General features: G+C 39.8%; 3 protein-coding genes across 4 annotated transcripts; 1 reads left to right on the forward strand and 2 right to left on the reverse strand.

Moving 5' to 3' along the window:
• The first annotated feature begins 22,857 nt into the window (after window positions 1-22,857).
• IL20RA (interleukin 20 receptor subunit alpha) lies at window positions 22,858-42,117 on the forward strand. Its single transcript, XM_031504532.2, has 7 exons — window positions 22,858-23,091; window positions 33,660-33,789; window positions 36,004-36,182; window positions 36,864-37,039; window positions 37,643-37,787; window positions 38,334-38,473; window positions 40,941-42,117. Exons 1-7 carry the CDS (start codon window positions 23,016-23,018, stop codon window positions 41,853-41,855), a joined length of 1,761 nt encoding a protein of 586 aa, XP_031360392.2. The 5' UTR covers window positions 22,858-23,015; the 3' UTR covers window positions 41,856-42,117.
• Window positions 42,118-70,399: 28,282 nt separating this feature from the next.
• SLC35D3 (solute carrier family 35 member D3) lies at window positions 70,400-75,528 on the reverse strand. Its single transcript, XM_021553112.2, has 2 exons — window positions 75,078-75,528; window positions 70,400-73,896 (listed from the first exon to the last, which is right to left on the reverse strand). The coding sequence occupies exons 1-2, from the start codon at window positions 75,511-75,513 to the stop codon at window positions 73,067-73,069; spliced, it is 1,266 nt and encodes a 421-aa protein (XP_021408787.1). The 5' UTR covers window positions 75,514-75,528; the 3' UTR covers window positions 70,400-73,066.
• A 2,946-nt stretch (window positions 75,529-78,474) lies between these two features.
• On the reverse strand, window positions 78,475-118,303 carry PEX7 (peroxisomal biogenesis factor 7). 2 transcript variants are annotated; one of them, XM_085576736.1, is made up of 10 exons: window positions 118,108-118,303; window positions 116,698-116,755; window positions 115,058-115,208; window positions 111,587-111,664; window positions 111,174-111,282; window positions 102,189-102,295; window positions 101,678-101,791; window positions 98,628-98,683; window positions 92,252-92,351; window positions 78,475-81,147 (listed from the first exon to the last, which is right to left on the reverse strand). In XM_085576736.1, exons 1-10 carry the CDS (start codon window positions 118,286-118,288, stop codon window positions 81,079-81,081), a joined length of 1,023 nt encoding a protein of 340 aa, XP_085432862.1. In that variant the 5' UTR covers window positions 118,289-118,303; the 3' UTR covers window positions 78,475-81,078. The 2 variants fall into 2 exon arrangements, with proteins under 2 accessions (XP_085432862.1, XP_021408751.1); XM_021553076.4 differs by having other exon boundaries at window positions 118,034-118,220.
• Window positions 118,304-121,896: the final 3,593 nt, after the last annotated feature.

Consider the following 121,896-nt stretch of genomic DNA (forward strand, 5'->3'; position numbering starts at 1 on the left):
GAGCTTCTTCAGGATGTTGGCAGTAGGCATTTGGGAAGAGGCTGTGTTTAAGGAAGTCAATGCTGGTCACTCTTGCCTTTAACAGAACAAAATAAGTCATTACATAATGAATATTTCCACTACCTGATTATAGTACATGATATATTTGAATAACTAGGTTTGCAGACATCCAACCATATCCAAACATCTGGTCCATAAAACCAAGTTTCTTTTATCACATTTCCCTTTTTGCTCCTTTCTCAATTCTTCCCGTTTCTTTGCTCACTCATACCCCACAGTTTCTTTATTTAGGTAAGATTTTTTTTAGAAGCAAGCCTTTAAATCTCTGTGCAATGCCTGGTGCTAAGACAAGTATGAGATCCTGCTGCCTCTCTTACACTGGCTAGGAAAACTGTCCAGGCAAACAATTAAGATATGGTCTATCTTATATTTCAGCAGTGGGTTATCCCCGAAACAATATCTATAGTAATTGAAGTTCTTTCTAAAATTCATTTATTTCCTTAGGGCAGCTTGTGTTGCCATCATTACACAAAGATAAAGCTTTATCAGATTCTGACAATCCCAGATATTGTACCTATGTCAGATGCAGAGAATAAAAGTGTTTTATAGAGAACATTAAAAAAAAATAAATAAAAAGAGAGAGAAAGAAAAAAGTAGAGGCAGAGACATAGGAGTACCTGAAGCATTCAGACCTAGCTAGAAATATAGCACCTGCCATCCTATGGGTCTATGAAGACATTTGCAATCTGAATTTTTTTCAATTTGATAAAATTATGAAAAATGTGCAGTATGTACGCCAGGCAAAGCAATAAAAGATCTGAAGAAGTCTTGCACAGTTGTGTCCTAAGTTGTGGGCTAACCAGATTTCACTTCCTCAGCAACAACACAGGCTTACAGAAAGCAGGGTAAGAGTTGCAGGAACCCACTTCCATTCTGACAGTACCATGATTTATTACTGCCAACCCCATGATGTTCTGCAAAAGCAAATTTTCCCTTTCCATATGAAATGCAAATTTTCTTTCAGGGCTGTTCTGACACGTAATTTTAATGGGGAAGGGCTTGGTAGAATGATTGCTGATGTATTTTTTTCTTCCCAAAGGCTGCACTCAACAGTTTCTAGATAGAGTTGGTAATGCTGTAACTTTAAAAAACAACTTATTATGCATCAGACTGCATGCTGAGTTCTCTTAACTATAACTGGGACTTTCCTGCTGACGAGTCAGTTTGGAAATATCTGGAGGAGTGAGTTCTGGCCCTCCTTTCTCTTTCTCCTCATGGGCACAAGCAAACCATCAGCTGTGGGTCCACACCTCTAGAACTGCCCAGGCTGGCACACAGCTGCACAGGGGGTTGTGCATGTGCACACCATTCAGTTCAGGATGCTTTCACATTGTTGCCTTGGCTCCTTCTTGCAAAAGGTTTTCAAGACCCAGCTGAGAACACTCGTCTTTTGTTTTTTTAGTCACTCACACAGCAGGTATTTTCTAACCAAGTGCCAAGTACCAAGTGCCAAGTGCCAGCTTCTGTTTCAGGAAAGAGAGAAATGCTGATTTCTAGGGCCATGGCATTGGGAGGGGAAGATCAAGTAACAAAAGTAGGACTTGAGACCAATTCTGTGGGCTCTCAGCTGCCACATTGCTGAGGGATGTCTGCAGTGATGGCCACAGCCTGTCACAATGGCCTCATCTGGCCGAGCTTCTCTGTCACAGCTGAGGGTCCTGCCAGTGAGAAATAGATATTATTCTTTTAGAATTTGCAGTTGTGGATTTTGTTGAGAAGTGGAAGACATCCCACAAGGGCCTACCCTTCTGTCTTTCATGACTTTGCTTGAACATATCTGATCTGTCAGAGAGAATGAGAGCTTATCTCCTACTATAAATGGATTTAACTTCTCATTCCACTGGCACTCAGATGAGCAATATTCAGCTACCAGAAACTCAAGAACAGGCCTCCAGAAAAGCTGATAAAGCAACAGCAATGAACCAGATGCTCCAGTCTGATAAATTAGGAGAAGATTATGCATAGCCAGCTGTGCCACATAAATGCCCAGTTTTATAGGATGCCATGGTCCTTGGTGTTTATCATATGGTGCAGCATCTGCCCAGTCCTGTTCATACCTCCCATGTATCTGCTTTAATCAGATGTGGACCTGGGGTTTACACACTTGCATGGCTTGATCTCAGCTAAGAACCACTTTGTGGCCCAGGGTGGGGCTCTGTTGTGAAATGACATTTGGCTTTTTCCACAGAACTGTTAGACATTAGCAAGTATTCCAGACTGCAGGGAATTAATCATAATTATTTATCTGGATTTCTCTGGTTTTCAATTTCTCTGGATTCCAATGTTTGCTACAAGGATCAAAGATACTAATCTGTAAAACCTATCTTGAAAAAAAAAAAAATAAAAAAAAGGAGAAATCTCAAACTCTTGAGTAGTAGTTTGTGGCAAAGGACACAGGACACAAAACAAGGGTACTTTCTGCAGAGAAGGGAAGGGAAGGGAAAGAAATGACACCGGTGTTCATGATCAGGAAAGTTACAGTTTCTTTGCAACTTGTTTTCAGAATCTTTTGTAAAAGGTTTCCAAAGGGAAAAAAAAAAAACCTTCTAAATACAATTCCCCAAATTCTGAAGTCACTGGTTGTTTTATTGTGTTATGTATTTATTCCACTGAAAACCCAATTAAAAGAGTCATTGCTACCAGAATTTTGGCTTGGGATGGGGAAAAATAGGAAGCTTGAGCCCCAATGCTTAGAAAGAAAGAAATACCTGAAAAAGTTCTATGATCTGAGGTAAATACTGAAGACAGATTTAACTTTTTAAACATTTTCTTCTTTTCTAAGGCATTGGGCCCCTGATGCTGAGTTGCCTAAATATCCTTAATAATGAAAAAATGCAGCCCAGGAGTATCACACTGAACACCAGATTCTTCAGAAATGTCTTTACTTATAAACAGAGGAACAGGATGACAATGAAGAGGCATTGTGCTAATTGTTATATCCACAAAAGAGCATCAGGAAAATTGTTATTAATTTAATTTATTTGTTTCATGCAATGCCTTTCTAATACTTTTTTTTCCCTTTTTGGGTGTCAGAAATCACAAATCTTACAAACTTCCAAAAAAGCTCTTGTTTTTTATTTTTTACAACAGAGGACTATTTTTTTAACATTGCTTGTTAGGTGACACTGGGTTTGTTGAATAGCTGACAAGCTCATGATTGTTATAGGGCTAAGGCCTTATTTCTAGGCTAACTTCTTAATAGAAATTCTTATATTTGAAAGAAAAAGCTCCTAAAAGGTATCAGCAAAAAGATAAACAATAGCATAGTCTGTGTTTAATCAAACTTAAACACTTCTAGAGGGTCTGTGAAATCATGTCCTGCGTGGAATGAGACTCAGAGACACAAACCTGGGAAGAAACTGCTGGAAAAGAAAGAAAAGGAAAGAAGACAAAGTGCACATAGACAAGGGCTGGGAAGCATCATTAGAGCAGAAATGCCATTTCAACAAGCATACAAAATAGGAGCAAAGTAGTTTGATGAACAACACAGACATTAAGCAGTTTCTGTCTTTCAAAAGGAGACCCATACTTCTATGGAGCAAATCTCTTTCATATGCGTCCATAGTCAAGGAGAAGATATACCTACAAGGACACAGATATGTTCTGATCAGAGAGACATTTCAGCTATTTCAGCAGCAACCTTAGAGGGAGAAGAGCCATTACAGAGAAGATTTCTAAAACCAAAGAGAGAAGTTCATGCATGGTTGACAGTGGGGGATCTGCATGAGGTACTCACATCCTGGGGGTGGCAGCTGAAGTCATTCACACAACATCTGTGCTTGGGTGACTGGAGTTCTACTCCAGTCACTAAAATACTACTGTAATGTACTAATGGGATATTTACCAGGTACAAGCTGGACCCCAAAGTCATGTGTATTTGATTTGTAGGGTTACATTAACAAATGTGAGGAAAAAATCTGGTTATGGGGATGAAATAATGCTGATATGTATGATAATGAGATAATGCTGATATGTACACTAGAGCTGCAGGGTATCTTGGCCACAGTCGCCTTTCTAGTGCCAAGGACCTTCTCTTTGCCTTTGAATGATCACTTTTAAATTTGAACTATCTTGCATAAAATGGAGTAGGACAAGTGAAACTCTGGAAAATGAACACAAAGAGACTTCAGAAATTGACTGAGATTTCAGTTTGGCACTTCTTGATATCACATTTATTCTGAATACTTCCTTGAAGCTGATTCTTTCACTCAATGAAATGTTTCTCCATTCATAAGTACCATGAAAATCTATGCTAAAAGTGCAGAAACTTACTACATAAATACTGAAATCCTTTCAGCTGCACTAGATGTATCATTATGCTATCCCTGAGCACACAAGGACATTATTTGTTGCCAATTTTCTCCTCGCTGGTGTTTGCCACAAAAAGACAGATTCGCTGAAATAATGGCAGACACAGTGATATAAAGTGCAATGCACTTTGAGTGCCTAAGGTCTTAAAACACAAGAGGCTGGGGTCAAGCACGAGCAATGGGAAGAGTTGAGAAGGACATGCCCAGAACTAGGAAATCCATCTGGGAGACATAGTGAGATCAGTTCTTCTGAATGTTCCAGTCATACACCTCCTTGCTCTACAAGCTGTGCTATGACCTCAAATAAGAACCAGAGGCAAAAACAAGCAGGAGCTGCTGCAGCTGTGTGATCCTTTCAGTGTGTGCAAACAGTGTTTTTCATGCATTGGAGGAAAGCCTGTTAGGACTGGGAAGAGGTAGTTTCCCTAATTTTTATACCTGCTGTATATTAAAGACAGCTGAAAGAACCAACTCAGGTTACCATCAGTTATCCAAAGGAACATTATGTTGTTCATGTTTTTACCATGACTGACCATTACAACAAAAAAAGATTCTGCTACTTCCAGATGAAGTAGGAAAAGTAACGTTCAGAGGGAGGCCATCAATCTGACCAAACAGAAGAGCCACACATTACAGGAAGAGCCATGCACATGCAACCAACACCTGGTCACCTGTGGCCAGAAACATGACCTCTCAAGGTCCAAGGATAGCCAGTTACATTATGGTGTAAGGTGGAGAAATAAGCCAAACAGGGGAGGGCAAACTGAATAGCATAGAAGCTTCAGCTGATTTTCTATAAGCCTCTGGCCTGCATGTGGAGATCATCAACCAAAACACTTCCAGAAAAATGCTTCTAATGAAAAACTAATCTTGCTGAGAGGAAAAAATACCACTTATTAAAATATCATTCATGGTTTTTTGGTTTTTGAGTGAGAAAAGAAAATAGGATTCTCTTCTCTGTGGGAAAAAGGCCCTTGTGTCCTTAATTTTCCAGGCTGTGAGATTTCCAACGACATGTCTAAATTTCCTGGAGTAGGACAGGAATGAAAATTGTCCTTGACAGCTCTGATCAATCTTTATCTAACACATCCAGTCAGAGCTCATACTGCAATCAGTGACCTTTGGGAATGCTTTTAGTGAGGTGCTATTTCTCTGAAGGCAGTATAGTTCAATGTATAATATTGAATGATCCTGCCTGGAATTCAGCATACCCACGTACTCCGAGGCAGGAGGCAAAAAGAGGGCATTGCTCTGCACACTCGTCAGCCTTACTTCAGGAGCTGAGGTTGTTCCAGTCACCCTCAGCTTCTTGTAAATGACAAGAGGCACTGACAGAGCAGCATTACAGTGACAAGAGGACAAAGAGTCTCCCCTGCCTTGGATCAGGCCTCTTCCCTGCTCCAGGGGCTCTGCTCCTGCTCACAATGTGCAAGTTTCACAAGTTACACTTCACTACACCTTGTTTCCTGGCTGCACTGGCTAGAAAAGAAAAAAGCAACACCCAAGGAACTTTTGCTGTGTAATCATGAGGGTACAAAGAGCTCACTGAGGTTTACGTGCAGCACACTGAGTATTAACTCCCACTCTGCGCTTCATTTCAGCTGGTGAACACTGCAGGACACGGTGTACTCCCACGGACAGTCAGGATGAAAAACATCTGTTTAATGTTTACAATCCTAACATCAGTGCTAGTAATTATAATGATTTTCAAGACTTGAGCAAGCTGGAGTGACACAAACAGCAGGCCAAAAGAGGACACTGGAAGATGTTACACCCACGTTATGCAGTAGCAACCTGCACGCAGGCACAACAGAACAGAGAAACTAGCCGCTCGTATTATTAAACATAATGTATTAATGTAATATTCCTTAAGTAGAAGCAAGTTTTGAGGCACTTACCTAGACCTTTGCAGATTATGTCCTTCCAGCCTTAAAGCAGCTTAAAACAGTTAGCTGGAGAACAGCATTAACAAATTCAACAAAAGGCAGCTGTTCCAGTGGGTTCAAGTCCTAGGGCATCCTTGGGATTTGGAGAAGACAGAATTTCCCCAAAGTATTTTCAGTTTCTTCATGGCAAAGTAGGAGAAAAGAGTGAGAGGTTTATTCTTCCCTTTTGGTCATTTTGCACTTACTGTTATGACTCAGGAGGCTGTGTATTTAATCACAAAGCAAATTACTCATGATTTTAGGGAAGGACTGAGCAGGTACTGGTGAGTGGTACTGGACACAATGGGTGTGGATGACTGTGAGTCTGTGGTGGTATCACAGTTATTTGGGTGAAGCAGAAGCAGGGACAAACTCCCTACTTGCTACAGGCTGTGCCAAAATCAGAGCCACCTTTCACAGTTCAAAGACTAACTTCACACAATGATACAAGTCATCTGTTCACTTGATTAGGGACAGCATTTTAGCCATGGTTGGCATGATGTGAACACCAGATGTGAATATTTCACTACCATAGAAAAATCAGAATTACTTTGCAAAGAAAATCCCAATTTAAAAACTTAAAGTAAAAAAAAAAAAAAAAAACCACAGTCAGAGGGTGTAATTTAATTTTTCATTGATAAGTGTACCTAGCTTGGCAGAAGGCAATCCTGGAAATGTGCATTTCAGAACTGAGCCTTCAAAACTCTCCTTTTTAAAAGAAAAGTATAAAAAGGAGGGATTTATTCCTGAAACAAGTCTGCATTACTTTTCTCAGAAGAGATAAATTTCTTTCCAGTCAGTGCACATAGCTGTTACTTCACAGACTGGAAAACAAATAAAAGCTGAAAATAAAACAGATAAACCCCAAATCCCAAGCCAATGCTTTCTAAACAAACCAAGGAACTATAAAAAGAAGTGTGGCTGAAGCATATATGGGATTATACTGACATGTTGTGGCAAAGCAGGAGTAATGCAATGCCATAATCACAGCTGTGACCATCAGCTGCTGCACTGTGCTCTTTCCTCTGCTAGAGGAGCAGAGGGATGTCTGGGCTCCTCAGCCCCAGACTGAGGATAGGGACAAGGAAACTGAGGAAATTTATGATCAAGACGTCATCACTAGATCCTTCCAATGTTTCCAATCACAGTATGTGGAACAGTGAAGTCATTTCCACATCTTAGCATGGAGAGATGCAGGGCAGATTACTTTCCTGTCTGAATCCAGAGCTGGAAACCCTCATCCCTCACAGTTGCAGATATGCATTTAGAGGCCTCCAACCTCCGAGCTTTCAGCCAGTTGGAAAGCTCTCTGTTTTCACAAATAAAAAAAAAAAAATCCCAGAATTATTCAGTTGAATAATCTTTCCCATATCACTGATACTTTGGGAAAAAAAGTTCAAGCACAAGCTGTGTCCTGAGACATGACATTTTGAGAGGAAAAAGGGTATGCAGAGCATACTTAACAGAACTGTGGCAGTGAATAAGTGTGCTGGTAGTTTTTCACAAACAGGACGGAGCTGCTGGGATACATTCCTTGCGCTTTATTGCAGCATCAGTCTCATTACATGGTTGAGACAATTGAAAGATGGCAACAGCTCACGTCTTGCCAGCAGCAGTCAAAGATTTCTTTGTTACAGAGCATTTAAAAAACTTTCTAGCCAATAGCTTATTGCTGAAGCTTACAGATAATTGTTCTAGCCAATCACTTAAAGTACATATACACCTGCTTCACAGAATGCTTGCTTGTGTGCTATTAACAAAACACATTATCAAGTTTAAGGCCTTCTACTATCTTGCAAAGCATATTTTTCTGCAGTCTTAAAGTCTATCTTAGCCAAGCCTAAAACTCAAAACTATTGTTTCATGTCCTTACTTGCTGTACTATGGTAACTTTTCTACTTTCAGACTTTGTAGCTGCAGGTAGCTCTAACATCTCTGCTCTTTCTGTTTCTGGGGCCTGCTTCCACAGCTTCCTGAAAGTCTTCTTACCTTTACTATTTCCCACAATTCCCCCTCTTGGTACAACTACAAAGAAGCTCTCTTAACTTTGTTGCTTATTAACTACTATTTCCTACAAATAAGCTCCTCAAGCATGGAATTATAAAGCCTTTCTATCTATGGAGTCCCAAGAATCAGTCTAAGTGCCAGAAGGCTACAATCTCATCCTAACCAGTGAATAATTGTGACAGGGAGATAAAGGGTGACATGAACGAAGGCTGACCACCCCTATTTCCACCATGCCATCAGATCACCAGCTGGAGGACTTCTGCAGAGTTACTTGGTGCACCTTCTTTCTGGGCCATGAGAAATGTCTGAAACACAGAGCATCTTCACAGGACCATGAAGACCACAGTCATTTAAACAGCAAGGCAGCTAGAAGAGCTCATCTTTCCTATGCAAGATAAAACATGTTCCTGTGGGGAACACATCATCCAAAAACTATTGACTTCAGTGGGAGTTAATCTTCTAAATACCCCTACTTTCAGAGTGCCTTAAATACTTCCATGTACTTATGCTTGTAGTATTCATGTGAAACAGGGAAGGGCACTAATCCAGTTTGTAAAAGTATTCAGAGGTGTTTGTAAAGATGTAAAATCCCCTCTGAACTAAGTGAATGCTAGGATTACACAGAAAACTTGTGGGCAATGCAAGTAACTGGATTTTGATTTCTATGATTTCAGAACCTCAAATACTAGACTGCTGTGATGCTGCCTATCACACAAAAATAATTGTCAAAGTAATACATGAATGCCAAATTTGAACATAATTCTTCCTTTGTAATAAAGATAATGGCAGAGTTTATATCACGTCAACAGGTTCCATGCTTAAAGGTCAGACTGCAAGTGCCAAGTTATTTTAAGGGAAAAATATCCATTCTGGCAAGCTCTGTTTCAAAAGATGCAGGAAGTTACAGAACAACTGGTTCAGCAACAGAAAGTCAGCCCTAGCGTCAGCCCTAATATGACTAAAGACCATTCTTTTTTTTTTTCCTACTTGAAAGAAAACACCAAAATTAACTTAGTTAGAACATGGTGCCAATAATGCCAATGTTGTGGTTTTGATCCCAGTATGTGGCACACACCTCAGTGCCAGCAGCCTGATTTTGGTGACACCCCCTCTTTACCTCCCAAGGAGCTGCACAGCTATCAGCAGTGCAGAGTCTCCTCTCAGACTGTCCTAAAGGCTGCACTGTAAGGGTGTGGGACTCAGATTCAGTCAAAGGAAGAAACAGAGTTTTCTAGCCAGGCAGAGGCCTGGGAAAGTGCTGGAAAAGAATGTAAATAATTCTTTATCTCTCTTGTTTTTCACATTGTTTCTAGTTAAGTTCTATCACTGTGCGTCAAGCACTCTGCACCAATGGTGGTGGGTTGTTTTCACTTCAGAACCAATGGATTTGATCCTTGTGGAGCTCTGTATAAAAGAGCGGTGTATTTTGAATAAATCAGAGTTTTACTCTCAACAGCCTTCTGAATCAGTCTTCTCATTCCTGTCCTGCCTTGACAACAACATAAGGGAGCAGCAGCTTCCCTCCAGCATCCATGGACTCCTGATCCTGCGAACAACAGGGATGAGATGAAAGCCCTGCCCTGTCACTTTTCCCCTTCAATAACTTGATGCTTGGACAGCTTCAGAATCCCTCCAGGCTCTCCAGCATGCCAGGAAGGCAAAGGCAAGTCACGAAAGCAGCAAGCAGGATGTGCCAGCAGTGCAAATTATAACAAGAGAGGCAAGACACAGAAAAAATCCAGTCTCAGATTATGGAGAGAGACTTCTCCCCAGCAACTCAGGCACTTCACTGAAGATTGTGCATTGCACTAAGCATGATGCCTAGAAACTACATCTTACAATAGTGAATGCTGCAATGCTGAACATTGCAGGGCATGAATCCTGTTTGTCTCCTATCCCATGGAACCCTGTCAGAAGTGCAGAATTTTGCAGCCATGTGCTGACCAGCAACTCTCTGCAGGAAACAGACAGAAGAAAACAGACCACATGACAGCATCTTGTGAGTTGCCAAAAGAATACATGTGCTTGAAAACAAGAAAAGTTGTTGGAAAACAACTTGTTTTCGAAACTTTATTTTGTTTCTGTCAGCATTTCAAATGCTGCCATTAGATATTTATCCATGATCTTTCCAGAGAAACCTGAAGAGGCAAAAAGCCTTGCTTTCCTCTTGAACTTCTGCATCTCCTCAAAGGTGAAGTCATGGAGAAACAATGTGACAGTCCTCTGGTTTCTTGACACTCACACCTTGACCATGCAAGGAAGTCTCTGTGGGTGAACAGTGAATTTTAGACCTGATGAAGTTTTCCCATACAGCTAGCTCTACAATCTGATCTTCTTTCACTTTTGTTTATAGGACAAGCTTAGCTCCCCACTTCTGATCTGCTAAAATCAGCAGAGCACAAAACAAATGTAGAAGTTGAAAATCTGATTTCCCAGGGATGAAGCCTGTTACACTTGTACATGAGTACACACGCCAGTGACAGAAGACAACTGGTAGAAATTCAGATGTTTGTGATGCTCGCTGATATTTTAAAAATTTGATTTACACTATTAATAAAACTAATAAAAACTTTTGCACAGCAGGAAAACCAGACCAGTAAGGACATGACTTGAGAAGAGTACAGAAATAGAAGGTTTATTCAGGTGAGATTAGTCAGGCAATGGGCAAGTGGCAGCATACCCGCCCGGGAATGACAGCAAAGCCCAGGGGACCATATAAAGGCAATAATAGTAAAATACTTGGTAGTCAGGGTTAAACATGAAGAGCCAATTTTTAAAAGAGAAACATATACCTAATATATGTTCAGAGGTTTTGTAGAGAGTTTCATGAACACACACACAACACTGGCAGCCAAGCTCAATCATTTCCGAAGCAGGCAGCCTCAGCAGTCAGACTCCACCAGCTTTGGTCCACCTGTAAATTTCCCACTTTCCCATGTGATTTGCCAGAAAGAGGCGTTACTATGACTGAAAGTAAGATTATGCCTTTTGTCCATTTCTTTAAAGTCAGATTGTTGCTCTTGTGCTACTTCCACTTGTCAGTAACATGCCATAAGAGAGGGGGGAGTACAAAATATCACAATTCGATTTCCATGGCATTGTTAATGTGAGGTGTAAGTCAGCTCAAATTGGCACACTTGCTACCTTTGCCATTATTTTAGACAATACCACAGCATCAATCAAGCTGAAAACTTCTCAGATATTTTCCTATGTTTTAGCATGGTACCAACAGTATAGTGTTATGGGACTGTAACTTCTCTCTCCAGGCAGATGGCAAGACAACACACAAAGCATCATAATTATCAGTGTGGGGTGTTGTTAAGACATGAATTATAGCTCCTGAAGCATAAAATCTTTTTTTTTTTTTTTAACAGATTTTATAAGTTTGAACTGCATTATGAATGTATGTTTTCAGTGTGGGCTCATCAAAATTACCAGAAATTAAGAATACGCTTAGCTGGTACTTTTGAGGTTGATCTGATTATGTGTCACCCCTCTAGCTTTGTCTACATCTAGCTGTTTTCTCTCATGGAAAGCCCTGTCAAGATGAGTCCTCTGACATATGTTTTCAAGTGTTGCAACACATGCTGTGAAGTAACTTCAAATCAAATGGAATTGAAACTGTACCTTTGAGCAGGCTCTTTCAGACCAAATATCCAACATGAGATTAGAAACTTTATTTATTTTCAACACTGAATACCAACTTTAATAGGACTCTATCATACATCTGGAACAGGATGTAGTTGCCTAAATCAGGGAAACAGGTACATTTTAGGTACTGAGGGTATCCTGCCTGGTCTTCATCTGCCACTGCAAAAGAGATTTCAGGTCTCCCGGTGACACATAGGTCTCCCTATACCTGTTCTTGCAAGTGTCCTGGATGCTCAAGGAAAGGGTACCAGAGTGTCTGATATTATCAACTATCAGAGTGCTGTTTATGGATATCTCTGTCCTTTTAGGAGGTGATGTATTTTTCTCCTGAAAATTCTTGGCTGAGGTGCAGCAAATCTCACACACTCTTTCACATAAACTAAAAACTGCCATCAAAATGAGTGCAGATCCTGCATCAGTGTTTAGATGTCCACTCCTTGGCTGACTTGAAACTAGGTAATTTGCATGCTCCTAGCAAGGTAGTAATGAAAATGCCCCAAAAAGCAAACCACCTGACTATCTGCAGCCCACACAGAGTTTCTCTTCCCTCAGACACACTGCTATAGGCATCTCAGGTACCTTGGATATAGGTCTTGATGACACCACAGGATAGTATAACCCTGTCACAGTGAGTGCCTAGCTCTGGCTGTGCAGTGTGGAGAAAGCCATGCATGTGTCATGTCCCTGTCTATGTTTCTGAGGTCTGTGTAACTCACAGTGCTGTCCCACTGTGGCTGCAGTGCCACCCGGCCTCACAGCAACCCATTCTCATGACTCTGGTAGCAGAAATCTTCCCCCTTGCCTGCACAAACCACCCTGCTATTGGATGGAGATTTTTGCTTCCTTGAAGCAGCCATGGTAGGCCAGTTTGGAAGCCAGGATACTAGACTTAAAAGGTTAATGACCTATCCATTATGCTAAATCCTATGCAGCAGCACTAATTCTTCCTATTCAGTCATCCTTTTCCCAAGAGCTTGGGAAAATGCAAGAGACATGGAAGGCTACTGATTTATTGCTGTCATGCAAAAGGTCAGACTAAGGAAGACCAGATGCCAGAGTCTGTTGCCCTATAAACTTAGTATATGACAAGCTGTCTGTTAGTTTGTCTTCAGAACATCCTTTGACAAACAGCCACTACAAAAATAATACTTAGAGACTTCCAGTAACTTGTACTTCACTTTTCTGGGTTTTTTCCCAAAGAAAACAAGAAAATAGGTCCTATCACCATCCAGCATCACATGTTCACTCTGAAATGGAAGCTAAGATACTCCGATTTACCATATCAGCTACTTACACATCACATCTCCATGAGGGGTGAACTGACTAAAGTTATCACAGAAGGTAACTCGACAGTGAGACTGTAGAAAATATTTCTGTTATCAAGTCAGAAACTCAGACTATACAAAAATCAGTAATAAATATTGCAATAAACTTGCATATCACTCATTTTTAAGCTCCAAACTAGAGTTTAGGATGGATGAGAACACAAATATCAGTGTACACACAGCAGTAGAAAAATGTACTTATATATGGCATATTTTTGAATATAAAAATATATATGTATGTAATGTAGCTGTGCATTTAAGATATATGAGCATACATATTCTCTGCAAGCTGAGAGACACAAAAGAGCCTAAGCCACCACTTCTGAGCTTCTCTCTGTAGGAGAGTTATCTTCTGACAGCAAGATAAATTAAGTGGCAGCTGTGTTCATTCTCTAGCGCTCATGCTTGTTTAGAAGTCTGATTAATGATGAGTGCTTTACTTTGCCTAATTTCTCTCACAAGCCTTTATATGCTGCTCAGAGCCCAATGTAAACTTTATGCGCAGATGCACCCACACAATAAAATGATTCCATATTGAAAATTACTTTAGATTCATTACAAAATAAGTCCCCCAAGGACCTCATTGGTAGGGATGGAGTATCTTGATCTGCCTTGACTTCAAGCTTGGATTCACAGGCCATCCACAAAAGTTGCAATATTGCAGTAGATATTAAAAGGAAATTATGACATCCAGTTGCTATTTTGGTACATTTTTAAATTCATGTGGACATTTTGGAAAAAGAGAGAAAGGTGCAAGGGCACTGATAAAGGAAACATACCTTTCATATTGGAAGTCCATCCTGGGAAAATTTATCTATCTAAACAAAGTAAGAATCTCTAACCTTTCCTCTAACACTCCTTCTGACTGAGAAAATTATTCCATCCCATAAAAAAGTATGAAGCATCATGACATGAGTCTTCTCAAGGAAAAATAAATGATGGGGTCCTGCTGTGCTCTTATAAAGATTTCTAACTACATTTCCACTATCATCTGAATAAATATTTCATGAGATGAAAGTAATTGATAAAATGGCATCATGTGGGATCATCAGAAAGAGTTTCAACACATCTTTGTGGACTGGTTTATTGCAACCTTTGCACTGAGAAAGAGCCAAGTGAGTGAACTCTGCATGAGTAGTAAACAGCTGGAGAAGCTTAGAAGTAGCCTGTGGTCATAGAGTGGGTAACAGGAAAAAACCACTTGGTCATAGAGACAAATGCACATAGTAAGGCAGATGTGAACTCAACACATTCACTGGCTTTCAGCAAATCCAGCAGAAATCAGGAATAACTCTCAAATTAACATCTAAACTTTTAAGAAAGGGAAGCTTATTAGCCAAAAATTAAAACATCTTCTATGTGGAAAGCAAACATGAAAAACAAATTAATGGGTAGTTCTTCACATCATAATAGCAAAGAAGAGAATCCAGTTTAGAATACGTATCCATTCTCTACATTTAAGTTATTCTTCCTTTTTCAGAGAGATGAATATTACCATCTATTTGGCAGGCCACTGCTGAGACCTGCAAAGGGCTTGTACATCCTCATCAATTTGTTAATTGGACATTAATTTTTAGACTAATCTTACTCAGACTTACAACTTCAGCTTTGACTGTATATTTTCTCTTTGTTTAGTACTTAATTTAAAATGTAAGCTGATGCATTTATTGCAATTTTTATAAGCAATACTGCTCTCTAAGTCAATAATACATATACTCTTTCAGTAGGTTTTTTAAAATTAGAGCTAGCAAAGTAAGAAAACACAAATAAAAATTGTCCTGAAACGCTTTGAGATTCTTGCAGCAAATATAAACTTAGTATTTATTTTCCTAAGGCACCAATGTGTTTTGTATTTTTCTGCAGAGATGAATTGTTGACATTTTAGGAAATAGATTTAATAGAATTTATAATGACTCAAGTACAGATGCTATCAAGCATTTATGTGGTCATATTGATTTATTTACCTTTGCACAGAAAACAAATAATGTCAATGCTTTGTTCCTTCAGAAATTAACAGTATGAGTTATAGATAATGCTTTCAAAATGATACCATTACGGCTTCTTTATAGGCTATTTGTTTCTTCATTCCATTTTCTCAAGCAATGAATTTCTTGTAAAAACTTGATTTCAAGGGTTAATAGTCTGATACTGGAGTTAAAAAGGAAAGATGAAAGTAATAGAAGCTTTATTCAGAAGTTATGGGATCTGTTTATTTTCTGAACAACTATAATAGAAGCAAAATTTCTTTTTAGGTTTTTGCTGCTACTGTACATGCAGACTTACCCTCCAGCCTCTGAAAAACAGGGTGTTGATTCCTATAGATAATTTCTAGCTGGTAGCCTCATTAAATTTTTGCTGTGCAAACTTCACCATACTCACACATTCAATGTATTCCTGCTTCTGTGAGCTTTAAAATCACTGTCCACTTCCATGGGTTTCAAGGGACTTGTGTGCATCAGCAACAATTATTCACAGACTCACGGAATAAGCTGAGTTGGAAGGGACCCAAAAGGGTCACTGAGTCCTACTGCCAGCTCTGCACAGCACCATTCCCAAGATGATGGGAATGCCATGTCATATCACCTGTGCATGCTCCTGCTCCACTTGGAAGCACTTTTTCTACTGTTAGGATAAAATCCTGCCTTTAGGGATCTCTCCTTCCTCAACAAAACACTGCTAGAGTGACACGGCTCCCTCTTGCATACCTGCTATGTCTGCCATTTTCACAGGAGAAGGCATTCATTATTTATATGGAAAAAGCCTTCTCCATCCATTTGAGTAACTGTTTCAGATGTCTCTTATGATTTATTAAGCATTTGCAATGTTTCTCCTTTTCTTTGTTACATTGCCATAACAGGGTGGTAGCACTTTGAAAAGGACAGTTTCCATTCTGTTCCCAAGGCGAGGTAACAAAGAACTGTAACAGTAAAACTGTCGAATGCTTGACTTCTTTAAAAACAGTTTCTTGAGTATGACCATATTTTGCACATCTAATTTCTAGGTGGCAGTACTGCCTGGGCTTAGCAGACCGTGTTAGGCCCAGTCTGAAGGGTGATCCCCGCAGCAAGCACACCGTCAGTACAATTCTGGACATGTCACACCTACCTGTGCTATGGCCATTGCATTCACCTGCCTGCAGGGAACTCTGCCCTGTCTCTGGCTGCCCCAGTCTTACTGCCCATGTGATAAAGAGTCCTGAAAATATGAGTTATCCAGATTCAGGCTTATCTGATTTCAAAGACATGACTGACCTTGGGAACTCAATAATTATGCCTGACTTTCTTGCTGTCTGCAGCACTAGTAACACAAAGATCTTCCAAACTGAATTGCAGTCCCCTGTCTTAGGAAGACAACTAAAATAGCTGTTTTTTTCAAAATATAAACATGTGAACTGATGACTGAAAATCAGATTTTTTGAAGCTCAGGCATGTTAGCCATGCAGATGTGGTACTAACATCAAGCATTAAAAAAACAGCAGGTGTTCAAAAATAATTTGTGAACATAGAGTAAGCCCACAAATTCAGATGTCTGATCTAAACCCAGATGAGATTACATCATTCCCCTACTTCTCAGGCCAGGAATGATGCATATAGCTGCAGAGGAGATAGCTGAGACACCTGTCTTCGGTTTCTAGGCCAGGTGCCATAGTATGAAGGACAGGTTGGACTTTTAGAACCTAGACAGGAATAGATTTCCGTCCTGTTTCAGGTGCTTGCTAGACTCATTTCTGTCATACAAAGCTGTATCTTAAGGTTATGAATGTTTCTGATAAGCAATTTAAGAAATCTGGTTTGCAGGAGAGGCACGTTTTTTAGCATATCATCACCATCATGATTTTCTGAAGGTTCATGAGAGACCTCTTGGGATTTACACAGTTACACTTAATTTTTCCTTAACTCAGAGGCAAACTTCTTCTTGCAGGCTATTGGGCTCAAACACTTCCCAGAGCACTTTCTGCTTCAGTGAGCGCCCTGGGTCAAGCTCAGCTGGGGACAGTTCTGATTATTATGGCTATTACTTCTCAGTCACAGTTAGCATTTTCCATCTCAGTGAACTCATTTTGGATTTGGTTTTACAAATCAGGAGTGGTCTTGGCTGTGCTCAGTGGTTTGGTCATATGTTCTGGGTTCCATTCAAATCAGGATTTGTGAATACACCACTCAAAATAGCTCTGCACCTGTGACTCAGGAGGGTGGAACAATAACTTCTACACCCATGTTTGCAGTGGTTTAACTTTGCTGGTTTTGGTAGTATCAGCAGACTGAGTCAGATCAAGACCACATGCCACATACTCCTACATGTAACATGATGGAAAATCATAACTACTCTTTGAATTAGAGATAAGGAAAAGCTCTGTTGAACGTATTAACAAGTATCATCAATGGAAGGCTTACCATGATTTCCTGGGCTGTAAGTCTTATAATAAGCAGTTTCATTTTAAAGGGATTGTGAAAAGAAGGAGATATGGAGTATTCAGAAGAATATGGAGTTTTTTTCTGTGAAGAGACACTTGTGATTTCACTGTCAAAAAGATCAAGAAAATGTGTACATGTAGCAAAAACCATGTGCTAGGAACCTCAGACTTAGAAAAAGGCTGCTTTTACTGCTCCACCTCGGGTTAGGGTTCCAAAAGCCACATAGCCTAGAACTCCAGGGACACTGGAGGGAGTCTCTTGAATAGACTCCCCATGGCACAGTGCAGTTGAGGTTCAGCAGGTGGGACCATCTTGTTTGACACCAATATTCTGTCTTCTTTGGAAGGGGACAGGAACACAGAAGGATGTATATGTCCATATTCAACTTTTTCACTGCAGGCAACCTATATGCAAAGTATCTCTACACATGTTGGCTCTTCATCTATGAGAAATTTCTCCTTGGTCATGTTTGCATTTATCAGAAGCACTTTGTAAGAGACAAAAGGCAAAGCATTTGCAAAAGATCCAACTGAACTATCTCCAGGGTTTAGAATATGTACTACTGTCATTAATTTGAGCTTGAACTATAGGTAGTGCAGCTGTGTAGATGTGTTCTTAATCACAGTTGTGTATAAGAATGGTTTTATATTGATGCTGATTGTTTTACCTCTGAGTTAAAACTACTTATTTGGTTTAGTCAATCCATCTACAAAGAACAAAGAAGCAATTTTTGAGGTGTTTCAGTTCACTGTGAGCAAAAGCAGGACTTTCTGGGCTGTTTATTTTTCCAAAATTCTGAAAATGAACTTTGTTTAAATGAGATCTAATAAACTCTCTATCGAAGGTCTTAAAGAAATATAAACATCTAATCATTTTCTTTCAGCCTAGGACTAAAAAACCTGCTGTTCTGCCATACCTTGAAAATTGTGAACTTTTATATAATCTTATATAGTAAATGATAGAAATATTTTAGGAAACAGGAGTAATGAAGAGTATGAAGAATCACTTTCACAAGAGGCACTTTATGGGGGAAGATGAATAACTGTTGTTACACTGAAACTACTGCAGCATGAGGAATAACCTATAAACTCTGTCTGGAGGAACATGAATCATCACTCAAAACTCTATTCCATAACACTCATAACAATATCATTTCACTCTCAGTTTTCTCTTTGAAAGAAAACTCTGATAGATTCATATATCAGAAAAGGGAAAAATACTATTTAACTTATTGTTGCCTACGTATACATTTATCTTCAAAATGAGAGTGAATTTCCTAATCAGAAAGGAAGTATCACAATTAAATGAGCTCTGCTTTATTTTCCTTTGGATACTTCCCTAGAAGTTTTTAAATAACAGCATGGAGGGCAGCAAAACTAGCAGTCAGGCAGTCTTCCCATCAATGTGAACAGAGTCAGAGGCACTTACTGGCAAAGCAAAAAGAATCAGGATTAGCACAAGAGACACCTTGCCATCAATCTTCTGATGAGCTGAACAGCAAGACCAGTGCCTCTTGACTGCACCAGCAAATCCTGAGTTTTAACCCGGCTGGCAGAATACAGATTCAACAACAGAGAACTGATGAATAGGCAAAGGATGTTGCAAATATGAGAGACATAAAACTGTACAGTATCAGAAAAAAAGCATCTCAATCTAACCCTAAACCAATTGGTTAAACCTAAAGATCCCTCTTATGACTTGCAAGGTGGTTGGTCAGGTTACACAAGAATCAGATTTGTTCCTGCAGTGAGCACAAAAAACACAAACCGCACTTTTCTCGGTTCTACATCTGGATTTCAAAACATAAGTCTGATAGCACCTTTTAGTGCTTTCAAGCACTTTTTCTTTAAGTTCCTCTAAAGAATAGTGCACTGCTACTGTTCTGTTGAAAGAATGCAAAGGCAAAAAATTTCTGAAATATTTTCTGAGCAACAACATAGGTTTATCTTTTCTATGTATAATTTAAAAATTGTCCAAGGCAGCCTACCTGCATCTTAAATTACAACAATTAAAAAATTTCCATAGAAAGATCAGTTGTGCAAGGCTGGATTGGATTGTGCCCACATGTCTGAAGTTTCCAGTTCCTTCTAGTTCTTTTGCTGCTCTTATTGAATACATTTGGCAATGTCTGATGTTATATGCATTGAAATGACTCTTTCATTTACACTCTTGAGTTAAACTATTAAAAGTAAAGCATAGGCCCTTGATTTTCTAAGACCATCTCTCTATTTGCTGTTAGGAGGAAAAGTCTCAGAAAAGTTCTTGTCTTCACTGATAGCAGGCCCAGATCCAGTGGGATGCATCTAGGATGTGATGCTTTTGACTGAAACTCTATTTTGTCCAAACAGGGCTTTTCATATTGCTTGAAGACAATAAATATAGTCTGTAGAAATATCTGTGCAGTCCATCTACTTCACTCTTCGCCTGCTAACACACCCAGCTCAGTCACCACCCAAGCACAGTCAACATATCACCATCAATTGGCAGAAACACAAGGCCAGACACTGCCAGCCCCACTCAGGCAAATTTCCAATGAAATTTCCAACAGCAGCTGAGACTGAGAAAGGAACCTGGGATTACAGGTAATGTTGGAGCCAAAAGCTGTTTGTGCACTGTTCCACAAAATAAACATATTTCTCAGAAATTTGAGCGGTACTGGGAATGAGAGGGAGATTGCTGAAAAGCACAACTATGACTTGATTTCAACTGCAGCTCTTGTGATCAGGCAAAGAGAAAGAAAATCAAAAAGGGCACTCACAGTCCCAGATTGATGCAATCAAGCTAGTTAACTCTCCCCACCCTATCAAACACAGATTTTCCTCACTCCTGCTGGGCTTCTGGGGCTAAAGATGTCAGGTAAAAAAAAAAAAAAACCAAGCCTGCCAGCAAGTTCCTTGGAGAAGTAAACTGCTCCTGAGCACCTGTCACATAGCATCTTATCAGAAACATTATCATCACTTTCTCACACTTATACGACAAAGGTAGAAGTTTATCCCAACACCATTTCAACACCCAGCTAAAAAGGAGAATAAATCAAAATGTCAAGGATTGGATTTTTTCCCATTATGATACATAATCCTAAATGTTCATCTGAGTTTTTCCATTGTATAGCTGAATTAACTTATTGAACTAATTTTTTATAATAAAGAATTAATTCTTCACCCTATTCAAACTTTTAGCCACCTAATACAGCAGTTAAATTCTACTCCTAACCACTCTCATGTACAATCAATCTGGAGTAAATCTGCAGAAGTTAAGAGCTATATGCAAATTTGCTGTAATGTAAATGAGAGAGATCCTGTGTTGCTAAAATGAGATTATATTATCATTAATTTCTTATGTATATCTTTTATTTTAGGCAAAAAAAAATAGAGATGGAGAGGAAAAAGATCAAACTACAATGGAGACAAAGTTCCATTGTCATGGGTGAAGATGCAGGCAGAGGTGATAGCAAATTGTATTGGCAGTGCCAAACTCTGGCAGAAGAAAGGTATTAATTTTTCTCTTCAAGAAAAAAAAGAAAATGGAAAATGAGACACTGAAATTGAGGGGCTACTTTCACTCTTTATAATACTCAGAAACTTCAGCCACATGTGACAAAGTTTCCAATCTAAAGCCAGGCTGCAGTCTTCCTAAGTGAAGCCAGCTAAGACATTTCCAAGAAGAGTAGAGGAATAAAAAAAACATGGGAAGACCTCCTCTCTCCACATCTGCTTAAAATGCCATTTATCCACAAGAGTGCAAGAAGTTTCAGCTGAATGTGGAAACACTTCCAGTTAGAGAAAGCAGTGTCATCTTTCATCAGCCTTTGTGAAAAATCTGGTCAAAATTTATTGACAGGAGCGACACTGTCCAGATGAGTACCTGAACTCACTATGCGTCCTCTCATCACTCACTGTATGTATAGTTAAGGCCATGAGAAAGCAGGATTACTTGCCTTGTGACCATGGCTTTGAAATGGTGTTTTGTCTGTGGAGTTAGAATAGAGGCTAGAAACCTCATTTTCTCACCATACTTTCAGAGTGGGCCTCTGTATCCAGATGAAGGCACCAAGTACCCTCTTCCTAACACAGGCAGCACAACAGGCAAAAAAGCAGGAATTGCAGGGAAGACACAGAGTGACAGTCAGCTAACTGGGAGAGAAACCAGTGTAGAACACACAGAAACAGCAGCTGGGGAGAGAGGTCCATCAGGAGCTTCACTGTAGTGTATATGCCTATCTGGATATGCATACTTACAATATACATTAACCTATATATGTACCATGTACAGTTTCACATCTTTTGCAAATTAGAATTAGATAAACAAGCAAGACAATAATTTCCAGACACAGCTTCTTTTACCAGTCTACCTGTGCTGACCATCACTTCAGTGGATTGATCTACAGCAGTTGTGTTGATACCTGGCTTTTGTTTGCAGAATATTCCTTTTATACAGAAAAGCCTGAGGGAAGTGGCTGGTGATGAAAGGACTAAGTGAGCAAAAACTGGCAAAATTTTGCCAAGATGGAGAAGGTAAACTTGAAGGGAACATAACAAGTGAGAGGACAGTGAATCAGGTCAGTTGGCAGGAAAGGAGCTGGCAGGGGTCCATCTAAGGGAAGAAGGGCTGATGTCTCAGCACCTTCAGCTACTACAGCCTCCCCAAGCACCCCATGAGTCTGTAGAACCCCATGAGCACAGTGTGCACACTTTCAGGTTCCCTCATCTCCTGCTCTCAGTGAGGGCTGCACTGAGCAGCTCCACATACACTCAGCGAGAGCTCTGTTAGCAGAAAAAAAACATGTTATTTCTCACGAGCCCAGGAATGCTGAGGTGGGAATGTGCCTCTGCAGCCCCCTACTCCAACCGGGGTCAGGTGGAATTGGATGCTCAGCTCCATCAGACGGATTTTGAATATGTCCAAGAACGGACACTCCATACCCTTTTTCCAGCTTCAAATTAAACGGGAAGTATTGGGGGAAATCGTATCTCTGAACACTCAGTGATGTACCACATTAGCCTTCAGCTTCCTCTAAGACAAAAAAAAAAAAAAAAAAAAAAAAAGGTGTGCAAGAGCGAAGAGCGTCCCGCTCACGTCTCACGGCGGTTTCGAGGGAGAGTTACTCATCAGTGAAAGCACTGAGGGATGCAGGAGAATCACCCCGCACCTTGGAGACTGTCGGGGCGGGACCGCGCGGTCGCGGCAGCGCCACCGGGCGCTCGCCGGCTCCCGCCGCTCTCCCCGGCCCCGCGGGAGCGGCACGGCCCCGCCGGCTCCTCCTCCCTCCTCCCACCTGCCCTGCCGTGCCGGGCCGCCGCCGGGCCGGGAGATGCGGCCCCGATGGGCGCCGGGCTGCTGGTGCTGTCGCTGCTGTCGCTGCTGTCGCTGCCGCCGCCGAGCCCCGCGGCGCGCACAGGTGGGTGCCGGCGCATCCCGCCCGGCGGGCGCTGCCAGCTCGGCTGCTCTCCGCCGTCCGCCCAGCCGTGCATCTGGGGCTCGTGGCTTGGCTGCAGGAGGGGAGCTGGGCGTTTCTGTAATGTTGCTTCATCTTTTCCTTTTCTCTGTAATTCAGCTGGAGTTTGGTTTTACGAAGCTCTGTATTGATTTTGCTGTCAGCTCTAAGTTCGTAGCGTGCTCTTGAGATAGTTCTTGTTATATACCATTCGAGTAATTCCACAAATACCTTTGGTGTTTGTAGGTTCATTTCTGTTTGAGGCACCACCCTCAGGAGTCCAACTGAGCAGCCAAGAGCTAGATTAAAACGAAAGTCAGGGTGGGGCTTTGCCAGAGATAGCTCGTGGGTTACTGTCTTGAGTGGCTCCAAGTCCCGTCTCCCATGTTGACTGTATCATATGGTGGCAGCCACACATCCAAGCACGGGAGACGGAGCAAAAAAGGTGGCAGCTGGAGTGGGCTGTGGGAGCAGGATGTTACCCAGTGAGAATGAGTTTATAAACTGTAGCCAGGAACGTGTGTGCAGGAGGAGTCCCCTGCTGCTGTTAAAACCATACGTTATTTCTCTTTTTTTAATGTATCTCCTGTTAAAAAATGGGAGCAAGGCACTGGAGGGATTAGCAGATCTTCTAAGAAACCTACTTTGCTTTTGTGCTTTTGTTCTTTGCTGCAAGTGTTGCCTCCAAAACGCAATGCATAAGGACAGAGTCTACTCCTATTTAACTCCACAGCAAAACTGTCTGATCATGTGAGAGCTGGAATGTAGTGAGGAGGTAACTCTTTTGGCAAACTACTCCGATATGCATCAGTGATTTTGAGTTGCTTTCAGAGGTACTAATGCCAGCTTCTCTTCAAGTAACTGACCACATAATTTTCATCTTATTTTAGTCCGATAGTCATCAATGCAAGTATTGTGGAAAATCTGTACAACTGGTATACAGTTACCCTTTAAAAAAAAGCTTTAAAATGTGTTTAATATACTGGTTTTGATTCCAAAGAAAGTTTAGAAAAATTTCTAGGGGATTATGCTGCTTTTGTGTAGTGGCTGTTCAAGGCAGAAGGGAATCTGTTTGCACATTCCTGAGGTTTTATGTGAACGTGATTTCAGGGTTTTGTTGACAGTCAGCAATACAGGCAGGGAAGGGAGAGCTGTGCCTTCCACTGAAGGCTTAGAACGTTCATTTTCATCTTTTTCAGTGTGAGACTATGAATGTCAGTAAATGTTAGCAGTATTTTGCTAAGAAATTATGTGAAGTGTAGAACTGTCATAGCATTGCTCATGTGCTTTCTCTGAAGTGAAGTGATAGGCAGAGGAGCCACTTTTGGGTACTTTGTTCCAACAAAAGAAACCAGGACCCAAGTAAAGCAGTTTTACATCAGGACTTTGCAGACTTGGATTCTAACATCTTACGGGATCTGTCCTGTGCCTGTCTCCTTGAGATCTCTCGCCAAGTAATTTTCTGACCTCCTTAACAGCAGCATTTAAACAGTAAATTATAGCTTGACTTTTGCAAAACACCTTTTGTTTTCACTGCAATGTGTTAGTGGGCATGATTTTATTCTGACTGGATTACATCCAGTCTCTAACTGTTCTGCAGTCTCTAAGTGTTTTCAGGCCCTGCTGTCTATAAACTGTACCTCATAGACTATCTGAGCAAGGATAAAAATTTCACTTGTTGTTGCACCTGGGGTTTTTAATGAATTGGTTTTACTCAACCATTTAAAAATCTGTACTGTAGAACAAATAAAAAAGTGCAGAAAATGTGAAATAAAATGGAAATATTTTTTTTTTAATCAGTGGGTTCAAGAAATGTTCAAGCGTGTTCAAACACATTCCTCTTTACCTCGTGGGAGTGTTTAGCAATATTTGAGGAACTGATGAAGATATGAAGGAACAGTCAGAATTTTCTAAGTGGTAGCATATTAGTCCAAGCTTCATCTTAAATCCTTCTGCTTGCTTTTCTGGGAGGTCTCCCTAACCACATTCTTCTGCAGTTAGAGAAACCTTGAAATCCTCGGCCTGTAGGGTGCAATCTCTCTCTTGTAGATCCATAGAGAAGAATGCACTTGCTACTACAGTGTATCCTTATTCTGAGGAAAGGGAAATGAGTCTTAACGTTGTACTGCAAAACTAGAAGAATTTTGATTTATTTAAGGCATATTTTACTATTTTCATTCAGGTAAGGTATGTGATTTTGAAGCAAATATCAATTAATTTCTCTTACTTTTTTTTTTATCTGTATTGTGACACAGTCTTGGAACTTGATTTTTCTGGATGAGGATGTCCTCAAAGATGTTCTTCATCAATATATCTAGTGCAAGTACAGCTGGTCCAATGTTAAAATGCAAAAAACTGAAATGTATATAATGTAGACAAGGTTTTCTCAGTATAAACATTTTAATCTAACAGACCTGCTTATACTTGGTTGCAGTCCTTGCTAGCATACATCCAGCCTTAGGTCCTACTGGAGCTGATATGTGGCTATATCAACTACATTTCATATGATGCAACCTTGAAAATTCTCCCTTTTTAATGTTTTCTTATAGCAGTGTAAGTTGCTTGTTCTGCATTGACACACCTGATTTAATTTTTTTAATTTTTTTTTCATATTCCACTTTGTCATATTTTTACTAATAAATAGAAATTTGAGAAGCAGCTTCAGGCCTCCCTTTAAGCAAATTTTAATGTGTTTTCTTTCACAGTTACAAGAACTGTACTAGAATGTACAAAACATCTCTTTTGATATTGTTCTGGGAAATACAGAATAAAAGGGTAGAGATGGGAAAAGTAGTGGGGAAAAATTGTAAAATAGAATGATTTTTTGAACTCTTGGTTTGAAAATTTTGTGCATATAGTATTTTGTATAACCTAGTACGTGTCTATATACTTTGCAGGATTGAAATACATGTCTGTTGGTCATAATCTGTGTGTTTACCAGAAAGAGCATAAAGCTTCAGTAATAAGAGTAGAAGTATATTGGGAAGGGGCTGGGTTGGGGGGGGAGGTTGAGCTAGGGTTTTTTGCACAATACTTCCTTGCTCTTTGCTACTATGAAGGAAAGAGGAGTAAATGTAACAGAAATAAATAAAAATGGATATTGGCATAAGGAGAACTGCAGTATATGGAGGAGTGTCATGTTGATATAGCTGAAAGGCTTATCTTTACCTTCTCACCTCCAGCTTCCAATCTCATCCCAGGCTATTCTAGACAGCACTGTGATCTAGCCCTAGCACTTGGCTTTGTGTGTGATTCTTCAACTTCACAAGTTCTTACTGTCTGATAATTAGAGGTGGAAATAGTTAAAGAAGATAGTTCATTCCATAAAGGCACTTCCAACACCTCTGGGATTTGTGAATAAAGCCCAAAACTTGGATGTGCATTGCAGTTCCCTGTGAAAACACTCAGGTTCACCGCTGTAGCTGATAACCATTCCTTTCTGTGGCTCTTGTTGTCAAGTGACCTTTAAAGTCTTAATACCAAGAGAAGCAAGTGGTTATGCTAACTCAAGTAATTTCTGTGTGTGTGTAAATCATGTTTATGTTTGTTTATATAGTTTTGGCTTGTAGAGATTTCTTCTGATAGAGCTCTCCCTGAGAGGTCTTACTGATTATCTGCAAGTCAGAGAGAGAGAAAGCCACAAGAGCTCCTGTATTTTAAGAAGCTTAACTTTGTAAGATACTGAGTTTTGGAACTCAGGACTATCTCTAGAAGGAATTTAAAATGACATACAGCTCTTTTATTTGTACTTGATGTGGCCCCAGGAGTTCTCTGCAACAGTTCCTTCCCAGAGGCATTGTCTGTGAGAGGTGAGGCACTGCAAGCTTTCTGGGAGTGTTGGTCCTTCCTCTCAGATCTTGGGTGTAGCAGGTGTTCAATTTTCATCTTCTTAGGATTGCCTTTCCCTCATAAAGAAAAGGCAAGTGCTCATCCTCCACCTTTGTTACATTTAGTCTCCTGTCCAAGGCAAAATGTGAATTCAGAATTGTGGATTTCACTAACTGAAATTGTTTTGAAGAAAGAAAAGCAAAATCCCCGCTCTAGAAAAGCCATCAGTAGGTCACAGAGCAAGGAGCAACATCTATTAGGCAATAAACATAATGCTGTTAGTTCTAATTGGACTATTGTTGCCTAATAGCAGTTAAGTCATTGCTGAATGATGAAAGCCAAACACAATTTAGGTTCAGTTTATATGTAAAAGATAGATATTTTATGTCAAGATAGATTGGGAGTGTACCAAAATGTCGTGTATGGCAATTTGGCTGATAACTGTCACAGAGCATCATTTTTACAATATTTCAAATAGAAAGCTTAACTCTTGGATACTTAAGAAAACAAATGTAAAATGTCAGAGTTATTCTAACTAAGCTTTCATTTTCTTGGCTGTTCAATATGATTGATCTAAGCAGTAATAAATGGGTAGTGCTGAACATGTTCAAGGCAGCAAAGAAAAACCTCAACATTGAACATTAACAGGCAATTTTCAATATTTCAAATAATTCCAAAATGTGTGTTTTGAAAAACAGCTATCAGATCATGGCATTGTGTCACCACTGGGCTTTTAAAATTAATGTAGTTCTTTTTGAAAAAAAAAAAAAAAAAGATTTCGTATGCCAAACTTAACAAAACCTCTTTCCATTTTAAATTAAAAAAGAAACCAGAAAGAACCACACTGGAACCAAATCAAACTATCAAGCACAAAACACCTCAGTCTGATTATATATCTGAAAGCCTTGAAAGGGCTGTGACTAATTTTAGGCAAGCCCACCTTGAATTTCACTCACCTTGTTTGCATGTTTCAGGCCACTCAGAATTAATAGAAAACATACCTACAATAACTCTCACCTGCTGGAGTGCATCAAGCAAAGGTGTTTGCAGCAGGGCATGGGGAAGATGGTGGGAGCTCTGCTCTTGTACTTGCAAACTTTCAACACAGTGGGAAGAAAATTCAGTTTATTTTATTTCATACATGTTAGTAAAAAAGGAATGGGTGTCAGCTGCCATGGTCCTCTCTAGCAGTCTCTTAACAAGCCTTCAATGGACTGGGAAGACTTTCTCATCCTTTCTCGGGCAGCTGTTTCTGGACTGAGTCTGAAATGTCCTTTGACCAGTGTTCTCTTTAGAAGTGTTTTTGGTAAGTTAGGACATGGTTTGGATTTATAATGGCAAGGCTTCACAGGGAGGAGGAGAGCCTGTCAGGGCAAGCCACAGCTTCAGTCCCACTTCTGTATCTGCTGTTTTTCTGGCTGTATCTCTACTCACACTCTGACAAAATTACCTCCTTAGGCTCACCTGTTCCCAACAGCAGCCTGCCAATTTCTTGAAGAACAAACCCATGTGTCCCAGCCTCATCCTTCTCCCACCTTTCCCCACCTCTTCCCTCAAGTTTTTCCCATCTGCTCCACCACCTGATTTTCATGTAGTTTTGTTTGCCTTTCTGTCCCTGTCTTTTTCCCCCATGAACAGGGGATGGGAGTGATGGGCTCCTCTTGTGGGAGAGCAAAGAGTGTGCCTTGTGGTTAGCTCTTGAGTGCTGCTATGACTTGAACAGGAAATCACCTCTGTGCTCCTCCCCACGTTCCCACCAGTGCCGCTCAGGTCAGAGGGTTTCATTAACCTGACTTCATACCCTGCAACACGAGAGTCCCAGCACCCCACCAGGAGAAAGGCAGCTGAGCTGTAATGGCTCCCATGTACCCCTCCTCCTCCTCCTCCTCCTCCTCCTCCTCCTCCTCCTCCTCCTCCTGCTCTTTCTTCTCTTCCTCGTTATTCGGTCTGTTGAGTTCAAGTCAAAAAGAATCTGTACAGAGAAAAGCTTTAAGGATAGCTTAATTTTTAATAAGTTTACTTATTTTTTTAAATTGTTGCTAAGATGATAAATAAGTAATAAGTTTGCTAAAGTGTATTCCTGGCTTGGCTGGGTTTCCTTCCCTCTATGTAATTTATGATCTACAATTTTGGCTCTTCTCAGTCCCCCTGTTTATCACTTGGTGCACTCCCTTGCATACCTGTATGGCCAGTGCTGACTTGCCTGGAGCTGGAGATGTGCCAGAAAGACAGCCCCAACACTCTGCTTGTGAGGAACACTGAGCACGATGCTAACTGGACATTTGCTCTAAGTCTGACCATTTTTATTTTTATGTTATACTTAACCATGTGTTTGAGGGACTATTTTTCACCAAGAACATAACAATCAAAGCAGATGAGCTGGAGGAAGAAAAGAGAGAAAAAATGCCTCAAAAAATGAAGAGCAACAGCACAGGAGGAGCAAACAAGATGTAATAGGAATATGGTGGAAGTCACCCAAAGTTGAACTGAAAGACTTAAGAAAGAGCAGGGGCATAGAGCATTCATTGCCAGAAGCAGTGTATCCTAGACTGATCCTTAATTGCTTGATGCTCCACTGGTGGGTCTAAGCTACAAGTGGGCAAAGGTAAATCAGGAACTCAGGCTGTTGGAAAGGCTGTCCCGTCTCAGGGGTGTGTAAGTGAGGGTTCAATCCATGGCCTTGAAGCAGCGGCTGCAAATGCTGAGGCACAGCTGCAGGGATGCCTACAAATTCAGTACCCAGCACAAAGGTTTCCTTTGCATCGGAGGTGCTCCCAAGGGCCACTTTTGTGTAAGAATACATGTCCACAGTTGAAGCCAAAGTCTCTGCCATTGTCAGAAAAGCAGTTCCTCTTTTGAATTCTGAGATGACTGTAGGGGAGGAGTTACTGGCTTTTACTGCTGTGGGTAGCAAGTCTGTTGCAGTAAGGCTCATCTTTCTATCTTAATGCTTTCCACATCATTCACTCTCCTAAATTGTACCCTACAGTTGTTTAGAAGGTTCTATGATCTTCTTTGTTGCTGTATTTGATTGGATAATTTGGTGTTTGCACCTCTGTGCCATGTCACAGTAAAATACAGCAGATGATCACTCTGCTTGAGAGGGCTAGAGTAAACAACAGTGGTCACACAGGAGGCACTTGGATACCAATAGGTCAGCTTTCAGTGGGTCCTCCACCTTCTCCCTACCCCAAAATTTTTGCCACTGCGCAGAAAAAATAATCTTAACTTTTCTGTATTTATATATTTTTATGCTTTACAGCTGCTGGGTTACCCAACTGAAGTGCAAAGCTAAAAAATCTGTCTAGAGCCAGAGGACATGGGTAGTTGCAGCTGTATTTGTTCTGCAGCACTGCCATTAAACACAGCTGTTTGTCACCAAGACAGGCAGGGGGACCTCCTAGCAGGGAAAACACAGATGCGCTGAATGCGTAATAGTTGTAACACAGAATTTGTGTGTGCTTATCCTTGTGTCTGTATGTATGTCTGTGCATGTGTGTAGATATATGTGGCTATAACCAGAACTGAGCTTTGAACAGTACTGACTTGAGCAAGACATGTACTTGGCAGGGACCTCTATGTGATTAACACTGACCAGGTCTTTAAACCTGGCTGGTGATTTCATAAAGAGAAGGTGAAGCATCAGCCATGCAGACTTTTACTCATGTGAATAATCTCTCTGACGCCAGTGGGGTTTTTCACTTACATGCAAAGGTGTTCTCAGGCTAAGTCACCTCTGTTTTGGAGAGTCTCACTATAGCTTATTCTAAGAACAGGACTTGGCTGATCCTTGTGGTGAAGTTTGCAAACCTGTATTCTTACTTTATTTCCAAACCAGATGTCAGTCATGAAGATGTACACAGTTATCTTATTCAAGGTTTGATTTACAGCCTTTCCAAAGACATAAATAAGGGTTCCATTTTTTTCCATGCAATGAATTAATGAAGTGACTTAGCTGTACTGGAAAGTGAATGACAGCCATTGCTAGCAATCACTGTGGCAGATTAAACCTAGCAAAGCAACATGGGTGACTGATTTCTGCTCCTAGGGCAGTACAAATTGAAAATGCTCTGTGTGACACCCATGCTATGAATCTTGATAAATGGAAGTAAAATCAGAATATAACTAGATGCAATGTGTTTAAAGACTAGAAACTGAAGGACTGAAGACAAGTTAAAAAACTGAAACATGCAGCTGTTGCATATACTTGAATCCTTTCCTGACTGATAACCTGGAACATTCAAGCTCTATGTATGATCTGTTCTCTACACATGTCTTCTGATACTATTGATCATCAAATAGACATGAAGGAATTCATTCTTAACTCTTCCTGGAGACAATATGTATGGTAGTTTTATTCTTGTTTTACACATGCAGAATTGTGGTATAACTGACTTGCACAAGGGTAAGTAAGGGTGGGAGTTTTTTAGTAAAGGGGCAAAACCAGAAATAGAAACCAAATCTCTGTTGTTTCATCTCGTGGAAAGTTAATGGTCTCAGCCCCTTCCAAATCTCACTGAGCTGGGTTAGGTGGGAGCATACCAGCAGTGTTGTAATGCTTTAGATCTTGTAAAGATACAGCCTGTGGCTTCTACATGCTGAGATTGGCTCCTCTGCTGCAGTCAGTGTTTCTGTTTTGAAACTTCATTTACCACAGCAGAAACCACAGTGGGAGGAGGGAAATTAAAGTTAAAAAAAAATAAAAATGTCAAAGAGCCAGTTTCACATGTTAATAGTTTAACAATGTTTTAATGTAACAGCCAAACACATGACTCTTACTACTTTAAAATGTGCTTGAGGAATACAAATGTTTTAAAATAAGGGTGGACACATGTGGAAAGGTACAGGCAAACAACTTTCTCAGCTCTCCTAAGGAGCTTCATCTTTACATTTGGATTCACTTAAAGCAATTGCAGAGGACATTTATTTTGGGGAAATGAAAACCTTTGATTTTCTAGATTCTGTATCTCCTACTTGGAAGCAAGTGTTAGAATAAGACAGATTCCTGGAGAATCCCTTTTGCTGCATTTATATCCCCTGGCATCCTGGAACTTTTTTTATGTTGCTACCAAATCTGTAGTTTGAGCTCCTACAGGCTCAAATATCATGGGACATTTCTGCATCCAAGTGTCTAGGAAATGGGACTTTCTACTTTTTGGAAATAGATAAGCTTGCCCTAAGGACTATAGCTGACAAAACTTGTTCTCTGACTAGAAAATGGAAGCCACTGAACGCTGTCTAAGTGCTAAAGATAAAAGAGAGCAGCATGAGAAATACCTTGGATGAACAGTTTGGTGATCTGAAGATACAGATGAATGTATATATGTATGCTCAGTACAGCATTACTGAGCAGCTAGAGGCTTGGAAAACCAAGGGTTTGCACTGAGACACTTTGAAGTAATAGGTCTCTACAGAACTGCAAGGAGATTGTTTAATCAATGTATTGAAGAGAAAATAATCTTCTACTGTTTGTTTCAAAGACAGATAGAAGTCTGCACATTAATCAGGAAAATGGTGGTGACTTTTGCTTACAAATGAAATTATATGTTACATATACAGGAGGATGAACACTATTGTTCTAGTAATAGCAAAATATACTATGAAAATACCTTAAAAAGATCTCCTTATAGAAGTAACAGCTCAAGGACTATTCATTTGAACAAGTTCATTTTATTTCCCACTTTCTTTGCTTCATTTTGTTATACCAAGAACTAGAACTGCATTCCTGGAGGCGGAGATTAAAAGGTTTTGAAAAATCCTGAAAAACCACAGAGTTGCTTTTTCTCTTCCCTATTATGCTCTTGTGGGTACATGCAATGGGAAGCTCCTTCCCAGCAGTGGCAGCTTCAGGGCTGGTCTCAGGGTTGCTCCCCCCAGAGCATGGCAGGAATAGCTGGGGCTTGAATCATAACTTTAAACTTGGGAATTTTCCCCTGGGCCCACAGGCTTAGTTTTGAAAGCAATTTAGCAATGTGGGCATCTTCATGACATTTATTAGATTAGAGGTGGGTATCAGAAAGATCTGAAACTGTGTTCTTAGGATACCGAAATTTGCCTATTTATTAATTTCAAAAGCTGGCGCAATGAACAGCAAGTTAGATGTGTGACCTTACAGTAAATGTTTGCTTCTGACTTTCAGAAGAATCAAAAGGGATGATCAAATGACACTGGGGCTATTGTGATCATCCAGTCCAATTCTCCAGAGTAAAGTCATACTTCAGTTTGTAAAGCTGTGTTTGCAGTATATTCTGTGTGTCTTTTTCTAAAATGCCTGGTTTGCCTTTTAAAAACCCACTCAGCTACAAGAAGATTATAGTAAAGTATTAAGGATATTTTTAAAATTTTCAGTGTTAAATTTTTCTGATATTCAAATACAGTTGCAATTTTAAAAATGTGTGTCTCTTCTAGGCCAAGCTTTTCTAATTTTAGCTTCCAGTCCCTGAATATTCCCGTGCCTGTCATAGGTGGCAAACCATTTTTGTTAGACAAAAAGCACACTCATAAAGGTGGAATGTGAGACTGCACTAGGTAGGGACACTTGTAAAAAAGTTGATGCCCCATAGCCAAACACATTACAGCTTTAATGCTAAAAATAGTAGAATTTATGGTCTTTTTAAAAATAGCTGTCTCTTTTGGCTACTTTGGGAGTCTATGCATTTGCTAATTCTTAGTGCACATTGTTCCTTTCTTATTTTCTTTCTCAGGAGAGTTGTATTGTTCTTTGCCCAACCCTAGGAATGTCCGTTTTGAATCTATAAATATGAAGAATGTCCTTCACTGGTCAGCACCAGAAGGCACAGGTGATGGAGTAGTCTACAAGGTGAAGTATGCAGTGTAAGTTGGTTTGTTTATTTTATCTCCTACTGAATTTTATTTTAACATTTTAAATAATAATTTAAAAAGAAAACCCAACTTTATGCAAGGTATTGCTGATATAAAGTAAAGAAATAACTAAAGTGTGAGCTAGACTTAATCAGTGTGGTTTTTAACTTCTGCTTCTGGCACTGTTTACCTCACAGCAATTAAAAAAATGTGTAAGGAGATGTTCTTCCTATGATAGAAGTGTAGGAAGAAACATTCTAATACTAAGGAAGCTTTTGAAGGCATTCCTCCTAATATGAGAGAGAAGAATAAACACCTGTGCTGTGGACTGGTATCTGTCCTTATACATCCTCTGTACACACTTAAATGGATATGGAAATGTATGGTTCAATCACATAAATACCCAGTGTGTCATTGCTCTTTCCTGACAGACCCACTCCCCCAGATTTTTTCTGATCCAGCAAGGCTCTCTAGGAGAAAATCCACCAATGTTACCGAGCTTTGTACAAAACCAAGTAATGTGGTTGGAATCAGGTCCTTACATTGTCAAGGTCTGCACCTTAGTAGGGTATCAAGGAATTTGCATGAGAACCAGACTTCATTTCCTTTATTCCCACTGAGAGAGCACTGTGTCATTCTGAAGGGCAGTGCTAGAAGTTTGGCTTCTAAATACGTGTAGCACTGTTGTCACAGATCATGTAATGCTCCCAATCTTTACCTCTAAAATTTACACTTCCCTCAATCTAAGAACATTTTCAGAACAGTAAAATGATTGATGATACCTAGAAGTTTCCTGTAACTTAAGAGTGCTGAGCAGTTACAGAGTGAAGGATAATTATTGTCATGGTTTAGGAATAGTGTTCTCCAATTCAGAAGCTCTGCTGAAAAAACCATGGTGCCACTTGCTTCCCCTCCACCTCCATCTGGAAGCACAAAAGACAAAGGTCACAGATGGAGCTAAGAACCATTTACTGGAAACAGCAATGAGATTAGACAATGAGCAGCGACAGCAGCAATATTAATGATAAAAACGTACAAAAGAGAGAGTGCAAAGGTAACCTGACTGCAGCCATGCCACCCAAACAGCTCCCTCCGGTCAGGACCAGTATTACCAACACTGCTCCATCTGCCATGTTTCCTGCATGGGGAAGGAACACCTTTCTTCTAGGAATGTTCCCCTGGCATTGATGGAAGATGGCATTGAATAGTATTAGAATTTTGGCCATGCCCACACAGCTCCAGGCTCCACCCCCTCATGGTTACTGCAAGAAATTAACCCTGTCCTTGGCAGAAACCAGGACTTGTATGGGAGGTAGAATGTTCAGAGAGAACTGTCTGCACTGACTCTGAAAGACCAGCTGGTCCATGAAGAGTCTGTAGCCATAGATATGGCCGTCTTTCACACTGCACACAAAAACACACAGGTGCCTCTACCCACCCAGGCGAGAAAGGCCTTGAGATAGGTGGAAAATGCTGGTGATTCCACCTGGAAATCCAGCATTTTCCACAGCAGAAGCTGTCACATGCCCTTATTAATTAGCAGCCAAAGGGGAAATTCTTAATGTGAATTATAGGAGCAGGAACTTCTGAGCAAGTCCAAACAGGAATTTTCCAAGGAAATCTTGGTTTGTTCTACCAGTGTATAAAAGCTGGTCAGTACCAAGGCATTGTTGATAGGAGATATGTGGCCTTTTTTTCAACTAGAAGGGTTTTGAAGTTCATTGTGTTCCAGTTAAGACTTTCTTTTAAACTAGAAAACAAGGCATCAGGCAGGAATGGTTTCCTGTCATTCACCTTGGAGACCCTGGGCATGATCTGTGTCCATACTTGAGGATTAGTCACTGACCATTCGGACTGAACTCTTTGTTTCCATATAAATAGTTATCCTATCTCTGTTACAGTGTGTATAGAATCCAAAACAGAGCTGTGGAGAGATCTCCAGTCTGCACAGGCAAACCTTGACTTAGATTGGTATCACTAACATCCCAGTTAGTTTCATCTGGCTTCTTCTGGAGAGGGCCTACTCTAATTTATTTTTCATTAAGTACTTGTGGAAGTCTTGTGCTTCATCTCAGCTGAAGCTGGGATTCCTTGAAATTTCAGATTTCTGCTAAATACAGAAACTGTTTTATCAGCCGTAATAAAGCAGAGAAAATTATATTATGAGGTGACTAATAAAATGGAAATAGCTTTTATACAGCTCCTTTCTCTTTCTTTTCAATATAGATACGGTGTTGGCAAGTGGATTAGAAAGCCAGAATGCAGGAATATAAACAGAACATGGTGTGACCTCTCCAGTGAGACCTCTGACTACGAAGAACAATACTATGCAAGTGTTAAAGCATTCCTAAATGGGGCATGCTCTGACTGGATGGAGACCACACGATTCAACCCTCTAACAGACAGTAAGGAGAGCTAAGCACACAGCCAGATGTTCAATGGCCTTGATTAACAATGTGTGCTCAGACTTCACGTGCCTTCACAGTGTATGATATTTTAATTTTAGCATGAAGTTGCATTTTTTCATTTGTTTCACATTTATTCTTATATTCTGATTTGGACAGAAGTAATTAAAATGATAAAATTGGAATTTGTATATATATATATATATAAAATATATATAGTCTGGTATATACTGAATTCTTTATAATGCTATCGTAAAGCCTTACTCAAGGCAAATAAAATCTGTGACACATTCACAGTATAAATAACTCTGATTTTGAAAAGGCTTTGTCAAACCAATCAGTAAGCATATTCTAGAGCCCAATGTTTCTTATCTGTGCCAGATAATCTAAGAAAATACTGGTAATTCAGCCTATTTTAGTAAATTGAGTTTCAAGGTTGTTTATCCTATGAAGTCCCAGGAATTCTTTGGCAAAACTCCAAGTCAGTGTTCACTCTCACTGTAAAGATCCTCTTAGTTATCTGATCAAATAATTTTCTTCCAATGTAAATAAATTTTTCAAAGCTCTACTTAGACTCCCCCAATAATTGCAAAAATGTAGTATGATCAGTTTGATGAAACTGGTCAAACCAGTGTGCTTCTGCTGAATTTGATGGCCTTTTGTACATGTTCGTTTTTCCAGCTAAAATAGGTCCACCCATGGTAAGTGTATCTTCTACTGACAGATCTATTTCAATCATTTTGACTGCTCCTGAGAAGTGGAAGAGAAGTCCTGAGGAAGAATCCATATCTCTGCTTCAAGTGTATCCTGGCCTACAGTACAATGTGTCTGTCCTCAACAAAAAAACGAAGAAGCGGGTAAGCTTTGACAAGGCTTTGGAACTGCTCCAATTAAATCTGTGCTCTGTGCTTCTTGAAATGCCAAGATTAGCAAATATGCAGTAGACAAATGTGGTTTGGTGGTTTGGTTGGTGTTTGTCTGGTTTGTTGAGAGTTTTTTCACAAAGGTGCAGGAAATATAGCAATAACTTTACTTTGGACTCCAAGGTCTACAAAAATTCTGTTCCCTAAAGCTCCTGGCTTTTCTAGAACATACCAGTTTGAAATATTTTGTGGGACCACACCATGTGCATGCCATGGGGGTGTGTGTGAGGACAGGGCTGGAATGATGCTTTAGCTCTATTTCAACATCACCACAGGAATGTGGCCAGTAGTGGCCAATGGCCCTGCTGCATATGAAGCATGAAATTGTTCAGTAGTGGTACAAGAATCTTTGATTGGAAGAGAAAATAATCAGATATGATGTGACTTAACAAGTAACTTGAACGTTGATTGCATTTGGAGGAAAAGGATACAGCTGGCAGCTCTTAGAGTATCAACCTTTCTAGAAAATGTGTATGCTTGTGACCTTTCTGTGGTTCAGGAGTTAAAGGGGGGGAAAATACTTTTATTGTCTTCCAGTGGTTCTTCTCCATCAGCAACAACACCTTGGTTGTGCCCTGGTTAGAACCTGGAACAGCTTATTGTGTCAGTGCACAGATACACGTCACCACACCAGTTTTGGACAGTGGCTTTTCCAAAGAACATTGCATTACTACATTGAGAGGTATGTGTGAGGTGGCAAATTAAAAATAAAAAGATGCAAGTTAGAAAAAATCATGGTGATTGAATTTTTGAGTTTTTTATGTATCTAGTTTGACAATGAAAATTAGCATGGTTTCTTCCTTCTCTGTGCACTTATACCAATAAAAAAAAAAAAATCTTTGCCTCTAATAAAGCATAGCTGGGACTGACTGGAAGGTTCATCAGTACCTCAGAAGAAAATTGTCTGCATTCTTTGAGTTTCAGTGCATGGAGAATATTTTTTCTCCTTGAATGTGGTTTGGGAGTAGCAGAGCTAGGTCAATCTGAAGTTAGCAACAGGAGAACCTAAGGGAGTTGTTACTTCTTTATAGAATTTAATTTAAAATTTAGACAATAATAATAACTACCCTGTAGCTCAAATAATTTTTTTTCCATTTCCTGGAAATTCCTTGTTTATCCAAAACATTTGCATTCTGTATCCAAAGTGCTGTGTGGTGAATGCACATATTACTGTCTACATACATTAAAAAGTTGCTTGTTACAATCAGAACTTTTGTTTTATTAACAGACAAAACAGAAGATGAGACTATAACAATTACATTTGGATATATTATGCCTGCTACGCTGGCTCTCCTTTTTATTTCTGTGGTATGCTATTGGGTGCACAAGTATATTCACATCCACAAACAAAAACATCCAACAAACCTGGTAAGTGTCTTCTGTTGCAGGAGGTCACTGCCAACCTTGGCACTCACAGCAGAGCTGTGTGTTTTCCAGAGTTATAAGCAGGCTTGGAGGTAACTGTGGCTAGCTCCAAATAAAAGCTCTAGTTGCTACTGAGATCAAGAGAAGAAAACCACATTGAGGGTTATTAAATGCAAGAAAAACAGTAATAACTCAAGTTTGCAATGATCAGAACAGAGCTGTTGGTTTTGGAAGAGTCGTTGCCTTAAGCAAGGTCTGAGGTACACTGGGCAAGGTCTGTCATGGTGTCAGAACTCTGTAAATTTATCTAAGATGAATCACTGTGTAAAGTCATTTGGACAAAAGTTACTTGTTGAATACAGAAACAAGAAGGGAAGACAATTAACGAGTACAGAAACATGATTTTTTTTTTTACTATTACTGGTTATTACCAGATTTTTTACACTTAATTGTGATTGTGAAGGGTTTAACACATATGTTTCATACAGATAATTTAACCTGGATTTCAAGAATACTTTGAAATATTGTACCGTTTCCTAACACCCAAAAGTGTATAAACTATTACGTACTGTTATTTAGACAGGCCAAATACACTTTTTGCAAAAAAAATGTTCTGAAATTTCTTAGTGCTGCAAAGTTTGTTGATTTTTAGAAAGAATACATAAAGTCTAGGAAATGTTACTCATTTCCAGCTCGTAAGCTCAACAGAACTTTCTCACAGGTATCTTTAAGCAAGTTGCTTAACCATAAACATGCAATTATAATAATGAATGAAAGCTTCAATGTTAATCCAATCTGTGTGACACCGTGGGATGGGAGACACAAGGCAGTTGGTTTCAACATGCTCATTTTGCTGCAGAAGATTAGAGAAGTGCAGCGGTGACAGGAGAAATCTTCAGAGAGGGACTGCGAGTTCAGAAGGGCTCAGAAGGATTGGAGCAGCCGCTGCTGCAGTGCGTTCAGACGTGCACAGAAATGCCTCCTGCAGCTGAGGAGGTGCTGGCGGTATTACAGAGCCGTGGAACCACAGAGTGGTTTGGGTTGGTAGGGGCCTTCAAAGGTATCTAGTTCTGACATGGGCAAGGACATCTGCCACTACATCAGGTTGCTTAAAGCTCCATTCAACTTGACTTTGAGCACTTCTTCTTACGGGGCATCCACAGCTCCTTGGGAAACCTATTCCAGTGCCTCACCACACTCACAGTAAAGAACGTATTCCTTATACTCAGTCTAAATGAACCCTCTTTTATTTAAAACTATTGTCCCTTGTCACTACAAGCACTAGTAAAAAGTCTGTTTCTGTCTTGTTCTTTATCTTTTGTTCCTGGGATGCAGGTCATGGTATGAGGAGATAGCTTGGTCTCTTGGGGAGCTAACAGGACAGAGGTCTTTAAAGTCCAAGAGCATGAAAGGCTACTTCATAAAAAATTTCCACTCAGTAGCAGACTAAACTCCTAACTCCAGGAGTTATTTTCTCTAAGATGTAATTTGAATGTTGGGAATTTTTTTATGTTCATTGCACTTTTTAATGACCATCATGGAGCTTCAATTTTATTTCTCCACCTCTGGATTCAGTCAACATTAAAGTAACAAATTTATATAGACCTGGTATTTTAATTATGCTCTCTGGCTTTCCCAACATAGAGACTGTCCCATATGTGCACCCTGTGTGGCTGGAGGGACATGAAATAAACTGTTTGGTCCAGCATTTCTGACTTGTGCAACCTTTCAGACTACTTGGTACATCAGTTAGTGGTCTTAGTCTTCCATTCAAGCTTGAAAGCACTGAAATGCACATTCTGGTTGTTTTTTCTGTTCACTCCACCAGTACTCACACAGTGTTGATCCCTGTCAAAACTTTTACTCATTTCAGAAAGATCCTTATGGTTTAATTTGATGATTTTGCACAGATTAATAAAAGCAGCCTGTGGTGGACTACACAGTGCAGGCTATGTACACTGTGCTTCAACCTGATGTGTAGCTTTCTCTCTGAAAGGAAACCTGCTATTATTTTATTCTCTGTAAGTTATACATTAATGTTACCTGACACTGCTTGTGGGAATGGGTTGTGACTGCCTTTTCTCTTCACTGGTAAAAAGGAGTGGAATAGATTCAGTAATTTGTGGCCCAAGAGCAAAGACTGATGTTTTCTCCAAAGTCATATGAGTTTATTGGTTGATTTGGAAACACAACCTGTATTTGGCAGAATTGTTCTAGCCATTATTTTGATATGAGGATGAGGGGCAAAGATATAAGAAAACTTATCATAATATAGCTTTACTTTAGATAGAACAAAAAAAAGGATAGCTTACTGACACTCTTGAATTTTTACATTATGAACTTCCTTCTTCCCTAAGTTGAAATAACCTCCTAATAAGGTCTAGCCTAGCATTATATTTTAAAAATATAAGGTAGTATAAGAAGATTATATTTTTATTATACTTCACTCAAAATATTACTTACTTTCCAGGTATGGCCATACACTGACAAATGCAAGGAATGGGTCTTCATACCAAGTGAAAAAATAGTGCTCAACCTTATCACTGTTAATGGGGACAACGGTGAGGAATCCAGATATCTGTCGGAAGGGAAAAGTCCCCATTATAAGACAGTTCACAACGACACTGAAGGGAGGGATTTGCCTTCTGAACAAGTGCTGAAAGCAAGATATTTGCTTGATTTTTCCTGTGAAGAGATTTCACTCAAAGAAGATACTTTAGTGGAAGAGAGCCAAACTGGAAACTGGGCATCTCATGGCTGGTCTGGAATACAGAATACTTGGAGAGATAAAAATGCAGGGGTTGTAGAGTATGAGCATGATGTAAGGACTGAAGAAGTTGGTCCTGATCAGAAACTAGAAGAGAAATTTTCTGCCCCTGGGGGGCCACAGGGTGAGCCAAAGGTTGCTTTGGGGGACTTGGTTGATATGGAAACAGGACAGCCATATTCCCCCCAGCTAGAGATATGGGTAGGAGACCTTTGTTTGGGACAGAAAACAGAGGAACTTAATTTGAAGGTGGTTGATGCAGCAGATGAATTGCCAAGTGAGACCCATATCAAATTCATGGACCTGGATACTGAAAAATCTGGGCAGACATCCTATCATCAGCTGGAAGAAACCACACAGGGCCTCACAGAGAAAGAAGGTATGCAGACCATATTAGTTGATTGGGATCCTCACAGTGGAAGACTGTATATTCCTACTTTGTCCAGTGTTGAAAATCAGGTGTGTGAAGGAGTATTCAAGTATGATCATCCTGACAAAGACAGAATTTTGCTCAGACTCTATGAGAGAGAGGTATCTGGTGGATCACCTGAGGACCAAGCAATGTATCTCCTGCAGTTCAAGGAACAATGGGGACTTCATGTAGAAATGGAAGACTGAAAAGTAATTTTCTAAAATATTCAAAAATGCAAAATCTTGTTTATTTTGCTAAAGAGAGTGATAAACTCAGGGAAACAGACATGTCTTAATGTTTTGAAGTTTTTGGAACCATCACAGTTGAACAATTTATTCATCATATGTTATTTATAACAGTTTCCAGATGTGGTATAAATTATTATGACATCAATCGTAAACCTCTTGTGTAAAATATGATTGTTGTGAGGTGATACTCTTAAAAAATAAATAAAAAAAGAAAAAAATATTTTAAAATAAATATTTTTACAAAAGATGCTCCTGTGGGAACCCCAGGCTTGCTCTGAGGTCCCATGTGGTGGTGAAATTTCTCCTCCAACCCGTGCTTCCAAAGAAAAACTGCACAGGCTTTTGCTGTTTGGTCTCAAGGCAGTTTATTGTTAGTTATCTAAAAGATTGTCTTCTCGGGCTGCGGCTGCTTGGTCAGCAGCCCAGGCAGAGACACACACACCCTGACATGCTCTCTGTCTGCTGTCTTCTTCTTCTCTCCCCCACCCAGGGCTGCTGCTATCTTTTATATGATATATTACGTATTACATGTTTATAGTTTTCCCCCAATACCTACTACCTATATTACAAAGTGCTTTTCTACTCTAAACCAATCTGTGAGTGCCAACATCACCAAGAACATGGAGGCAAGGAAGAAGAAGGAGGAAGAACAAGATCAGCCCACTTTCCTCAATCTTAAAACTTCTGACCCCCATGTACAAAGTAAAAACCCTCCTGTACAGGTGCTAAAACCCCCCTGTACAATACTAAAAAAATTTCCCCTCTGTTTTGTAACTACTTTTACTATACTATCTAACCCTTTGTGACTGCTTGTTCCACCTCCAAAGTTGGTAACTCATTCCATGGCTCAAACTCAAAATCACAGCTGTTTCCAGCTGTCTGCCAGGGTCTAAAATGCTTCTGACCAAGGCCTGGAACCTCTAAAAATGTCTGAGAGACATTTTGAGTTCCAACATGCTCCCACCTTGCAATCCCTTGCATTACCAGCAGTTATTTTTAGGGGAATAAAAACAACTAAACAAATTTTTAAAATGGGTAAAATGTAGGGCAAAGGAGTTCAGTGAAATGGTTGTAATCTACTGGCTGGACCATGTCTTGCCCAGCCCTAGAGACAGGCAGCTGCGCATCTGTCTGATCATGCCCTGTGAGTGTGTGCTCCTGTCCGTGGCAGGAGCAACTCAGAGGGAGAGGTGAGCCCCAGACTCATCACTGCTTCAGACACTCCACACTTGCTGTGCCACACCAGGGATGTGCTCCTGGGGGCTGGCTTTTACTGCCTGCTGTCCTCATCAGCTCTGCTGCTGCAAGTTCCCTTTTTCTTCAGTCATGTGATATTTAGGATAGCAACATTACAGGACATTCTAGAAATCACTTACTAGGGCAGATGGCATTTTTCTTTTCAAAACTTGTCACTTTTTCACTAACTGAATCTTTTCCCTCCCAGTACACCAAAAAAAAAAACTCACAGTAATGAGTTGTTTGGTTTTCAACAGGATAATCAAAAAGCAAAAAAAATCTGTACCATTTAAAAATTTGTATCTTTCAAACCAGGACATGGTTAGGTGTTTTTTTAAAGAATGACCTTTACCTAAACACTTTTTCTGAGCTGTTGCTGTTGGCATGACCTTAGCATTCTCTGTGACTGTTCATCCTTTGAATTGTTCAGTTGTAGTCAAAGACTTTAAAACCAGAAATCACATTAGGATATTTCTAATTTTTTCAAATTTCAGAAGGTAAAAATTGTCCTCAGCTGATTTTTTAATAAAGGTATCGATCATGCAGCAGTATTACACCTATGTTACTAAACACCTTTGTTCATGAGGAATATTACAGAAGAGAATTATAGCTTAGTGTAAAAAAAGAAAATGGTTGGGGGAAGTGAATTTTTTTGCTCCCCAAAAAAATCAGTCATTCAAAATCTTTCTCAGTATTTTCTAAAGATTTCTTAACTAACCTCTTTGTGCATGATCTTGTCATTTTCTTTTGCAATGTAGGGCCTCTAACTCAGGGGTAGAAAATAATTATTTGCTTTTTTCTAATAGCCCCTTGAATTTTATCCAGTTACTACTGTCCCTCACTTTGCTCAGTGTATACCCATCAGTGTATATCCACCCATATGGGCAGATGAGGATGTTTCAGCCCTGTAAATATTTTAGTGTATGTCAACCAACATTCCTTGAAGAGGAATGGGTGTGTGTTTCCCCTGGCTTATTTGCCAGCTGCTGGTGTCTGCTGCTGTTTTTTCTGTTAGGTGAGCAAGCCTTGCACCAACAGTTAAGTATAACTGCTTGTAAGGATATTTAACCTACCATAATCAACTAGTTCCTGATTAAAATTTGAAAACTTGGTTGCTTATCCACAGAATCTAACTTCATTAAGTTTTTTTTTTTTGTGATTGTAATCTTTCACTGCATCTTATCCTGTTTTGTTTTGTCTTTTTGCTTTTTGGTTGGTTTTTTGTTGTTGGGTGGATGTTTTCTTGGTTGTTTTTGTTTTTTTTCTTTTCAGTAACAATTAGGTTGTATAGCATTTTTTTCCTCTACTACTTGAAAAGGCATCACCTTCCTAGTTAACAGTACTTGTGATTAAAATACAGTATACTGAGATTCTTGCAATAATTTTCATGAAAAATTTATACTTAGGAATAGTAGTTAATTTTTGGACCAAAATATTTGTGATAGAAGTTAGCAGCGCTTTCGGTGTTGCTTCCTTTTGATGAGAATTTGCATTAAATTCAGAACTGATACTAGATTATGCAAACAGTCTTTCATATTTATAAGATATACTTTGAAAGTGTTTTCAGAGTGATCACAGCAAAAAAAAAGCACTGGTGGAAAAGATGTTAATCAAGATAATAACTTCCTTTTACATGCAAAAGAATTTTTCAAGTTATCTAGTCAAGTTCTGGAATTGATGAAGCAGACATAATAGTGCATATTTCCATCAGTATAGTATCAGTAAATTGTTGATTGCCTTTTTAATATCCTCAAAGGTACACATATTTTTCTTTAAAATCTTCTAATTATGTTAATCAAATTAAGCTGATCAGACATAGTACTTTCAGCAAACCAGTCAGCAAGGAGCAAAATACTACCACGTAGATTTGTAAAATAGTTGAGGGAAGAGCCAAGCAGTAAGAGACCTGACATGTTCCTACTCTTATTGCACTTTATTAGACTTTGCTTAGCCACGTTTAGTAGACTTAATGCAGCCAAAAGCAAGATCATAATCTAGAATCATGCACCTAGACTACATATTATACTCAAACACAAGATTACCTGGAGCTGGGAAAGCAGCAGTTTTGAAAATTTTATAGGAGAGGAATAGAATGAGGAAGCTGTTTGTTGAGGACAAAAGAATGTCTATTTCTTGGTTGTGATGGCAATAAAAGCAGACCTTTAGCTGTGTTTACAGACCTGATGTGACTACTACTGGAAAAACTGTCTCTGGTTTACAGTGTAAGTCATGAAGATGAAAGGCAAGTGCTTGTATAAATGGCCAAAGCAATGCACTTCAGAGCTTGAAAAACAGGAAACCTAGCTATCAAAGTGAGATCTAATGGTGATGAAACTGATAGCTAGGTGTGGGCACACACAGTTTTGGAAAAGTAACTATAATTGTATGTAAGGTACTGCTGCCTACTGCTTAGGCAGAGTGAGAGGGGTACTGAAGGAGAGACTGAGACAGAGCTGAGTGCAAGATACCTGTGATCTGATATAGAGCAGCCCTGGAGAAGCTACTGCAGAATGAGAATGACCAGATGTCCAAATGCATGAGGGAAACATGCAGTATGAGTCCCATGTCTGGTGTGGTAAGGCCTGCAGACAACCTCTGTGGCCAGTGGGGCCATAAGGTTAGCCATGTGAGGGATCCATGATAACTCCCTAGTACATGATACAAGATCACCAGTTACATGAAGGATGGGGAAATTATAAAGAGGGCTCCAGAGATGGGGTCTGGAAAGGGTAGCTAACACTATTACTTAGCACATATCTTCCTATGAATAGCAGGGAAGGTCCAGCAAAGGCCCTGAGAAACATTTTCTAGAATGTTTCTAGAACTATGGAAACATCCTGAGCAAAGAAATACTTCAAATTACATAACTATCACATACACAGAAACGTTCAATTTCTACTGATTTCAAGTTAAAATTTAAGTTATGCTTTAGGTCTTCCCTAAAACTGAGTGAATTCCTGAATTTAGGACTAACAAACAAAATAAAAATAAGTCATGTCCATATGGTCTAACCTGAAAACTAGGCTTAACCAGACAGAATGGTTGGGATGTGAAGCAAGTGACATTTAAAACAGAAGAGCAGCATGGTTTGAATATTTTAAAATATGGACAATTGACTGTTTACTGAAGTCTGTGAAAATGTATTAATGCCTGTAGGTCTTTCAAACAAGTTTGTTGTTCTTTAACAATAATGCTAACAATGGGTGGCATTTCTTGACTGGAATATGCTAAATGTACAATGATATTCATACGTTGTCAAGTCTTAAAATTTGACTAATCCCTTTTTTCCCCTCTTTAAATAAGAAATGTTTGCTCATCTCTACAGTGAAGTTAAAAAAAACCCAAAGAAAACCCAAAAAACAGTCACTCCAAGCACCGTGGTTTTGAACAGTTGAAGCTTTTATATCTGACGTGATTCATTCTTGCACAGTCAAAGATTTAAACCTGTTCAGCCATTTGACATTGTCCATACGAAATACCAAAGTTCTCCTTAAAAGGAAGACACAGCAGCATGTCAAGATTTTTCTGCCTTGGTTTTGCATGTAGGTTTCAAGCTTGATCAGCCCAGTAGCACATAACAGTAAGCGTAGGAAGTAATTTTCATGTTTAATGCCACCTCTTAGAAACCATCAAAATTTTGTTAGTTTAATTTTTCTTTCTTTGGTTAAAAAAAAAAAAAGAAAAGGAAAAAAAAAAAAAGGAACAAACAGTTATCCTGTTTTCTAACACCTCCAGAATCAGTTTAGCTAAGACAGATTTTTCTGGCCTAAGTTAGGTTTTAAGAAGAGGACTATGAAAACCCTCACTGGTTCCAGCAGTGCTGCTTTGGCTCTCTTCTTTTGCCTCTGTTGGCTGTAGGAGCAATATCTTGCAATATTTTTCAGTCACATTGTCCTTGCTCTGAAGGCCTCTTGTTTGCCACTGCTTTTTACAATATTGTGTGGTCTCTGCAGGTTGAGAAACCTGGAGAAGGGGACTTTTTCTAATTCTGTGTTATTTCAAGGTGACGTCCTATATCTCTCCCACCTTATTTGTTGCCTTATAGAAGTTACAAGGAGTTATTAATCCAAGTAGAACTCTAGTCTTGCTGCTCACCTCTGGCAGCAGTTGCAGCAAATGCTGTCTGCTAGCACCCAAACAGGCTGCAGTGACTCCTGTGGTGCCAGAACATTCTCATTTCACAGTAACTCACCCAGCTACTGGCTTTAGCTGCAGCAGCCTGTGCTATAAACACACATCATCAGCTCTGCCATCCAAAAACTGCCATTAAGAAATATCTTCCAAATGTCTGAAGTAAGTCATCAAGCAATGTGGCCCAGCAGCAGGGCAGCAGATTGCTTTGGTTTTCCAAATCCTCATGATCATGTCATTAAGGGTGAAGATTTCAAGAATTAAAGGCAAAAAAAAAAAAAAAAAAAGAAACATCAGTTGGAGTGGTTTAAATACAGTCAATCTTGTCAGGGCACAGGGTGAGAATCAAATTAAAGACTCCTGTTTTGTACAGCGAATGTCATCAGCCCAAACAGCACAGAAAAATCCCAGGGCATGTTGGTGAGACTTCTTCTACCCTTCTCCTTTGCTCTTGGCCACAGGTGAGGCATGGGTCGAGGGAGGTGCTTCTGCTCTTGTAAACTTCTTCCCTTGGCTGAGATGCAGCCCTCTCCACCAGTGTTCAGGTTTCTCAGTCCTGCCCTTCCCAACCTCTGCCACCTTCCAAGCTTCTGATTTTTAAGCTCTGAATAGCCATTTCACTCTTAGCCCAGTGCTCCTCCTGAATGACCTCTGCTCTGCAAACTCTCAAAGGTAAAATTTATTTCACTAATATTTTATTGGAAAATGGTTTTATGTGTTTCTGAGTTTGTTTAATTATTCTCTGTGCAAAATAAAGAGTTGTTAGATTATATCTGTACATCTATTTCTCACCCTGCCTCTGGGAGAATGATGTTCTTTAGATTACCCCTTGCTCCTAGTAATGCAGGCACCATCACCTCTACAGAGATGAGAGGGACTCAGCCTGTGTAATGTGATTTAGAGATGTGTTTACTATTCTCCCACTAGACTTAGAAACACAGTGTGCTCTATTTGTCTCCTTCTACACTGACTTACACAAACACCCCAAAATAATTCTCCTGAATTGAATGTGCTTAAGTTTTCCTATGCAGTCACAGAGATATTTTATTCTTTAAGAAATTGTCACATATTATATGCATCCTAAAAAAGTATTTCATGTTTACAATTAAATACTTTTTAAGGTTAAATCCTAAAAACTCTTGGTGTGGACTTTTCCCTGGCATGCAAGATTGATCTTGCATAGCTCACAGACTGCTGGAAATAAATGTTTGTTACCTATCCAGCATATGTATTATATCCTTATATTGAGGATATAATATAAACCTTCATAGAGCTTTCATGATCAATCAGAAACTTTAAACCCTTCATATTTTTTAGCTGTGGAAAACTATGGGTAGCAGTCTGTTCTGCTGCTCAATGCTATTCTCTCTTTCCTCCTACACCCAACCTCCCTGGGGCTCACATTTTTAATCTGTAGCCAAAAAGCACACGGGCAGTAGGGCAGGAGTTATTGTTCAGAAAGGGACAGTCAGCAATTGTCAACAGACAGCCAGAAAAATTAATGTCAGGCAGTGCAGTTGGTTGCAGTAAAGACAGTGTACTTTGCCAAACAGCAAAGGAAAATAGTGAAAGCTGTTTAAGGGTTGCCTTCTGTTCCACTGAATCAGGAGTTTAATGATGCTAAAGATGAGCAGAGAAACCCTGTGCATACCCCAGGGCAACAGCAGGAGTTTTTTATCCTCTTCTTTTTGCTGGGAATTTGTTTCCTACTGGAAAGAGGAGTGCCTACGTCCCAGCACAGACCTAGTAGCAACTTCAGCATGCAGTAATGACAGCATTTGTCAAAGGGCTCCAAATGGATTACAGCTACAAGTTTTGCCTTTGCTTGAAGCTGACACTCAGTCTCTTTCTGTAATGTAAGCAAAAATACTATTAGGGAATAATAGGGATAGTGATAGGAAACCTGACTTCTGCTCCTTTCTCTAAGTCTCTTGCTTGCAAAGAGACTTTATTGCAGCTGCTAAGAAAGGGCCTAAAGTAATGTCACCTGCAGCAATGTCAATCTCTCTGCTGAGCGTCTGCAACAAGCAGTGAGCTGGTCTGTAGGTTCCTGTACTACTAAGGAAGCAAAAGTTTGTCAGCAAAGAGGATCTCATTGCTTATAATACACAAATGTGAGCATGAACCTAAAAAACCTTCCAAATTATCTACTACATTAATCTCTTGATGGCTAGTTTACAATGCCTTTGTGTGCCTTACATCACTAGTTAAACAACTATTTACTTTCATTTATGTCTTTCCTCTATTTTCAACATCCCTAATTTCTCATTGCAATCACAAATATTTAATAACAATTTTTATCTTTTGGGACAATTGTATTTCTAGATCGTCAAAAATACAAATGTCAGAACTACCCAGACTTGCAGCCCTTGTCAAAACAGTCCCACATCTCTGTAAATACATTCTGGTCCAACACACTGGGTGTGGCAAGGCCATCACCTTTTACCCAGTTAGTAAACATAATTGATCTGTGTGGCAAAGAGAAAAGAGTCTTGCTTCCATTATGCAAACAAATTCATTTCTTATAAACAAGTCTCTCAGGAGGGACTGGTTCTTCCCCCCTTACACCATTACCTTTAATAGAAACCTTTCCATAACCAACACAAGTTCAATCTAAGCGTGCTTCTCAAATCATCTTAATTTTCAAGTTGCAGGGTATGCTTATGGAGCAGAAAGAACTCCTGTTTTCCCAAGATTGCATCAATGTCACTAATAGAAATAAGCTGACCAAGATTAATGACTAAGTTAAGCTACAACCTCCTTCTACAGCAGAATGCTGTGCAATATTGCATTGCATCTGACCTGAGGTCCCTCTGCTACAGGCTCTGTTATCCTCATTCTCCTGGCAGTGGTACCTTATCACAGCAGATATTCTACCCTGATGTTTGTGCCATGCTCTGGTTTCCTCAAGGTTTCTAAGGTTAACACCAGTTTTCCTTCCCTAGTTAACCTCAAAATAAATCTTAGCATGTTCCTGACATTTTAGTGCTTCTCTGAGGACTATTGTGTAACCTGAGCATGTAGGACATTCAGAAGACATTGCCAAATTGCCAGCTTTCTTCTCAACGCCACATGAAAATGTGAGAGATTAAAATCTGTGGCTTCTGCCAGGGCTGAGGAGTCTGAAAAACAGGGTGGTCAGTACCCAAAATCCTATGGTTGCACCTAGCACTGTACACTCCTGCCAAGGATTGGAGCATTTGAAATAGAAATTCCACCTTATCCCAGGCATGGGGACTAAGTGCTGCATTTGATGTAAGGCAGATAATAAACTGAACTGGACTGAAGATTTTGTTCTGAATGCCTGGATCATTCTGTAGAAATTAATAATTTCCTCATATTTCTGTGGCATTCAGCAGTGCAGAATCTATCATTACTAGGTTTCTTCACAATAACTATGATTGTTTTGAGGTCCAGCCTGTAAAAGCAAAACCATCCCACCTATCCTCTGTAGCTTGTGCAGTGATCATGTTACTACTGGCTCCGTTAAAAATTAGCATTTTGCTCATGGCTGATCCAATGCCAAATATTCCAGTAAATAGCAACAATCAAAATCCATTAAGTCAATGGACCAGTTGTGGCTTGTTTTCCCTACCTTTTCACTGTTCTGTTTCTCATTAGTAAGGAGGCAGATCTGTTCAACATAACTTTGTTAGCATTTATCTGAAAGCTATCTGCTATAGTGAGGCCATCAGAGTTCCCAGGAAATACAAATAAAGACCAAACCAAGCAACTTTATTGAGACTAGGTTTGTAAATTTGCTTATCTTCTAACTTCTGGTCACCATGACACAGGACAGATGGCTAAGATTACTTTCAGTCTGATTTGATTACTACTTGTTTTCTGTCTCTTCTGCAAGAGAGCACATGAGATCCCACACGGTGTTAGCTGGAAAGAACCTTGTCCTAGAAGTCTCACCAAGGGCATCTCATTACTCCATGATCCAGTGTGCTCTCCAGTCCTAGTAGCAAAGAAACATCAAAAGTCAGTGCACGTGGTAGAAATTCAGGTAAACTGAGCACCTGAAATATATAGTGTAAATATTATCTATCAAAAATCAAAATCTCATGGCACAACAAGCACAGTAGAAATACCAACATGTACCTTCAGTTAGAGATGGAAAACTCTTAGCAGTTCATATTCAGGACAGGGATTTAGCATTTAATCCTTACGCTTGCAACACACTTCACTAGGGCTTCAGGCAAACCAACCTTTTTTACTTCCTGTTTTCTATTTCTGCCTCTATTACTGCATGTTTAGTGTTTAGAAAGCTCCCCAAATCTCTCTCAGCTTTGGTCTGCCTGGTGCAATACATGCAGGGACTCAGATTCTGCCTCAGGCAGTTTTCCTTCTCTGAGGGAAGCAGGAGTATTTTGGTTGCCAAGACACATTGCAACTTCTTATAACAAACACCAGGAGCTACAGGGGAAATCCATTGATTCATTCTCTAAACCATGAGAACTGCTTGGCAGAAATGTGTCACAGTACGTGTGGTGAGGCCAGGGCAGCACCTGAGGTCTTGTCTGCAGGTTCATGAACAGCCCAAGATGATAAGTCTCTACCTTCCCAAAGCTCTTGCTTTCTCAGAGGGAGGGATTGGAGTCCAGCCCTTTGTGCCTTAGAGAAACCAAGGATGTTTGAGTCTTCCTATGCAGAAGGAAACCTATCAAAGGAAGTTGTTCATTGAATGTGAAAATCTTCACAAGTGGAGTAGGAAGTCAAAATCACCAAATGGGTAGACTAAATCTGCTTTATCTTTTTAACATTTAAAAGATGTTGGCAGCAGTGCAAGAGGAAGTGGAGAGCCAGATACTTGTCAGTCACAGTTTCAAGGAGAGCAGATTACTGAGAATTTGGCTACTCTGAATTATGCTGAACCCCACTGTTCACTACCTTTTTGCTCAGTTACTCCATTTCTGAGTTACTTGTCTAGGTTTTAAAAATTTCAGAGCCCAGTTCAGACTCACCTTGTTTCCTCTGCAGCTTGTCAGTAATACAAAAAGAACAAAAATGGCAATGATAGATTCAGCATGAACCTTCTGGTATGTTTATAATGAGCACATCTTCAGAGGCAAAAACTTGCAGTGGGTGAAATCCACTTGTTATGTCAATATCTAAAAACATAAACCAAGTGGATGTCTCCCAGATAAATACATTACAATATATAATACAATATAATATAACATAATAATGATAATAGTAGCAACATCATTTTAGAAGGCCAAACCAGACAGGCTGATCTAAAGAAGCATGAATGAGATACATAACTCAGGCTACTGCAGAAACCTGGAGCAGTCTTGGCCCTGTAACTAATCACAAATGAGTACACACACTGCTTAGACTCCCTTTCATCCATCCATTTGTATTTATTTCCAAATGAGACCTCTTTGGAAAGGCTAGCTCATGATTTTGCATCCTGTCTCAAAGACTGCTTATAATCTTGCCTGATTTCCATTCATCAAAATTAGTGCCTCACACTAAATGGCATTAGCTAGTTCATCTACTTGAGTAGTTTCATCTATGATGTGTCCAACATCCATGGGAATTTTCTCCTACAGGAAACCTCTCATTAGCAAACTGAAGGGACACCCAGCTGTTCACCCAACAGTTTATCCATCTGCAAGCAGGCCAGCACAAACTTGAGTCTGAGGACGCATTCATATTCAGAGAGAAGAGTCATCTTTTATGGAAGAGGGGGGAATGAGCAGTTGTGGATGAGCTCTTGCTGGATGGGCTGCAGTACTGAGTCAGGGACCTCTGGTCACAAGCAGGACCAGGGGTACCTTTGGATTTCAGGACAAGTGGAAGTAAAGAAAGATTTTTCTTCTCAACCACTCTATAAACTCAGACCCAGAAGGATTATGTGTCCACTTGCAGAATAGGTAACACCAAGAGACTGAAGGATGTGCTTTGCTTCATCTGAGTTTATACTTTTCCCTAATATGCTTGTGAGTTTAACAGGGACTCAGCCAGAAAACAGTCCATGAGGCAAAAGTAAATCATGTCACCAAGGACTTCTCAAAGAGGCTTTATGTGAAGAAATCTGTTAAGAGTGACAAAGCACAGGTCAAAGCATCTGCAATATTAAGGACTTGGTGGCTGCCATATTAGTAGGCTTTTGCAGTAAAGCCTGAGAACATCGAAAGAACACATTTTTAATGTAAACCTGGACCCTAACCCTAAGCAGAGCAGTAAAAGCAGCCTTTTCCTGAGGTTCTCAGCACATAGGTGGTGCCACAGAGCAAGGTGTGGAGGGAGTAATGTTGTGGCAGTGCTATGCTCCCCTTGGCATGCCTTTTGTAGTTGCAGTGTCCCTGGAGCTCTATATTTTGTGGGTTTTTTCAACCCTAATTGTAACCCTAAGGCTAAACCAAAACACCTGAGACCTGGCATGCATTACTACAATAACTCCTTGCAAACCTTTTCCTTTCTTCTTTTTGTTACCTATGTGAGAATCTTTCTCCAGGCTTCCCAACACCTTCCCCAGCAGTGCATTCAAGGGAAGTTTTAAACCAGCAGTTGGCAGCTGGACTTACCTGTCTAAACTCACAAGTAAATGACCTGTCCTGGGGCTCCATGGTTTTGCAAGCTAGGCTGACAGCAAGATTTTAGCTGGGGTGACAGCTTTTTGAGTTTCAGTACTTTGGTGTGCCAGTTATTTAGGAGCAGATTAGGGCTCTGAACCCAGCAAACTCCTGGAACCCACTTGTCCCCTCCACACCTCTGCTGTGACACACAGAAAGGCCTGTCGGTGCTCCAACAGCGTCGTGCTTTCCCAGCTCCTGCAGGCGGGTGGGAAAGGATGAGGAATTTCCCTGGTATTTCTTTCTTTAAGAAGAAATCAATGTATTTGTACTTGCTTAAAATGCTTAGTGTGAAGAATGTTATCCTCAATCAAACTATGAAAAGTGACGGTGTTATTTTAGCATGCACCCAAAATTCATGTTCAGCTTGCTCAGGATGCCCCGCCAGGCACAAAGAAGCGCAGCCCCGGTGCCTATGGAGAGCACTTGCCGCTGGCAGCCCTGCAGCACAAGGCGCATTCCGAGCTCCGCGCCGATCCAGCTTCCCTCGTTAGCCCTTCCCGAATTTTACGGCGGGGCCTGGCGCCGCTTAGCGGACACGGCGCGCCCGGCTTTTCCGCGAGGCGCAAGTGAAAGAAAAATTATTTAAAAGATTTTAAAAGTGCTTCCTTTCCCCCCAGCTCCTTAGTTACGTGCACTCGTTTGATTTTTAACACTCCGCTTTAAAAGTTCTTAAATACAGCAAGAGATGTGAATCCTTCCAGTGAAATAAAATATAGTGTCCCTGTCCTGATTTCAGCTGGAATAGAGGTAATTTTCTTCCTAGGTGCTGGTACAGTGCTGTGTTTTGGATTTAGCATGAGAGTGCTGCTAACACACTGATGTTGCTGATCAGTGCTTACTCTAAGTCAAGGACTGCTGAGTTTCCCATGGACTGACAGCAAGAAAGTGTACAAGAAGCTGGGGGGGACCATGACCAGGACAGCAGTTGGAAACTGGACAAAGGGACACTCCATCCCGAGGAATATCATGGCCATTATAAAAACTGTGGGGGATTGGCTGGCTGGGACCAACTAATGCTTGGGGATGGACAAATAATTTGCTGGTGGGTGGTGAGCAACTGTATTGTGTTTCTCAGGATTTGTATCTCTTTGTCTTCTTCTTATTACTATTATTATCATTATCATCATCATTATTATGTTTTACTTTGTTTCCATTATTAACCCCGGATTTTTACTTTTTTTTTCTGCCTGATTTTCCTTCCCATCCCACCGAGGGGGCAGGGGAAGTGAGTGAGCAGCTGTGTGAGGCTCAGTTGCTGTCAGTACCCTAATATACTGGGGTTAAACCACATCACTCCTGTTGCAGGTATTTTAATTGCATGAGTGCATCTAGGTTCAAAAAGAGTGTTTTTCTCTTCATTCTGTTCACAGAAAGGATTCTGTGACAAACATTCTGTCAGCAACATTTTGGAAAGGAAAGTAAGTTAAATGCAGCTTTTAAAAGCCATCATCTCTGCCCAAAGTTACACACCGTAATCACCAAAATGCTGGCTGTAGAACACATAGAAAGGCAAGCTCCATAGAGGAACATGTATTGTAGCACCTTTTATCTGTCTAGAACCTCCACATGAGGCTCTTCTCTGAGGGTTGTCCTGTCTTACTTTTTCCAGGTTGTGGAGTTGCAGACTGAAATCTTTCCAGTAGTTCCATATGCAGTTGATCCTCACCATTTTCTCATTATTTCTGAAATGTCTATTTCCCAGTTTTGTAAGAAACAGTGAGATCAAAGCAAAATACAAGAAAGATCTTAAGTGCAGGGACCTGCTGTGTTGGTCCATGGCCACTCTCCCCTCCACTGCCCCGTCCCTTCTTAAATTGACCTAAAACATTAATTCATGACACCAGCTCCAGAGTTGATTCCAGGCTCTGATTTGGTGCCTGAATTTGTTAGTGAGGGAATAGGGACAGTCAGATGTCTCATGAGGTGCCAGAGCATCCAGTGTTCGAGGCAGAGAGCCCATCTTAGGTCACCAAACCAAGCCACCAAACAGGAATGTGCAGAGGGAAATCTCATGCCTTTCTAGGGTGTCAGCACCTTGTGCTAAGCGAAAAGACAGGAAGCTCCTACACCCAGTATCGTGAGTCCTGAAATAATACCTTTTGAAAACAGGTATTCATAGCAAGAACTGCTCAGTCTTCTCTTGAGCAGGAGCACTAGGTGGTGATGGGATCACCAGTATATTTGAAAGGTTGGAGCATTCACCCCAGAAGTGGGTCACAAAAATTAACCCCTTTCTCTGCCCAAGGAGGGATCCAAATCCATGTCAGTTTGAATATCCCCCACACCAGGAGCTTTTGAAGCTATATAGAAGTTCAAGAAGGAAGACATTCCACCTCTCTTAAAGAACACAAGAGGAAGCAGTTGTGTCTTTTCTTGTTAGTAATGGGAAGTCATTTATACTCTGCTCTCAATCCTATAGTTATCTAGTTCATTCACAAATGTAAATGCTACCTACAGAGGGGAAATAACACCTCCTCTTGTTTTCCTGTAGGAGAACATTGCTGCCAGCATAAACCTCGTAGAGAAATCAGACTTGTCAGTAGTATCTATGAGACATTCTCAGTGTAGACAAACTGATAAAGCCCTTAGGGGAAAAAAACTGATTTCTGGATCCTAGTCAGACTGAGGCATAATTGAGATCTATCTCCTGCCAAGGCTCAGATGTTGCCAATCTGAGTTTATCTTTTTGACCATTTAAACAATCCAGTTCCACACACCCCAAACCTCCAGATATTGAAAAATTATTTTCCCCAAATTGTTATTTTTTTCTTTCAAGAAAAGTATAGGAAGCATAGAAGACAAAGATGTACACAATAAATTTGTACAACAATGTAAAAAAACCCTCAATACTACTGAGAGACTAGAAGCACTTGAATAACTAGGCATAAACTCAGGACTAATCCAAACTTTTAGCTTCAGTTGTTACCAGTGAACATGATATAAAACAGGATGAGCAGATGGACTCAGTGTCTCAGGGGCACGGATATGCTAAACTGTAAATTGTTATCCACTATTTGGAAATAGAATTTAATTACTGAGAGAAAAGAAGTGGGGGAAAAAAGCCAGAAATGAGAACAAAGTTTCTCATAATTGGGGAATTGAGGCTCTTTTCAGTTGCAGCAAAGAGCCCAAACCTGGAACTTCATAAATTAGTGAAGGGGACTAAGGACTGGACTGAAATAATCCTAGATATCCTTAGCAGTTCCAGGTTCATCTTTTTAAACCACAGAACAAAGAGTCAACAAAATCCCTTAGAGGCTAATCACAATGCCCCTTCTGTGGAACTAAAAATACTGTTATAATACAAAAAAATATTCAGCCAGATCAAATAATAAGGCAGACAAAGCCAAATTTTGCTTCCAGTTCTTCAAATTTCACATTACGTATGGGTGAAGTTCCCAGTCTTGGCTGTAGTATATAATTAATATGTTTCAAGCAAGTTTTGGACCATGTCTTTATTTCCTGCATGGTCACACAGAGGCACGAGCCCTCAAAATGAGTGGGAACATTTTGTTACCTCTTACTAAAAAATGGATACTGTCAGCAATCCTCCATGTCCTGTCCTGCCACTCGTACAAGGAGAAGCCTGTAGTGCCAGACCATGAGGCTGCAAAGCCAGGGAAGCTGTGAGGTCTCACATGCAGGGATGAGAAGGATGCCTTTTCTGCAATGTGTGCTTCCTCTTTCTGCCGAAGCAATAACAAAAGAATGCATTTGAAACATAATTTTCCTAGGGCACATAACCAAAATGTGGTTCTCTCAGTTTCTGTTCTGGTCCATCAGGAAAAGTGAATTAGGGTGCTCCCATTTTTTTTTTTTTTTTTCTCCATAGAGCTGCTAGAAAATGGGGGCTTTGTTCCTGAAAGGGCAAGTGTTCTGAAACATAAACCTCGTACTCCCTAAGCTTCCTGGAACACTTTCAGGTCACTGTAAACAGCCTGATATTACTTTGAATCAATGACTCCAGATTAATAAAATTTCAGCAGGTAGAAACATCATAGGTAGAATGACCATGTGAACCTGGTAGCAATCCTGCAGGGATAATAATACCAGAAATTTGTATTTTGCTTTATTTTCTTTTTCAAAATTATTTAAATAAAAGCAAACAGGGAAACCAAAATAATCAAGAGATCTGTCAAGGCTTCTTGATTTTATCTTTGAAGATAAATAGGGTGCTTTTATGGTCATATACAGAGTCTTCTTCTAGGTATCTTCAGCCCATTGGAGACACTGACAGTCTCTGAAAACACCCAGAGGGACAGGAGGCCAGCTTTAATCATTTGCAGATAATACACTGTGCAACATAGAGAGACTGGGGAGAGTTATTCTACATGAGAAGGAAAAAGTACTGTATTCCTTACAATTACCCATCTTCAAAGGAAATAAAGGCTTTGGTAGTATAAAAAAAAATTGAGTGGTGCTGTAGTTATACCATATTTGCTGTATCCTCTGTGAATTAATTTCATTCAAGTATGAACTGTGCTTGTGGCTTTCTAATTTACATTATGTTGCTGAACAATTTTCTATAGCTCCTTTTGAGAAGAACTTGGGGTTTTACACAAATTGAATATTGTTCTCTCTTCCATGGAGATCATCCAGAGCCAGCCAATGACGCAGTTTTTTATAGCCCTTTTAAAATTTCATCTTATTTTTAGAGTGCAGAACTTTTTTGTTGTTGTTGTTGTTAGTAGGAGCCTATTCTTTTGCAGAGACATATTTGAGAAATCACAAGTCGCTTCACATAAACACTCAGGAAGGATCAGAGACTGGGAAAACTGTAGGGACTGTAGGAAAATCTGAGGCTGGAGCATAGCACCATCCTGCAATGCAATAGATTGGAGCACATATCAGATGAAGTGGAAGGGCTACCTCTGTTCTAAATTCTACACACCTTTGCCATGCTTGTGGCTAAAGGAAGGGAAAGGGAGAGCTGGAGCTGTGTTTGCTGCAGAACACGGCAACAACAGCTGGACACAAAGAAACAATTTTGCTGTGCTCAGCCTTGACAGAGCAATACTGCTGCTTCCCTGGGCAGAGGACAACCATCTGCAGTCTCTCACAAAATGCAAGCCCTCCCATGTGGGCTCCAGCTCCAATCTTTAAATTCCCAAACCCTCTGTCACTAAGGACTGGGAAATAGAAACCTTAAGCCTGACCCCACTGAGAGTTTTTTCCTCTCTTATGGACATCCCCAGACGGAGGACCACAGAGGGAGTCTCTGGAGAAGGCAATCTTGGTTTGTTTGTGGCAACTTTCTGATGGTCACTATCCCATCCCTCTCCATCTACAGCAGATGATTCTCACATCCATTTTCACTTGCTTCTGGAGAATACATTATTATATGCTGTGGAAACAGTTGTCTGTGACAAGGACAGCAAGTATACTGTCATAGGTGTCTGAGTAGCTACTTCCATAGGTCTCCTAGCATGCTCCCTGGTACCAGGAATAGGAGATTCCTGGTACCTGGTTCCTGGTACAGAAATCTGCCTTGCCAGGGCTTTTGCGGCCAGACATGTGGGTTGGGCAGCTCAGGAGAAGTGCAGCTCTGTTCACATGGTGCTACACCCATGTAAATCAATCCAAGTAATCCAATGCTGTCACACAGATCTGCCTCAGCTGTCTCTGCACCTAAGGCAATCTGTACCTTTGGTAATCTTCCCAAAAACAACAAGGAGCTATTGAGAGTAACTCGTACACTAATCCCCAAAGCAGACTAACCCAGAAGTGCCACAACCCAGTTTGTGGAGGAGGAACAAGAACTTCAAAGCCCTGCAGAAGGCTTTGGGCAAGGTAGTACCTGTTTCCAAGGCTCCCTGCTGCCTGTGGAGCCCTCTGCCCTGAGGAGGGATGCAGGCCTGTAGATGGCTCGGGAGAGCAATGGATGCTAAAGTGCAGGAGCTGGAGGCTGCCACCATGACCTGCTAGCATAGTAAATGCTAATCAAGGAAGTGTATCTGAAGACACTGTTGCTTCAGCGCTTTTGTTCATTTGGTGACCATGGTAATTTGTCTGAAGTCTGAAGTTTGCCATTTGATAATTTTTGCATAGCTAATGAGAATGTACCTAAGTTCTCTACATCCTGTAGCTCTCTTTCTGTGTTTAGTTACCCCAGAAATTCTGTCTTCCAAATGTAGTTACTAGACAGCCTCCAAAACACAAGAGACTTACAGTATGTAAGTACAGCGTAGACTAATACTTACCAGTGAAATGAGTTAAACATTTTTTTATCAAAGCATGAAATTCACCAGATTTTTTTCAAATAACCCCTCATTGTTCTTCTGTTTGGTCCCCTTGGAGTAATCTATGAAACTCCCATAGACTAAACGAGAAGCACATAAAAAAAGCTGTTTACCACTTACACTCCACTTATCCTCTGAAGTCATGCTTATACATGCTCAAGTCTATGTGATCAGTAACTCCACAAGCAGGAGCCTTTCTCTGTTTAAAAAAACCCCACATTTTATTCTCTCTTAATTGGTTCACAGTCAGAGGCAGGTTATTTTTTTCCTCTATCAAAGAGTAAAAAGAGCTTTCAGAAGTCCCAGCGCCACGTTCTATCTGCAGTAAGTATGCTCAATTCATTGCTGCAGAACCCCAGCCAGTGTGAACCTGAGCGATAGCTTGGCTGAGCCTTTTGCTGCAAACAATTCACCATGGGCTGAGAGGGCTTTTCTGCAGAGAGTAAAATAATAAAAATCTGGTGGCTGCTTTAAACGAGGACTCACTGCACCTTCTTTATCATATGTCTACACCTGTGATCTCTCTTCATTACTTCATCTTCCTCTCTTCAGATATGAATTCTTATGAATTTTTAAGGAATATTGCATAATGTCTTCTACTAATAAGGACTTACCCACAGATGGAACCTCGTATTAGATGAGGAAATGCTATCTATCTGCCCTGACAGGTTTGTGAAGTGCAGGCAATTCTATTATGCACTTGATGCAGTTTTATCTTCTAGTAGCACATACAATTGCAGAGGATCATTCAACATTGTATTTTGGTTGCCAAGTCTTTGGCCTGAGACCATCTCTTGTATAAGCAGAGCCTAATGCACTTTTGTCTGTGTCCTCCAAATACATCTGGGATGAAAATTCTAAATATTAGCAATCCACAAGACTGAATTATTCCTGAGCACTTCCACTCCATAAAGTTGGCATAATCCATTTGGTGTTGTGCCAATTACTTTACAAAGTTACATCTTTGTACTTTTACTACAAAATCACAAGGAAAAAGGTAAAACTACATGTCCAAGGAGAAACACAAACACACAGACATGGTGTTTACAGAAATACTGAGCTGAGAAAACTCAGCTGCCTGTCTCTAAAGTCCACAGTCCTTGAATCTTCTGTCATCAGACCACCAACTACCTATAGAAATCCAGCCCTACTCCCAGTTTCCATCAGTGCATCCAACCATTGCAGCAGTCAGAAATTTGACATAATGACTGTCTCAGTCTCTTCAAGGCACAGGAGACAAGTGCTGAGCTCTGAGCTGGCTGGCTTAGCCAGAGCAGGGAGGATTCATCTTCTAACACATCAAGCCACAGATGCAACACATCACTGCCCCAATCCTGCTTTTCACAGCCCTGTTGTAACATACACACAGCTCAGGAAAATCTGTACCTCAGCTACTCAGCATAGATATTCCTTTGGCTCCTGGGAGGGGCTGGTCACCTTAATATAGGGCTGGAGAGCTCTGTAACTGGAGGAATAATTAAAACTAGGTTTTGTACTACTGGTTTTTTTATGCCTTTTAAGTGTTCAGCACTGCCTCTGTTCAGCTGTTAGTGCTTTAAACAGATCTTCCAGCCATGTGAATGAAATTGCCATTGAATCTAGTATTTCAAATCAGATCAAGAGTGAGCCATGAAATTAAAATATATACAATCAATAGAAGGATTTTACTATTGTACTTTTGGGATTATTTCAGAGATGCAGCTACAGATTTCCATTTCCACCTGATTTACTAAAGAGTTTTGCTGTTTTAAAACTCTCCTCTGTTGCCATACAAAAGATCTAACTATACAATCCTTCAGATCCTAATTTTCATCAACTTCAGAGTACTTTTTGTGCCACACCCTGAAGCACATCTATCATCCCTCAATGCAAAGAGCTGATGCTTGCAAAGGATGTGGAAGCAGAAAGCAAATGGTGGATACAACAAAGGGGAAGCATTTAAGACCATTACCTCCTATAGCTGCAACCATCCCTTAGTACTGCACAGCAAGACACCAATCCAATTCCATTTGAGTTTTGTAGAAATGATGGATGGAAGAAGTAAAATGGAGGTTTTGATGACTACCTATTGACACAGCTTTGTGTTGTGCTTGTAAACTGGGGATTGTCTAGTAGCTCCTTGAGAGAGTTGGACCAGGTACATCATTCTCTTACAGGGAATACTTGCTCACTCTTAGGAACACGGTGTAAGTGGGCATTGCCTATAATAATGACAGATATGATGTGTCCCTTTGTGATTACTGTGGTGTTTTATAGCAGAGGAGGTGAGGAAATCCAGCAGGTTATCCACTTGAAAGCAGTTAGTACTGGTGAACTTTTTCAGCAGAACTCAATGGCCTTTGCAATGACCTTTCTTTACCTCTAACTATGTTGAGTCACTATTTTGGTGCAGCAGAGATAGAGTAAGTAAATTGCTGAAGGACAGGACTTTTGAAGATGGAGTGTATCTTGAAGAAACTTTTATAGATGTTCCAGAATGCATTAAAGAAAACATACAAATGACCATACTGGGTCAAACCAAAGGTTTATCTTGCCTGGTACCCCATTCTCAGCAGCACCATGAACAGGATGAGAGCAGGAGGCTGTACATGGTACATCCTCTGAATACTCTCCCAGACTGAACATATTTCAATCTTCTTTATTTATATGAGGTTTTCTGTACTTATTAACCTTCATGTACCTGGAGTACATGAGTATAAGGAGTTCTCTTGCATGTGCCTATGACCTAAAGGAAAGTTTGAGCTTCCACTGCATCCTTTGGCAGCAAGTGACACCAGTTTAATGCTTCCTGTGTAAAGGACATTTCTATTTACTTTGAACCCAGAGCTATAGCACAATCCTCCCATTATATCAGATCATTCTACTTGGAAAAAAAAATATATAATGAGAATGGTAGTTATACATGAGACCCAAAGACAACTAAAGGCCAAACATGGAAGAGGCCAGTCTGCCCTAGATGGCACTGAGTGGTCATGATAATTCTGCACCACTTGCAGTGCAAATATAGCTGGAAGGATCAGCAATGCAAGAGCAGCCTGAGATTTGGCATTATGAAATGCAGCAGAACAGTGAAGAATAAAAGAATGTAACTTTTAGCTAAACTAAAGATTAATCATTTTAGATGCTGCTACAAAGAAGTTGGTGACTGAGATGAGGAACCTGTCAATGGGCAGTCAGGAAAAGGGCAGTTATTGCCTCAAGTGGATCTGGCACTGATTGAGGAAGTTTTTTGCCCCCACTGAGTTCATCCAATTCCCATTTCCTGCCTTGGACATTCCAGCCCTTGAATTTTGGCAAATAGCAGATTCATGGCTTGCAGACTGCATCTGAACTCAAGAGGCAGGTTATCTCCCAGCACAGTGTTTGTGAACACAGGGAGTGGGGTGAAAACTAATGACAGCAAGCCATGTAGCACCAAGAGAAAAACAGTCAGTTAAATCTCTCCATTTCTGACATCCCTAAATACAGGTAGACAACAATTCCTACAAGGAATTGTTCCAGAATGTGGGACATCATAACAAACAAGGCAAAAATCCTGAGCTGCACCTCAGCAGCCCCTAAGACAGGTATATAAAATCACACTCTCCTCACAGGAGTTTTGTATGATTCTCTCTGCTGCCACACCAGAAAACTCTGTAGTTTTATGTCCATCATCTCCTGATTGGGAGAGATGCTTATAGATCATGAGGGACCTATTTGTCCTGAAACAGCTTTTTGCCAATCAATTTCATTGGCATTATGGGACCATGTCAGTGTAGCAGAAACAAGCTCTTTGCTTGTTTTGAAGCCCATTGATCTCACTGAATATACAGAAGTAACCCACAGTCCAAAATCAATAGATGAAATCCCCAAATACTCATGTGTCCTCTTACAAAAGTGAGTGACAGCAAAATTTCAGAGGGAGTGCAATTCTATTTACAGTTAAAAAGGTCCCAGCAATGAAAGACCTGGCTGTAGTCCAAGTCTAGTGGACTTTGTTTAAAGATAGACACCAGCCCTGGAACACAGCACCTCCTGTCACAACTGGTGTAACAAAAATGCCAACTTTGCTGGATTGTGTCATTTTATCTCACATATGAGCTAGACCAAAAGTAAATGGAGTGGCTCATCTAAATCTTCACCTTTAAGAAAGCAAGTTAGCAGGAAAATATATATATATTAATAAATTAACCTGGACACTGTGGTAAAAATATAAATCTACAGTACTCTTTTGTTTTTCTTTATAATCCTTCCTGCCATCATTGTAATGTGAATGCCAGTTGAGGCACTGTCACCAAAAAAAAAAAAAAAAGGAAAAAAAAAAAAAAAAAGGTGGGGAGACATTTCCTGAAGGAAAAGAGGAAGCAAATGAAATGGTTGTGAAGTTTTAGATTTCATCTGGGTACACAAAGACAAAACAAGGCAGCAGATATATTTACTTCCAGCCTCACAGATCCCTGTATGTGATGGATTTCTCCAGTCTTGAAAGTACTGAGATGCACTGGGATGCCCATGGCTCAAACCCTTGTGGGCTCCCTGCACCTGCATTGGATCAGATAGTGGCACTGGGTTTAAAATAATCCAAATTATATATGTCCTTCTTGTTATTGCTCAAATATTTATTCATTATTCTGATTGAAAAATGCAGAGTAACAGCACTGTAAGCCTTTGGAAATGTGTCTGTAGGACTCTAGGGTTTTTTTGCTTTGGCTTTCCTTTTTCCCAGATAGCTCATAATACTTTAAGAATACTACCCAAGCTTAGCATTTTTAGTTAAAATGAGAGCAGTTTTTTGCATGAATCTGCAAAATTGATCCTGTGTGTCTCTACTGGCAGCCACTCACAATCAGACTTTGTGCACCCTAATGCTGGAAATGCACTTACCTAAATTAGATATCCCACTGCAGCAGAGCTCACTGATAGCAGGGCGGATCAGCGCTGCCTGCACCCTGGGAATCAGCTGGCTACTCCTTATCTAGCAGGAGATTGAATTTGTGACATTTTTTATTCTAAGGTTCAACTGTCAAGATGCCCGAATTGTTTGTCAAGTCAGCTTCAAGAATAATGGCAAATCCCTGACATTCTCAAATGGGTTTGAAGGTTCACTGTAGCAAAGCTGCTTTACGGAGCTCGTTCTTTATTACAGTCCTTACCTTCACATCTTCGTTTTCCCAGCCACTTTGAAGGCAATGAAAATAAGGCAGCCCCCAACCTAATCCATTCCATACACTGAATGATTTTGCAAGCTCAGCAGGCGTTGTATTGCCTGCAGGAGCTCTCTTTTGAAATAAGTATTTTCTTCTATAAAAACTATTAGTGCATTTGCATATTTCCTTTCAGAAGCATAGAGGGAACTATGCCTGGGGAAAAAAAGTAAAGGAAGAATTTTGCTGTGGTAATAGCCTATCTGGACTGCACAGGTAAAATTTGTGCTGTTTCTTTCCCTCACCACCACACCACTTTGCAGCTGAGCTGACCTGTTACCCTTCATGGGGAGGGACTGAGTTGTTATGTGCCAGCTCCCTATAAGGAGCTTTGGAAAGGAGCAAACCCCTGACCCCACAGGAGAACACTCACCCACGCAGCTTTGGTGTCCAGAGCGACTCTCCAACAGCCTCAGCAGTCACATCTCTGCATGTTTGAGGGTGGCAGCATGGCCCTGGCAGCTGGAGGCCCTTCCCTGGTGTCATGGTGCTACACAGTGCCGTGGAACATGCCAAATTGACAGAAACTCCTTTCTCCTGCAGCAGCTGCTTCTACCATCAGCTGTACTGCCACAGCAATGTCAATATTTGGGGCAGAGGGGCTCTTTCTTTGGCTTTGCATTGCTGGAATTCTGAGTGTTAGCTTCTCAAGCACAGATCTCGACTTGGGGGTACAGGAAATAATCGTAAACCCCATTGCTAACACTCTCCTTGGCTTGGGAAGTGGAACACTGAACACTAGTGAGCCCCTAAGGTAGCAAAATGCTTTAATTCATGGCCTACTAAGTGAAGGCTTGGTCAAGGCAAAAAATGCAGAAATGTTCTAGTGCAACAAATGAGAGCATTCCTAATAGCAGTTGGGAAGGGTTGTGGTGACTGCTCTATATTGCCACCTAGGAATCTGTTCACATCACAGCTGAGTCTTCAAAGTTCGCCAGTTTACGTGCCAACACATCAGATCTATACTAAACACAAAGAGGAGCACCACTAAAAAATAATCTCTGTTTTTGTTACCATGCTTTAAATGCAGAGATGCAGCAAAGCCTTTTTGGCTGTGAAGGTCTTACTCACTGTGCTTTTCATGATGAGTATGAATCTGAATGAATCTGTAATGAAACTCCAGTATAGAACAGTGTGTCCTTATTTTTGACCCTGAAAGTGGCATCTGACTTTTTTTGTCTGCTGGCTGCTGGTGTGTTCCAAGCAAAGGACTCTGGGTGTTGTGCCCTACCTGACCAGTGACAGGGAGAGGCAGAAGTGAAGTTTTCAGAAAGAAAAGTAATGGTTCCAGATCAACACTAAATCTGTCAAGACAAAATTAACAGATTTCGAGGAAAGGCGCTGAAGTAGATAAAGATGAGGAAAGCCTAAAACTTGGGTAGCAAATAATCCAAACTCCTGCAAAACCTTCCACTGAAAAGGCAGCTCTAGCTGTCATTTTCATCCTCCACATCAGTTAGCTATTCCTTAGCTTCTTTCCTGAACTGTGGCATTGAATATTTGGAGCAGCTATAAAAGATCTTTATGAGTATACAAGCATACTTAATCACTGTTAAGCAGATTCCCCAGACAGAAAAATAAAGTGTTCTGCTTGTGTTGGATGACAGAGCTGGATGCAGCACTAATGAAATTGTACTGGTTTTATCTGCAGCACTGCAACATCCAGGTGTTGGATGAAGTGTTCAGCACTCAGAAAGTACCCCAGGATATGGCCAGGTATTACAGATAATTCTGCTCATTCGTAATACTATTAACAAAAGAGAACCCAAAAACAAATCAAAAATAAACAAACAAACAAAAAACACCAAAAAGCACCCCCCCAAAAAAAAAAACAAACCAAAAAAAACCGAGCAATATTGAAAATCCAACCCTGTTTCAGAAATCCTGGAAATGTGCTGCTGGCTTGGAAGTGATTCTTCACAGAGACCTGCATCCCAGCTTCCCTAAGTCAAGTGATTTCTCCCATGGTGCCAGGCAAATGCTCCCCAGGCTCTTTTCTTTTGGAAAATATTGTAAATCCCAGGGCCAAAATTGTGTGGTTGTGCAGTCTGTTTTGGTGTGTTTTGTGTGCATCAGCCTTCTGAAATTCAATGAAGAATCAGACTCAGTGGCCTCTCAGCCACTATGCTTAAGGAAATGTAATTTTGTTCCTATAAAATTGTGAAAAGGAAATACTTAGCTGTTTTTCATATGTTTGTAGTAACATATGTTCTTGGACATTTTATCTGTTCTCCTGAATGTTCACTCACTCAAGAAGATGCATTGACAAAGAAAACCTCTCTGCCCTTCAGATCCCAGGTTAGTTTGTGGTTTGAGAAATAGAAAGGGAAATCCATATTCTACTAACTTTTAACCAGGTGTACATGGTTTGGAATTAAACTAACCATAAGGACAAATTCACACAGGTACTCTGAAGACAAAAAATGCACTTACAGAATTAAGACAATTCAAGACATGAGGAGTTAATGGTGATATGCACGGCAGCCTTTAGCTGTTTTTATCTACTAATGATACTGACCATTATTTACAGCAGCTGTTAAACCTGACTGGTTTACTATTATGGCCAGTTCCAAATCATTATTCTCTCTCATTTGACCCCCATGTCAGGTAAGAAATGGCCTGTGTCTTCAGAAGTTATTGCTGTTTATCAGAGAAATCCTTAATTCTGTTAAATAATTGTTGGGATCTTCTTGTTTTGTCAGGAACAAAATCAATAGCACCTAATAAAAAAAGTACGGTAATTTTGAGAACAGATCTGACATTGCTTTTAATTGATAAAAGACAAACTTATTAATAAGATTAATGTTCCCAGAGCAAAATTTCTTACAACTGTCCAGTAAAAAAAAAAAAAAGATCACATAATCACAAAGAATAGATGCAGCCATCTTTCCCCCAGCCAGCTCGTTCATTCTGCCTCTCTCCTTCATGTGCTGTGCTCTTCCAGAGCCCAAATTCAAGTGCAGCCACTGCAGATTCACCTCACTCTTTGGCCATTGGTTTTCAATACTGTCAATTTGTTGTTCATGCAAACTATTGCATATTCCCCATCCATTCTAATTTGTAGCTCATACATATTCCCCATCCATCTTTATCCCATCTATGTCCCTCCTTGAGCAGTGTTTTCATGCTTTCTACCTGGGTTTTCAACTCAGGCTGCCTCTGTTCTGTTCAAATACAATGTCCAGCACTGAAGAAAGCCAGTGTGACTGGCTTTCTTAAGTCTCAACCTATAAAAAAAAAAACTGAGCCTGGCTCAACAGCAGGTTTATAGCCTTATTATTTAAAAAATTGTTACTATGAAAAGATCTCCTGGTTCTGTGTGTATAATACATCTCCAAAGGGTCAGGAACAGCCAGGTTTCAGTGCTGGCTGGCTGTCAGAGTGAGGGTGCCTGTCCCGTGCACAGCCCAGCTCCACAGGACACTGGGACACAGCCCAGGCACAGCTCCACGAGAAGCTGGGACACAGCCAGGGCTGAGCTATATAGGGATCTGGATACAGGGAGCTGGTGGGCAGAAACATGCACAAAGGTAGAAAGAAGCAATCTGGACATTCAAGATCCTGCTGGTCCATCCCTTCCCTGCCTTTCTGAAAAAAAAAAAAAAAAAAAAAAAAAAAAAAAAAAAAAGGAGGAGAAGCCTCTGTGGCAAGTCCTCCATAGCTTGCAGAGATTTTCAGGATGGACACCGGAAAAAAGATTTGGGAGATACAGCGGCAACAAAGGATGAGAAAAGAGGGCATGTGCATGCTCATCAATTCCTGACAGGAATGGGGTTGAAGTGAAAAGCTTCCTGACGACCTTCGACAAGCAACTGAAGCATGAATACAGAAGCTCATTGAGAGCAGAGTTGATTGCCTCCACTGCACTTAGAGACTCCAGTTAGAAAAACACAGAAGAAATCTCAAAGATATATGTGAAATAATAAACGACACAGGCATAGAGGGTTAAGGTGTTAACCCTTCACCATGATTAGCAGCAAAATGCTCAAATGTTAATTTAGAGACCAGAGCTGAAGGGCTTGCACCTTTTTGCATACTAAAGCCTTTGCAGCAAACATGCATTTTTGCAGCAAACAGAATTACAAGAGGCTATTAAACACTGGCAATAAACTATCCCTGGATGTTTGCAGGGGTCTGAAGTGTTGGTTCATAAACTGTAAAATTTCTTTCTTTCTCAGATGGCTCTTTTTAGGTTACTGCATATTTTCCATGTGGAAATGATGGCAAATACAAGATTAGCGATGTATGTAAATTTTTAAATTATCCTTAGCAATATTAACTGCACCTTAACTGCCTCTAAGTAAACTGTCCTCTCTTTAATTTTGTAGAGAGAAGAATGCATTTCCAAAAAGATAGCCAGTTAGCCAGTCTGGTTTTTTTTTGTCATATGGCATGTGTATTTGTGTGCGTGCATGTACGTGTACGTGCGTGTCTAGGAGTGCTACAGCAGGTGTTATGCAAGGATGTGCTGACACTGAAATTCCTGTTTATTCTCAAAGCAGTCATTGTGCATCAGGTTAATTTATTATCTGACAACAAGGATGGTCTCGTTCTCTAAATTAACCTGCAGGCACATTTGTGTGGAGCTCTAAGATGAATTCGGCAATAACCACCGACCGCAGCCTGGTCTGGCACAACCCAGTTTCAGCCATAGGCGTGTTATGTACTTTTCATCCAAAGCAAACAGGTAAAAATTAATGCTTAAATCATCTCCTAGTGCTGCCATGCAACATAGAGGATAATACAAATACTTAACATTGTAAAATTAAATTAATATTTTATCCTTTAATAATGTTGTCATGTTATAATGGAACTATTAATAATGAACATCATCTTATTTTATTAATTCTAGGGTTATAACAGCTACACCAGTGACATTTAATCATCTTAAATATATGACCAAAAAAATCACCACTGAGAATCACAGGAATTTTGAGCTGTACCGAGGTCCCAGCACTTCAGAATCCTGTGTTCCTTTGTCTGTCCTTAATCCCTCTGTCCATGACAGTATTTATAGTGTGTGGTCACACGTTGAGGAAACTTGGATGATATAAAGGCACAAGAAAAACTATAAATGAAGCAAAAATGAGCACCCTCGAGCAGCAACAATAAGAAAAGCAGAAGGCTTTTGGAAAGCAGTGCATTTTATTCCCACATCTCATTCTACTATCTTCCACTGATGCTCTTAAAATACCTCAGCACGAGGCAGTATTTTTATTTCGTTGTGCGACAGTGTCTGCTACTGAAAAACTGGATTGCGTTTGCCAAATTCCCATTTTAATTTAGGGAATTTACAGGTAAAAACAGAATACAATATAATCACATTTCAACTATACATGCAAATGTACAACATTGTAACAGCAGCTTTTTAAATAGTCAAAACTGTTTGAATTTCCACAGATTTCTACAATTTAACAACAGTAAGTGGCAGAACATTTAACCTCCCCCCAGGAAAAAGTCCTGAAACAAGAGTCCAGTGGGAGAGCTTCCTAGAGCACGTGTCAAACACAGTGTGTGCACTACAGGATCTAAGACTGGCACCCAGGTGGTTAGAAGATCCACATTTTTTGTGGACAGAAAACACAGTGAGGACAGATCAGAATTGTGGGTTTCTCTCCAACCATCTGTATGATTACAATGCAGCTCAATATTGCAATGAGTTCAGTAATACAGCAACTATAAGTCGTAGGCACAAACTTCTTTAGTCTAGGATGCATTTCAAAAACTAACAAAAGCCCTATTATATTAGCCTAGAAACAATAAATAGTACTTTTATTGAAAAGATCCCATATGGAGCTCGAACAGAAGGTAAACGTGTTTTGGCGTACAGCCAGTACCTCTTAAACACAAGCTATACATAACGTGTAATGTACAGGGCTCCGTGCCCTGTCCCCCAGCTCAGCAGCTACAGGCTTTTAGCATAAATGTCCTTTTAGCCGTCTCTGTCAAAATTCATGGGTGATGCCAGGTCAGCCAACTTCTGCAGTCATTCTGAAAACACACTGCCACAGTACCTGATGTTTCTGCCTGCATTTATTGACAAGAACCTAAAGCTCCCCCAGAGAGCAGTTTTGCAAATATTCCCTGCTGGGCAAATTGCTCACTTCAGACTGAACCCGCTGTGAGGCTAATGCTGCCTGCTCAGCTGGAGGGAGCGCTGGGCTAGGCACTGGTTAATTAGGGAATAATTGATTTTCAGTTCAGTGGCTTAATAGATAATAATAAATAATTATTAATAACAACAATAACAATATTAAAAACAACAACAACAAACTTGGTTCACTTTTTAAGAAAATGGTAATACCTTGTTTCGGTCTGTTGTCAAGCTGGACTCAAATGGCTGCAGCACACTTTCGGGGTGAGAAAAGGTTTCACCCAAGTACTCCCACCTACCAAATGGATATCTTCAGGTGAAAAACCACTCAAACATCTGTTTCCACAGTCTTTTCAGTTAAACAGATGTGGGACAAAATACTAGTATGTTCAGCAGAGGCCTCGCTGGAGCACCTGCTTCCCACTTCCCACATGAGCACATGAGTTTCCAAGGGGAAAGGCAGCTCTGCCCCTTGCAGCCCATGGGGACAGGGATGGTCTGGGCACTGAGGAGCTGCTTCTGCCAAAGCCATGGATGTCCCCGTGCCGAATACACAGAGCATCCCACTCCCCAAGCACTCGGCCAGGGGATCTGCCGGAGCACCGGGCAGCTCCTGCTGCCTGCCTGCACTTTGTTCCACTGGACAGCAGAGCACAGGGACAGCGAGGGCGGATATGCACAAAGCCACGTACCAGCACGTGGCCAGGATGTAGCACAACTGTCCTGCAAAAGCACCCCTGGGAACTTCAGAGTTGGTGTCCCCAGGTCTCCTCTCAGCCTCAGCTTATGAGAGAATGAATGGAGAGAACACCTAGGTTCCAGTCCAGGCTCTGATTCATCCAATTTTAGGGTACAAGGAGGGATAACACAAGGCACAAACTTTCTCCCTAAATTTTTATAGCCCTCCCAAATCCAATCAATACATACCAACATTTCCAAACTCTTTTATTTGAGTCAAGCTAATATTCCAAATGCTACGTATAGTTAAAGCTCATAGATAAACATCCTTCTTTTGCCAGTCAAAGCTTCTCAGAAGCTCAGATGCTTTCATGTATATCACCACAAGACTAAAGGATTTCTACTGAAGACACAAAGCACCCAATGTTAACCACGTCCAAGGCTTGGCCTGGAAGGCTTCAATTCATGAGATAAGAGAGTGATTTTACACCAATATAACTGAAGTGGTACAACCTCTAGCTCTGTTGCAATTGTATTGACACAGAGGAGCACAAAAAAGTACAGTTAATATGAGTTTATATTGTAGGAATTAGTTATGTAGAGTACCTATAATTGGATGGATACAGATACAGAAACACACTGACAGAGCCTCCAAATCACCAGGCTCCAGACACAATCTAAGGTATAAGCCACTGTTGTGTCACTGGTACTGCCACGTATCTCAATGGCACCGATATCCCTCACATTCCCAGCTGCTGGGCAAGCACCCCTTACCCAGCTCTCTGTGTCTGCAGCAGTGTCAGTACCTTAGCTGAGGTGGGTATAAAGTGACATACTGAAAGCAGCTGAAAGCAAGCCCAGAGCATGAGCAAACTATGACCTTTTGCTTTTTGACAATGAGGTAAAATCATCCTGAATGACTTGGATTTCTAAGTATTGATGTGGAAATGTATGCTCTGCCTTCCCCCTGTACAGAAAACCAGGTGTCTGTCCTCAAACAATAAGCTTCCAAATCTGCTTTTTAAGGGTTTGGTAGCTCTTCATTTTCTATCAAATAATCCTTCTTTATATAATTAGCACCCCTCACCAACCTCCATACTCCAAGATAGGCTTCTTTCAATGAGCTTCTGTTCACTTCTTGTGTGATCGTGGATTTTCCCTGAACCACAAGTGCCTTGGCTGATTTCTCAGTGGTGTCCTTCTCTTCCTCTCCACTCTGTCTCTGCCCTGTGGATGATCCTTCCACTGCTGCTTCCTCAGCCCCCTTCACCTGGGATATTGTCTCCATGGCAAACAGAGCTTGGTCTCCAGACTGCCTTTTTCCCTCCTCTTCTCTAGCTTCTTTCTCCAGGTCCTCATAGTTGCTCTGCCGCCTGGTCTCAATGTACTTGGCCACGCAATAAATGATAGACCCCAAGGTGTTGACCACAACACCGGCTATAAATAACTTTGTGGGCTCCACATCATTGAATGCCACCATGCCTACCGTGATGGTGGCTATGCTCTTCACCACCCCTACAAAGCTGGTGGTCACAGCCGAGTTAATGTAAGTGCAGTGAAGGGTGGTAAAGTTCATGGCACAGCTAATCAGGACACAAGCAATAAAGATGCATACCATTGCAGGATCCTTCCATCCTGGGAAGGACCAGACATTGATGGAATCCATGCTGGCGAAGGAGCAGATGATGAGGAAGGGGGTGGCTGAAACAGCAATGGCATACTGAGCTGTCAGGGGTCCATATTCACTATCTACACTGGTTTTCTGAATGAGCACCAGGTAGGCAGCGTGTATCAGCACGGCCAGCACACCTGTCACATAGCCCATAGCATCCCCGGTCAGGTCACCAGCTCCTGTCATGAGAGTCACAGAGAGAAATAAGCATGGGAGACATGGACTAGAGGGATATTTAGGAAATAGGCATCATTGCACTTTCCATAACCCCTAGGATTTGTCATGCTTGTCCCAAGTCTTGACTTCCAACAAATCTCTTATACATTTTTTAAAGCTGCAAACATATTGACTGTTTTTCATACCTCCTCTAAATCCCACATCCAAAATCAGATTGCCTTCTCCCTTTTGTGAAGACACGATGGAAGATTTGTAGCTGAAACCACACACACACATACACACACACACACACAGCAACCCTGAGCATCCTCGTGCCAGCACAGAGCAAGAGACACAGCAGGAAACAGAGCCCAGCAGCTCTGGCTGGCTGGGCTGCCTGCCCTCCAACCCACAGGCCATTCTGCACGCTCTAGCCATGGAGCCCTGTGGGATCCCTGAAGCAGCAGCCTCCCTCCCGAGACCCCTGTCAGTCTCTCTGCAGGTTAAATTACACCCTCTGCATGTGCTCTGCTGTCTGAAGCAGCCCCTAGCCCAGGAGTGCTGTCGGGCCACAAAGTGCCAGCTTTGCCTCCCACCCCACCTATACCTCGACTGGAAAGTAACATGAGTTCTCCTGGCCCCAGAGGGCTGTAGCTGACCCCTAAGCTTGCAACTGCCCTTATAAGATGACACTTGCCCCAGAAGGGCTGCAGCTGTCTCATGGGCTTGCAGCTGCTCCCAGAACATCACATCTACCCCTGTAGATTCACCCACCCGCCAGAAGACTACACTTCCCTCCATAAGGTTGTACCCTCCTTAGAAGGGTTGCAATAAGGTTGCAGCTACTCCCACAGGTTCACACCGACCCCCATCAGGATGCACCTATCTCCAAAAGGTTTAACCGAGCCCTGCAAGAATGTACCAGTCAGAGCGGGACTGCATCCACCCCTGCGAGGCTGCACCTGCCCGCCCGTGCGCCTGCATCTGCCTCCGCGGGGCCGCAGCTGTCTCCCAGAAGTGCACGTCCCCCGTATCCTCGCGTCTTTCTCATCGAGCTGATGCTGCCCTCCCAGTCCCGAGCCCGGAGCCCGGAGGGAGCGGCTACCTCTGCCGCCGCCCGTCCCGTCCTGTCTCATCCCGTCCTGTCCCATCCCGTCCCATCCCGTCCCGGCCCGTCCCCTCGGTGGGTCGTGGTCGCGCTCACCGGCCAGCGCGGCGCCGCAGGTGGTGATGAGGACGGCGACCAGGACGCCGGGCGAGGGCATGCCGTCGCGGAGCACCAGGGCGCCGGTGACCAGGGTGACGAGGGGCAGGCAGCGCTTGAAGACGACATACATGGGGAGGCTGAGGCCGCGCAGCGACCAGAGGGTGAGGGTGGACTGCAGGGTGGCCAGGGCGGCCACGGCGGCGAAGGGGCGCGCCAGGCGGGGCCCGAAGGGCGGCAGCGCCGCCAGCCCCCGCCGCCGCAGCGCCTCCAGCCCCAGCGCCGCCGCCGCGCTGCTGAGGCACTGCAGCAGCGTTAGGAAGGCGAAGTGGTAGCGGGCCAGCAGGAACTTCAGCAGGATGTTCAGCGAGCCCGAGCACAGCCCGTGCGCCACCGCCACCGCGACGCCCCGCGCCCGGCCCCGCCACCGGAGCATCCTGCCCGCGCACGGCCCCGCCGCCCGGCCCCCGGCTCTGCCGCCCGCCCGGCCACCCGCCGCGGCGGCGGCGCGGGGGGACGGGGACGAGCGGAGGCAGGGGGCGGGAGGAGGCAGGACGCGTTCCCGGCAGGGCGGCCACCGCCCCCGACGTGTCCCCCCCGCGCCGCCCCCAGCGTGTCTCCCCTCCTATCCGCGTCCCCTCCCCGCCCTCAGTGTGTCCCCACGCCATCCCCAGTGTGTCTGCGTCGCCGCTGTCGGTGTCCCCCATCCGGCCGCCCCCGCCCCCCGTGTTTCCAGGTTCGTCCCGCGGTGTCCCCCGGAGCACGCCCGGCTCAGCGGGGATGGGAAGCCCCGCCGCTGTCCGCAAGCCCTCCCGACCCCGCTCGGGTGCAGGAGGACGGGCAGCGGGAGCGCACCGAGGTGCTTTCCGCGCGGAGAAAACCCGCGGGGCGCCCGCAGCTCCGCAGCCGAATGCTACCGGCCCGAAAATAATGTGGAAGAGCCGTCTCCCGGAGCGGGGAGATAAGTGCAGGCCCGCGCGTTCCCAAGCAGGGAGTACCGCTTTTCCTACTCCCCAGAAGTATACGGCTTCCCGGGAAAAAGCATCTGTCGAGCCTGCCGGCAGCATTTCTCCCACTGCTCTCCTGCTTCCTCGGCTTATCCGAGGGAGCGCCTTCTCGGGCTGCGAACGGCAAAGAGACGGAGACTGCTGCTAAGAAAAGCAGGAAGAACCAGGGTTCTAACAGAGGGAATTGTCTTGAGAAGTCACCAAAGACTGGTTGCCACACAGCTTTTGAAAGTGGTGTTTTAAAACCTGGTAAATCCTAAATAAGCTGATCGCTTCTCTCGACTTTCCAGACGAGAGTTTTAACAGGAGATGGCAATAGACCGTATCGACTCTTAGGAAAAGGCAAAGCAAAAGCAGTTCTCTCGGGCAGCCAGAGAACTCCCCTCTACCACTCTCCTGCAGCATCAGGCAACACAAGGGAAGGAAAAACTATACTTTTATTCAGAGCTGCCTTATAATATCGATTTCTCTCATCAGGACAGGCAGGGTAAAGCTGACAGGGCAAAGTTAATAAAATGAAACTAGGTAGGCATTAAGAATGAGTGTCTGAAGATGAAAACTGGTAGTGCAGGAAAAGAAACCATAGGTACTGGAGACCAAGCCTAGTTTCAGAACCCACTGGAGAAATGTGCCAATACATTTACATCAGCCTCTATTTGGACTCACCCCAAGCCCACATGCAACACAATTAAAAAAAAAGTGTGGATCACCTTGACAGTGTTTGCAAATGAGAGAAAAACAACTCATTCTGCCAGGTAAGTGCAGATGGAAAAAAATCAGACCCTGCTTTCTGGAAATACTGTAGTCATTTGGCCTAAACCTGAGTGTATCCTCTGGCAGAAACAATTTTGTCACCTCACCAGTGAAATTATCATTAGAGAAGTGAATCTCTGACATTGAAGAGTATCACGCTGAAAAACTACTTTAGGGGCTAAATATTTCCTTGACTGAAACAGAAAAACAAATGTATCAGTACCAAAAATTTTAAGACTATTTCACTTGTAAGGACTGTAGAATAATCATCCTAGTCCATGTGCCTGACCAGACATTAAATCTTGTTGTTAAGGGCATTCTCCAAATACCTCTTAAACACTGATAAGCTTGGGACATTAACCACCTCTCTAGGAACCCTGTTTGTGTTTGAATGCCTGCTTAGTAAAGAAATGCTTCCCAATGTCCAGTCTAAACCTCCCCTGATGCCTCTTTGAACCATTCCTACACATCACTTCAATCCCAAGGGGAAGAGATCAGGCCCCTTTCCTCTGCCCTCCTTGGGAAGCATCTGAAAGTGATGATGTTTCCTCTCAGTCTCCTTTGCTCCAAACTAGACAAGCCCAAAGCCTTCAGACTCTCCTAGGAGGACGTGCCTGCCAGCCCTTTCACCAGCTTTGGGGTACACTGCTGGATGCATTCAAGGACCTTCACATCCTCTTTAAATTGTGGGGCCCAGAACTAATAAATAAATGGAGAACTTAAAGAGAGGCTGCAGCAATACTCAGTTTGGAAAGTCAAGTGTTCGAACACCAAATCCTATCTTTTGGAACTCACCTGTGCTATAAAGGCAGCTTCTCTTGCAACATCTCTCATGGTACACCTAATTCTAATATTGTCTATAGACAGGAAAGGGAGGTGGAGAAGAAGCTGTTGTCCCTTACCAAGCCACGCTTTTCTCAATATGGATTGAGGCCAGGTTCAGTACTAATCTCCCACCACTCCACAGTTACACAGTGTTCTCCTATTGGGGAGATTCACTGGGGAGGAGTTAAATAAAGCAACAATGACACAGGTGAGAGGAAAACAAAAAAATGCAGTAAATTGGTGTCTTCCTAAGGGCATAGATTTTTTATAATGGCTTCTTGGATGAAAATGGTAAAGACCTCTATAAAATGTTTAATGGAAAATTTGCCTTAATTAAAGTCTAATGCAACCATCAGGTCTATCAGATAAGAACTGTGTCAAGTTTTATCCATTCCCCATTCCATGACCCTGAGCACAGCTGATCAGTGCTATTGAAAGGCACAGTACAGCCTGCTTATGCAGCAAAATTTGAGGCCAGAACTGTACTTGGCTAGAAGAAAGAGATCGCTTAATCACTGACACACACTCTGCACAAACAGACACAAAGAATAATTTAAAATTGCTTTCCTTTATGAAAATGAAGATCTGATGGGGCACACAGCCTGATCAATTGCATAAAGTTGCATAAAGTATGGTCTCTACCAGTACAGGGTAGAGACCATCACCCAGAAAAATGTGACCATCACCCAGTATTCATACAAGAAACAAACCATGATTATGATACTCTTCTTAGAAGACACTCTCAGCATGGTATTTACTTTTTGAACAACATTTCTTGATTGGGGAAGTGAACACAAGAGTATAGCCAAAGATACTGTGCGCAATTAATTTAATAGTATTATAGAACAACTCCACACCTTTAGAACTTGATTAATCAGTATGTTTCTTGAACCAAAGAGAAACCCAGAGTTAAATAAAACAAAATCTTTCACAGGAGCAAGTTTGAAAGCAGAAGACATTACATGTTTTAGACTGTTGTTGTTAACTGTTTCAGTAAATGAAAAAAAAAAAAGATTGGAAGATAGTATTTTGGTCATAAAATAAGAAGTATTCTTCAAAACAACTATAGCAAATATTCCCTGAGAATTAAAAATCAGCAACAACTATTGCCAAATTGTTTTTTTCTGTTACAGTGCAGAAATATTACAGCACGTTCTCACCATTTAAAGATCACACAGCAAAATAAAAGGCCACAGTTTTTATTTATTATGTGCATCTTCTGGATGTCCTCATATTTCAAGAGAAATAAATCCAGATAGAGTAACCCTCAGCATTGAAGTTAACCAGGACATGAAGGGAGAGAAGGCAGCTGAGGAAAGATTTAATCCATGTGCTGAGTGTGCATGTTCAGAATTCCTAATTTTTCCCCTTGCGCTAGGTTTTCTAAATTTTCCCTTCCAATTGATAGGCTATGACAGCATTTTGGAATAACCCACTCTCTCTGTCCCCCCAGAAACATGCATATAAAATACACACCTGCCACCAAAATGTTCCACTCAGACAAGCAACTTGTAATCAAAGCAGAAAAGAGAGATAAAACAGAAGAGTGAAGGAACTATTGAAGTTGAAATAATCAATTTTAATGCCTAAAATTAGATTTTATGGCCCGTGGTACTGCTGAAAGCTGCATGCAGCACAGTTTTATTCTGCATTATTCCTCAGCACACAGAATTAAAGTGCAGTAAACGGTTCAGATTTGGTACAGCACACTGTCATAAAAAAAGATAAAATCTATTTTTTGTTATTAATTCAACTCAAAAAGATGCCAGTCTGGAGGCAGTTTGCATTTGGCCAAAAAAAATACAAAATCCAATTTGGATCCAAATTATCATGTTGTAGAAGAAAGTTTTTTTCTGCCCAGCCTATATATCCCATCAATATATGCATGTCTCTCTGTGGCTACCTGTTAGCTCCCTAGCTCTTTGTCCAAGATAGAACAAGCATTCTTTCCTTGCAATTTGCAGGTCTTAGCTCAGCTGAATTCTTTCCTTCATTTCTTCAAAGCACCCAGCAGATCTGGCAGTGTCTGCTATTGGTTGATCTGTGAGTGCTGCAACCCAGGATAGAGCATTTATTAACAGCACACTATGAAAACTTGACCAGAGATCTGCAAAGATCCAACCTGCAAAGAGTCTTTTGATTGTAGTGGTAGCTGAGGTGGGCTAACAGCAGAAAGGAGACAGTTTTAAGAGGGGAAAAAAAAATGACTAGCAGGAAACAAGGAGAGAAGGCTAACACATACCAATGAGTGCTGCAGTACTATCACAGTTTGATCCTAAAATACTATTCAGAGGTGTTTGGAGAAATGTAACATCTGAACATCTCTACTTGCCACAGAAAACTTAGATGGAAGTACCAGCATGTGGGCTGAGGGGTCAAACTGGGAAAGCAAAGTATTCAACATACCTAGAACATGTTGTGCATATTGTAGTGACTGCAATAGTTTGGCCAGGCTGGATTCGCTATGCTTGTATCATGCAATTAATCTGCATGTATATAGGTCAGCTGGACTGGACATCAGTTCTCACTTTGGTAGGCTGTCACAGGTCCAGAAACACTGGATTTATGGCCACATTCCACTTCTATTTCTTGGAAGAACTTTCTAAGTGAAAATAGAAGACAAGTGTAATAGAAGAAATGGTCGTCCAATCTCTAAATCTTGAGGATTGTGATCCAATTAGTTTTGTATGTATTTAATTTCTTCATAACAATTTTCTCTATTATCAGAGTAACTTTCTACATAACTTCATCAACTGTTTTGCTCAAAGAGATCTAAAAGAAAAATATATGAAAATAATCTTTACCATCTTTGTGAAGCAGCAATCAGAAAGGTCAAACAAATCAGCTAGCTATAAAATATGACATTTAACTGTCGATTAAGAGTAAATGCATCATATTGCAAAAGAACATAATGCAACATGACTCACAGCAAATCATAAATGCATCTGGGTGATACAAACTTCAGTTGACATTACAGTACTTTACAGTAAAAAGCCTTTATTTTCTTTTCTTTTCTTTTCCTTTCCTTTTTTTTTTCTTTTCTACAGTGACATCTCAAAATACACTGCCAGTTACTTTTAATCTTTATAAAGAACAAGAAGATTGAGACCTCTCCTCTCATCATTAGCCAGACAGATCACAAACTTGTGTTGGTCATTCAGCTCTGAAGACACCACTGATATCTGCTATGGCCACTCTTCAGCCTCTGAGTAGCTGTGGAACATTTTGCTAGCTCAAGTACTACCTGTACAGTAAACCAAGCCCTGAAGTTTCCACATGTTCAAGTGCACAACACTCCATTCAAGCAGTTCTACTTATAAAGAGACACTGAGGTTAGTGACACTGTTGACACTTTAGCACAAGTCTGGTTGTGGGGAAGAGAGAAAGGTTCCTGGCATGTCAGATAATCTTCTCTTCTAAACAGGAACTGCCAGACACGATGGAGTATAGATCTTGACTAGTTCGTCCCAAGCACAATCCACCACCTACAAAGCAAACAAAATCTATTTAGGTCCTTCACAAAAGTCATTTTTACAAAAACACAGGGAACTTAATGCATATTGTGGATTTAATATCAGTTCATAGTCTGACTTACAATGCTTCAAAATTATACAACAATTAAATTGGTTTTGAATGTAACAAAAGACTGTAACTGAAAATTAAATTAAGGAAGGACAGACACATGTGCAGACCCTGCAATGTTTCTTCCCTTTATAGAGTATAAGGATCCTTTCACTGTAGTATCTAAACATTTCATTACCAAATCTGAACAACCTTCTTATGCTTGCAGACACAGAAATTTGTTATAGACATTTTCCTAGCATCTAGTGCTGAGGAATGAATTATATAGGAAGTTTCCTGAAGAATTAAGCCAGAATTTCACTCTCATGCTTGATAGGCTATGAGATCATCATTTATTGTTGAGAAGAGAGATGTGTATTTGCTGATCATTGAGATTTGGGAGCCATAGTGTTGCTTCAAGCACTACCTAGATCCCCACTTGTCTGATAAGAAGTGGTGCCACTTGTGGCAAAGGCACTTAATAAACACAGTGACTGATTTGAATATAACCACAACTTCTCTGAATTCAATGTCCCAAGCTTCATCCTAGATGTAGGCTTGAACTTAAAACCAGAAAACCAGAAGGTTAACCTAAGTTAAAGATCTTAATAAATAACAAGTCTCCAAGGAAAAAGACTACGAAATGCTTTAAGTTTGAAAATTAATTGAAAATGCACTTTAGAGTCTGCAACAAAATGAAAGGGTTACCCACACTGATAATTACTCAAGAAGATGACCTATCATATATATTCACAAAATATTGTAGGAGACAAGAACTAAGGCAAATAGAACAAAGAGGAGAGCTAAAGAGAAAAAGCTGAGGAGGTCAACAAATAAACGCCAACAAATCTGGCTGAAACCATATTGCATTATCTTTACAATGTCATTTCCAGTTGGGATCACAAAAGATACAGTATTGGATCCTCTGCACAACAAGCTTCCTTCTGCTGCAGCCTGCAATTCCTGTTCTCTTCCAGAGCCAGAATGAACAGCTGCACACTAAGAATTTGGAAATCCAACTACAGTATTTGATTTCAGACTATAATTAGCCCATTTTGTGTTTACTATACTGCACTATTATTCATTTTTATTGCTTCCTTAGCTGGTTCTGCTTAGTTATTTGAAGTGCTTTCCATATACATCTAAATGGGTAAAAAAACCTCTTGACAATGTGTCTGTCTATTCATACGATATAATAGAGCTTTCTGTAGCATAATGTTCTGCTGCATTGCAGTCTCTCAAATCATACCAAAAAGAAAATTTGAGTTTTCCACTAAATGTTGTGTAGAAGCTGGCAATCACATAAACTGCAGGTTTTTTATTATTCTCCACAGCTACAGATCAATGTTCAATAGGAAATACTTTTTATTTTTATAAAGAAACATGAAACAAAAATGACATTTGGAAAAAATCCCATGGGAATTCCCACCTGTTATAATGTAATTAGTATCCCTGAAATCCCCTCTGAACAAATAGTTACAGAACCATTTAATCTAGCAACACTAAAAATAAACAGGGGATATTAAAAGTTTGAAAAGGATCTCTTGAGATAAGTTGCCCAACTCATTGACTTAATGACATGAAAGGAGAAAACATAGCCAGCCAACAGGAGGAAAACAAAAGCTACAGTAAGTAACAGTAAATCAAGTTGTTCTGTGCAGCAGGAAGTCTATATGAAATACTGATACCAGAAACCTTGATGAAAATACACATATGAAATACAGAACACAGGTATCTATGGGAAACTGGGGCACTACAGCATGGCAGAACATTAAAAAATTAATGACATTTCCCTTTCTCCTTACTTTCTCCAAAATACAGGCAAAACTTGCAGAGAAAAGTGGCAACTGCAAGTCAGGAGTGCAGCAGCCAGCATTCTTTGATGGAGAGTTCCACATGCCAATTTGCAGTAGCTCACAGATTGTCACTGCCTCAAATACAAACGACTAAGATGAATCCTAAGATGAAGAGGACTCGTTCATGATGCAACTGCATCAGTTTACAAAATGCCTTCTCTTTGCATTTTGCTTTTTATCTTGTGACCTATCTTACAGAGTGGTCTTACAACATTTTTAATACATACTTCAAATCACTTTAGCCTTTTTAAAAAAATAAACTAAATGCTACTTAATTAAAACATTAAAACAGAGGTAGAAATTTCATTGGGATTAAGGCTCATCCAGCACAACTCAGTAAATATATATAGCATCCAAAAAGGGGCAAGTTCCTAGAGTTTATATTTTTATCAATGAGATGATGCTACTGACAGGTGAAGAAAGTCCTCCTGTGGTGGGATGAAGACAAAGGAAAACTGAAAACTGACTCACAGCTGATTTGCTCCCCTCATAAAAATCCCTCCATTAGGAGCATGAAGGGGTGGAAGTTTGTTCTCCTGTAAAAATGTCTGGTGTCTTGGGGACAAATTTTACTCTGAGACAAACAAATCTCACTGATTTCGGTTTTTAGAGGGTGCATGTTTTTTTGTTGTTTTTTTTTTTCAAACTGACATGCCAACAGAGTATAGGATAGTTTATTTCTGTTGCAAAGAACTGTATAAATTGCAATATCCTTATAATATTGACTATTTTGCATGGCATATTTTGTATGGCATGCAACTTCCATTATCATCTATGAATACTCTTGTAACTACAGAATGCAGTTTTACTATAGCAACTTCTAAGTATTAAAGTGTAGGGAAAAGCAAAATAATTAGAACTTAATCATAAAACAAGAATATTCTCTGTTGCGCTGACTGGTAAACTACATCAAGAAATAATGCAAACAGAAGAAGCATTCTAAGCCTGGTAATTTTCATTGTAACTAAAGCTACATGGAACAAAGGCAGTCTAACAAAATGACATTGATTAATTGTCTTTAATGCTTTTATTTCAGTAGCAAGGTTGCAGCACCAGTATATACACTAAAGGTATTAAACTGTTGTTACTGCAGAATAAATATCATGCCAATTTATGTGCCAGCAAAGATATAAAAACAAGTACAAAAAATGGGGATCACTGTATTTCTTTTCAAATAAAGCCAAAAAAGCACAGAAACAAAAAATCTGCAGTCATTCCAGAAAGCTAATGGCTTGACTAGAAAATCATAGCTCAACTCAGTTAAAACAGCTATCCTGTATTTTATTGAAATATTTATCCTTGTCCCAGAGTATAACAATGTTTTTCACCAACTGATTTAATGCTGACATACATTCATTTATCAGAGCCATTTCCATTGACTCACTAACTGATTTACTCCCTTGACAGGCCCTCTGTTTCCTATTCATCACAATCATCTTGCCTTGCAATAGACTTAGACCTTTTCCAGCACCCGAGGGCAATCCATTCAGTCTAGTGCAATTACCTGCATGACATTCTGCCTTTTTACTCTTCAGAAGAAGCAAGAGAACAAGAGAAAACTCCTAAGTTAGCCACTAACTTTTTTTTATTCATTACTTGAAGGCACAATAAATCTATCTGCTAGCATAATCAAGATTAAATATATTCAAAAGAACAACTAAAAAATTAAGAGTTCAATTACTCTTTATGAAAGGGTTTAATCAGAACAAAGTACAGTCCACTCTAGATTAGTATCTCAGAACTATCTTGGTGCCACTGAGTTTCCAGAGTGCTCATAATGAATCACGTGATAATATGTAAATGTGTCTGAGACCCATTTCTCATCTTCTCCCCATCCCATTTTCAAATGAGACCTGTCTTTTTTTTTTTTTTTTTTTTTTTTGTAGAAGAGCCAGCAGAAAAAAAATCAGTTCTTGATTCCCATTAGTTGTGTTTCCCTTCCTCTTTTAGTTTCTTATCTTCCGTGTCTTCTCAAACGTAACTTAATGGTCTATTTATATCATTACTACACGTTTTTGAGGGATCCTGAACATCCTCTAAGCTTGTGGGATGGAGATTAATTGAAGATAAAGCAAGCTATTAGGCTTGGTTTGCTACTCATAAAATTAATTTCACAGGTGAACATTAAAACTAATTGGTCAAGTGCATAATGGATCATGCATGAGTTTAAACTCATTCAATACCTGTTTTCTTCTATAAAGTCTGAACCACTACTGTGGCCTGTTTGGTTAGCAGTTGCCAGAGTGAATTGCATGACACCAACCTTTACATGAGAGTGAAAGTGATGGGAGTTTGCAAATAAACGTTTTTCTTTTCAATGTGCAGTAGCACCAATATTTTTTAAAATTTACTTTTGAAAAAACATACCTTGATTTAATTATTATTTCCAGTAAAGACAAAATGAAACAAGCTCCAGAGCAGAACTTTTTATAAATATCTAGGTTAAAACTAGAATTATCAGAAACAGATGCTCCAAATGCTGCTTAAAAAATCAATTTCATTCTTAAGGAAAAAAAGAGATAAAATACTTGAGGGGCATTATTTTTCACATTGCAAAGATAAGTCACAAAGAACTGATCTAAGAAGCCAAGAGCTGTCTCATCATTTGTTCTTGCTCTGACACAGGTAATGGGAAGATGACTTAGAAGTTATGCCACACATTCCTAAATGCAAGTCTTCCAAGCATGCTTTCATCAGTAAGTTTTAAAGGAAATGGGGATGTGAGTTGCAGGTTAGAAAAAAATCCTTGAAATCTCCACAGATTTGGTAGCAATTCCTCTGTGCTATAAAAATTAGGTGGAAGACATCACCTCAGTCTTCCAAGAACTGGTTTAATTGATAAGTTCTATAGAAGGTACATTGGAACTGCAAAATGTCTTTCTGTGCTGATACTGGCCTTGGTGACCCCAAATGCAGTCAATTTCCAACAGTGAAACGGTTTTCTGATGACCCTATTCAACCTTCAAATTCATCATTCAGCTTGGAGCTAGATTCAGTTCCTTCATTTTGGGATATAATCACAAATAATCATAAGCCAAACAGTATCAGTAACAGCTGCAACATCCTGCTGTCTTCCCCCGAGTTTCAATTGTGCAATTCACTAGGACCTCTCAACCACTTACTGGTCATGCAGGAGAGTAACAGAATCCACTACACTGAGTACAAGATGGAGCTCACAGAAGTAGCAAGTATTTATAAGCCATTGCACCAAATAAAATGCACAAGCAATACATTTACTGAGTAAGAAAGTACTGTCTCCCATCCTTCCCAGTACTTTAGTATCAAAATTGATTTTCCTCTCCAAACACTTACAGCTTTTACAAAATTGTGATGCCTGACAGAAACCTTTCCAAACACCAAGAAACTTTTGCTGATAATGGCAAATAGTGACCATTACTCATGAGTGCCTAGCTTTGACTTACGAAGTGAAAGTTTAATTTTCACAGTTTGGGAAAGACATACAATAAGCACCACTAAGAAATATCTCCTTCTTTTAGCCTCTCCAACTCAGTAAGGTGTTCAGATTGGTTTAACACTTGCAGCCGGTGAAATCTCATATTTTCTGGAAAAAATTCACTCTGAAATTAGGTAAGTAGGTTCTTTTTATCTCAAAGAATCAAAGAAACTGCATAACTTCAGTAGCATGCTAGAGAAGGACCATAAGGAGAGACTAAAATGAAGCACAGATAGGGTTGTAATAATAGCAGTGGCATAGCCACAACAGCTGGGTGGAAGCTATCAGGTTCTTAGTAATTAAGTGTAAAAGATAAGAGCAAACGATCAAAAGAAAAAAAGCAGAGAGTATCTGTTTTTCTGTACATTTCCACAAGACGTACATTTCCACTTTTATATAGAACAATTAACATTTCTGGGCCTCTTGAGCATCCACAATTAATTTAAATGAACAGCAAAATACGCAGCCAAACAGCCTTACTAAAGACATCCTCTGCATTTATATTTGGCTATACTGGTTAAGCCAGCTTCTGCAGCCCCTCCTGGCCCTTCTGCTTCCCATGTTGGCACAGCTAATGCAGCACACTGCAAAAGCTGTACAAAGAAAACAAGCAGAACAAACCTGCACACTAAAACTTGACAATGATCAAAAATTTCCCCATAAAGTTGGAATAATTTAGAACTAGATTTCAAGTTACCTTCAGGGCATGCAGGTCAAGTGTATATAGTTTGGTCATGGCCTCCCTCCAGCTAGTAAGAAGTTACAGATTTAAAATTTTAGTGATGCAGGATACCATCAGTTTAATGGGATCGACAGTGCAGGCACCTCTTCTCAGCTCTAAGTATGATTGGCCAGGTACACGGAAGGAGCAGACAGTGGTTGGGCAGAATGTGCTGGTGACACCCCACAGCTTTATGAAGAACAGAGTGGAAGTTCAGGAAGGCCAAATCACAAGACACAGAGCACAAGAGCCACTATACTGTCTCCATAATATAGGGTGCTGTGTGTGTTATGGTTTAACCCCCGCCAGCACCATGATGCTGCTCACTCACTCCAACCCCACCAGGTTGCATGGGGAGGAGAATTGCAGCCAGGTTATAGAAAAAAAAGTTTCCTCCTAAAAGTGTTGACAGAAATAGCTATTTACATTGACAGCTGCCCTTTTGTAGTGAAATTATGATCCAAACACATGCAATCATAGTAGAAGCAAATCCTAAGTGATCACTATTTGTGTTATTCTAAAACCTAGACTTCAGCAAGCATTCAGGTAACAGATAATTTTGAACTAGAGTACTGACACTTGGGTCATTCTCATTTGGAGCTGAACATCTTTAATTTCCAAACAGAGCACCTCAGCACGATATATTGTGGAGTCCTGATCTGGCATGTCACAGATGTCTAACGTGCTTTTCACATACCACGTGCTCACTACACCAATTGCCATAACTCCCACTGAAAATTACGTATCCTTGCAGTTTAGGAATGTCATTGCTCATAGCACAAAAGTATAGAGAAATTGAAAGATTCCTCTCCTGTTCCCATTAGATACTTAATCCTGTTCTCAGCAGCATAACAGAAAGACTGACTCAAGGGAAATCAGTAATTTATACTTCCCACTGGCTGCTTTACAGAGTTCAGAACAGTGTAACTAAAGAAGATTTTCAGACAAAATTCAGAGTGTCAGGTTTTTTTACATTTGTGATAGGCAAAATTGTTTTAGAACTGCAACAGAAAGGGCTGGGCATATTTTTGTCCATGATTTAAAGAAATTAATGATACATCTGTATTTTCTATTCTTTACATACTTATGGAAATAACTTCAGAATCAAGACAAGAATGGAATGTTTACAGGATCTGTACTTTTATCTGTGTCATTAATGGATTGCCTGAAGTTAATTAAAATGCACTCATGACTCCCATATAGCAATTAACCTATAACAGAAGAGAAAGGATGCTTTTAAATAAAGCTGCACAAGTAATAACACCAAAGGAAGTTACCTATAGCATGTAAACATGAATGTAAACACAGCAAAATCCCAGGAAAAGATGGCTTAAGGGAGTATGGTATTTTTATTCATCAGACCATTCACAGATCACAATCAGGAAAAGTAAATAGATGGAGAGAAGTAAGAAATCCAGTGAGCTACAGAGCACAACTCCACTACATGGTCTAGCATTACAAACCCCAAGCAAGGAATAGTTTATAACTGATTATCATTTTTTAGTGCCTACGTACATCCTCTATCTGGTGTATATACAATGAAGCAAACTTCAGTTGTGTTTCTTATCCCTAAACTTTGGAAAGAACTATATCTGGTTTTTAAAACTGCATACTCTTAATGTTGCTGACAGGGTAAACAGATTTGCTCAGTTCTTAATACTACACACCATCACAAATTTAACAGATTTTTGGTGCTTATGGTCTTGTCACTGTTCTCATGTGTGTCTAGGTTATATTGGCTGCAGTTGGGAGTATTTTCTCCTGGAAAACATGCCTGACAAACTCTCACATCAGCACTTGCAGTTTAACAGAGAAATACCCTGAATATAATGAGGATCATTTCTGTTAATGCTTTGCACTGCAAAATGCAGATTTTTCTATGCACCTGAAAGTTTGTTTGTTGTCTCAAATTTCTATGAATCTGATACTAACATTATGGTGGGGGGGGGGGGGGGAAACCCCAAACCAAAAAACATCTGATTTATAAAATTCAAAGCTTTCAAAAAACACCTACTTTACATAGAGACAGATAATCCAAAATAGATACTAGATTATTTATTTAAGCATAGAGGCTTTTACTGCTTAATCTAGCTAATACTAGTGGGTCTCTTCACATTCCTTATGATGAGATTTTTTTCCACGATGCCTCCCTTAGCACAAGAACCAGCTTGCCTGCATGCACCTACTCTCTGCCTGAGGGTTCTGTTCAAAGCTCAATCAGTTCCACAGGAATGTCTTCTAATTCTTAGATTATTAGCTACTTAATCACAGTATCTATTTTGAACACTTTCAATAGTGCATATAATTTTTTCCTTGACAAGTAAAAAATATTTCAAAAATGCTGAAGTTCGTTGTGCAAAGCCAAAGAAAACAATCTGTCTAGACAACAAAAAATATCATTAAGAATGAAAGCAAAGGTTAATGACCAGAATGGTACTTAATTTGAGTATAAATGAATAGCTTGTCTATTATAAATAAAATATCCTGCATTCTCCCTGGATCCTTCTTCTCTTTCTCCCTGGAGGAGAGAAGCAGTTAAAATCTCAAGTAATAATTTCTTACAAAGTGAATAGTGAAAATCACAAATCATGCAAATACATGAAGAAAACAAATAATGGAGCTCATGATCAGATTGATAAAGAACAGAACATAAAGATAACCTACATATTGAGAATAGCAGCATAAAATTTAAGCAAATTTTGTTGGATGGATGCAGAAGCCAGGGAAAGACTCCAAGGGCTCATACTGGAAGTAACTATTCAGCAGGTGTTCACAGATTCATAGAATAGTTTGGGCTGGTAGGGACCTTAAAGATCATCTAGTTCAAACCCTCCCTGAGATGCACAGGGACACCTTTCACTAGACCAGGTTATTCAATGTCCCTTTCAGCCTGGCCACTTCCATCCACAACTCTGGGTAACCTGTTCCAGTGTCTCATCACCCTCCCAGGAAAGAATTTCTTCCACATACCTACCAACGATCTCTCAGTTTGAAGCCATTACCCCTTGTCCTATCACTACACATCCTTGTAAAAAGTTCCTTTCTAGTTCTCTCAGAGGATCCCTTTAGGAATTGGAAGGCTGCCACAAGGTCTCCCTGTAGCCTTGTCTTTTCCAGGCTGAACAACCCCAGCTCCCTCAGCCTCTCTTTGTATGAGAGATGCTTTAGCCCTCTGATCATCTTCATGGCCTTCCTCTGGACTCATTCCAACAGGTCCATGTCCTACTCAGAGGTGAACAAAGAATACTCAAGGTGATGTCTCATGGGTCTTCCTATGAAAATGGGGGTTATGTTTCCCTTGTGTTCATTCCTTAACTTAGTGAGAGTTTAATTTTATCACAGATTTTTAAACTTCTTTAAAAAAAAAACATTCATAATTTGCATTGCTGTGATATCCAACCCTCAGAATACATTAAATCAACTCAATGGAAAAAAACAGAGAATATCAAAGCTGTTGCAAATGCCAAACTTCTGTCTGGAACGCACATTGGCACTCCGTAAATATGGATATGTAGTCCAGATTTATAGATTTTGTGCACTAAGTCCAACATCAGACTTGTAGAATTTCTGCATGAGAAAAAGGATACCTGAATGCACAAATGTCCTAGTGTTGATGGGTAAGCACACCATCATTTTCATTTTTTCAACATAAAAGTTCATGTGCACTTTTCTTTCATTATCTACCAGGATGCAATGGGCTTATTGTCAAATTAATCACATCCTCAATACAAAATGAAAGAAAAAATCTTCTCTCTTCATTCAGACCAAATACAAAACCACAGCAACTTTATGGAAAACTGAGCTGGGCTCATGCACTGACTCTGAAGCCCTAAATGCATTATGCTATATTCACTGCTCCCTCTGGACCCAGTGCAGCCAAACCACATCTGTGCAGTCACTTGGGATGCAGTTTCAATCCCCAGCAACTGGCCTTTAAGTATTCTTGCCTTGCACTAATTAAAAATAACCCGAACCTTGAATATTTTTTGAGCCTTACAAATTCCCCCATGTGGTTCACAACACAGCCTTGTGTACAGGCACTGCAGCACCACTGAAGCAACAGAATTTAAGGAACAACCAACCAGGCAGAAAACCCACCAAGCTATCATTTAGCTAGAATAGTTTCATGTGCAGTAAGCTAAGTATTTGACCAAACACCTTTCTCCCGTGTCCTTTTACCAGCAGAAATTACAATGGCTTTAGTTTGCTTTGTTCAAATTGAATGTGAATGCAGATGTTACAATATTTATCTGGGGTAAAAAAAAATCATTTTACTGTGAATTTGAGAAGAATCTAGATGCAAATCCTTACAGTGATTTTTGTGTGAAAACTAAAGGTTTCCTCATTTTAAAGTAAAAAATTAACTTCAGTTTTTCGAAGTTTCTTGTCTAAAAGTAATTTCATACTACAAAAAAAGAATCCTCTGTTTACAAAACAGAAACAACTGTAGCAACAGAAGGAGAGGGGAATCCTTACAGAACCAGTACATAAATAAGGGCTACTGATAAAATAGGTTCTACTTATTGACTTTAATAGCTGAGGGTTTTTGAATTTCAGCCATAGATTAAGCCTGTCCTAGTCCTCTAAACAGTATGCCAAACCAGGCCTAGGCATCATATGTGACTCTACCAACATTTAACTTGACAATTTAAGTAGATGGAAGAAAACTCTGTATCTCAGCTTAGCATTCTAGACTCTTCTCTACTATTCTTCCTTCTGAAACAAAATACTTCATTTTCCCAGAGCTCACCACGGCTTTCAGATATCTGATTTTGCAATCATGTCTGTTCTGCCCTCCTCTCCTATCCAATGCAAGGAACTGCTTCACAAATAAAAATGGACCTGAAATGAGGTTTATTTGATAAGCATTCAGCCAGACTCACTTCCAGAAGCTTACTGCAATCTGGTGACTTATTCAGGATCTGTGTCCTGCAGCTCAGCCATGACCACAGTTCCTATAACAGGCAAGTGAAAAGTAAATGCATCCCAGCTCTTACCTGACCACGGTTGTGAAGACTTAAATCAAGACCACATGTAAATTCAGTGTGATGCTCAACTGTTTCCAGCAAAGGATTAGGCTTGGAAAAGTCCCAGAATCTATAGAGAGAATAAAGGAGGGAGAGAGAAAGGGAAAAAAAAATCAAACAAACCACAATTAAAGTAATTGAAAGGCCATTTCAAAAATATAATGGGAGATATTGACAAATCTATTGCTGCCAGGGTATTTAAAAAAGCAAACTCATCCACTTAGGAAACATAACAAATACTCCTGCAAAGCCTGATTTGCATAAATTAAACCCCACTGGGCAAAGCCATCTTTCTGTCCTGTTGCAGAAACTGAGATCAAAGTTGGCACCAAGGAGCAGGCACTGGGACATTATTAAAAGAAAAGAAAAAACATCGGCTAGAATATTCTTGCTATATTTCTTGATGGCTGGGGAATTTTAACCCTGAAAGATATTAGCACAATTTGTGATTTTTCTCAGTTTTTGGCATCATTAACTATGGGGTCTTTATTTAAATAAAAATTACACACTCATTTAGATACCTCAGTCATGCACATTCTTAAATTTGAGACTGTGTTCCTGTAAAGCATATTTTAATATTATAATTTAGTAACAAATTTGTACTATTTAGATCAGCTGCATTACACAATTAATTCCACTAGTTCATATTTTAAAAATATTTTTTTGTTTGAGCCTTGGTTGATAAAAAAACACTTACTAAACAACAATTCTGAGGCCCTGTACTTCTCCCAGCTGCTATCCCAATAGATGCAGTGTCCACCAATGCAATTAACAGCAAGTATGAGAGATATAAGGGTAGACGGGATTAAAATTGAGGTAAAAGACACCTCAGCCATGAAAAAAAGGATTAAAACCCAGAACTTTCAGATAATAACACACTGACAAAATCTCATATGATGGCACAGAACAAAGACTTATTTCTCTTTATTGTGTTGTATATACCACTGAGAAAAGTCCACAGGGAAAAGTCCACAGGCTGCACAGCACAGCACGTTTTGTGGGCTGTCAGCTGTAATCAAATTCTCTACAGCCCACATTTTCACACAGGGGTCAATTATATGCTTTACTACTTCTGTAACAATCATAGAGGTCTCTTTGCCTTGCCTTTATTTGGAAAAGTGACAATACTTAACAAGAACAGCTCATTATCAGATCAACTGCAGTGGAAATACTGTAAGTTCAAACCAATTCAGGTAAAATAGCAAACACTGGAGCCAGCAGGGTCAGTTTGTTTAATATGTAGATGTTATCTCCTTCATAAACAAGGAGAGTGGTATCAGCACAATAGCTATGCCATAGCAACAACCCTCTTAATTTTTTCCTAGTACCTGAGGTCTAAAATAAACAACTTATTTTGCAAGAGAGAGGAGCAAAAGTCCATTTCAGCATTTTCATCCTCCATAGTTGTTCATAAGAAGGTAAGGAAACAAATCTTGTTGTTTTTAAATAATAGTGTTACCCTTTTTTACCACATTAGCTCTCTACCAATTCTTGAAAGACAGATGCTCATAACTGAAAACTAAATTTAAAGAAGATAACTTTAGATCTACATTAATAAAAACCTAAAAAAGACCTTTTGATCAATTAAAAAAATAGTAGGACAATATAGTGTTTGTTATATGAAATCATGTTCTAAAAAGTCAGAAACAGTTTAGAGACTGAGAATACTGCAACTTAGTTCAAGTTCAACAGACTGACTGGAAGCTTTGATACCTTTTTTTAATATATAAATAATTACTAGTGAAAGCTCAAAAAGTGTTCAGTCTTGGGACTGAGAACCATGGATGACAAATTAATGAGGGTTCTCATAACAAATCTGCAATCCAAAGAAAGAAATACTGTCTATTGCACAGTGGCCAAAACTACCGTGGTGACAACAATACTTTCCTCAGAGTCAACTTCCATCACATTCTGCAGACTGAGAGCGCAATGCAATTTTTCTAAGACACTGTTTACCACAGCAGGACAGTTGTACCAAGAAGTGAAGATGCATTCACAGCACAAGTAGGTGTGCTTGCATTATTTCAGTTGTAAGTGTATCTACAGAGCATGAACTTAAAAAATGAGCCAGACAACTACACAGGCTTTGAGTGGGCCCTAACAGGTTTGTACAGCCTGTACCATCACAGGTGTGTCACTTAGAACTGCTATTTTTACCCATATTATATATGAAGCCACAACTTCAGTCACATCTGCACTGATCACAAAACCTCAAAACCTATATGAGTGCATTTTCTAACATTTTTAAGTCTGGAATTGTTAAAAATATAACTTCTCCCTCATTTCTCTAAATTTAAATTGCTTTACATGTACCTGGCATGCAATACATCAGCTGCACATGTATTGCATGTGAAGAATAAGTGGATTGTTTATTCTGAGCAAGATATTATGAGAAGAGAAAAAGCTTGTCAAGGTATGGATTTTGTACTTTGTACCACTCACAGCAGCATCACGAAGACCTGTCCTCCTGTACCAATTCACTTTTACCAACCCAAACATAGTTTGTCCTGCATATCTTCGACCTTATCCTCACCCCCTCTCTACCCTCCCCAAGTGTACCTTCACCACTGGCTGGGAAAAAAGAGGTAGCAGGTATCATTCCAGGTTCCAGCATCTGTACAATGCATGTGTTGTGGCACCCTGTTGCTGCATGATGAGAAGCTAGCAGATGAGTAAGAAGATTACTTGTGGTGGTGAATTCATGCTATGTCTCTTACCTTCCTTAAGGCACTACTTGGGGTTTCCCTCTCTTGCACGTTTATGAGTTTCCATTAAATTTGTAAAAGCTTAGTAAATTTAGACTACAAGTTTCCTGTCAAATCTAGTTAAGTTTTCAATAGGTTCAAAAGTTACTTCAGGAAATGATTCTATGAGAATGCACACTTGGAAGCACAAAGAACAACTCATCAAGTCTACATGCTTCTGGGTAAGAAAAAAATATTTATGATAAATATTTATTCATTAAAGCTTTACTAATGCTCTTAGGTCACAAGATGTCTTCATACATCATATTTTTAGGTGGGTGTGAATCAGCTGTTCAGAGGCTGCTTTCCATAAAAGCCCACTCAATGGCTAATGCTAGCTTTCACACACAACCACACCAGGCACGAGTCACAGTAGCATGTGGATATAAAAGCCAAGAACCTTTCAAGAGCAACACAGAATGCAGTGCCAGTTTACTACATGTGTATCACACAATTATGCCCCTGCTCCTATTCTCTAGTTCTTGTAAAGTTCCTTCTGCAAACTAGAAAAACTAGAAAAACTTCTGTCAGAGGAGAGCTTAGTGTCAAGCTACTTTTGGATACAGGCTAATCACGGCAATGATGTTACTTCAGGCATTAACTGGGAACATCTAACTATTTCCACACTAATATTCTGAAGAGAATATTTCATTATTGTTCCAGTGAAGTATCAACATTATGAAGCAATCTGGGTATAGAAGGACATTTTCCATTTGAGGAGAGTAAGGAAAAAAGAGCAAATGAGCAAATCCACCTTTTCATCTTGAAGGAAAATACCAGAAAAATAATACATGGATAATAAGGACACCTAGCTGAAATGAAACACAGTTTATTTTATGATCAGCCTTATTCTGTAAGATTTCTTTGTAATCCAAGTTACTGAAATTGTACATAGTGATGGAGAGTTGGAGATAGTGGTTTACCTTACAGTGTGTTGCAGAGATGATGTCCAATATAGTACAACTTTTAACAAAAATTGCCTTTCTGCCTTAGGGACAAGGTTTTGTGAATATGATCCAAGATCTGGTCAGATACCAGCTTAATGAAGCTCTATAATTTATCAGCTCTTCTGTTTAGACTTTGGTAAGCACTGTCTGTGACTAATGCACCAAGATTTTTTTATACTGAAGAGTCCAAAAATACAAAATGGTGATTCCAGTAAAAGATGATACTGATGTTCTTCCAAACTGAATTTTCCACAGAGATAGCATTTAAGTATATGCATGCAGACCTAAAGTAGTTCTGGAAATGTTACAGTACTTTGTGTATTTCCTGGCATTTAAATGATTCATTTGTGTTCAATCTGCTCTTTAATTAGCCTACATTTTTTCTAAGCTCTTCCAAAGAGTAAGGAAATGGTATAGAAAATATTTGTCTGAACGAAGCATTTACTGGACAGGGATTATAAACCACTATACCAATGTATGTAAAAATTCAAGTTCAAATCAACATCCTCTTTTTCTCAGCTCCCAGGATGACGTTGGCATGTGAACTATTATTCTTTTCAGCAGCTTGACTACAGTCCTCACATTCAATGATTATGCTATTTGCAAAAGAGGAAGCTAAGCATTGTTAACTTTGTTTTCAAACTTTAGAAATCCAATTGTGATTATGTGCCAAACTAGCTGCATATAGTTGACCTGAAATAAACAAAACCCCAGTTTCTTACATGGTAGTTTAATAATCTGAACTAAGATTTGCAGCTGTTTGCTTAACTATAAAACCTCAGTAACCTTTAAGATTACTGAACTCTGACAGTAAAGGATTGCTCTACTACTATGCTGTATTCCATTATGTACTACAAACTAATGCTTGCTGATAATTCTAAGCTTCAAACACACTGAAGAATATAAATGACCAATATCATAACTAAACTATTATTAAAATAACACTACAATTAATCTGTTTTTAAGGGAATGCCATACTATGCTGTTCTAGGAATCAAAACTCAGTGCCCCCCCCCCCCAACCAAATGGGGCTAAAAAGTCACAGGCCTTGAGTAGATTCAATAAGATCCATAATTAATTCCATGTACTAGAATCCCTACTTCTCTTCCACCTTTTATGTATTGATCAAGGATTTTTACTCTTAAATTCAAATGTACATGTATATGTGCATATATTCACATCCGTGTGTGTGGTGTACATGCATGTGCACCTATGACAGGATGCGTGCATGTATGCACATGTGGAGCGCATGGTGCATCCAGTAAAATGACAGTATGTGGTACAGGTGCAACATAGTCTTTAAAAGAGATGTTCTCAAACTTTTATAACAACAATTTTCCTCCATTATACAGAATATTTTGCTTTTGACACCTTTTCCAAAGACTTTCACCTAGCTTTCTCTGTTGTTTGTTCATTCATACCAAATCCAACAGTTTTAGAAAACTGTTAAAAAGCTTTATTTCATCTCTTCACGTCTGCTGTCTCTCCCTAGTCATGACAAGTAAATATCTGAACAGAAAAATAATGGTTAGAGTGAATTTGATAAAGAGGTCCCCAAGCTCTACATTTATAGACACAATGCTTTGTAAGCTAGTAGCTCTCTCCATCTTTTATAACAATTTCCAAATACGAAAATGTCAGAGCTGAAATTGCACTAGATTTCAGTACTGCATGAAGCACATTGGCACCAAACCTGAAGGATATATAGCTGGTGTCAAAAAGGGGAAGAGCATGACAAAACAGTCAAGTCACTTCAATGCTTAATGAGTTAACTTCATGATGCCACTTTATATGATGCTATGGCAGAAGATTGAATAGATTTATGATTTAGCAACACATACAGGCACTGAGAATTAACAATAGAACCCTCTGGCAACAGCAGCTCTCTAGGTCTGGTGTCAGACCAATTAGGACACAACCAGAAGTGACATTACTTGAGATGATTTGGACAAGTGGGATAACTTTGCGTCCTTTATGGAAGCAAGAGGGCTTCTCCCATTTCTTAATGTCCTGCCTACATTCAGTCCCTGTTAGAAAATTAAAATGTAGATCAAAGAATTTGACTGAGGTATTCAGGAATACTTCATATTGTATTGACTTGTGATACCATATATCTTAGAGAAATCACAGTATAAAATCAAACTTCTTTAGGACTTTAGATTTAAAACAATGGTATTACGAGATCCTCAGCAGTGTGAGATATACAAAGCAGCCAGGGGAACTTGCAGAAGTACTGTCTAAAGAGTTTCAGCATACACACTGTGAAACACTAAAGCTTCCTCAGATACTAGCAGGACAAAAATTTTGTTCATAGAAAGCCTAGATAAAAACGTGTCACAGAAACAATTCACCTAACTAAATTAAGAAGGTATTATTACCTTCTTATCAAACATCATTGCAGCTGGATGCAAATATGTTCAGTAGAGTGATAGGAAAAGGATTGCAGAAAGCATCTGACAGAGCAGATATTGCTCAGCAGAGTGATTGAGCTGGCCTTTAAGTGACAAACCCTTGCATTTTCAACAGAGCTTATGAAGCATCTGACAGCAACATTAACTGCACTCCAGTATATCCACTCTGGAAATGTTTTCTATTGCAAGCCATATTAAAATAGATCACCTTTCTATTTTTATCCAGTTAGAGAAAATACTGTACCTTACAGTAAAATCATAGGAGCAAGAGGCCAATATAGTTGCATGGAATGGTGAAAACTGCAAGAAAACAAAACAACTTTTAAAGTTAAAACATTGTGCTGCTTACTGTAAGCAGCAAGTTATCAAGGCTTAACTACTTAAATGGTCTTGGTTGGTACCACATCATGCTGCAATAAAACAGACTACATCAATGTATTTCTCCCCATGCTTCTAATTGCAAGGAATCATAGAATTAATAATCACAAGGAATGCTCTGTGGGATCCTGTTTTGCTTAGATTTCATTACAGCAGTACCAAATAACTCTGCTGTAAAGTTAAGAAGTTCTGGAACTATCATATAAACAGTCATTAAGTTCTGCTTTTGGCTAATAGGCTAAGTTTCATCTTGTTATATAAATCAAGTTTCAAACCAGCTATGTGACCAGTTAATTATTTTCAGAGAGACAAAATCTGTGCCATCCTGCAGAAAATATAAGATATATTACTAACATCAATTCCATATCCTACCATTTTTAAATTATATATACAAATGGGAAAACTGGACAGAAGTGGAATAAACTGAAGGCAATATAACATCACTTCATTATTTCCCCCTCTCCTACAGGGCATTTTACAGGATACACGTCCTCCATGAACTCTTGCAGACTGGTCTAACAGCCGCAGCAAAAGAAGGATTCAGTTATGCAAAAATTGCTCACCTCAGCTCTAGCTTTTTGACAACCTTCAGTTTCCAACTATTTTAAAACCTGTACTTCTCAGCAAGAAATACAAGCTACTGACATAACTTGAGTTTGAAATGCAGGCTCCCCACACTGTGGTTCACAGTTAAGTCTTCCTGCGAGACTTCTAATACTACTCACAGCAACTACAAAGTTGAAAGTTAAGTCTAGACTATTGCCACAACTGCCCAAGTTGTCAAGAGAGCAGTGTATGTTGATGGCTGTTGAAGTCTGCTGACAGAGCTCTCTTTACTATAGCAGAATTGAGGAATGTGCATGCTGGAATTTGAACCCCTGCAGACTTCCTGCAAATTTTTTTTAAGGGGGAAAAAAACCTCAAAACAAAACAGATACTGCACCTCAGGAAAATGAATACTAGAGGAGAAGGTCTGATGGGCAACAAAAAACAATGGTACACTTTCCATAATCCCCCTTTGCATGCCATCATAGTTTAAAATAAAGAAAACCATCATATCAAAGCTTTTTCATTAATCTTAAGTATCCTAGAAACTTACCTAAGCAAACTTTATCAAAATACTTAGCAGAGTGCTACACATGTAAGTTGAAAAAATTTACATAATGTCTTTCTGCTACAAGAGAAAATTCTGTTCAATCTAACTTCAGATACTACAATTTTATCATCTGAATAGGTGTATATACAGGCAGAAGATACCACCATGTCATCCGTCCTGACTCCAGCATACCCAAATACCTTTCTAGGTAAACTTGAAAACTATAACTGTGTTTCAGTGTAAGATACTGAAATCAGCTAAGAATGTGAGGATCAAATGCACCAACATCAAAATTTTCCAAAATGGACTGCTGATGACCTCAGTGCACTTATAATCCCCTGTACTGCAGTGAAAGACCATAAGAAATCTGCAGAAATCCTGACAGTATTGTGGTGGGTAGAATTCCTTGCCAGACTCAGATCTACTGCCAAGACTTGTGGTTTCCATTTTCTTTTCCACTTCAAACTGTATGCTCCTGTCCCCGCTTCCTTTGTGTCAAGGCCTGCAATTGTGTGGTTGAGCAACAAATTGAAACAGCTTAATGATCCAGACAGAAACTAGTCACTTTCAGGGACAGGGTTTTCAGTCAGAGCCATCAGCTGCAACTTTACAATCACTTGTGTCAGCACAACACAGGGGCAGGGATATCAGTAGGGGCAGCTGCCTCTATAGAGGCAGCATCCAGGTCTCTCTCTCAATTCAGTGTGACTGGTGAGTTTCACCATACAAGTGGAGATATGCTGCACCCCCTCCAAGTGCTGGCCCACACTGTCATATCTTATGTCCTCAGAGACCATGTCTGTCTTGAAATGGAAGCAATGAAAGCCTGGTAAGATGGAATAGAAGTCATGTACTCCCAGTAAGTCTCCTTTGCACATGGATGCATCTTCTATGAAAAATATTTCACAGAGCCAGATTAGAGAGTAGTCATGCAGGCATTACATTAGAAAAAAAGACTCAGCATCAATCAACAGTGAGGAGAGCAGGCAGGGGTAGCTGGTATAAGGAGAGCAGGAGCTTCTTATGTTGTCTGACCATGAAAAGGATTTGTGATACGGAATGACTACCTGAGTCACATCCTCTTCTGACAAATTACAAACTAACTTCTAAAAGTAACTTCTAAATATGTTAGAAACAAATCAAGGCCAAGTGAAGCAAAATACCAACTAAGGATAACTTTTTCTGCCAGTTCAGATTTCCTAGAAAATATTAATAAACATACCCGTCCTGAAAGGCTTTAAAAGGATTAGGTACTATCTCCTTTTTCAGGAGACTTTGATATTGATGCATTTGACTCTTACACTCTTTACTAGTTCCAATATTTTACACTGAAACATAGTTAAGAGTTTACCTGAAAAGATATTTGGATACATATTTTCATACAAGATGATAAAAATGTCACTGTGCATTGAGAGCAAATTCTTATTGGTGGGTGTTCTAGCTGTAAGCAGGTCTAGTAAAGTCATCTGTAGCCTTTTATGCATAAAGTTTCAAAATCCCTTTGAATGCATAAATATTTTCTTTGTATACACAAAAGTATATATTCACATTGTGTTCTGTATCTTGTCTTCTGTGAATGTTGGCCCTTTGTATAGAACGACAAAGGAAAAGCATCATTTAAAAATTAGTAAGGAAAAGTGTTTTCTCCATCTCAAATTTCCCACATAATTTAGCTGAAGCAACCTTTAAACTCTCTCTCAAACCCTCTAACATCTTATTGGCTTTTTCCTAGTTATTAGATAATATAAAATATTACTGGCTTCCACAAAAATTTGTGTAATAATTCAGTGATGGTCAATGGGAAATAAAACACAACTTACTTTTACTCTTCTGATAGCATAGGTATGACCAAGCAAGACGAACACTGGTTGCCGGATATTCCTCAAATCCCAGCCTTTTAAACTACAGTCAACTGCACCAGTTACCAGCAAGTTCTGTTGATTTAATACAGATATATCATGACAATTTAATTACTAAATTGTAGCAATATATCAAAAATAAAAAAAAATATAAAATAAATTAAAAAATTCAAATTCATAAATCACAAATGAAGTCACATCCCCAGTGTGTAAATTAAAGAGCACAGAGACACACAAACTGGTCTTCCACTTTTGACTACTCTGCCCAGTAGCATTAAGCAAAATCTCTGATCTGCTTGGGCTGACCATCTTTTAGAACAAAGCTCTTTTGGAGATGCAATAGCGAATGAGAGCACCAAAGCAACTAGGCATGTTTTCATAAAGAGAAGATGCAATAACATTGCAAAAAAAAACCCTGCTATTTAATAAGAGTGGTTCAATTAGCAAAACAGTGGGATGAACGGTTTTATACCTCATCATATTTGCACCAATCACAGCTCAAGACCTCAGCCTGGTGGGCTGGTATCACAAGTTTCACTCCTGGGGTTTTCACATCCCAAATTCTTAAAGTCTGATCACCTGAAACAAAGAGAAATTGATTCAATGTTGTTGCATCAGTTACAAGTTTCAGTTAATCCATTAGTACTTAGCAGACAAGTGTTTCTTAGCTTTCTCGTCTACACTTAAAGATCTATAGCATTTGAATACATCCTTCTTACAAATTCAGTTCCTAATGGCTTGTAAAGATACTAAAAGCTGCATCAGCTGACAGGACAACTAAGCTTTTCAATTTTTAAAATTGGGATTTTCCCAATAGCCCTGAATATTTAGCTTTGTGTCAGCAAAAATGGATTCTCTACCCCTCTAGCTTCCAGAGAGAGCAAATTAATTAGAATTTATTACTATTATGCTTATGTTCATTCAAAAGACAAATCTCATCACTGAAAGGTGATTAAAACACTTGTGATTTCTATAGGAAGAATGTATAAATGCTACCTAAATTTAAAAAAACACTGTTTTACACTGCTACTGAAGAAATTATTGATAATTCCTTATAATTATTGTTTTCATGCCCTTTATATACGAGCATTTTGATGGTTTTAGTGCCCTGTTGGTCACTAGCTATAAAGTATACAGCTGGGCACAAGAAAAATCATATCCCTTTTCGAGAAACTGGCTACAGATCAAATAAAACCATCCCCAGAGCCACAGCAATATTCCTAATTGCATGAACCACCAGACCCTGCAGATGTCCCCAAATAAAACCCCATAAAACATTTGGAAAGTTTAAATAAATGAGGCAGAGAGAGGCTCAGTTCTCTACATGTTGCAAGTCCAGCCTTCTGACCACAGAGGCCACGGGGAGCTTGCTCTGGTGTTGGCTGGCTCATCCTCAGCCCTCAGCACTGGGAGAGATGCTGCACTCTTGGTGGACAAACTCCCCATCTGTGAGGTGGGAACAACACCCAGTTTCCCCCCATTTTCACTCCCCTGCCCTATTGTCAAGAGAAAGGCTGCTGCTCCATACACAGACAGCGCTCCTGACAATGGCACCCTGCAGCCAGCTGAAGCCGCAAACATCGCTACAGTGCTTATAAAAACAGGGCAACATATGGAGAGGAAGAAACACGAGCAGCAGGGTTTTGGCAAAAAAAGAGGCAGCACGCCCTGGATCCACTCTCCATTAGCCTTGCTGATCTGCTTGCCTGCAGAGGACAGTTCAGTTTGAGTTTTAAGTCTTTCTGAGGTATTATAATGGACTTCTTAAAAAGCTTTTATTTTAATTTCATCAGATAACATAGATTTGAAGGGGAAACATATTTCACTACAGACAGGATCATTTTCCCCAAGCAAATAAATATATAAATCCAGGTGAACTAGAATGAACTGCTACAGAGATGCTACAGTAGCATTATGAGGGCCAAATGCATTTGGAAAAGTAAGTTATGCAGCCAACATCAATTCTGACACTAAATGTAAAATTGCCCCAATTACTTCTTTTATAATAGAAAATGCTGATGCATGAGAAACGGAAAAAAAAAGTTATTTTCTGTGTTTTTATGGTTGGGGTTTTTTTGGGTGTTTTTGTTTTTTGGTTTTTTTTTTTTTTTTTAAATGCTAGATTAGCATTATTAATTCTGGCTGGCACTATCAGTGAAATGTTTTTAATGGAGTAACACAACATGCAAGTGAACCTTTCTGTGACTAGAAAAGACTGATTCAAAGCCAAACGAAAATCCAATTTTTCCATTTAAGTGGAAAAATCAGATTAATTTAAAAATCCTGATAAACACTGCAATCTGACACAGTGCAATACTAACTGCACATTTTAACAAACTTTTTTTAACCTTAAACTTATTTCCATTCATACATATATATTAACATTTAACTTCAACAAAAGCTGCAGTTAAAAATTTTGCAATTTCCATGAGTACTCCAAATATTGAGGATGTACTTCTTATATAACATAAAGTAAAAGTAGGATAATAATAATAGAAAGTACATGGAAAGCACACCTAGTACAATAATATTTATTAACATACAATTCCAGCTGGCATACCAAAGTAAGCAACCAGGAAAGTACCCAACAATTCCCCCATAAAATATTTCTATTTTTGTAGGAAGCAGTTTCTCTATGGCAACAGATTTTTACTGGTCCATTAGATAATTATGATTTCAGAATTGTTTATACATTGTACTTGCTTTCTTTATTTCTAATGAATATTTGTGAAATCTTGGATGAATCAATAAAACTACACAATATACACTCATCTATTCAAAACTTTTCAATTGATGCTAATCTACAAGTACATCATCCTTATACACAAGATAAAGACTGCTAATGTGAATGACAATGTCCAATAGTGAAAATATAAAGTTTATTTATCTAAATTTCATGTAGGTTTTATACTACCTTTTTTATTCACAGATATATTTTACCCAAATTCATAAATAATCATCTCCAAAGTCCTGTGAGAACAACCAGATAAGCAATCATTTCTAAACAGTGCAGAGGTATAACAGTAACTACAAAAAATAGCTAGGTATTTGGGAAATTAATAAAACCCCATGAAACCTTAAACACTATCTGAAGGGGAAAAAAATTTAACTAGGACCCGTACAATGTTTTTCAGGAACCAGCTTCCACTAGACCAGGTTGCTCAAAGCCCCATCCAACCTGGTCTTGAACACTTCACGGATGAGGCATCCACAGCTTCTCTGGGCAATCTGTTCTGGTGCCTCATCACCCTCAAGGTATAGAATTTCTTCCTAATACCTAATCTAAACCCACCCTCTTTCAATTTAAATCATTACTCCTTCTTCACTACATTCACTTGTAAAAGGACAAAGCCATCACAATTAAAGCAGTGCCACAGAATGATTACAAGTTTATATAACTTGCTTACTTATATATATATTTTAAACACCAAACTAGATTAAATCATTTAGCCTGAATTAAACAGAAAATCTGGAAAAATTAAAAGCAGAACTCAAATCTCATGACTCTCAAAACCAATCTTTTTATGCATGTTGAAATGATTGTGCTGATTGTTTCTATCACAGATAATTGTTCTGATATTGGCTGAAATAGAGATATTTTTCTTTCAAGTAGCTGGTACAGTGCTGTGATTTGGATCACAGCACTACAAAGCTGGGAGAATAAAAAGGAAAAAAGAGATGCTTGGAATTATGGCATCTGTCTTCCCAAGTAACCATTATGCATGATGGAACATGTTTTCCAAGACATGACAGAACACATGCCTGACCACGGAAAGCAGTGAATTCCTTGTATTGCTCTTGCATTCTCAGCTTTTGCTTTACCCATTAGACTGTCTTTACCACAACCCATGAGTTTTCCAGCTTTGACCCTTCTGATTCTCTCTTCATCCCATTGTGGGGAAGTGACTGAGTGGCTGCGTGAGGCTGAACTGTCAACGGGGGTTAAACTAATATAACAGTACAAGAAAACTTTGAAAGGGAGTACTAAAGCTCATGGAATTCCACACGAAGAGACAGAAATAAGAATAACACAAATAACAGCTTTAGCTAAATCATCCAAGAGTACTACTGAATACAGAAAATCTATCTCCATGTAGCACAACTTACCTAGTAAGTACACATAATTACCAGTGGAAACATAACTTTGCAACTGGTCCATTTTAGTCTGATTCAAAATGATGTAAAGATAAAAATTACAAGACTAAGTTATTTTAGGGAAGAGCCCAACTAATTATTTTTCTAAAAAGAATAATAAAATAAAATAATTTTTTTAAAAAGTTAGTGAAATTTTTATTTCAGTGTTTCCCAAGACAATTATACATAAATCTTGGTTGGGGCAAATTTTTTTTTTTAAATTGACCAAAGTTATGACTTATGATTAAGCCATTCTTCAGCAAATGGCAATATTGGTTAGATACCTACCTGTAACCCAAATGACACAACCCAAATTAATCTACTATAAGAAAAATGTTAGTGTTTATTTCTTCTGAACACTAAACCATTTTATAACATGAGATTTTAATATAAAATACTATAACCTGAAAGTGCCTTATAGAATGTACTATATACAGTATTTTACTATAGTTAGCACATAGTATAAATTGAAGGATAAACTCATTTCCTAAGAAACACTTCAGCTTGTACATTACTGAATGATTTAGTAAAGCTTATTTGATGTGCTGGTTTTGACTTGGGTAGATTTAATTTTCTTTTTATTTTCTTTTTTTTCCTTTTGTTTTCTCTTATTTTACTTTTAAAAGAGAACAAATGCTCTCTTAGTAGATGTACACCTTCCCCAGCTCATTATTTCATGCAAAATAATTAGTTCCAGGATAGGTTTTTTACAATATGAATACCAAATGCAGAAAGGTGCACCAAGACTACATGCCAGCCTGATCTGTGAAATTACAGCTTGACTTTACTACACACATTTATCACCAAGAGACCAGTAAGCAAGAAGAGACTTTTTAAAAGGCAACTCACTAACTCAGAGCTGACAGTAAAACAGAATATGAGATAAAACTTGGTTTTTAGTTTCAACATTAAAGTCTAGCACTCAATGCAAGGGCTTAATAGAGTGGGACCTGGGTTTACAGGTTCATTTGTAAAGCAGCAAAGCTACAGTCATCCAACACTTTTGTCAACGTAATAAAACTGTAACAGAAATTATCACACCTTGTTATGGTGCAAGAAAATTTTTTGCCCTGGGCTTTCAGTCTGAAAAACAAGTCTTTGAGCAAAGAATACATTTCATTGATCTAAATACTGATAAATACAGACATTGTCAGGCAGATTTTTAAAAAATTTCTTTCTGTTATTCATGAATTAAGATGTTATTAAAATTATGTACCTGCCCTGATCACTAAACTTAAAGCCTTTTAAAAGCCTTTTTAAATCTAAAAAGGAAAGCAGCATTAAAACTAAGGCCCCAGAATTTAATAAAACAGCTATCAGTCATTCTAAAGATGGGCTTTGTTAAATCCAAAATATCCATATTTTCATTTGTCAGTGTTGTATCTGTATTGAAGAATACTTGCAGATAAAGGTAAAATGGTATTTATTAAGTACTTTATACTTTTAAAGGACAATAAACCCAGTTGATACTAAAAAGGATGATTTCTTTATAAACCACAGGACTAAGCAAGGCCTATTGCTCTGCAGTCGTTGAGAATCATTTAGTAGAACTGATTAACACTGGACTAAATACTACTGTTGTGTGCATTTCTAATGTTCTTTATGAGCTTCACACCAATTTGTTCTCTAGGTTAAAAAAAAATCTAGGTAAATGACATAATGACTCATTAAACCCCTTTAGCCATGAGGTTACTGTTAATGCTATTAGTGGCTTCATGTCACTTCTTTAATGACGTTTTCCACATCAGTGTGTTTTTAGCGTAAGGCAGACATTTACCAGGGCTCTGGTTTTGTGCCACACGTACACCTGAACATCCTGCTTATCTGCTCAGAAATTGTTATTGACATCACAACAGCACTTATTTACATATCCAGAATTAACTGTTTGCTCTGTTACTATTACATCCCAATTGAAAAAAAAAAAAGTAAAAAGGCCATTTACTTTCTGTTTTTCGAGTATGAATGATTGTACATGAAGACAACAGCATGGTAAAGCACCTCACACATCCCTGTAAATGTTAAATGGAAGTTTATTAGATGCTGAATAAAACCTAATTTAACTGAAGCATCAGACATTATATCTTTGCAATTCAATTGCATTTTATTGTCCACTGCAGACAAGCTCAGCTTTCTTGTATGTATTCAGAATGGAGACCTAGTATCAAATTCTTTTCAATTGCTTTATAGTGCCATCTTGGATTTCTCATTTTCTTCACTTGTATTTCTTTTCTAGTCCCATAATACCTTGAGCAAAAGCTGTATTTCAAAATCACATATTAGCTTCAGGCATAAGTTGATCCTTTTGAACAGCTATTTTACTGTGGTTTGCAATGCTGTATGGTTTTCTGTTTTCAGTGTTCACAAACTAATTAGTTACATGGAAATTAAACTTCTGCAGGATTCTATGGGGATTCAAATAAAGGCAAAAAATGGCAGAGGTGCGGCATGCAATATGTTTTTAGACCTTCTTGCCCCTTGCTTACTTCCTTTAAAAGAAAAAAGAGTGAGTTGTTTTACTTACACTTAGTTTAAAGTATTTAAAGAGCAACACTTTTTTCAATCTGTGGTTTACAACACACCTAATTTATTTTACTTGTACATGCAGAAGGAAAATGAAGATGCTGCCACATGAAACAGCTCATTTCTCAAGCATTACTACTACACTATTAAGACAGCACTAAGTACATGGTTGTGAGTAGGTATGTGTGAGGTGGGATGAGAGAAAGGGGACAAGAAGAGCAAAAGAGAGAAGAAAAAAAGACACAGATACCCTACAATCACAAAGCAGTACAGACTCCTTCAAGAAAGTAATGTTTCCATAATCTTTAACAACATCCAAGAAAGCTATTGTTTTTAAAAGTGAATAAACCCAAGTGAGATGAAAAGAAGTACAAAAAGTTTCCCTCCCAATGCATTTCAGTTACTAATTTTCAAAACAACAAAAAGTTGCAAAATAAGAGACCACAAAATCACAGGTCAACCTTTCCAGCAAGCACATCCCAAAGAAGGGAACAGCTCTAAATTTGACACAGTACTATCATATTGAGATTCAAGTTTCTCTCCAGCTCCAACTTTAGCTCAATAGAAGATGAATCATCAGTGAAATTTAGCTTTCTGTCCCATGATTTTCTGTCATCCTCATAGAGGATGCAGATCATAGCAAGTTTTAAATGAGGACAACCAGCCTCCTTGAACAGTTCCACTTTTCTTTTCATCACATACCTTGACTGACAGTAGAATGCCATTAAGCACTGAACAATAAACTCACTGAACACCAACTGTGTGATATACCTTTTTGCAAGGAAATGGCCTTTATACACAGAGCTAGAGGGTCATGAGTCCTTCTACTATCCACAGTCCTGCTGACCAAAGAAATGACTGCCAATATGTATTTTCTGTAGTGAAGCAATCCAATCAAACCACAGGAAAATTGTGATGCAAACAATGCAAACACAAAACCTTTTCCACATCAGCATGCCATAATTTCTATATTATTTCATCTAGAAGTATACCAGACATTTTATTTGGGAAACTGTAAGAAAGTTCACCATCATTTTGAAGACTTCTTCTAAAATCTAATTATTTTATAACCAGAATTACACTATGAATGCATATAGATTTAAAAAATAAATACAGATTTTTATTTCACAGCCGAGTGAGAACATCATACTTAGAGAAGAAAAATACTGTGTCTTTTGTGCATGTTGTTTTTCCATTAATGAGTGAAAACTGACTGCAATTAGCTTTAGGCTCCAGCAGCATATTAGTCCCTTTCAAGCATCAAAGTAAAAATTGACAAAAGAGTAGGAACTCTATAGTGTTCTAGTCAAAACTTCAACAGCTGCACACACTGAGTCACTCAAAGAACAGATCAATTGTTGTACCAAATTTAGGTACCATGACATACAGCATCTAACAATCAATGTTTCCCAAAATTGTTCAAGTGGCAATGTATTAGAAGAAAGTTTGGCTACATATCCTGGAGGTTCAAATATGAAATAATTAGTTGTTTCTGCAAAGCCCTTTTATTAACCTAGAATGCCAGAAATTTTGTATGGGTAAGACTACCATGGACAGGAAGGTCCTAAGCAGGACTTTAAAGGGAACATTTCTTAGAACTGGCAAAAAACACTTAAGCACTTAACCATGACTAAATGGTACTTAGCTAGTATTTTGTAGTATATAGGTAGTTGCATTTCAGTAGAACTGTTCCTACATTGTACAGGGCTTAATCCCATAGTTTCTGCACATCCTGTTAGACAGGTATCCACCACATAAGGTGGAAAAACCTATGCGCCAACATATGGCTTTCAAGCATTATTATGTAGAACAAATAAATGCTACTCATTCATCATTCTAGCTGAACTCTGCAGGCAGAATCAGATGGAAACAGCCAGACTGAAATTTTATAAAAGTCACATGTATTTTTTCATCTGGCTTCCCAGAGAATAGGGAAGACTAATATCTGTGTGTATACACTGTCTCTCCAACTTCAGTAACAGGAAAACAGTTATGTTTACCCTCTTGATATTAGAGCCAAACAATTTCTATTAAAATCAGTACAGAAGTACAACAAACATAAAATCTGACAAATTTAGGTCAATTTAGAAATTTGTATTAAGACAGTTCCTTATAACCCTTTTAATTCCCATGCAAATTCTGTGGCTGACAGCACCTCTCTCCCAGTTAATCATCAGCTGGGTCCCAGGTATCACTGCAGAGCTCTCCTTGTGCCTCTGAATCAGGAGCAGTGTTTGGAAAATACTACCACTTCAGCTCTCTTTGCCTCTGTGTACACCCAACTCAACTGTGACTATATTTACCAGCAAGACCCTTAGTCCTTGCCAAAGCAGAGAACAAAACTTGATTGAACAAGGCACAGAGATCTATAGAATTGCTTAAAAAAAGCTCAGTGTGATTTGACTACATTTCTCACAGAGTTAATAGTCTACCAACACCTGAGATAATTTGAACAAAAACAGGCAAAACCACAAAATAACGTATATAATATGATTTAGTGGTCAATAACAAGAGTGAGATTAATGGAAGAGAGATACATAAAATAACAGAAAAAAATGCCACAAGGTCACTTCTAGAAAACTGCTGATCTTCATTTAAGTGGCCAAAAGGATGATCTACTGACTGTAACAGAACCTACAAATCCAGCTGCAGCAATACGTTTACTTTTCCTTGTTCCATTTTTATAGAACAAGTGTATATGACACACACTACCATCTGCTGGAAAAAGTGCTGAACTGACCCACTAAGACAGAATGCAGCTTTTGGGTTTTTGTTGTGAGAACCTCTTTTCCATCATACTTACCTGAGGCAGATGCAAAACAACCTGGGATGTGTGGAGACCATATAGTGCTGTAAATGACTGCTTCATGGCCTTTAAAAGTGCATAATGACTTCCCCACAGCTGGATCCCACTGAATAAATGAAAAAAAGAAGACTGTTGAGATACACATTCAATAAGAAATGAAAGGTTTCGTACATTGAAAAAAACCCCAACTTTATACATACAGAAAGGATTAGATTAACATTTTCAAAACAGGCACTTGTACTCTTAAACTGGTATCACCTGAGAGTTTAGGCAACCTCTCAACTAAAGCAGAATTTCAGCCACAGGGTAAAAATAAACTGGAAAAGAGAATCCATGTCGTTTCTTAACACAAAGGAGTATGAGATCCAAAAGAAATCAAACTTTTCAACTTCAACAGAAAACCAACATACCAGCTTGGCTGTTTGATCCCATGAACCAGACACCACTAGCTGCTCTCCTCTAGTTTGGCTCCAGTCAACACTATAGGCCTGTAAATGACATAAGAGCATAGTTTAGAAGGAGCATTAGAATACAAGTTTCAGGCTGTGGTTAGCCAGAATTTCACAAAATAGACTTGGATTTGCAGATTGTATCCTAGTCATCTGAAGAACCATACCACTGAAGCACAGCAAAACTTGCCAACAATACCATTTACCTGAACAAAAATTAAATGTAGCCTCTCAGTCAGATATTAAAGGTACATAACAGGCTAAGAAAAATATCTGCAAAAGCAAAGATGGGCCAAAACGGAGGAAAAAGAAAAGTTGTAACAAAATCCACATACATCTGCCATCACTAGGATTCTACCACTTTAAAAGCCATAAGAAATCCAGCAACTGTCCAAGTCTTCTATGGAAAGTGTCCTGTGTGAAATGGAAATTGAGGTAATATTTAGCTATTTCTGAGCATTTTCCTTTCTAAGAAATATTTCAGTCTATGCTAGATCCACCTTACATGAACTGCTTTTCATCTATTTGCTTATCTTCCGTAAGTCAAACACAATCACTGCCCAGAGAAAAAGCTACTTTATCTGCAACTCACCTTTTTAATTTGACAAAATCCTACTTCCCATGTACTGAAAGCCATACTGCTCTAGAACTGTTTTGTACTAGCTCCCTTCCTTGAGAAGTCTAGAGCTCAAATGTACAAGACACTGGGACAGTACTTAACACAAGTCATATAACCAATTGAGAAGTAATTATTTTGGGTTTTTTTACCAAACCATACTCTTTTCTACTTTTGTTAGCTAACCAATTATACTACAGCTCATTAAAGCATGCTCCTTTCTACTCTAACCCTTCCTACTACAATAGTAACAAAGGAAACACACCAGTACCTCTCCATAGGTTCTAAGAACGGAAGGTAAGACAGTTCTCCAAAGTGGCTCAAATATTTCTCTCTCTGCCTTAGAATGTGTGTAATGGACTGAGCTCAACTCCTAAGCTGCTGCTGTTTGGAAATGCCCCTAATTATATCACTACACAGTATGCCTCTTTCACACAACAGCTCAGTAAGTGGCTCTCATATTCATATTCAGGATTTTCCAGAGAGAAACAGATCTTTGGGAAACATGCACCCGTGTCACACAATCCACTTAACTGGTATTCAATACATTGTACTCGAGATGTATGAGATCTACTGCATGGATAAGGCAAAGCACACACAGGGCTCCCAGCTCACTCCCAAGCTATCAGCACGAGATCTGCAGAGCACTGTGCTGTGACACAGAGCTGAGCACATATGGCACACAGGGCTGGCCCTGCTCAGCGCTCTGCAGCTGCGGCAGAGGCAGCGGGACCTGGGAGAACTCTCCTTCGGGCAAGAATTACAAACAGAAAAGACAACAGGCTCGGGGAAAACAAGAGATCCTGTCCATTTGGCATGTGACAGGTCTTGGTAATAGGGACAGGATGAAAAGAAGACAGTGTGAATAACCCAGTAAGGTTTACTTTTGCTCTTCTTTTTTTTCTCATGCCATCCTCCAACATAAACTTATAGACACTTCAATGGAAGCTGTGTTGAGCAACTGGGAAAGACTAATAACACAGCATAAACCTTAGCTGTTAATTTTTTAGTGCTTTATCTTCAACCATAAAATAAATGAACCCTAGCTTATGCCTAAACAGCAGCAAGAAATGCCTCAGGCAAGATGAAAAAATGAAGGAAAAAAATATGTAAAAACACAAAAAATAGCTTAAAATAAATGTTCGCCCTCACTTTACAAGAAAAATTTAAGTCAAGCACTCTATTATGTCACAATCCAATGAGATTTTGTCAAAGCCAAAGTAAATGAGACTAATTTATTCATAAGATTCAGCAATTGGCTAGTGCTGGAATAAAACTCATCGCCCTTTGATAATGCAAATTCACTTTTAAATTAAAAATGCACTTTATTTTTGAGAAGGAACAATGTTCTCATTTAGAAAAAAAAGAGAAACAGATCCCTGTCAATCATGCATTAGAAATAATATAACATGCAGTGACAAAACTGCCATTAAAAAAGTCAGCCAGGGATTAAGGATTAGGAAGGTAGTGAGAACACTGTCAGCCACTGTTTGCCACAAATTGCTAGGTAAATTCCTTCTAAAATCTATCCTCTTAACACAAGTTCATAAAGAATCACTACAAACCTTTCATATCTCACAATAAACTCTCACTCAGCCCATGTTTCTTATACTGTCTTTCTGAGCACAGCTGAATGTGTCCACCTCCCATGCTACCAGCTCAGCTAAGACATAGACACAGAAATGTTTATTTCACAAACAACAGATGGTGTAACAGAACCAAATAAATTTACTGACACAATTTCAATGAAAAAATGACAGAAACAAACACTGCTTCACCTACAGTTTCTTTCTGTAACTACTTTCAGCCTTTGAACATTATCAAAATCCTGATCACAACTAGAAACTCAAAATTCTCAGTTTATACAGTAAGTGTATTAAACCGAAGTAGAAAAACCACAAAGAAGTAAGCTACAGAAGATGGGCTCTGGTGTAACTACAGTCACCCGACATTTAGATTTTTGCTTCATATCTGAAAAAAACTTGAGGTTTTTTGGGAATTAAATTGAATTTCCTCAAACAGTTTTTTGACTGCATATCTACTAGATTATTTTATTGAGATTGATGTCCTTTAGATAAAGTATAAGTAAAGTCAGTAAAATGCAAGCTGAAACTCATTGCATCTTAAGTTCAAAGACTTAATAGAAGTGAGTGAAAGGTTAGAAGGAAAGCTTAAAAAAAAAGGGAAGAAAAATCACTTTAGGGAAAATATATGTACTACAGTATAAATATCCTTAAAACTACGCAAATATATTAATGAACCTGAATATAATATTTTTCTCTACCCATACACCACTGCCCAAAGAAACTGAGATTTTAAGAAAATCAAATGCAACAGTATCAACCCAAGGCTAAAAAAGCCATACATGCTGTCCCAACATTTGACTGCTGTTACTGGAGTAGGATCTCACAGACACTAGGAGGGAAAAGGATAAGCAGATCTGAGTGCAACCCAGTTGCTAAGGATGAGCACAATGTGCATCACTCCACAACCTCAAGACTATGACTGATGTATCAGCTATCTGATTTAGACCCATCTTACAAGGCTCTCTAAAAATCACAGTGTGACTGCAGTAATTTCAAACATCACAATGATTACTTAGGCTGTAATTGTGTAATCAAGCAGCACTTACTACGGTGTATGAACATGCACAAGAATATGTACATCCACTTTATATTCAAGTTATTAATTCAAACCACAGACCCAAAAAAAGTTAGAAAACAACAAGCCACTTTTTATTGTAAGACTACAAATAAATATTTTAATTATTCAATCATAAGAGCATCCATTAAATTTTTTAAGTTGGCCTGATTTACCTCCAGAGTATGCTCCTTATAGACTTGCAGTGGACCTTTGGTTTTAGCCATATCCCAGATTTGCAGAGATCCATCTCCACTACAAGTGATCAACATGTTTTCATTATTCTCACTCCAGGTCACATCAAACAGTCCATCATTCCAGTCAAAGCTAAATTGGAAAAATGAAGATATTTGTCTGTGAGAAAACATGACATAAAAGTCTGAGCTAGTTCCATGCAAAGAAACTATTTATATCACCCTTTTTACCATTCTAAACAGCATTTTTATATATTTGAGTTTCAAGTGAATCTCCTCACTATTAATTTACTTGTTTGAATGTCAATTTCTACAACGTTATGCCAGAATAGATTAAGTTAAAGCATAAATGAGCCAAGGACCTTCCACACATGAAGAAGGAACTCTTATTCCAGTCTAGAACTTGCCATGCAAAGAGGTACAACACGCCTCAGTCTGATCTATGGTTTCTCCAGAATATAAGAGCACTTTGTTTCTAACAACTGTGGTAAAGAAAGAAATAAAGCTGTGTTGGGAGGGCCTTATCCAATTCACACCACTCTGAATCTCAGTCACAATGAAAACACAACAGAAATATAACAATGAATTTACTGAAGAACTCTACACCCCCTTGAAAATGCTTTCAACACACCAACAATTCACAATATGGTATCTGATGCCTTTTATTAGTTATTTTGCGACAGCTACTAATTACTGCAATATTATCTGATGGGAAAAACTGATTTCTTTATCTCCTTTTCACTGAAGGTTTAGCTAAGCTTAGGTCAAATTTGATGGCACTCTGCAGTAATGATCAGGTGCACATGGAACACTTTGATAAACAATACAGTCTGTGGGGTCAGGAACTGAAGAGGACCTTCTACCACAAAATAAGTGGAGTCACTGAAAACAGAAATGAACTGTACTAAACCAGAGTACTTAACAGAAGTAACAGAGTGTTGAACATCTTCAAAGAGTCTTATTTTATAATTATGAATCAAAAAAGGTTTCTCAGAATATGATTAACTATTTTTAAGCATTTTCATGTCAACCACCTTAATCTAAACAATCATTGTTTCAAGACTTTCCTTAAAAAAATTTAGGTTAATAATGAACAAGTATTAAACTCCTTCCTTTCTAACCTCTCTCCTCCTTCCATCCACAACAAAATCAATCTCCCTAAAACCCCTAGAAAATTGTATCTCCTAGGAAGGACCTCCACGACTTGATGTACCTTCCTGCTCTATTTTCAGTATAAATCAATCATAAGGGCATACATCTAGGTGTCAAGGCACTATTCCTAAAAAGCTAGAACTTATAATTTCAAGCTAGGGCAGAGAAGCTCCTCTTAATGTACATTGTCAGTTTTCTACAAAATAGTTTACACCATGGAAATGATGCAATGGTGCTAGCCAGATGATTTCCCATAACAAATTCGATGCAATGTAAACATAACTTTTGTATTGTATGTAAATACAAATACATTCATTTCTATGTAAATACAAAGACCTGCATTCAGTAGTTACTTCAGAATTTAAAAAATACTTTGTATTGCTAACAATAACCAAAAGTATTTCAGTTATGCCTGGTATTCACAAGTACAGAGTTTTTATCTTAGAAAATTAAAGATAAGCCTGTATTACCTCCTGAGCAGAACAATCCCAGCTTCGTTTTGTTCCAGCACTGCCAGAGTTCCACAACCTAAACCAGCAAAATGAAACAAAACATCACAACTAGTTCCCCAATGCCAAAGGAAACTGGGGTAGTTCTGAAGTAGCTTCAGCGTGCAAAAACAAAGGGCACATGAACTTTAAGAGGCCTAACAATTACTTGCATAATTAAACATCTTGTCTTTAAAATTAATTTACATCACATTGTTCTGGTTTGATTTTGGGGGTTTTGGTGCTTCTTTTGTTGGGATTTTCTTGTGGTTTTTTGTTTGTTTGTTCTGTTTGTGTTTTTTACTGCAGTATATCTGTAGGTGAGGTTGGAAAAGACTTGCTTATAAAGCATAAAAGTGCATTTTCCCCATGGCCTCACATGACAGACATACCAACACAGAGTTGCTTTTGTCTTTTTGATAACACAGCAGACCAAACACTTTTTTCATCCCTTCCTGAATACAGTAATACAAACACAGCTCACCATAAACTAAATAAACAATTAAATTCTGATAAAATGCACATCAGTTCTGCTTCCTCATCTGATGAGGATATTGTTAAAGTAATTCTACACTTGGATTTTTTAAAAAATTAATATTTTGGAGTATCACCGGAAATGAAAAATATGCCAGTACTGAAAGACGCTCAGCTTGGCTCTTTCAAGAGACCACAGGGTCACTAGGGCCTGCCTGGACACTCGGGGACTAAGACAAAAACAGCTGAAGGCACAGAAACACAGAGATAGCTGAGCTGGAAAGGACCATCAGGGCCGAGTCCAGCTCCCGGCCCTGCACAGCACCATCCCAAAGAGTCACGTCCGAGAGCATCCTCCAAACACCTGCGCTTCTGTCCGACTTGGTGCTGTGACCACCTCCCTGGGGAGCCTGTTCCAGCGCCCAACCGCCCTCGGGATGGAGAACCTTTTCCTGGTATCCAACCTAAACCTCCCCTGACACAACTTCAGGCTATTCCCTCCAGTTCTGTCACCGGAGAAAGTTATCTTCGGACATTTTATTCACTGTGTACGCCTTTACATTTACTGTCGACCCTATCAAGTGAGCGGGTGCGCTGCGAGAAGCACCAGGGCAGCAGCGGGTTGGGAAGAGGCGATGCCGGCGGGCTGCGGAGGGCAAGGAGCAGCTCCCGCGGCACCCCCGGCACAGGCTCCGTCTCAGGGCAAAGCAAACGCAGCGGAAAGGGAAGTCGTCCCCAGACGCTTTGGCATTTGACAGACACCGTCTGTCCTTCCGCACACCCGCGTTTCCAGCCTCCTCCTCAGCCGGGCTCCCGGTCACCCCCGCCGCGCCGCCCCCCGCACCTGCCATGCCGTAGTACTGCGCGGCGGCGCAGGCCACGCGCCCCGGGCAGTATGGCGAGAACTCCACCGCGTACCCGTGCAGCCCGGGCAGCCGCAGGGCGCCCGCGCCCGCCGCCGTGCCCATGGCCCCCGCCCGGGCCTCCGCCGAGCCGCGGAGGAGCCGCGGAGGAGCCGCGGAGCAGCCGCCGCGCCCCGGCCCCGGCGGAAGCGCCCGCCCGCCGGGCGGTGCCGGGGCCGCGGCGCAGCCACCGCCATCTTTGGCCATGGCAGGGGCGGCCCGCGCGGCGGGCGGGGAGCGCCGGGCTCGGAACGGCCTTCCCGCCAAAGCCAGAAACGATCCGCGCTTTTATTCGCCACGCAGGACATAGGCCGGCTCGGTGTGTGTGCACCAGCTCGAATGCATGAGATGTTTCAGTCATAAGGATGTGCGTTAGCTTTCATTTTTCCTTTTAAAAAACACCTTCTAAGCTTTTCATTCTCCTAATTTCTTTAATAGATCTGCATATTTTATCATTCTTCTCAGTATGCAATTGGGTTTTATGGAAGTCTTTTTATGAATAAACTTCTTAACACCCGTGACAACTTCTGTTTAAGTCACTGGGAATTTTGCCTTTGAAAGGAAGAGGTGGGCAGGTGATTAGCAAGCTTAGAAAATTAGTAGCAGAGCAGCAGCTGCAGCTTTTGCCATACTACATCCTATGTATATATCTGTATCTATGTCCCTTAAAATACAGACACTGAGATTATTCCCGTTGGACACACAGCACCCTAATTAGTCACAATGACCCATCTTGTTTAAAGATAAAAATGCAAAAGTATCATTTTACACTTTCAGAAATTACAGCAAAGGTAAATTAGATTATTTAATCACAGATACCTCATGAACTTGGACCATAGTTATGTAGTCCCGCTACCTAGCCTTATATTTAAAACTAAAATGCAAAAGTATCATTTTACACTTTCAGAAATTACAGCAAAGGTAAATTAGATTATTTAATCACAGATACCTCATTAACTTGGACCACAGTTATGTAGCCCCGCTACCTAGCCTTATATTTAAAACTAAACCTTTACTACAAAGTCTATTGTAAAGCCACAAAAATATTCATTTGCTTAAACTGGCACTCATATGCAGAATTAGGCGGTTGTACTAATTCTTCAATCTTGTAATAAAAATGAAAACAAGTATATTTATTAAATAGCCTCCAGGATTTTAGAATAAAATCAGTTCAGTGCAAGTGAAGCTAAATTTAATGTATCCTTTGGATTACTACAGCAGTTCTCAAAGCCTCATAACTGGCAATTTACAGGCTGCATTTATTGACATCATGTGAGATCAGATTTTTTTAACCCTGAGGCAAAGGAATACCTTACAGAATTGGCTGCTCCGGGCCAAATTCAACCAATTTTAGCTTCTGTGGAATCTTCTTACATCAATTTTTCTTTTAAAAATGCAAGTTACAGGACAGTTTTCTGATCAAGTGTTTTTAAATTAATTGCCCTTTGTGACTGGAATGTCAGTAGCAATTCTTGAAAAGACACAAGGCCACCACAGGGGTACAGTAAGCAAATTTGGACATTGCCATTTACAAGGTGTCAGGGAGTCAGATGCTTAATGGTGTAAAGTGCCGTTACTCTATAGACAATTTATCACTGAATTGGAACAGTTTCATCAAGTGCATTTTTTCCAAGCTGGTAGATCTTTCGTAATGAGTGAAATTCTCGAAAGAGGTTATACAAGCAGGAACCAGTTCTTATCAGTGGCCCAGCTTTATTTTAAAGACACAATTAAAAGAATTTTCATAGACATAAATATCAAGAAGTGGATAAAAGGTTACAAGGAAGTCCAGAGAGAAGGACTAGTTCTCAAACATTTTTTTCACAGATAAACTTGTGAATTCTGGTTTTGAAGATCCAGGAAGTAGAAAGCAAAATAGTATGGTCAGTGAAAGTATTTGAACAGGATGGTTTCAAGCTAGAATAACGACAAAAGAAACAAAAGCTATTTTACAGGCAAAGAGAGTAGGTCCCAACAAACGAAGTTGCTAAACACGACTCTATTTCCTCCTCAGCCTCTGAGCAGCTGAGTAAATTCAAGAAATATGAAGGACCACCAATCATAGCAGCATTTTACATGCAGCTACTGAAACCAAATGATCTACCAGCCAACTCCTTTCAGCTAACACCAAATCACAGAATCACAGAATTAATTAAATTGGAAAAGACTTCTGAGATCACTGAGCGCAACCTATGCCTGAGCACCACCATGTCGACTTGACCATGGCACTCAGTGCCGCATCCAGGCTTTTCTTACCTACCTCCAGGGACAGTGATGCCACCACCTCCACTGGCAGCATATTCCAATGTTTGATCACCCTTTCTGTGAAGAAATCCTTCCTAATATCTGGCCTAAACCTCCTGGACTCAGTTTGAGGCCATTTCCTCCCGTCCTGTCAAAAGTTGAAGGGGAGGAGAGCCTGACCCCTACCTGCCTACACCCTCCTTTCAAGGCGCTGTAGAAGTCGATATGGTCATCCCTGAGCCTCCTCATCTCCATGGTGAACACCCCCAGCTCCTTCAGTTGCTCCTCATCAGACTTGTGTTTCAGAGCCTTCACCACCTTTGTTGTCCTTCTCCGGACTTGCTCCAGCACCTCAAGGTCTGTCGTGAACTGAGGGGGCCCCGAACTGGACACAAGACCTGAGGTGTGGCCTCACCAGCCCAGAGGGAGAATCCAGCCAGATTCTTCCAAACAGACGGATCCTGCATGCAGCAGTAGATGGCAGCCATGTTCCACGCAAAAAAAAAAAAAAGAGTCCTCAGTTGAAGGAAAAAAATCCCCAACTACACTGAAATTCAAAACACAATATAATTCCAATTAAAAACGGGAAAGTTGCGTAGTATGCAGTTTTCAGCTAGCTTTATGCAGCTGTCACTTCTCTATGCTCTGCTCGCAGAAGTACCCTCCTCGTTAGCATTAGAGTAAGTGTTTGGGATCCTTACTGCAGTATCTCCACCCTTTCAGACCCAAGAGCTCTGCTCTGTTACAAACACGTCTCTCATTTCCTCAGCTTGCTAGCTGACAGCCAGTTTAGGTGTGAGCTGAGCTGGCAACCATCATTGCTGTGTGCACAAATCCTTCCAAAACCCTTGATGGTCATCAGGAACAGTAATCAGAAGGGCTCGAGTCCAAGAGTTTGAACAACTTATAAGAAGAGCTTTTCTACCAGAGAAGGTAGAATGTGAGCTATTTCCTCATGTGCAAGGGCAGGTAGCTTAAAACACTGAAAATATTCAAGGAGAGCAGTTAATTTTTGTCTGTCTTTTAAACTATTGAACCATTCCCTAGGCTCCATGCCATCAAGATTTTCTTCCACAAGTGAATGCTTATTGACCGATAGAAGCATAGAGATGTTTCCAGTTGAAATCTTCATATCATCATAAAGCTGAATGTGTTGCAGCTTTAGAAAAAGCATTTAGAATCCCAAGGTTCATTTAAGATTGAAGAACTGGCAACATTGAAAATAAATAAATAAAAACAACCAATGGGATTGCAGTAAGGAATGCAAAGGGAAAAGACTCCCCTTATATGTCTAAACTGAGGGTTATGGCATTTGGAAGGAAGAGGCAGTTAGCATGGAGGTTTTCTGGAAGTTCAAAAGAATAAAAGAAGCAAGAGGAGGGAAAGACACTGGAGCAAATGAAGATTTAGACATGGAGATTTAGAAAGAAATGTGAGAATTATGAGGAAAGAGTATGAAGCAAGAACAGCACACAATCTTCACCATTCTCACAAGAAAAGGGCTACAAGGAAGATCCTGACTGGTGAAATATCCATCCCTGATGATGTATCCACATTGTTC

Source organism: Lonchura striata, chromosome 3 (genome assembly GCF_050655825.1).
Source record: "Lonchura striata isolate lonStrDom1 chromosome 3, ASM5065582v1, whole genome shotgun sequence".
Classification (NCBI taxonomy): Eukaryota; Metazoa; Chordata; class Aves; order Passeriformes; family Estrildidae; genus Lonchura; species Lonchura striata.

Coding starts and splice junctions, on each gene's coding strand:
- IL20RA (XM_031504532.2), top strand. CDS start 23,016: ATGGGCGCCGGGCTGCTGGTGCTGTCGCTGCTGTCGCTGCTGTCGCTG. Junction 23,092..33,659: donor GAGCCCCGCGGCGCGCACAG/GTGGGTGCCGGC, acceptor TTTCTTTCTCAG/GAGAGTTGTATTGTTCTTTG. Junction 38,474..40,940: donor AAAAACATCCAACAAACCTG/GTAAGTGTCTTC, acceptor CTTACTTTCCAG/GTATGGCCATACACTGACAA.
- SLC35D3 (XM_021553112.2), bottom strand. CDS start 75,513: ATGCTCCGGTGGCGGGGCCGGGCGCGGGGCGTCGCGGTGGCGGTGGCG. Junction 73,897..75,077: donor CTGCGGCGCCGCGCTGGCCG/GTGAGCGCGACC, acceptor CTCTCATGACAG/GAGCTGGTGACCTGACCGGG.
- PEX7 (XM_085576736.1), bottom strand. CDS start 118,288: ATGGCGGTGGCTGCGCCGCGGCCCCGGCACCGCCCGGCGGGCGGGCGC. Junction 101,792..102,188: donor ATTGGTGCAAATATGATGAG/GTATAAAACCGT, acceptor TTAAATCAACAG/AACTTGCTGGTAACTGGTGC. Junction 92,352..98,627: donor TCCTATGATTTTACTGTAAG/GTACAGTATTTT, acceptor TTCTCTCTATAG/ATTCTGGGACTTTTCCAAGC.